This window comes from Oncorhynchus masou, unplaced genomic scaffold, assembly GCF_036934945.1.
Source record: "Oncorhynchus masou masou isolate Uvic2021 unplaced genomic scaffold, UVic_Omas_1.1 unplaced_scaffold_1273, whole genome shotgun sequence".
In the NCBI taxonomy this organism is placed as follows: Eukaryota; Metazoa; Chordata; class Actinopteri; order Salmoniformes; family Salmonidae; genus Oncorhynchus; species Oncorhynchus masou.
Genome location: NW_027002563.1, coordinates 15822 through 160000, shown reverse-complemented (window position 1 = coordinate 160000; position 144179 = coordinate 15822). Strand labels below are relative to the sequence as shown.

At 41.7% G+C, this 144179-nt stretch overlaps 3 protein-coding genes and 2 pseudogenes across 3 annotated transcripts; 4 read left to right on the top strand and 1 right to left on the bottom strand.

The window, feature by feature from the left end:
* The window catches only part of LOC135530142 (zinc finger protein 239-like), a 1449-nt pseudogene extending 199 nt beyond the window's left edge, over positions 1-1250 (top strand).
* A 29289-nt stretch (positions 1251-30539) lies between these two features.
* Positions 30540-64493, top strand: LOC135530141 (zinc finger protein 271-like). The gene is made up of 6 exons (XM_064958523.1): positions 30540-31437; positions 31861-31958; positions 32116-32293; positions 40053-40867; positions 59953-60130; positions 62652-64493. The coding sequence occupies exons 1-6, from the start codon at positions 31227-31229 to the stop codon at positions 63764-63766; spliced, it is 2595 nt and encodes an 864-aa protein (XP_064814595.1). The 5' UTR covers positions 30540-31226; the 3' UTR covers positions 63767-64493.
* Positions 64494-70879: 6386 nt separating this feature from the next.
* LOC135530139 (piggyBac transposable element-derived protein 4-like) lies at positions 70880-77897 on the bottom strand. The gene is made up of 6 exons (XM_064958522.1): positions 77392-77897; positions 76359-76456; positions 76049-76226; positions 74867-74981; positions 71647-72502; positions 70880-71593 (listed from the first exon to the last, which is right to left on the bottom strand). Exons 1-6 carry the CDS (start codon positions 77627-77629, stop codon positions 70880-70882), a joined length of 2199 nt encoding a protein of 732 aa, XP_064814594.1. The 5' UTR covers positions 77630-77897.
* A 2522-nt stretch (positions 77898-80419) lies between these two features.
* Positions 80420-126842, top strand: LOC135530138 (zinc finger protein 845-like; annotated as a pseudogene).
* A 5597-nt stretch (positions 126843-132439) lies between these two features.
* Positions 132440-137331, top strand: LOC135530145 (zinc finger protein 568-like). Its single transcript, XM_064958526.1, has 4 exons — positions 132440-132993; positions 133416-133519; positions 133649-133826; positions 136469-137331. Exons 1-4 carry the CDS (start codon positions 132648-132650, stop codon positions 137329-137331), a joined length of 1491 nt encoding a protein of 496 aa, XP_064814598.1. The 5' UTR covers positions 132440-132647.
* The last annotated feature ends 6848 nt before the right edge of the window (positions 137332-144179 follow it).

Below are 144179 nucleotides of genomic sequence, written 5' to 3'. Positions count from 1 at the left end.
TTTTTTGTGTTCTGACTTGTAAAACAGAATGAATAAAATAAGTCATGTAAATATTCTCAGTATTTACTAGGAAACTCTACAACATTTGTTTTAAAGTCACACCAAGATTGTTAAAACTGGTCTTAGGTTATTGAGGGATCTGATTAGGATTTACTCTCATGTAGCAAGGCCGTTTTATCATGTGGATTTCATTCAGGTCTCTATTTTAAAAAACACACTGTCTTTGGCAGGAGAAAGACCAGGCTCAGAGGAACCAGAGCCAGGGACGTCCAAACCAGCAAGAAGACACCAGTGCTCCTACTGTGGAAAGGGTTGTAACCGGTTATGGGACCTGAAACAACACGAGATAATACACACAGGGGAGAAGCCTTACCACTGCTCCCAGTGTGGAAAGAGTTTTAACCAGAAAGGACACCTGATCCAACATGAGAGAATACACACAGGGAAGAAGCCTTACGACTGCTCCCAGTGTGGAAAGGGTTTTAACCAGAAAAGCTACCTGAAAAAACACGAGAGAATACACACAGAGGAGAGGCCTTACCACTGCTCCCAGTGTGGAAAGAGTTTTACCTACTTGTGTAATCTGAAAACACATGAGAGAATACACACAGGAGAAAAGCTGTACTGCTGCTCCCAGTGTGGAAGGAGTTTTACCCACTTACGTAACCTGAAAACACATGAGAGAATACACACAGGGCGAAGCCTTACCATTGCTCCCAGTGTGGAAAGAATTTTGCCCACTTAAATAACCTGAAAACACATGAGCAAGTACACACAGGTGATAAGCCTTACTGCTGCTCCCAGTGTGGAAGAGTTTTAACCAGAAAAGCTACCTGAAAAAACACGAGAGAGTACACACAGGACAAAAGCCTTACCACTGCTCCCAGTGTGGGAAGGGTTGTAACCAGTTAGGTGACCTGAAACGACATGAGAGAATACACACAGGAGAAAAGCTGTACCACTGCTCCCAGTGTGGAAAGGCTTGTAACCACTTAGGTGACCTGAAACGACATGAAAGAATACACACAGGAGAAAATCTGTACTATTGCTCCCAGTGTGGAAAGGGTTGTAACCACTTAGGTGACCTGAAACGACATGAGAGAATACACACAGGAGAAAAGCTGTACCACTGCTCCCAGTGTGGAAAGAGTTTTACCCACTTACGTAACCTGAAAACACATGAGAATATACATACAGGGAGAAGCCTTACCACTGCTCTCAGTGTGGAAATGTTTTATCCACTTATGTAACCTGAAAACACACAAGCAATTACACACAGGGGAGAAAGCCTTACCACTGCTCCCAGTGTGGAAAGAGTTTTAATCAGAAAAGCTACCTTAAAAAACACGAGAGATCACACACAGTAGAGAAGCCTTATCACTGCTCTCAGTGTGGAAAGGGTTGTAACCAGTTAGGGGACCTGAAACGACATGAGAGAATACACACAGGAGAGAAATCTTACCACTGCTCCCAGTGTGGAAAGGGTTTTAACCAGTTAGGCGACCTGAAACGGCATGAGAGAATACACACAGGAGAGAAGGCTTATCGCTGCTCCCAGTGTGGAAGGGGTTTTAACCAGTTAGGGGACCTGAAACGGCATGAGAGAATACACACAGCAGAAAAGCTGTACCACTGCTCCCAGTGTGGAAAGAGTTTTACCCAGTTATTGAACTTGAAAACACATGAGAGAATACACACACAGGGGAGAAGCCTCCACCACTCCTCCCAGTGTGGAAATCGTTTTGATCAGTTAGGTAACATGAGGACACATGAGATAAAACACTCAGGAGATCAGGATGTAGGCTACTGAACAGTAGGAAAGAGGACAGATTTAGGCTGCTGAACAGTAGGACAAATATATGCCTCTGAACAGTGGGACATCGGAGAGGTGCAAGCCTGATACTGGTGGAGAGTAGGCTGCAGAGACTCGGGAAAATTCGTGTTGGGTATTGACTGTCCAGTGTTTTCCCTGCTGCATGTATTTTTATGTAAATAAACTTTTCTCAGACTGATTTTGGGGATAATTAAGCACTGGTGCTATAATGTCTGGCTCCGCCTCCACTGGCCCATAGGGATGTGTATCACAGTATCATAGGATATCATAGGGATGTGTATCACAGTATTATAGGATATCGTAGGGATGTGTATCATAGTATTATAGGATATCATAGGGATGTGTATCATAGGATATCATAGGGATGTGTATCATAGATATCATAGGGATGTGTATCATAGTATTATAGGATATCATAGGGATGTGTATCACAGTATCATAGGATATCATAGGGATGTGTATCATAGTATAGGATATCATAGGGATGTATATCATAGGATATCATAGGGATGTGTATCATAGTATTATAGATATCATAGGGATGTGTATCATAGGATATCATAGTATCATAGGATATCATATTATCAGGATATCATAGGGATGTATCACAGGATATCATAGGGATGTGTATCATAGTATCATAGGATATCATAGGGGGATGTGTATCACAGTATCATAGGATATCATAGGGATGTGTATCATAGTATCATAGGATATCATAGGGATGTGTATATATCACTTAAGGATATCATAGTGTGTATCATAGTATCATAGGATATCATAGGGATGTGTATCACAGTATCATAGATATCATAGGGATGTGTATCATAGGATATCATAGGGATGTGTATCATATTATCATAGGGATATCATAGGGATGTGTATCATATTATCATAGGATATCATAAGGATGTGTATCATTATCATAGGATATCATAGGGATGTGTATCATAGGGATGTGTATCATTATCATAGGATATCATAGGGATGTGTATCATATCATAGGATATCATAGGGATGTGTATCATAGTATCATAGGATATCATAGGGATGTGTATCACAGTATCATAGGATATCATAGGGATGTGTATCATAGGATATCATAGGGATGTGTATCATAGTATCATAGGATATCATAGGGATGTGTATCATAGGATATCATAGGGATGTGTATCATAGGATATCATAGGGATGTGTATCACAGTATCATAGGATATCATAGGGATGTGTATCATAGTATTATAGGATATCATAGGGATGTATATCATAGGATATCATAGGGATGTGTATCATATAGGATATCATAGGGATGTGTATCATAGTATTATAGGATATCATAGGGATGTATATCATAGTATTATAGGATATCATAGGGATGTATATCATAGTATTATAGGATATCATAGGGATGTGTATCATAGTATTATAGGATATCATGGTAGTTTCCTGAATTGTCCTAGAATGTAAACTTCCCGACAGGAAATAAATTCTAAACAAAATATTTGTCACTTTTAAGTTTCAATTATATTTTCATCAAACTAACAAGCAAATACTTTATGAATCTATTGTTACTAATCAACTTGCAAGGTTCCACAGATCAAAAGAGCCTTGCAGATTGATGGCTGGGGCCCATCCGATGATGAGAGTCTGGGAAGATCCAATAGCCATATTTGACACATCTGCTAGAAGCAGTGTAAGATGGTAGTGTCTGTAATGTAACCATTTGTTAGAAGCAGTGTAAGATGGTAGTGTCTGTAATTTAACCATTTGTTAGAAGCAGTGTAAGATCGTAGTGTCTGTAATTTAACCATTTGTTAGAAGCCGTGTAAGATGGTAGTGTCTGTAATTTTACCATTTGCTAGAAGTGGTGTAAGATGGTTGTGTCTGTAATTTTACCATTTGTTAGAAGCAGTGTAAGATGGTAGTGTCTGTAATTTAACCATTTTTTAGAAACGCAGTGTAAGATGGTAGTGTCTGTAATTTAACCATTTGTTAGAAGCAGTGTAAGATGGTAGTGTCTGTAATTTAACCATTTGTTAGAAGCAGTGTAAGATGGTAGTGTCTGTAATTTAACCATTTGTTAGAAGCAGTGTAAGATGGTAGTGTCTGTAATGTAACCATTTGTTAGAAACAGTGTAAGATGGTAGTGTCTGTAATTTAACCATTTGTTAGAAGCAGTGTAAGATGGTAGTGTCTGTAATTTAACCATTTGTTAGAAGCAGTGTAAGATGGTAGTGTCTGTAATGTAACCATTTGCTAGATGTATTGTAAGATGGTAGTGTCTGTAATGTAACCATCTGTTAGAAGCAGTGTAAGATGGTAGTGTCTGTAATTTAACCATTTGTTAGAAGCAGTGTAAGATCGTAGTGTCTGTAATTTAACCATTTGTTAGAAGCAGTGTAAGATGGTAGTGTCTGTAATTTTACCATTTATTATAAGCAGTGTAAGATGGTTGTGTCTGTAATTTAACCATTATCTCGAAGCAGTGTAAGATGGTAGTGTTTTGTAATTTTGCCATCTGTTAGAAGCAGTGTAAGATGGTAGTGTCTGTAATTTAACCATTTGTTAGAAGGCAGTGTAAGATGGTAGTGTCTGTAATTTTACCATTTGTTAGAAGCAGTGTAAGATGGTAGTGTCTGTAATTTAACCATTTTTAGAAAACGCGGTGTAAGATGGTAGTCTGTAATTTAACCATTTGTTAGAAGCATTGTAAGATGGTAGTGTCTGTAATTTTACCATTTGTTAGAAGCAGTGTAAGATGGTAGTGTCTGTAATTTAACCATTTGTTAGAAGCAGTGTAAGATGGTAGTGTCTGTAATTTTACCATTTGCTAGAAGCAGTGTAAGATGGTAGTGTCTTTAACCATTTGTTAATTTAAATTTAACCATTTGTTAGAAGCAGTGTAAGATGGTAGTGTCTGTAATTTAACCATTTGCTAGAAGCAGTGTAAGATGGTAGTGTCTGTAATTTAACCATTTGCTAGAAGCAGTGTAAGATGGCAGTGTCTGTAATTTAACCATCTGTTAGAAGCAGTGTAAGATGGTAGTGTCTGTAATTTTACCATTTGTTAGAAGCAGTGTAAGATGGTAGTCTGTAATTTAACCATTTGTTAGAAGTAGTGTAAGATGGTAGTGTCTGTAATTTTGCCAAATCAAATTGTATTGGTCACATATCGTGGTTAGCAAGTGTTTTTTGCGGGTGCAGATATGCTTGTTCTTCCAGCTTGGACAGTGCAGTAATATCTAACAGCTTACACAACATATAACCAATACACACACATCTAAGGAGGAATGAATTAAGACTATGTACATATAGATGAAAGCGGCGTCACAAGCGTAACGGACTAAGATACAGTAGAATAGTATAGAATACAGTATGTACATATGAGATGAGTAATGTATAGACTAAGATACAGTAGAATAGTATAGAATACAGTATGTACATATGAGAGGAGTAATGCATAGACTAAGATACTGTAGAATAGTATAGAATACAGTATGTACATATGAGATGAGTAATGCATAGACTAAGATACAGTAGAATAGTATAGAATACAGTATGTACATATGAGAGGAGTAATACATAGACTAAGATACAGTAGAATAGTATAGAATACAGTATGTACATATGAGATGAGTAATACATAGACTAAGATACAGTAGAATAGTATAGAATACAGTATGTACATATGAGATGAGTAATGCAAGACATGTAAACATTATTAAAGTGACTAGTGTTTCATTCCTTAAAGTGGCCAGTGATTTCTAGTCTATGATAGATATCATTAGTCTATGTATTTATGCCAATAGGCAGCAGCCTCTAATGTGCTAGTGATGGCTGTTTAACAGTCTGATGGCCTTGAGATAGAAGCTGTTTTCAGTCTCTCGGTCCCAGCTTTGATGCACCTGTACTGACCTCGCCTTCTGGATGATAGCGGGGTGAACAGGCAGTGGCTCGGGTGGTTGTTGTCCTTGATGATCTATTTGGCCTTCCTGTGACATGGGGTGGTGTAGGTGTCCTGGAGAGCTGGTAGTTTACCCCGGTGATGCATTGTGCAGACCTCACTACCCTCTGGAGAGCCTTACGGTTGTGGGCGGAGTAGTTTCTGCGGTGATGCAGCCCGACAGGATGCTCTCGATTGTGCATCTGTAAAAGTTTGTGAGTGTTTTTGGTGACAAGTTGGGCGTGCGTGGCCACGCTGTCATGGGTGAACAGGGAGTACAGGAGAGGGCCGAGAACGCACCATTGTGGGGCCCCAGTGTTGAGGATCAGTGGGGTGGAGATGTTGTTACCTACACTCACCACCTGGGGGCGGCCTATCAGGAAGTCCAGGACCCCGTTGCACAGCGCGGGGTCGAGACCCAGGGTATCGAGCTTAATGACAAGTTTGGAGGGTACTATGGGTTTGTATGCGTCGTGGAAGGTCCAGGATTTTTTTCCACCTGGGAGGCGCATTTTGGAATTAGTGCTACAGAATGCAAATTTCTGTTTGAAAAAGTTAGCCCTTAACTTTCCTAACTGACTGTGTATATTGGTTCCGGACTTCCTGAAAAGTTGCACATCGCTATTCGATGCAGAACGCCACAGGATGTTTTTCTTCTGTTCAAGGGCAGTCAAGTCTGGGGTGAACCAAGGGCCATATCTGTTCTTAGTTCTACACTTTTTTGAACGGGGCTTATTTAAGATGGTGAGGAAATTACTTTTAATAAGAGCAACCAGGCATCCTCTACTGACGGGATGAGGTCAATATCCTACCAGGATATCTGGGCTAGGTCGATTAGAAAGGCCTGCTTGCTGAAGTGTTTTAGGGAGCGCTTGACAGTGATGAGGGGTGGTCGTTTGACCACGGACGCAGGCAATGAGGCAGTGATCACTGAGATCCTGGTTGAAGGCAGCAGAGGTGTATTTAGAGGGCAAGTTGGTCAGGATGATATCTATGAGGGGTGCCCATGGTTATGGATTTAGGGTTGTACCTGGTAAATTCCTTTATAATTTGTGTGAGATTGAGGGCATCTAGTTTAGATTGTAGGGTGGCCGGTGTGTTAAGCATATCCCAGTTTTGGTCACATAACAGTACGAACTCTGAAGATAGATCTGGGGCAATCAATTCACATATGGTGTCCAGGGCACAGCTGGGGGCTGAGAGGAACTATAACAAGCGGCAACGGTGAGAGACTTGTTTCTGGAAAGGTGTATTTTTAAAAGTAGAAGCTCTAATTGTTTGGGCAATTAGTTAATTAATTAATTAACAATACATAGCTTTGACCAATATGAATGTTCATAATGAGGGAGAAATAAAGGTGGGCTCTCCTGTCAACATGGGGCTCCTGTAGGACTGTTGACCAGAATGTAGCCTCCTGTCAACATGGGACTCCTGGTAGCCTAGTTAATGGTGTTGGGCCAGTAACTGAAAGGTCTCTGGTTTGAATCCCAGAGACGACTAGGTGAAAAATCTGTTAATGTGCCCTTGAGGACAGCAGGAGCCTCATGTTTCTCCCATTCTTCTCTGCAGATCCTCTCCAGCTCTGTCAGGTTGGACGGGGAGCATCGCTGCACAGCTATTTTCAGGTCTCTCCAGAGATGTTCGATCGGGTTCAAATCCGGGCTCTGGCTGGGCCACTCAAGGACATTCAGAGACATCTGTTGACAAAGGTTTCTTAAATAGAAAAAACGGGATAAACATACCTGAATTTGTCAAATAAAATCAAACTTTATTTGTCACATGCGCCGAATACAACAAGTGTAGACCTTACAGTGAAATGTTTACTTACAAGCCCTTTAACTAACAGTAGAGTTCAAGAAGAGTTAAGAACATTTATTTTTTAACCTTTATTTTACCAGGCAAGTCAGTTAAAAACAAATTCTTATTTTCAGTGACGGCCTAGGAACAGTGGGTTAACTGCCTGTTCAGGGGCAGAACGACAGATTTTGTACCTTGTCAGCTCGGGGATTTGAACTTGCAACCTTTTGGTTACTAGTCAATGCTCTAACCACTAGGCTACAATGTCAATGTGGAGGCCATATACAGGGGCTACTGGTACCGAGTCAGTGTGGAGGCTATATACATGGGGTACTGGTACTGAGTCAATGTGGAGGCTATATACAGGGGTACTGGTACCGAGTCAGTGTGGAGGCTATATACAGGGGGGTACTGGTACCTATATACAGAGTCAATGTGGAGGCTATATACAGGGGTACTGGTACTGAGTCAATGTGGAGGCTATATACAGGGGTACTGGTACCGAGTCAGTGTGGAGGCTATATACAGGGGTACTGGTACCGAGTCAGTGTGCGGGGTACAGGTTAGTCGAAGTAGTTTGGACATGTAGGTAGGGGTGAAGTGACATTTCATAGATAATAAACAGCGAGTAGCAGCAGTGTACAAAACAAATGGAGGGTCAATGTGGAAATAGTCCGGTGGCCATTTAATGAATTGTTCAGCAGTCTTATGGCTTGGGGTGGAAGCTGTTAAGGAGCCTTTGGTTCTAGACTTGGTGCTCCGGTACCGCTTGACATTTCATAGTGCGGGAGCAGTGTACAAAACAAATGAGCTAACAGTCTATGACTTGGGTGACTGGAGTATCTGATTTTTGGACTTTCTTTATATAGGTCCATAATGGCAGGAAGCTTGACCCCAGTGATGGTCACAACCCTCTGTAGTGCATTACGGTCAGATGCCGAGCAGTTGCCATACCAGGTGGTGATGCACCAGTCAGGATGCTCTCGATGGTGCAGCTGTAGAACATTTTGAGGATCTGAGGACCCATGTCAAATCTTTTCACTCTCCTGAGGTGGAAAAGTTGTTGTCGTGCCCTCTTCATGACTGTCTTGGTGTGTTTGGACCATGATAATTAGTTGCTGATGTCTTCACGACTGTCTGTCCATGTGTCACTGTCTGTCACCAAAATGTATCTCGACACCTACGTTCTAAACTTCCATTCATAGGCTAGGTTGTAGCAATCTCATGATGGGTATAGGGAAAATTCTAGTATCACATAGTAGCCTAAACCTGTTGCTGTTACATTGAACAGGTTGAATGGAATATGAATGAATGTCATCCAATATGCTGTAATAGAAATAAGGCCATGCTCATGAGAAAACAAATCACATGGGAAGCTGGAAAAACCCAGCAGCGTTGCAGGCGCACAACCTGCGCCTGGGACCAACTACCATACCCTGTTCAAAGGCTCTTAACTATTTTGTCTTCCCCATTCACCCTCTGAATGGCACACATACACAATCCATGTCTCATTTGTCTCAAGGCTTTAAAATCCTTATTTAAGCCATCGCCTCCCCTTCATCTACACTGACTGAAGTGGATTTATATAGTGGCATCAATAAGGGATCATAGCTTTAGCCTGGATTCACCTCGTCAGTTTATGTCATGGAAGGAGCAGGTGTTCTTAATGTTTTGTCAACTCAGTGTAAAGCACCACAGATTTATCAAGTTATATTTCCATGTGATGTATTTGCGATATTGTTTACAGCGGGGTTGGGCAATTCCAGTCCTCGAGGGCCCGATTAGTGTCACAGCTTTGCCCCAGCTAACACACCAGACTCCAATAATCACCTAATCATGATCTTCAGTTTAGATTGCAGTTTGATTAATCAGCTGTGTTTGTTAGGGATGGAGAAAAAGTGTGACATCAATCAGGCCCCGAGGACTGGAGTTGCCCACCCCTGGTTTTTACAGGATGATTTGTATCTTAAAGAGCGTAGCTTTAAGGGATTAGTACCGTCACATCTAGATAAAAACGAATGTGAAAAATGAACAAAGCAAATGTGCATGAAAACACAACCTATTCGTAGAAATTTATTCATCATCCACATATTCATATTCTGCTTCTACGTCTGTGTACAGGAACGCGTAAGAGAAAATATATCATCTTATTGTTAAATTATTATGATGCTCTATCCAATACAAAAGTGTAGTAACTATTGTTTCCAAACTGTCCCAGTCAGATGGCGATGTGGCGTCTTTCAGCTAACTCTTCTTGCGTGACGTATAATGGACTGGACGGGACGCTTCTTCAGGAACAACAAGGCGCCTTTCAACCACCTCGGTAGCTTGCTAGCAAACATGAAACTAAAAGATTGACGCTTTAGACCATGTTAATGTACATTAGCTAATCTCAGTGTTGTAAACGCAGTTCATTTGACGTATCAACTGGTTAACTTTAATGTAATTTGCTTGTTCAATTTGCAAAGTTGTTAAGCAATGATACTGAGCCAAGCCGCTAATGCTACCTTACTAGCACTAGGCTAGTCGCTAATTCTAACATCCCGGACCATGAGTTCACTAAACTACTCCTCCTTGCTAAAGAAGAGGAGGCCTGCTGTATGCAGAATGAAGCTTTGGGGCTGAACATTGTCGTGAAAGAAGAAGAAGATGATGTTATTGAGGAAGAACCTTTAAGAGAGGAAGAGGATGCTATCGCAGTGGAGGTGAAGAAGGAAGACGTTTTGAGAGTGAAAGAGGAGGAGACAGAATATCAGATTAACACCAGTGAGTACTGTCTTAAACGGGCACAAACTATGCAGTTATTGAACTAATGTGTGGTTTTTAAGGGCATTCTAATGAAGTTCTACTTGACTATGTTGTTCAGTACTTTATACATTCTTAAAGGTCAATCTGCCTTTGGTACATATCTTTTAAATTAGATGTATTAAATTCTCCACGTGGTCTACATTAAAGTGCATCTCATCTAGTATAACAGGCTTTTAAAATGCAATATTGGAGAATAATTTACACTTAAAATATCAAAGGGACGCAAAAGGCACCCATTTCGTGGAACTACCCTTTAACATTTGCATTTTAGGCCCTGTTTAGAGATTAATGCCTCGTCTAAGACCCTATGATTTTAATAGACGGTCATAAGTTCACTATCTGTTTGATGTTCTTGTTCACACAGGAGAGAGACATGACTATTATGGATCCTCTGGGGAGCCTCAACAACATCCTGATGCTGACGAGGCAGAGAAGAGTCTCTCCAGATCAGAACACCAGATGGTACAGCTTGGTCTGGTCTAGCATACAGCTTGGTCTGGTCTAGCATACAGCTTGCTCTATCGGGTCTGGGCTTCAGTAAAGCACTTTATGACAGCGGTGACATCAGCATCCATAATGATATGTGTCTGTGTCCCCTCTTTATGGTTACCAGGACAACGATAGACCTTCCTCCCTCCCAGAGTCCCTGTGTCGTGCCTCTCCTGGTAGCACGTTATTGCTGGGTATGAAGAGGTTGTCTGTGCTGCTGGTGGACTTCAGGAAAACAACGGGGCTGAGTGGAACTGTGAGAGGAGGAGAAGAGATGAAAGGATCAGATTTGACACATCAAAGTAAGTGCTGTAGTTTGAACAAATACAACAGATCTGCCCACTGATATCTGTTACCAGGACAACCAGCAGAGTTCTGTTAGTTGACAGGAAGATGGACTGACTGTTACCAGTTGTATGGATAGTGTATATGGATGTTATGAATATCATAACACTGAAAAAGGATTCTGCCAATGAAAAGAGAGAAACCAATAGACCATATAAAACCTTGATGAAAGTTAGCTTTTTTAAAGTTTCAAGATGATCCGATTCCAAGGTGCTTGTTTTACAAAAACGTTTCCATAAAACATTATGGATGTGACATTGCCTGTCCCAGTCAATCCCCCCATCTTTACAAGACTGTAGAACAGGCAAACAAAACTCAAGACACTTCAATGTGGTCTGTATTGCTTCATTAACATCTGATCTACAGGACTTGTTAAACATGGCAAATATATATTTTAAAACAACTGACTGGACATCACTACACATACGGTGAGTAGAGTGGGGACCTGGGGGATGGTCCTGTCTAGACTTGGCATCGGAGAGTACAGTGCCTCCAGAAAGTATTCAGACCCCTTGACTTTTTCCATGTTTTGTTAGGTTACAACCTTATTCTAAAAACACAATAACCCATACTGATAAAACAACAAACAAAAACTTTTGATATTTTTGCTAATTAATGGAAAAAATACGAAACTGAAATATTACATTTACTTAAGTATTCAGACCCTCTACTCAGAACTCTGATAAAGCAGCAGGTTCTGCTCTGGAGCAGGTTTTCATCAAATATCTCTCTTAAAGGAGGACTGTAGCATCTAATGATGATACATTATGGAGTCTTAAAGGAGGACTGTAGCATCTAATGATGAAACATTATGGAATCTTAAAGGAGGACTGTAGCATCTAATAATGAAACATTATGGAGTCTTAAAGGAGGACTGTAGCATCTAATGATGAAACATTATGGAGTCTTAAAGGAGGACTGTAGCATCTAATGATGAAACATTATGGAGTCTTAAAGGAGGACTGTAGCATCTAATGATGAAACATTATGGAGTCTTAAAGGAGGACTGTAGCATCTAATGATGAAACATTATGGAGTCTTAAAGGAGGACTGTAGCATCTAATGATGAAACATTATGGAGTCTTAAAGGAGGACTGTAGCATCTAATGATGAAACATTATGGAGTCTTAAAGGAGGACTGTAGCATCTAATGATTAAACATTATGGAGTCTTAAAGGAGGACTGTAGCATCTAATGATGAAACATTATGGAGTCTTAAAGGAGGACTGCAGCATCTAATGATGAAACATTATGGAGTCTTAAAGGAGGACTGTAGCATCTAATGATGAAACATTATGGAGTCTTAAAGGAGGACTGTAGCATCTAATGATGAAACATTATGGAGTCTTAAAGGAGGACTGTAGCATCTAATGATGAAACATTATGGAGTCTTAAAGGAGGACTGTAGATCTAATGATGAAACATTATGGAGTCTTAAAGGAGGACTGTCATCTAATGATCATTATGGAGTCTTAAAGGAGGACTGAGCATCCAATGATGAAACATTATGGATTCTTAAAGGAGGACTGTAATGTCTTCTGCATTGAACACAACCCCTCTGGATCAGAGAGGTGTGGGGGTTAATCGACGTCCACGTCATCTTTGCCCGGGGTTATTGTTGGGGGTTAACTGCCTTGCTCAAGTTCAGAACAGCATATTTTTTCTATATTGCGGGTGTTGAGATTTGAACCAGAGACCTTTCTGTTACTGGCCCAACATTCTAACCTCTTAGTCTACAAATGTCCCAACTTCAATTAATTATTTCTCAATGATGCTTCAAAAGGAGAAGTTTACCCAACATCCAGAAACTCCTAAGTGATTCCATACATTGAAACTAGTCCAGTGGATGTTTTCCCTCTCCCCCTCTCTCTCCCTGTAGTGCTGTACTGAAACAGCTGCTCTCCCCCTCTCTCTCCCTGTAGTGCTGTACTGGAAACAGCTGCTGTCTCTCTCCATGTAGTGCTGTACTGAACAGCTGCTCTCCCCCTCTCTCTCCCTGTAGTGCTGTACTGAAACAGCTGCTCTCCCCCTCTCTCCCCTGTAGTGCTGTACTGAAACAGCTGCTCTCCCTCTCTCTCCCTGTAGTGCTGTACTGAAACAGCTGCTCTCCCTCTCTCCCTGTAGTGCTGTACTGAAACAGCTGCTCTCCCTCTCTCTCCCTGTAGTGCTGTACTGAAACAGCTGCTCTCCCTCTCTCTCCCTGTAGTGCTGTACTGAAACAGCTGCTCTCCCTCTCTCCCTGTAGTGCTGTACTGAAACAGCTGCTCCCCTCTCTCTCCCTGTAGTGCTGTACTGAAACAGCTGCTCTCCCTCTCTCCCTGTAGTGCTGTACTGAAACAGCTGCTCCCCTCTCTCTCCCTGTAGTGCTGTACTGAAACAGCTGCTCCCCTCTCTCCCCCTGTAGTGCTGTACTGAAACAGCTGCTCCCCCTCTCTCTCCCTGTAGTGCTGTACTGAAACAGCTGCTCTCCCTCTCTCTCCCTGTAGTGCTGTACTGAAACAGCTGCTCTCCCTCTCTCTCCCTGTAGTGCTGTACTGAAACAGCTGCTCTCCCTCTCTCTCCCTGTAGTGCTGTACTGAAACAGCTGCTCTCCCCTCTCTCTCCCTGTAGTGCTGTACTGAAACAGCTGCTCTCCCTCTCTCTCCCTGTAGTGCTGTACTGAAACAGCTGCTCTCCCTCTCTCTCCCTGTAGTGCTGTACTGAAACAGCTGCTCCCCCTCTCTCCCTGTAGTGCTGTACTGAAACAGCTGCTCTCCCCCTCTCTCTCTCCCTGTAGTGCTGTACTGAAACAGCTGCTCACCCTCTCTCTCCCTGTAGTGCTGTACTGAAACAGCTGCTCTCTCCTCTCTCTCCCTGTAGTGCTGTACTGAAACGGCTGCAAAACGTGACTCGTGACGTTGCTGGATGCGGGCCTCGCTCTGCTGCTTTGCCAGTTAATTTGTTATTTTATTACAGCTATGGCCTTTGTCTTTCACCTGGAGTTGTTTATTGAAGTCTGAGAAAAAACAAACACTTTTTAACCCATAAAATGTATGTAAATATGATGATGTCATAGTGAATTCATGACATGTGACTGAACAAGTCTATTCATACTGTATAACATGGCTATATACATTATTATATACACTATATTCGGAAAGTATTCAGACCCCTTGACTTTTCCATATTTAGTTACGTTACAGCCTGATTCAATCTACACACACTACCCCTTAACGACAAAGCGAAAACAGGTTGTTATACCTGTTTGCAAATGTATAATTTTTTAAATCTTATTTACATAAGTATTCAAACCCTTTGCTATGAGACTTGAAATGGAGCTGAGGTGCATGCTGTTACCATTGATTATCTTTGAGATGTTTCTACGACCTGATTGGAGTACATCTGTGGTAAATTAAATTGATTGCACTTTTGGATGTCAGAGCAAAAACCAAGCCCTGAGGTCAAAGGAGTTTTCCTTGAGAGAGGATTGAGTGACAGCGCAGAACGGGGGAAGTGTACCAACACATTTCTGCAGCATGTTAAGGTTGCATGAAGGTCCCAAAAAAACACAAGGTCCTCAATCATTCTTAAAAGGAAGAAGTGTGGAACCACCAAGACTCTACCAAAAGCTGGCTGCCTGGCCAAACTGAACAATCGGTGGAGAAGGGCCTTGGTTAGGGAGGTGACCAAGAACCCGATGGTCACTGACAGCGCTCCAGGGTTCCTCTGTGGAGATGGGAGAACCTTCCAGAAGGACAACCAACTCTGCAGCCCTCCAACAATCAGGCCTTTATGGAAGAGTGGCCAGATGGAAGCCACTCCTCAGTATAAGGCACCTGACAGCCCGCTTGGAAAACTCCAAACTCCAAGTCTCAGAATGTCCTTGAGTGGCCCAACCAGAGCTGAATTCCAAGCATCACGTCTGGTGGAAACTTGGCATCATCCCGACAGTGAAGGGGATGTTTTGCAGCAAGGACTGGGAGACTTGTTAGGACTGAGGGAAAGATGAATGGAACAGAGAACCTGCTCCAAAGCACTCAGGACAGAAAACGAAAGCCTGCTTGGAGTTTGAGACAGGATTGTGTCACGGATCTGGGGAAGTGGACCAGCATTTCTGCAGCATTGAAGGTCCTAAAGAACACAGTGGCCGTCATCATTCTTAAATGGAAAGTTTGGAACCACCAAGACCACCGCCCGGCCAAAGTGAAGTGGCCAGATTGAAGCCACTTTTCAGTAAAAGGCACATGAAAGCCTGCTTGGAGTTTGCCAAAAGGCACCTAAAGGACTCTCAGACCACGAGAAACAAGATTCTCTGATCTGATTGAACTATTTGGCCTGAATGCCAAGTGTCAGGTCTGGAGGAAACCTGGCACCATCCCTACAGTGAAGTGTGGTGGTGGCAGCATCATGGTGTGGGATATTTTTCAGCGGCAGGGACTGGGAGACTAGTAAGGATCGAAGGAAAGATGAACGGAGAAAATTACAGAGAGATAATTGATGGAAACCTGCTCCAAAGCACTCAGGACCTCAGACTGGGGCAAAGGTTCACCTTCCAACAGGACAACGCAGACGTGGCTTCGGGACAAGTCTCAGAATGCCTTGAGTGGCCCAACCAGAGCCCGGACTTGAACCTGATCAAACATCTCTGGAGAGACCTGAAAATAGCTATGCAGCAATGCGCAACATCCATCCTGACAGAGCTTGAGAGGATCTGCAGAGAATGAGAGAAACTCCCCAAGTACAGGTGTGCCAAACTTGTAGTGTCATACCCAAGAAGGCTCAAGGCTGTAATCACTGCCAAAGGTGTTTCAACAAAGTACTGAGTAAATGTTCTGAATTCTTTTGTAAATGTGACATTTCAGTTTTTCATTTGTAAAAAAAAAAACAACAATCTAAAATCCTGTTTTTGCTTTGTCATTACGGGGTATATTTTGTACATTTTAATGAGCTAAAAAAATACAATTGAATCAGTTTTAGAAAACACTCAAGGGGTCTGAATACTTTCCGGAGGCACTGCGTGTATACAGTTGAAGTTGGACGTTACATACACTTAGGTTGGAGTCATTAAAACCCGTTTTTCAACCACTCCACTAATTTCTTGTTAACCAGCTATATTTATATATTTAGTTTTGGAAAGTCGGGTAGGACATCTACTTTTCACAAGTCATTTTTCCAACATTTGTTTACAGAAGTTTACATACTCTATAAACAGCTTGGAAATTTCCAGAAAATTATGTCATGGCTTTAGAAGCTTCTGCTAATTGACATAATTTGTGTCAATTGGAGGTGTACCTGTGGATGTATTTCAAGGCCTACCTTCAAACTTGACACCAGGAGAAAATCAAAAGAAATCAGCCAAGACCTCAGAAAGAAATGGAAGACCTCCACAAGTGTGGCTCATCCTTGGGAGCAATTTCCAAATGTCTGAAGGTACCACGTTCATCTGTACAAACAATAGTACGCAAGTATAAACACCATGGGACCACGCAGCTGTCATTTCGCTCTGGAAGGAGATGCGTTGTGTCTCCTAGAGATGAATGTACTTAGGTGCGAGAAGTCCAAATCAATCCCAGAAGAATTGCAAAGGACCTTGTGAAGATGCTGGAGGAAACGGATACAAAAGTGTCTATATCCACAGCAAAACGTGTCCTATATCGACATAACCTGAAAGGCCGCTCAGCAAGGAAGAAGCCACTGCTCCAAAACCGCCCAAAAAAGCCTGACTACAGTTTGCAACTGTACATGGGGACAAAGATTGTACTTTTTGGAGAAAAGGACAAAAAAGCCAAGTTATTGGAGTGGCCATCACAAAGCTCAGACCTCAATCCTATAGAGAATGTGTGGGCAGAACTGAAAAGGCATGTGCGAGCAAGGAGGCCTACAAACCTGACTCAGTTACACCAGCTCTGTCAGGAGAAATGGGCCACAATTCACCCGAGTTGGTTGAGAACTTGGTCCGTTGAGGTGACGTTACCAAGTCTCACTTCTCATGAGAACGTCATCCACATAGATTATCCTGTTTCAGTTAGCATGCCAAAGTAAGCTGAAAGCTGCTAACGAAGCCGGGGTTTGCGAGTCGCAGAACCACTGAATTCTATTTTCACAACCGTGGCAAGTTTAGCGTAGTCAGTTTTGCACGTGTTGCTCTTGTAGACGGATGAACCTTGTCACGTGTCTATTGGACGTTCGCTTCAATAGGTAGAGCCTGTCGGCATTCGTAGCGTTAGGATAGCCATCCAAGGCGTCCTCTATGTCTGCTAAGAATGTCTGTGTTGTTTGGCTTTCCTGAAAGGGTCAAAGGCGGATGTTTTTGATGATTTTGTCAAGGCAATCCCCGCCCAGTGCGCGGGGAGGATCTGCACCCTCCCATTGGAAATTGTGGGCTGAAAGGCCAAGAGGAAAAGTCAAGCTGTGGTTGTGTTGGTGAGGAGGCCCCATGTCACTGTGGGCCGAATGGCCAAGAGAAAGAGGCTGAAATCTCCTGTCGTTTACATTCCCTCATTCTCTGAGCTCCGAATGTGAGCTAGGTTGCTTGGTTTGGTTGTCCCGCGATAGGATAGCGCGTGACTGTTCTGGAGTTCCTCCAGATGATACCTAAGGGTGGTGTTCTGCTGCATCGCAGAGTCCACCTGGGAGTTGAGGGTGTTTATTTTAGACACGTAGGTGTCGCCCTTGCTCCGCTCTGCCTCGTACCTATCTGTCATGGTTTGCAGGGAGAGGTCTCCAGTGTGGAGTGAGAGGTCTCCAGTGTGGAGTGAGGGGTCTCCAGTGTGGAGTGAGCGGTCTCCAGTGTGGAGTGAGAGGTCTCCAGTGTGGAGTGAGAGGTCTCCAGTGTGGAGTGAGAGGTCTCCAGTGTGGAGTGAGAGGTCTCCAGTGTGGAGTGAGAGGTCTCCAGTGTGGAGTGAGCGGTCTCCAGTGTGGAGTGAGCGGTCCAGTGATGCGATGTCCTCCTTTTTGTTTAGAGGTCACCTTTTCCAACTTTCTCACCTGGTCTTTCTCATCCTTCATTAAATCAGTGACTTCAATGAGTTCTGCTGTTTTGTCCTCCAACTTGGTCATTGTGTTCATTAACTTATGGCTGCGATCCCGTTAACGGTATCGATATGACAACAGCCAGTGAAAGTGCAGGGCGCCAAATTCAAGCAACAGAAATCTCATAATTAAATTTGTTATACCATTTTAAAGGTAATCTTGTTGTTAATCCCACCACAGTGTCCGATTTCAAAAATGCTTTACAGTGAAAGCACACCAAATGATTACGTTAGGTCACCGCCAAGTCAAAGAAAAACACAAAAAGAAGAAATAGACAGAGAATGAATCACTAACCTTTGATCTGGGGCAGCAGGGTAGCCTAGTGATTAGAGCGTTGGACTAATAACTGAAAGGTTGCAAGTTCAAACCCCTGAGCTGACAAGGTACAAATCTGTCGTTCTGCCCTTGAACAGGCAGTTTACCCACTAAGAAAATAAGAATTTGTTCTTAACTGACTTGCCTAATAAAATAAAGGTAAAATAAAAAAAATCAGATGACACTCATAGGACTTCATGTTACACAATACATGTATGTTTTGTTTGATAAAGTGCATATTTATGTCCAAAAATTTCCAATTTACAGAAATACTCATAATAAACATTGACAAAAGGTAAACTTTTCCTAAATGCAACCGCTGTGTCATATTTCAAAAAATCTTTACGGGAAAAGCATACCATGCAATAATCTGAGTACAGCCCTCAGAGACCAAAACAGCCAAACAGATATCTGCCATGTTGTGGAGTCAACATTAGTCAGAAACGGCATTATAAATATTCACTAATCTTTGATGTTCTTCATCAGAATGCACTCCAAGGAATCCCAGTTCCACAATAAATGTTTGATTTGTTCGATAAAGTTTATAATTTATGTCCAAATTCCTTCAGCCCTGTAATCCAAATTCATGACGCACGAGCAGTCAAAAAGTTCCGTTACAGTCCGTAGAAACATGTCAAACGAAGTATAGAATCAATCTTTAGGGTGTTTTTAACATAAATCTTCAATAATGTTCCAACCAGAGAATTCCTTTCTCTGTAGAAATGCAATGTAACTCTCACATGAACGCACATTGTCAGATCATGGCTCCTGGCAGACTCATTCCCCTCTCATTCGGCCCCCTCACAGTAGAAGCATCAAACAAGGTTCTAAAGACTGTTGACATCTAGTGGAAGCATTAGGAAGTGCAAGATGACCAATATCCCACTGTATCTTCAATAGGGGATGCGTTGAAAAACTACAAACCTCAGATTTCCCACTTCCTGTTAGGATTTTTTCTCAGGTTTTTGCCTGTCATATGTGTTCTGTTATACTCGAGACATCATTCAAACAGTTTTAGAAACTTCAGAGTGTTTCTGTCCAAATATACTAATAATATGCATATCTTAGCTTCTGGGACTGAGTGCAGGCAGTTTACTCTGGGCACCTTATTCATACAAGCTACTCAATACTGCCCCCAGCCATAAGAAGTTAACTGATTGTCTTTGGTCTGCAGCTTTTGAAATAGAACATTATTGCTTTGAGTTGTTTCATTCACAACCGTTTGCAGGGCATCAAGTTGATTTGCGTGGACAGCATCATATTTCGTTTTGGCTAAAACGAGTTGTTCCTTTAGAATATGGACTTGGTCAAGAGTTTGTTCGTATTCTTTGTTATCAGTGTTTATCTGTTCTCACACACAGTTCCTCGGATAGCAGTAGCTTATCTTTTTCGGCTTTCGATGCCAGCTCCCTGGTTCTCTCCACCTGTGCCTTGAGCACCCCAGCTTCCTGCTCGTACCTCTGTTGGGCATTGAGGTGCTGGTACACTGTCCATCTCTACTGGTGGGCATAGTTGAGGGCTAAACTGGAGAGAACCTTTACAAGGCCTCTGCCTGATGGTCTATTTTGGAAAGCATCTGGCCCAATGTCTGCATTTTTCTCGCTTCAAAATCTAACATTTCCAGCCCCTCGGCATAGTTAGGATTTGCATCGTTGCTGAGGTCAGTGATCAATGTTTCCGTGGGGGAAGGTCCACTGATTAGAGGGGGAATGGGTGTAAACCCATCTGATGGATTGCTCATTGTTATGATTATCAATTATTTCAATTTACGTCTCTCTTTAAATAAACACTGTTTTGGCAGGAGGAAAACCAATCTTCGAGGAACCAAAGATGTCCAAAACAGCAAGACGACACCTCTGCTCTCAGTGTGGAAAGAGTTTAAACCAGTTAGGAAGCCTGAAAGCTCATGAGCGAATACACACGGAGAGAAGCCTTACCACTGCTCCCAGTGTGGAACTAGGTTTACCAGATTAGGAAGCCTGAAAAGACATGAGAGGATACACACAGGAGCGAGGCCACACCATTGCGCCCAGTGTGGAAAGAGTTTTAACAAGTTAGGAAACATGAAATATCACGTGCGAATACACACAGGGGAGAAGCCTTACCACTGCTCCCATTGTGGAAAAAGTTTTAGAGAGTCAGGAAACCTGAACGCTCATAAGCGAATACACACAGGGGAGAAGCCTTACCGGTGCTCCCAATGCGGAAAGTGTTTTAACCATTCAGGAAAGCTGAAAGAACACATGAGACTGCACACAGGGGAGAACCCTTGCAAATGCTCAGACTGTGGGAAGACATATTACTCATCACGGTCACTTAAACGTCATGTGAGAATCCACACTGGAGAATAATTACTTCTAGTGTGTATATTGATATTTCACATCACGTTGACTTAAAATTCATCAGAGAACATACACAGTGGTCCCATTGTCTCATATTGTTGCCTGAGAATGTGTTTACCTGTTGAAACCATATGAAATTTAATTGTACAAAGTATACTCAAACATATATTTGTATGTTTTTATTAGAAAACATGAGGTGAATATGGAGTTATGTCAGTTTGAATATAGAGTAGATCAGATTCCATGTGTTTAAACGGTCCTTTTTTAAACTCTTTGTGTGTGTTTATCTGGGTGTGTCATTCCTCCAGCACTACAGATAATCAAGTGATATTTGGATGTGATGCATTTTCTCCATTGTTGACATTTGCATTGTTGGCCCACTGATTTAATGAAATTAAAATGTTCACAGACTCTGTAATGGAAAATGGTAATTGTAAACTCAGCAAAAAAAGAAACGTCCTCTCACTGTCAACTGCGTTTATTTTAACTTAATTTGTAAGAATGTGTCCCTGAACAAAGGGGGGGGGGGGACTTTTGCTGTTGAATTCCCATGTATCGAATGAAAAATACAAGTTAAATGGGTTTCCATCACATTGTCAACTCTACTGATGGTTTTAAAAAGCTGTTGTGTTAAATGAAGAAACATGGCAACGTGCACTGTAGCCAGCAGCTCACAGATACAGTGTTGGTAGGCTACCTACATGATGAGATTATTATGGTTGAGAGAGATATTATTTTATTTGTCAACAGGCAACCAAGCGTCAATCATCATGTCACCAGAATAAGACCATCAAAATGTATTGGAAAGGAGCATCAAGCTCATCACGTGCACTTTCACCACCCTGTGAAGTTCATAACTTATTTCATCTGTAGCCTAATAAACTGCATGAGTTCCCAAGTCGTAGAGGGAGGACCACACAACATATCATCACGTGACTCCAAGTTAACTAAGATCTGATGGTTATTATATAAATATTTGCGCACGAAGGAGTTTCCACCACCATTTCTCGCTCATAAATGTTTACTGACACAAAATGATCCCACCATGTAAAACAAACTTACAAATTGTCTATTTGCATTTATAAAATTGTAAAGGCATATCCTGTTTCCATCAGCCCGGTCATTACTTTTGAAATTGTTGGATCAATATCCACCTTCATGATATGGATGAAGCCTGATTTGGAATGTCTGAGTAGTTCTACATGATGTCATAATACACCCCTCTGATAATCAAGTGATATTTGGAATGTCTGAGTAGTTCTATATGATGTCATAATACACCCCTCTGATAATCAAGTGATATTTGGAATGTCTGAGTAGTTCTATATGATGTTATAATACACCCCTCTGATAGTGATACATTTGCTCCATTGTTTCCATGTCAGTTGGTTTCCCACTCTGATGATTTATATCTGACAGAGGGGCTTTAAAGGAATAGTATGGTGACATCTTAGTGGGGCTTGAAATAAATAGGATTATTAATCATAAACTCCTATAGCAACAATACACTGCAGCTTTGACATCAAGAAGAGAACGGGCTGATGGGTGGTGGTGCTACTCTATAGGTAAGGCTGTCCAATAGGAATGTTCAATACACACAACAGATTGATCAGTAGCCAGTTAGCTAGCTGCTACAGTCCAATATGAATGTTCAATACACACAGTAGGACTGTTGACCAATATGAATGTTCATAATGAGGGAGAAATAAAGATGTGCTCTCTTGTCAACATGGGGCTCCTGCTGCACGTAGCCTAGCGGATAATGGTGTTGGGCCAGTAACTGAAAGGTCTCTGGTTTGAACCCCAGAGACGATTTGGTGAAAAATATGTCAATGTGCCCTTGAGGACAGCATGAGCCTCATGTTTCTCCCATTCTTCTCTGCAGATCCTCTCAAGCTCTGTCAGGTTGGATGGGGAGCATCGCTACACAGCTATTTTCAGGTCTCTCCAGAGATGTTCGATCGGGTTCAAATCCGGGCTCTGGCTGGGCCACTCAAGGACATTCAGAGACATCTCCCAAAGCCACTTCTGAGTTGTCTTGGCTTTGTGCTTAGTGTCATTGTCCTATTGGAAGGTTAACCTTTGCCCCAGTCTGAGGTCCTGAGTGCTCTGCAGCAAGTTTTCAACAATGCTCCGTTCATCTTTCCCTTGATCCTGACGAGTCTCCCAGTCCATGCTGCTGAAAAATATCCCCACAGCATGTTACTGCCACCACCACACTTCACCGTAGGGATGGTGACAGGTTTCCTCCAGACGTGATGCTTGGCATTCAGGCCAAAGAGTTCAATCTTGGTTTCATCAGACCAGAGAATTTTGTTACTCATGGTGTGAGACTCCTTTAGGTGCCTTTTAAACTCCAAGCAGGCTTTCATGTGCCTTTTTCTGAGGAGTGGCTTCCGTCTGGCCACTCTACCATAAAGTCCTGATTGGTGGAGTGCTGCAGAGATGGTTGTCCATCTGGAAGGTTCTCCCATCTCCACAGAGGAGCTCTGTCAGAGTGACCATTGGGTTCCTGGTCACCTCCCTGACCAAGGCCCTTCTCCCCCGATTGTTTGTTTTGTCGGAGCAGCCAGCAGTAGGAAGGGTCTTGGTGGTTTCAACCTTCTTCCTTTTAAGAATGATGGGGACCTTCAATACTGCAGAAATGTGTTTGGTTCACTTCCCCAGATCGGTGCCATGACGCAATCCTGTCTCCAAAGGAAAATATCACATCAAATATAGGCTACTTAAAGCTCTTGAGAGAACACACATACGCTTGTACTCTAGTCAATTTTTTTTTAATAGAATTTTGCTTTTGGTCATGCAATATTTTCTTTTTATATATACACTCATCATACCAAACATTTGGAAAAACATCCTAATATGGACTAGGAACCTCCCCCTTTCCCTCAGAAGAGACTGAATTCGTCGGCGCATGAACTCTTCAAGGTGTCCAAAGCTTTCCACAGGGATGCTGACACATGTTGACTCCAATGTTTCCCACCATTGTGTCAAGTTGGCTGGATGTCCTTTGGGTTCAGTGGAGGCTCCTCAGAGGAGAAAGGGGAGGACCATCCTCCTGAGTGATTTTCAGAACAAAATAAATTGGTAAAACATTAAAAACATAATTTCTGGAAAAACTATACTAAATATAATCACATCGCCAAATAATTGAATAAAACATACTATTTTCCATCCTCCTCAGGGTACATTGACTTCAATACAAAACCTAGGAGGCTCATGGATCCCAAGCCCTTCCATAGACTTAATCAGTAATTATGACAACTTCCGGAGGACGTCATTCAACCTATCAGAGCTCTTGCAGCATGAACTGACATGTTGTCCATCCAATGAAAGGATCAGAGAATGTATCTAGTACTGAAAGCATAAGCTACAGCTAGCTAGCACTGCAGTGCATAACATGTGGTGAGTAGTTGACTAAAAGAGAGAGAAAGATAATTGTTGAAAGGTTTTGAACAAATTAATTTATTTCAAAATGAAGGAGAAGCAATAGAGAGAGATATATTGTCATTTATTTTCCACTTTCATTTTCACTTACTTAGCTAGCAAATGCAGCTAGCTAGTTTAGCCTACTGAAACACCCTGCTCAAACAGAGGGATGCTAGCTGGCTATGACTATCCAACACAACACTGGAACTCTTCCAAGTCAAGGTAAGCTTTTGGTTTTATAAATGTATTGCCTCCGGGGCCCACCAATGTAAATGCTAAACTGCTTACTGACTGTACACTGTAACGTTACTGCATGATTGTAGCAGGTTTACTAACGCGTTAGTTCTATTAGCTATGTTGACTATGATGTTACTTTAGCTAATATGGTGACAACGATGTAGGCTGTGTGTTTCAGTTATGATATGTTTTGGCTTGTAAATGTTTTCTTTCCTGGTCACATACAGCTGATGTGTTGTGCATTGAAGTCCAGAAGCGAAGGGAAAAGGTGAGAGGAGGAGAGAAGGAATACAACGTGGCTGTTGTGAAAGTGAACTGTGGTGTATTCATTCTGCCGATTCTGTTGACAAAGGTTTCTTAAACAGAAAAAAACGGGATAAACATACCTGAATTTGTCAAATAAAATCAAACTTTATTTGTCACATGCGCCGAATACAACAAGTGTAGACCTTACAGTGAAATGTTTACTTACAAGCCCTTTAACTAACAGTAGAGTTCAAGAAGAGTTAAGAAAATTTGAGCAAATGAACTAAAGTAAAAAATTATAAAAAGTAAAACAATAAAATAACAATAACAAGGCTATATACAGGGGGTACTTCCGGGTTGGAGTGAGCGGTCGCATCTACACTTCGGTCCGCAGGTAGTATAACTTTTCATTACATTTCATTATAGTACAACGGTTTGATTTGTCTAATCTTAGCAATTTCTTCTTAGCTAGCTACATAGCCGTCTTTGTATCAAAGATAATTGCGTAATTATCGTATTTCGTCGTCCTAACGTAGTCTACACTGCTATCTGCCCAGCAGCTAGCTAACGTCCACCGTCTACCGAATACCAGCACTGTAGAAACTATTACACTCAACTGAACGACTTGATTAGTGTAGTGTTAGCTAGCTACATAGTTGTCTTTGCTGTCTTCGTATCCAAGATAATTGTGTAGTTTAGAGTGTGTAGACTTAGAGTGATTATCTTAATTTACCGAGGTTAGCTAGCCAGCTATTTGTCGTCCTTAACGTAGGAGACACTGCTAGCTAGCTAGCCAACAGCTAGCCAACGTCTACCGAATAGAACTTCAACAACCCGGTCAACATTCCGCTTCGCTCCACAGGTAGTATCACATTTTCATTTCACTTCATTACAGTACAACGGTTTGATTTGTTTGATCGTAGCTAGCTAGCTACATAGCCGTCTTTGTATCTAAGACAATTGTGTAGTCTAGAGCGATTTTCTAGGTTAGCTAGCCAGCTATTGTCGTTCTTTTAACGTAACGTAACGTAATCAACACTGCTAGCTAGCCAGCTAGCCCCGAATAGCAGCACTGTAGAAACTATTACACTCGACGGAACGACTTGATTAGTGTAGTGTCAACAACGCAGCCACTGCCAGCTAGCCTACAAAGTCAACAACGCACCCACTGCCAGCTAGCCTACTCCAGCAGTACTGTATCATTTCAATCATTTTAGTCAATAAGATTCTTGCTACGTAAGCTTAACTTTCTGAACATTCGAGACGTGTAGTCCACTTGTCATTCCAATCTCCTTTGCATTAGCATAGCCTCTTCTGTAGCCTGTCAACTATGTGTCTATCTATCCCTGTTCTCTCCTCTCTGCACAGACCATACAAACGCTCCACACCGCGTGGCCGCGGCCACCCTAATCTGGTGGTCCCAGCGCGCACGACCCACGTGGAGTTCCAGGTCTCCGGTAGCCTCTGGAACTGCCGATCTGCGGCCAACAAGGCAGAGTTCATCTCAGCCTATGCCTCCCTCCAGTCCCTCGATTTCTTGGCACTGACGGAAACATGGATCACCACAGATAACACTGCTACTCCTACTGCTCTCTCTTCGTCCGCCCACGTGTTCTCGCACACCCCGAGAGCTTCTGGTCAGCGGGGTGGTGGCACCGGGATCCTCATCTCTCCCAAGTGGTCATTCTCTCTTTCTCCCCTTACCCATCTGTCTATCGCCTCCTTTGAATTCCATGCTGTCACAGTTACCAGCCCTTTCAAGCTTAACATCCTTATCATTTATCGCCCTCCAGGTTCCCTCGGAGAGTTCATCAATGAGCTTGATGCCTTGATAAGCTCCTTTCCTGAGGACGGCTCACCTCTCACAGTCCTGGGCGACTTTAACCTCCCCACGTCTACCTTTGACTCATTCCTCTCTGCCTCCTTCTTTCCACTCCTCTCCTCTTTTGACCTCACCCTCTCACCTTCCCCCCTACTCACAAGGCAGGCAATACGCTCGACCTCATCTTTACTAGATGCTGTTCTTCCACTAACCTCATTGCAACTCCCTCCAAGTCTCCGACCACTACCTTGTATCCTTTTCCCTCTCGCTCTCATCCAACACTTCCCACACTGCCCCTACTCGGATGGTATCGCGCCGTCCCAACCTTCTCTCTCTCTCCCCCGCTACTCTCTCCTCTTCCATCCTATCATCTCTTCCCTCTGCTCAAACCTTCTCCAACCTATCTCCTGATTCTGCCTCCTCAACCCTCCTCTCTTCCCTTTCTGCATCCTTTGACTCTCTATGTCCCCTATCCTCCAGGCCGGCTCGGTCCTCCCTCCCGCTCCGTGGCTCGACGACTCATTGCGAGCTCACAGAACAGAGCTCCGGGCAGCCGAGCGGAAATGGAGGAAAACTCGCCTCCCTGCGGACCTGGCATCCTTTCACTCCCTCCTCTCTACATTTTCCTCCTCTGTCTCTGCTGCTAAAGCCACTTTCTACCACTCTAAATTCCAAGCATCTGCCTCTAACCCTAGGAAGCTCTTTGCCACCTTCTCCTCCCTCCTGAATCCTCCTCCCCCTCCCCCCTCCTCCCTCTCTGCAGATGACTTCGTCAACCATTTTGAAAAGAAGGTCGACGACATCCGATCCTCGTTTGCTAAGTCAAACGACACCGCTGGTTCTGCTCACACTGCCCTACCCTGTGCTCTGACCTCTTTCTCCCTTCTCTCTCCAGATGAAATCTCGCTTCTTGTGACGGCCGGCCGCCCAACAACCTGCCCGCTTGACCCTATCCCCTCCTCTCTTCTCCAGACCATTTCCGGAGACCTTCTCCCTTACCTCACCTCGCTCATCAACTCATCCCTGACCGCTGGCTACGTCCCTTCCGTCTTCAAGAGAGCGAGAGTTGCACCCCTTCTGAAAAAACCTACACTCGATCCCTCCGATGTCAACAACTACAGACCAGTATCCCTTCTTTCTTTTCTCTCCAAAACTCTTGAACGTGCCGTCCTTGGCCAGCTCTCCCGCTATCTCTCCCAGAATGACCTTCTTGATCCAAATCAGTCAGGTTTCAAGACTAGTCATTCAACTGAGACTGCTCTTCTCTGTATCACGGAGGCGCTCCGCACTGCTAAAGCTAACTCTCTCTCCTCTGCTCTCATCCTTCTAGACCTATCGGCTGCCTTCGATACTGTGAACCATCAGATCCTCCTCTCCACCCTCTCCGAGTTGGGCATCTCCGGCGCGGCCCACGCTTGGATTGCGTCCTACCTGACAGGTCGCTCCTACCAGGTGGCGTGGCGAGAATCTGTCTCCTCACCACGCGCTCTCACCACTGGTGTCCCCCAGGGCTCTGTTCTAGGCCCTCTCCTATTCTCGCTATACACCAAGTCACTTGGCTCTGTCATAACCTCACATGGTCTCTCCTATCATTGCTATGCAGACGACACACAATTAATCTTCTCCTTTCCCCCTTCTGATGACCAGGTGGCGAATCGCATCTCTGCATGTCTGGCAGACATATCAGTGTGGATGACGGATCACCACCCCAAGCTGAACCTCGGCAAGACGGAGCTGCTCTTCCTCCCGGGGAAGGACTGCCCGTTCCATGATCTCGCCATCACGGTTGACAACTCCATTGTGTCCTCCTCCCAGAGCGCTAAGAACCTTGGCGTGATCCTGGACAACACCCTGTCATTCTCAACTAACATCAGGGCGGTGGCCCGTTCCTGTAGGTTCATGCTCTACAACATCCGCAGAGTACGACCCTGCCTCACACAGGAAGCGGCGCAGGTCCTAATCCAGGCACTTGTCATCTCCCGTCTGGATTACTGCAACTCGCTGTTGGCTGGGCTCCCTGCCTGTGCCATTAAACCCCTACAACTCATCCAGAACGCCGCAGCCCGTCTGGTGTTCAACCTTCCCAAGTTCTCTCACGTCACCCCGCTCCTCCGCTCTCTCCACTGGCTTCCAGTTGAAGCTCGCATCCGCTACAAGACCATGGTGCTTGCCTACGGAGCTGTGAGGGGAACGGCACCGCAGTACCTCCAGGCTCTGATCAGGCCCTACACCCAAACAAGGGCACTGCGTTCATCCACCTCTGGCCTGCTCGCCTCCCTACCACTGAGGAAGTACAGTTCCCGCTCAGCCCAGTCAAAACTGTTCGCTGCTCTGGCCCCCCAATGGTGGAACAAACTCCCTCACGACGCCAGGACAGCGGAGTCAATCACCACCTTCCGGAGACACCTGAAACCCCACCTCTTTAAGGAATACCTAGGATAGGATAAAGTAATCCTTCTCACCCCCCTTAAATGATTTAGATGCACTATTGTAAAGTGGCTGTTCCACTGGATGTCATAAGGTGAATTCACCAATTTGTAAGTCGCTCTGGATAAGAGCGTCTGCCAAATGACTTAAATGTAAATGTAAATGTAAATGGGTACTGGTACCGAGTCAGTGTGCGGGGTACAGATTAGTCGAGGTAGTTTGTACATGTAGGTAGGGGTGAAGTGACATTTCATAGATAATAAACAGCGAGTAGCAGCAGTGTACAAAACAAATGGAGGGGTCAATGTAAATAGTCCGGTGGCCATTTAATGAATTGTTCAGCAGTCTTATGGCTTGGGGGTAGAAGCTGTTAAGGAGCCTTTTGGTTCTAGACTTGGCGCTCCGGTACCACTTGACGTGCGGGAGCAGAGAAAACAGTCTATGACTTGGGTGACTGGAGTATCTGATTTTTTGGGCTTTCTTTATATAGGTCCATAATGGCAGGAAGCTTGACCCCAGTGATGGTCACAACCCTCTGTAGTGCATTACGGTCAGATGCCGAGCAGTTGCCATACCAGGCGGTGATGCAACCGGTCAGGATGCTCTCGATGGTGCAGCTGTAGAACATTTTGAGGATCTGGGGACCCATGCCAAATCTTTTCACTCTCCTGAGGTGGAAAAGTTGTTGTCGTGCCCTCTTCATGACTGTCTTGGTGTGTTTGGACCATGATAATTAGTTGGTGATGTCTTCACGACTGTCTGTCCATGTGTCACTGTCTGTCACCTAAAAAACGTATCTCGACCTGTGTGCACCTACGTTCTAAACTTCCATTCATAGGCTAGGTTGTAGCAATCTCATGATGGGTATAGGGAAAATTCTAGTATCACATAGTAGCCTAAACCTGTTGCTGTTACATTGAACAGGTTGAATGGAATATGAATGAATGTCATCCAATATGCTGTAATAGAAATAAGGCCATGCTCATGAGAAAACAAATCAGATGGGAAGCTGGAAAAACCCAGCAGCGTTGCAGTTCTTGACACAAACCTGCGCCTGGGACCAACTACCATACCCTGTTCAAAGGCTCTTAACTATTTTGTCTTCCCCATTCACCCTCTGAATGGCACACATGCACAATCCATGTCTCATTTGTCTCAAGGCTTTAAAATCCTTATTTAAGCCATCTCCTCCCCTTCATCTACACTGACTGAAGTGGATTTATATAGTGGCATCAATAAGGGATCATAGCTTTAGCCTGGATTCACCTAGTCAGTTTATGTCATGGGAGGAGCAGGTGTTCTTAATGTTTTGTCAACTCAGTGTAAAGCACCACAGATTATCAAGTTCTATTTGCATGTGATGTATTTGCTATATTGTTTACAGCGGGGTTGGGCAATTCCAGTCCTCGAGGGCCCGATTAGTGTCACAGCTTTGCCCCAGCTAACACACCAGACTCCAGTAATCACCTAATCATGATCTTCAGTTTAGATTGCAGATTGACTAATCAGCTGTGTTTGCTCGGGATGGAGAAAAAGTGTGACATCAATCAGGCCCCGAGGACTGGAGTTGCCCACCCCTGGTTTACAGGATGATTTGTACCTTAAAGAGCGTAGCTTTAAGGGATTAGTACCGTCACATCTAGATACAAACGAATGTGAAAAATGAACAGAGCAAATGTGTATTAAAACCCAGTATTTATTCATCATTTACAAATTAATTAAGCTTCTACTTCGGTGTACAGGAAATAATTATTTGTAAGACGTAAGAGAAAATATATCAGCTTATTGTTAAATTATTATGATGCTCTATCCAATGCAAAAAGTGAAGTAACTATTGTTTCCAAACTGCGTTACCCACTCCAGTCAGCAGATGGCGATGGGCGTCTTTCAGGTGATGATTCTTGCGTGACGTATAATGGACTGGACGGGACGCTTCTTCAGGAACAACAACACGGCTCCTCTTTCAAGCACCTCGGTAGCTTGCTAGCCAACATAAAACCGAAAGATTGACGCTTTAGACATTATTAATGTACATTAGCTAATCTCAGTGTTGTTAACGCAGTTCATTTGACGTATCAACTGGTTAACTTTAACCTATTTTGCTTGTTCAATTTGCAAAGTTATTAAACATTGATACTGAGCCTAGCACCAGGCTAGTCGCTAATTCTAACATCCCGGACCATGAGTTCACTAAACTACTCCCTTGCTAAAGAAGAGGAGGCCTGCTGTATGCAGAATGAAGCTTTGGGGCTGAACATTGTCGTGAAAGAAGAAGATGATGTTATTGAGGAAGAACATTTTAGAGAGGAAGAGGATGCTATCGCAGAAGAGGTGAAGAAGGAAGACGTTTTGAGTGTGAAAGAGGAGGAGACAGCATATCTGATTAACACCAGTGAGTACTGTCTTAAACAGGGGCACAAACTATGCAGTTGTTGAACTAATGTGGAGTTTTAAGGGGCATTCTAATGAAATTCTACACTTGAATATGTTGTTCAGTACTTTATAAATTGTTAAAGTGTCAATCTGCCTTTGGTACATATATTTTGGGATCTTTTAAATTGGATTTATTAAATTCTCCACGTGGTCTACATTAAAGTGCATCTCATCTAGTATAACAGGCTTTTAAAATGCAATATTGGAGCATAATTTACACTTAAAATATCAAAGGGACGCAAAAGGCACCCATTTTGTGGAACTACCCTTTAACATTTGCATTTTAGGCCCTGTTTAGAGAGATTAATGCCTCGTCTAAGACCCTATGATTTTAATATACGGTCATAAGTTCACTATCTGTTTGATGTTCTTGTTCACACAGGAGAGAGACATGACTATGGTGGATCCTCTGGGGAGCCTCAACAACATCCTGATGCTGACGAGGAAGAGAAGATTCTCTCCGGATCAGAACACCAGATGGTACAGCTTGGTCTGGTCTAGCATACAGCTTGGTCTGGTCTAGCATACAGCTTGCTCTATCGGGGTCTGGCCTGTGTTTCTGTAAAGCACTTCATGACAACAGTGACATCAGCATCCATAATGATATGTGTCTGTGTCCCCTCTTTATGGTTACCAGGACAACGCTAGCCCTTCCTCCCTCCCGGAGTCCATGTGTCGTGCCTCTCCCGGTCGCACCTTACTGCTGGGTATGAAGAGGTTGTCTGTGCTGCTGGTGGACTGCAGGAAAACAACGGGGCTGAGTGGAACTGTGAGAGGAGGAGCAGAGAAGAAAGGATCAGATTTGACTGATCTAAGTAAGTGCTGTAGTTTAGTTTGAACAAATAAAATAGATCTGCCCACTGATATCTGTTACCAGGACAACCAGCTAATGAGTTCTAGAGCCACACACACACTATAGCACAATAAGGTCTGTGTATTTAACAGATGATGAGATCAGAAATAAATCTGTCCCTTTGTTGCTCTGTTTCAGAGCTACTCTGCTTTCTGTCAAAGGAAAGCCTTTTCAACTCTAAAGGTGTATTTGTCTGCCATTTAGGCTGCAACAACAATACAGTGGAACCCCCTGATCTGTTGTTTTATGAAGGGTCACCGACTCCCGGTACTCAAACAGCTCGTCCCGTCCTGGGATTTTTATCTTGTGCTTGAGGCCATTTCCGCTGTTGGAGCCGCTGGAAAGAATAGAAAAGAGATTTATCTTGTTTAAAACCGCTTTACTTTAGCCATTACATCCGTATAATGAGTTCCACCCCGTACCTTCATCAGGTTCTATAGTAGTAGGATCTGACACCTCCAGAGGGCTTGATGGCTCAATCCACCAGAGGAATGGGCCTTGTTCAAAGGCATCTCTGTTCAAGAGATCTGTAATGCAGCATGTTGTGTTGATATACCTTCATGAGGTTCTACTGACTGGACATCACTACACATACGGTGAGTAGAGTGGGGACCTCTGAGGGATGATCCGAGACTTGGCATCGGAGAGTACAGTGCCTCCGGAAAGTAATTCAGACCCCTTGACATTTACCTCGTTTTGTTAGGTTACAGCCTTATTCTAAAAACACAATACCCCATACTGACAAAGCAAAAACATTTTTGTTTGATATTTTTGCTAATTAATTTTAAAAAAATACGAAACTGAAATATTACATTTACTTAAGTATTCAGACCCTCTACTCAGAACTCTGTTCAAGCAGCAGGTTCTGCTCTGAAGCAGGTTTTCATCAAAGATGCCAACGACATTTGAGTAAAGCCAGTGTGTCTGTATGCGGATGACTCAACACTGTACACGTCAGCTACCACGGAAACTGAAATGACAGCAACACTTAACAAAGAGCTGCAGTGAGTTTCAAAATGGGTGGCAAGGAATAAGTAAATAAATATTTCAGATTACCTTAAATTACATGGCCTACTATGCTAATTCTGTAGCGGTATTGTTAGAGGGGGGTATAGAAATATTTTGTTGGGGCGCCAGGCAGGTATTAACCCTAGTTATTAAAGTTAGTTATTACCTATTATAACATTATTATTATTATTATTAAATATTATTAAAACTGAAAGGATGAGAGTAGAATAGATAGAGTAGCGCTTCCAGACACATTCTAAACATGAAGGAGTATAAAGGAGGACTGTGGCATCTAATGATGAAACATTGTGGAGTCTTAAAGGAGGCCTGTAGCATCTAATGATGAAACATTGTGGAGTCTTAAAGGAGGCCTGTAGCATCTAATGATGAAACATTATGGAGTCTGAACTTCTTATGGCTAACATTCCGCTGAAAAGGCAGAGCGCGAAATTCAAAAATATTTTTTGAGAAATATGTAACTTTCATGCATTCACAAGTGCAATACACCAAATTAAAGCTTAGCCTATTGTTAATCTCCCCATCGTGTCCGATTTCAAAAAAAGCTTTACAGCGAAAGTATACCATATAATTATGTTAGATCAGAGCCTCGTCACAAAAACACACATCCATTTTCCAGCCAAAGAGAGGAGTCACAAAAACACACACAGCCATTTTCCAGCCAAAGAGAGGAGTCACAAAAAGCAAAAATAGAGAGAAAATTAATCACTAACCTTTGATGATCTTCATCAGATGGCACTCATAGGACTTCATGTTACACAATACATGTATGTTATGTTCAAAAAAGTTAATATATATATATATATATATCCAAAAATCCAAAAATCTCAGGTTACATTGGCACTTTATGGTCAGTTATGTTGTGCCTCGAAAACATCCGGCGAATTTTCAGAGAGCCACATCAATTTACAGAAATACTCATATTAACTTTAATAAAAGATACAAGTATTATGCACAGAATTATAGATAGATATACTTCTCCTTAATGCAACCGCTGTGTCAGATTTCAAAAAAGCTTTACGGAAAAAGCAAACCATGCAATAATCTGAGTATGGCGCTCAGACACAACAACAAGCCATGCAGATACCCGCCATGTTGTGGAGTCAGAAATAGCGTTATAAATATTCACTTACCTTTGATGATCTTCATCAGTTTGGTAAACAAATCCAAACTCACGAGGCGCGGGCAAGTCCAGGCGAAAGTTCAGACAAAAAATTCAAAAAGTTATATTACAATTCGTAGAAACATGTCAAACGATGTGTAGAATCTATCTTTAGGATGTTGTGAACATAAAGCTTCAACAATGTTCCAACCAGAGAATCCTTTGTCTTTAGAATTGCAATGCAGGTCGCTCTCACATGTAAGCGCGTGATCAGCTCATGCTACTCTGGCAGACCTCTGGTTGAAACAGCTCTCATTCCCCCCTCCTTCTCAGTAGAAGCCTCAAACAACGTTCTAAAGATTGTTGACATCTAGTGGACGCCGTAGGACGTGCAATATGACCCCAAAGACAATGTATATTCGATAGGCAATGAGTTGCAAAATGACAAACCCCAGATTTCCCACTTCCTGGTTGGATTTTTCTTAGGTTTTTGCCTGCCATATGAGTTCTGTTATACTCACAAGCATCATTCAAACAGTTTTAGAAACTTCAGAGTATTTCTGTCCAATGTGCATAATAATATGCATATATTAGCTTCTGGGCCTGAGGAGCAGGAAGTTTACTCTGGACACGCTTTTCATCTGAACGTGAAAATGCTGCCCCCTATCCCAAACAGGTTAAAGTAGGACTGTAGCATCTAATGATGAAACATGATGGAGTCTTAAAGGAGGACTGTAGCATCTAATGATGAATTACTATGGAGTCTGATGCTTTGAAGGAAAAGTTTACCCAAAATCCAGAAACTCATAAGTGATTCCATACATTGAAACTAGTCCTGTGGATTTTTTCCCATGGATTCTCTCTCCCTGTAGTGCTGTACTATAACGGCTGCAAAAACGTGACTCGTGACGTTGCTGGATGCGGGCCTCGCTCTGCTGCTTTTCCAGTTCATTTGTTATTTTATTACAGCTATGGCCTTTGTCTTTCACCTGGAGTTGTTTATTTATGTCTGAGAGAAAAAAAAAACTTTTCAACATATACAAAATAAATTCAGCAAAAAAAATTCCGGGTCTTTTTCAGGACCTTGTCTTTCAAAGATTGTTCGTAAAATTCCAAATAACATCACTGATCTTCATTGTAAAGGGTTTAATCACTAACCTTTGATAATCTTCATCAGATGACACTCAATACGTTTGTATTGTTTGATAAGGTGCATATTTATATCCACAAATCTCGGTTTACATTGACGCCATGTTCAGAAATGCCTCCAAAATATCCAGAGTAATTACAGAGAGCCACGTCATATAACAGAAATACTCATCATAAACTTTGACGAAAGATACATGGTTTACAAGATACACTGGTTCTTAATGCAACCGCTGTGTCAGATTTTTTTAAATGTTACGAAAAAAGCATACTATGTAATAATCTAAAATGGCGCTAAGACGTAACAATATTTCTCCGCCATGTTGGAGTCAACAGAAATACGAAATTACGTCATAAATATTCCCTTACCTTTGATGATATTTCATCAGAATGCAGTGCAAGGAGTCCGAGTTCCACAATAAATCATTGTTTTGTTCCATAATGTCCATTACTAGTGTCCAATTAGCTACTTTTGCTAGCACAGTTCACATGTCCAAAAGTTGGCGCTGGTCCAGGCGAACTCGGACAAAAACTTAAAAAAGTTCTATTCCAGGTCGAATAAACAGGTCAAACTAAGTAGAGAATCAATCTTCAGGATGTTATTATTATATATATCCAATAACGTTCCAACCGGAGCATTCGTTTTTGTCTGCAGAGTAATGGAACGCAGGCGATATCAACCGTAATGTGCACAACCAGGAACGGGCATTCTGACAGACCACTGACTCATTCCCCTTCCTTCAAGTCCCACATCTGACATCTGTTTTCTATCCAATAGTAATAATAATATGCATATATTAGCATCTAGGACAGAGTAGGATGCAGTTCATTATGGGCACACAATTCATCCAAAGTGAAAATGCTATATCCCTAACAGGTTTAAACGCTGTTTCCCGTGCTTCTTCAATGAACCGTAAACAATTAATGAACATGCACCTGTGGAACGATCGTTAAGACACAAACAGCTTGCAGACGGTAGGCAATTAAGGTTACAGTTATGAAAACTTAGGACACTAACGTGGCCTTTCTACTGACTCTGGAAACACCAAAAGAAAGATGCTCAGTGTCCCTGCTCATCTGCGTGAATGTGCCTTAGGCATGCTGCAAGGAGGCATGAGGACTGCAGATGTGGCCAGGACAATAAATAGCGATGTCCGTACTGTGAGACGCCTAAGACAGCGCTACAGGGAGACAGGATGGACAGCTTATCATCCTCGCAGTGCCAGACCAAGTATAATAACACCTGCCCCGGCTCGGTACAACCGAACATCACACCTGCGGGACAGGTACAGGATGGCAACAACAACTGCCCAAGTTACACCAGGAACGCACAATCCCTCCATCAGTGCTGAGTCTGTCCGCAATAGGTTGAGAGAGGCTGGACTGAGGGCTTGTAGGCCTGTTGAAAGGAAGGTCATCACCAGACATCACCGGCAACAACGTCACCTCTGGGCACAAACCCACCGTCACTGGACTAGACAAGACTGGCAAAAACTGCTCTTCACTGACAAGTCACGGTTTTGTCTCCAGGGGTGATGGTTGGATTTGCGTTTATCGTCGAAGGAATGAGCATTACACCGAGGCCTGTACTCTGGAGCGGGATCAATTTGGAGGTGGAGGGGCCGTCATGGTCTGGGGCGGTGTGTCACAGCATCATCAGACTGAACTTGTTGTCATTGCAGGCAATCTCAACGCTGTGTGTTACAGGGAAGACATCCTCCTCCCTCACGTGGTACCCTTCCTGCAGGCTCATCCTGACATGACCCTCCAGCATGACAATGCCACCAGCCAAACTGCTCGTTCTGTGTGTGATTTCCTGCAAGAGCAAAATGTCAGTGTTCTGCCATGGCCAGCGAAGAGCCCGGATCTCAATCCAATTGAGCACATCTTAAGTTTGTTGAAAATAAACGCAGTTCACAGTGAGAGGATGTTTCTTTTTTTGCTGAGTTTAGTTTGGCGAGGGGGGAAAAATCTATTTAATCAATTTTAGTATAATGCTGAAATGTAACAAAATTTGGAAAAGTTTAAGGGGCCTGGATCCTTAATGAATGCACTGTGTGTGTATACTGAACCAAAATATAAACAACAATTTCAACGATTTACAGTTAATTTTAGTCAGTCATTGTAAAGGAATAAATTAGGGCCTAATCTATGGACTTTACATTTACATGCCACACCTGTCAGGTGGATTAATTATCTTGGCAAAGGAGAAATGATCGCTAACAGGAATGTTAACACATTTGTGCACAATATTTTTGAGAAATAAGCTTCTTTGCTTATGGAAAAATTCTGGGGTCTTTTATTTCAGTTCATGAAACAAGGGACCAACACTTTACATGTTGTGTTTTATATATTTTTTTAGCAACATCTACCCCAAAATGATTTTTACTTTACACAAAATATCATGACATTTGTGATAGTCAATATGTACAAAATTTGTGAACGTCTAAAAAAAAAAAAAAAAATTGACGCAGCGGGCGTTGTCATGGAAATTCATGTATACTGAGAGAGACTTTGTAATTTCTTCAAACAATCATTTTTTAGTTAATATTGATTAATTATTGAAATAATGAAGCGGTTGACCCCACACGCTTGAGTGTGTTGCTGAGAGCTTAACCTTGAATGAAAAGCATAGCTCTTATAAATACTTAGTCGGGGCTGGTTCCACCCCTCCCATGTTGATCGGGGGGCATCACAAGCCATCCTGGGTTCATCCTGTGGTCATCTGCACCTGGTGTTGTTTAACCCCCCAACCCGGCTTTAGGTGTTTATCAGTAAGTAATGAATCAATTGTCAGCTCAAGCTCCAGAGGCCCAACTCAGTCCCATAGACACAGATGAGAGAGTACCCATCAAAGCTATTCGATGGCTAAACAGTATTACAAGGTGCACCTGTGTAATGATCATGCTGTTTAATCAGCTTGATATGCCACACCTGTCAGGTTGATGGATTATCTTGGCAGAGAATAAATGTTAACTAACATGGATGTAAAAAATTCTGCAGTCTTTTGTTTCAGCTCATGAAACATCCAACACTTTACATGTTGTGTTTATAATTTGTTTATTGTAGTTACTATCAGTTTTAGGAACATCTTTCCAAATATTTCACCTTATTTTTTACTTTACCCAAAATATGACATCAGCGATAGTCAAAATGTTGAAAACCTGTCAACGTCTAAATAAGAAATCGGTCCATTTAAACAGCAGGTGTCGATCCCTTTCGACAACGGAGAGATGTTACTGATGTGCTTTTGTGTCTGATGTAAAAACCAAGTTTTTGACTATCACACAAAATTACTTCTTTAGTTATTTTATGTTTAACTTCTTGCGTCGAGCAATCCCGTATCCGGGAGCGTAATCATAGCCTCAAGCTCATTACCATAACGCATTCATGAAAATCGCAAATGAAATGAAATAAATATATTGGCTCACAAGCTTAGCCTTTTGTTAACAACACTGTCATCTCAGATTTTCAAAATATGCTTTTCAACCATAGCTACACAAGCATTTGTGTAAGAGTATTGATAGCTAGCATAGCATTAAGCCTAGCATTCAGCAGGCAACATTTTCACAAAAACAAGAAAAGCATTCAAATAAAATCATTTACCTTTGAAGAACTTCGGATGTTTTCAATGAGGAGACTCAGTTAGATTGCAAATGTTCAGTTTTTCCAAAAAGATTACTTGTGTAGGAGAAATCGCTCCATTTTGTTCGTCACGAAAACCCCCCGAAAATTCAGTCATTACAACGCCAAACTTTTTTCCAAATGAACTCCATAATATTGACAGAAACATGGCAAACGTTGTTTAGAATCAATCCTCAAGGTGTTTTTCACATATCTATTCGATGATAAATCACTCGTGGCAGTTTGGTGTCTCCTCTGAACCAAATGGAAAAATGCACGCAGCTGGAGTTTACACAGTTATTTCAACAGAGGACACCAAGCGGGCACCTGGTAAATGTAGTCTCTTATGGTCAATCTTCCAATGATATGCCTACAAATACGTCACAATGCTGCAGATACCTTGGGGAAACGACAGAAAGTGTAGGCTCATTCCTGGCGCATTCACAGCCATATAAGCGCCCCCTATATCGAAGAAGTTAAGGAAGTGTGTAGGTCGCATTCTTTATCATACAGCTATGAAAGTTATATATTTAGAACTTCCTGCTCGATTGGAATCCAGCGACGTCTGTGTCTTCAGTGTCCTAGATATGTTTAGTTTTTTGTGTTCTGACTTATAAAACAGGATGACTAAAATAAGTAATGTAAACATATCAGTAATTACCAGAAAGCTCTACATTTGTTTTAAAATCATACTAAGATTGTTAAAACTGTCTTCGGGTTATTGAGAGATCTGATTCGGATTTACTCTCGTAGCACTGTTGTTTTATCGTGTGGAGGTTTCATTTGGGTCTCTATTTTTTTGTTAAAACACTGTCTTTGGCAGGAGAAAGACCAGACTCAGAGGAACCAGAGCCAGGGATGCCCAAACCAGCAAGAAGACACCAGTGTTCCCAGTGTGGAAAGCGTTTTAATGATTTGGGGAAGCTGGAACGACACGAGAGAATACACAGAGGGGAGAAGCCTTACCACTGCTCCCAGTGTGGAAAGGGTTGTAACGATTTGGGGACGCTGAAACTACACGAGAGAATACACACAGGGGAGAAGCCTTACCAGTGTTCCCAGTGTGGAAAGAGTTTTAGCCAGGCAGGTAACATGAAAATACACGGGAGAATACACACAGGGGAGAAACCTTATCACTGCTCTCAGTGTGGCAAGTGTTTTATCCTGTTAGGGGCCTTGAAGCAACATGAGATAATACACACTGGGGAGAAGCCTTACCACTGCTCCAAGTGTGGGAAGAGTTTTAATCGGTTACACTCCCTCAAATATCATGAGCGTATACACACAGGGCAGAAACCGTACCACTGCTCCCAGTGTGGAAAGACTTTTAACCATTTAGGGGAATTCAAAAATCATGAGAGAATACACACAGGAGAGAGACCTTACCACTGCTCTCAGTGTGGCAAGTGTTTTAACCTAATAAGGTCCCTGAAACATCACGAGAGAATACACACAGGGGAGAAGCCTTACCACTGCTCCCAGTGTGGGAAGAGTTTTAACCAGTTAGGGAGCCTGAAAAGACACGAGAGAATACACACAGGGGAGAAGCCTTACCACTGCTCTCAGTGTGGAAAGTGCTTCAACCAGTCAGGGGATCTGAAAAAACATGAGAGAAAACACACAGGGGTGTTGCCAGTGTGAAAAAAGTTTTAAACAGAAAAGTTTATTGGAAAAAAATGAGAGAATACACACAGGGTAGAAGTTTTACAAATGCTCAGGCTGTGGGAAGACATATTTCTCATCACAGTCACTTAAAAGTCACGTGAGAATCCACACAGGACAGAATAATTACTTCTCCCAGTGTGTGAATATTGATATTTAACCTCACATTGACTTAATTATTCTGGTGTGTAAATTTATATTTTACATCACATTGACTTAAAATTATTCAGAGAACATACACAGTGCTCCAATTGTCTTATAGTGTTGATTGAGAATGTGTTTACCTGTTGCCCACTGATGATTTAATGACATGAAAATGTTCACAGTGTCTGTAATGCAAAATGTTAATTGTATGTGTCCACATATCTGAGTATGTGACTAACCTTGTGAAACTGTCCTATTATAATCTCCTGTTCCTGGGAGTATCATCCTGTGTTGCAAACCAGCTGCACCTGTGTCCTTGTATGAATAAAGTCCCTCCCAGGAACAGGAAACTATAAAGATATGTTCTCATCACTCAATGCTTCAGAATTCAGACTGTCTATACTGCGCTGTGTAACTGTTATTCTCTCTGATATCAGAAATAATGAATCTTGGTTTGACTTGGACTCCAGCAGATCCTTATTTTATAATATCCACCTCAACTCTCCCACGGATTGCTGTTTATCATTGTCTCAATAAAGACTTCTTTGTTTTACTTTCCTGGGGTCATTTACAAGCCTCCCACTGGTTGAATAAACTTTGTTTCCACGTCATTTCTACAAAACAAATCCACAATGTTTGATTAATGTGGAAAACTGATTGGATTTGTTTAAAGCCATGAACATCAGGTATTTTTTATTTTTCACTGAACTGGCAACCTAAATCCAATGACAGGTGACATTTTGTGTTGCTTTCATGTTGAATTCACTTTAGTTGAGGACTCAAAGAAATGTAAATAGAAACTAGACGTTCAAGTGACGTCTGTGCCCAGTGGGCTGGTTTGAATACGGGGCAGGTGTTGGATCAATATCCACCTTCGTTGTTAAGTTTCCATGCAATTTGCGACAGATTTCCATGTGAGTATTCTAGAACCTGCATAAAACATACACATTTTCAAAACAACGTTTGCTGTTAAATTCTCATGTACCGAATGAAAAATACAAGTTAAATTGGTTTCCATCGCATTTTCAACTCTACTGATGGTTTTAAAAACTGTTGCGTGAAATAGAAAACGTGTTCTTGTCCCGTGGACTGTAGTCAGCAGCTCTAAGATGTGACGGTTATTATATAAATATTTGCACATAAAGGAGTTCCCACCTCCATTTCTCACTTATACATGTTTACTGACACATGAAGACCCCACCATGTCATACGAACTAACAAATTGTCTGCCTGCATTTATAAAATTGGAAAGGCATATCCTGTTTCCGTCAGCCCGGCCATTACTTTAGAAATGGTTGGATCAATATCCACCTTCATGATATGGATGAAGCCAGATTTGGAATGTCTGAGTAGTTCTATCTGATGTCATAATACACTGTCTGATAGTCAAGTGATATTTAGAATGTCTGAGTAGTTCTAGCTGATGTCATAATACACTCCTCTGATAATCAAGTGATATTTAGAATGTCTGAGTAGTTCTAGCTGATGTCATAATACACTCCTCTGATAATCATTATTTCCATGTGATGCATTTGCTCCATTGTTTCCATTTGACGTCAGGAAGAGAATGGGCTGATGGCTGGTGGTGCTACTCTACAGGTAAGGCTGTCCGATATGAATGTTCAATACACACAATAGGTTGATCGGTAGCCAGTTAGCTTGCTGCTACATCTTTGTCCACACAGTAGCTAGCTATCAACAAAGTAAAAATCCCATCCAGGCCTTGTGGTGGCAGCAGTGTACAACAACCACTGTTTACCGGAGCTTCCTGATTAGAAAAAAATGAGGCTGTATTTTGCTTGATTAACCAAATGTAATGTGTGTAAAGTCATACCTTATAAAAAACTCACAACATATGTGATGGAAACAGGTTTTCAGAAGACTGAGGTCGGTTTTCCTTTAACTTTTTACCTGGGCTTTGCTTCTTTCATATCTATTTTGATCCTGACAAACTCCCCAGTCCCTGCCGGTGACAAGCATACCCATAACATGATGCTGCCAACACAATACTTGTTGTGTGGTTAATGTGTGGTCTATCTCCAGGTCATCAGACTGTTAAATAGTCACCTCAAGCCGGTCTCCTCACAGTACCCTGTCCTGAACTTTAGTCAGAGTTACTAGCTGTCAACCACCCAGTACTCCACCCTGTATTCTAGTCAAGGCTCATCCTATATAACTACTGCTGTACACACCTTTTATATTCATATATGGTCCATAATGTCTAGACACACCATCATATACACTGTAAACAAACTGTATATAAATATATTCCAGACTCTGACATTGTAAACCAACTGTATATATTTATATCTATATATATATTTATATTCACATAACATAACACAATGTCAGAGTCACATAACATAATACAATGTCAGAGTCAGAGTCACATAACATAACACAATGTCAGAGTCAGAGTCACATAACATAATGCAATGTCAGAGCCAGAGTCACATAACATAATACAATGTCAGAGTCACATAACATAATACAATGTCAGAGTCACATAACATAATACAATGTCAGAGTCACATAACATAACACAATATCAGAGTCAGAGTCACATTACATACCTTAAGGGAACGTTTCGACATTTTCTGTATGGTTAGTGAGAAAGTCCATATTGCAAATGTACCGTCCCTTACTAGACGTCCGAAAACATTTGTATAATTCGGGGACGGCGTCGGGCCGAGCGGCAGGGCCAGACCTACCAGGAAGTCATCAAATGAACTTTGTCGGACATTCGGTTTTCGTTTTATAAAATAATCAAATTTTGTTTTTTCCGCTATCCCGGAAAATCCCACAAGAGGGCATAAGCAATCATACTGCAATTTGACAAAACATCACGAATCACGACGGGGCCTTATCTCGAAAACTGAAAATATTTCGAAGCCCGAAACTTGGTGAGCATAGGCTTGGCATAATGGGCAGTTGGCCCCGAACAAGATGGCGTCTAGGCCTCAACGGTTTTTGAGTTATGACCATTTTTCTGGGATTAAAGGTCCAAAATGAAAATAGAGAAATTATAATTTTCACTTCACGTCAAAGTCAAGGAGCCTCCGGTGTCAATAATAAAAAAATCAACCATTTATCTATCGTCAATTAAGAGAAATCGTACAATGACAGATTGGTGACGTTCAAATATAGGTGTTTTTTTTTCAACAGTTACAGATCCAGTTGCAGGGTGTTCATACGAATATTTTTAAAGTGTACTGCGGAGCTCTGCGAGATTTCTGTGATTTTCTATGATTTTCTGAAATAACACACACTCACTAAACCCTCCGTAAATAACTCAGTTCTTAACGTAAAGACTTAAAACTCGGGATTCTGTAAAGGCATACCCCAATCAGGATATGGGTTTATTTATAGCTTCCTGTGCCAACAGGAAGGGCCTTAAATGGTGTCATAGTGGCTGTTTCCAAGGGTTAAAAAGGTCAGATCTTTTCAAAACTTCATATGTGTGATTAGGCAACCCTCCTGAACTGTAAAATCAGTCATTTCTCCCAACAGATGTCAAAGAAAAGCTCTCACACACACACACAGCAAGGATGGAGTGACAAAGCGCGGTGCTTAAAGACACAGAGAGCAGGCAATGGCATAAACATAATCCCAAGGCCGTGCCGAGTTCAACGAGATATCCCGCTTGACCGTAGCTCGCTCGGTCTAAGCGCAGCGACCATTAGTAAAGTAGGCCCAAAATGAAGCCTGCACCACAATGTCATTTGCTTTTGGGTGACAGTGAGAGAACCGTTAGGTTTAGAAACACAATTCAACCTCAGGACGTTCCTAAGGTCCTCCCGATCTGTGCAAGCCTAACCTTGACCGTGTGGCATTAACCCTTCACAGTTAAAAGAAGGTGTTTACATCAAACAGTTTGCATTGACTTCTCTCCCCATAGGAATACATTGCCTGCTCCTCTAAATTCAACCTGAGGCCTATGTGGGTTATGAATGCCTTATGAACCTGTCTTTGATGACAGTCCATCAGGACACTATGAGGTCTACCTGTGTAGATTCTAAGCTTCCTGGACCAACCGGAAGTGCTTAAAATCACCCTAAAAGTGTATATCCATACACTGCCTGCAATTTGATAGACATAGTGCATTGAACCCTGTGTAAATCAGTCAAATCTTAACGTAAAGACTTAAAACTCAGGATTCTGTAAAAGCATATGAGGATATGTGTTGACTTATAGCTTCCTGTGCCAACCGGAAGTGCCATAATTGGTGTCTCAGGGGCTGTTTGGAAGGGTTAAAAAATCAGATCTGTCCAAAACTTCACATGTGTGATTAGGCAACCCCCATGAACTGTAAATCAGTCATTTTTCCCATAAAAATTCAAAGGAAAACTAAATCACACAGATACACAACTTGGAAGGAGGGATGTATTGGGTTTGCGTAGAGACTGACAGTGCCTCCAATAGTTAGCTTTGTTCGAGCTAAAAAAGAACCGTCAGACCTAGAGTTCCGAAACTTTGGAAACCTGTTCTAGACCTCAGGTCGATAGTGCGTGGTGAGTTAGGTGGCTCTAGAAGGTTCTCGGACCGAGAAACAGCCTCGTACATTTGCAATGACTTCAATTCATTTTGACCATTACGAAAATGGCGACATTTAGAAAAGTCTCAGAGACACAAGACTAGGTGCATTGAAACCATCGGCCCATAGAGACGGACCCCAACGTTTCTGTCAGATAGCTCATTCAAGGACCCCGTAGCAAGTCATGGAAAAAGTGGATTTTCAGCACCAATTAGGGTTTTACTCGGGCACCGTAGGACCTATCCTGAAACTCGGGATTCATCGCCTCACATAGGACTACACATAATGTCCGAACTGGACCCGTAGCTAGAACGTCTATGTGTTTTACGTTTTTATTATGTTTTAAACTAAAGGCGCTGTGAATTATGGGCCTGCCCTGACATATGTGATAGTTGGCTTCTAAATGAGTTGGAAAAAGTGGGTTTGGTGTCAATTGGTATCAGTTTGGTGTCAGAATGACATCTAATGACTGATGGACACTGACTTGCTAGTTGACTTTTGTTAATTTGCAATATGTTTAAGCAGAGGACCATCACCAAAATGGCATTCTGAAATCAACACAAAAAATTGCATCACCATAGTGTCCAGACTGTGCCGAGTTCAACGAGGCACCCCGCTTGACCGTAGCTCGCTCGGTCTGAGCGCAGCGACCATGAGAAAAATAGGCCCAATATGAAGCCTGCACCAGTACGTCATTTGATTTTGGGTGACAGCGGCGGAACCGTTAGGTTTAGAAGGACAATTCAAACACAGGACTGTTCCTAAGGTCCTCCTGATCTGTGCAAGCCTAACCTTGACCGTGTGACATTAACCCTTCACAGTTAAAAGAAGGTGTTTACATAAAAACAGTGTGCATTGACTTCTCTCCCCATAGGAATACATTGGCTGCTCCCCTAAATACAACCTGGAGTCTATATGGGTTATGAATGCTGTATGAACCTGTCTTTGGTACCAGTCCATCAGGCCACTATAAGGTCTATTTGTGTCGATTCTAAGCTTCCTGGACCAACCGGAAGTGGTTCAAATCGCCCTAAAAGTGTATACCCATAACCTGCCTGCAGTTTGATAGACATAGTGCATTCAACCCTTTCCTGAGGACGGCTCACCTCTCACAGTCCTGGGCGACTTTAACCTCCCCACGTCTACCTTTGACTCATTCCTCTCTGCCTCCTTCTTTCCACTCCTCTCCTCTTTTGACCTCACCCTCTCACCTTCCCCCCCTACTCACAAGGCAGGCAATACACTCGACCTCATCTTTACTAGATGCTGTTCTTCCACTAACCTCATTGCAACTTTCCAAGTCTCCGACCACTACCTTGTATCCTTTTCCCTCTTGCTCTCATCCAACGCTTCCCACACTGCCCCTACTCGGATGGTATCGCGCCGTCCCAACCTTCGCTCTCTCTCCCCCGCTACTCTCTCCTCTTCCATCCTATCATCTCTTCCCTCTGCTCATACCTTCTCCAACCTATCTCCTGATTCTGCCTCCTCAACCCTCCTCTTTCCCTTTCTGCATCCTTTGACTCTCTATGTCCCCTATCCTCCAGGCCGGCTCGGTCCTCCCTCCCGCTCCGTGGCTCATCCACACTGACCCAGAAATGCAGCCTGACTCGGTCACTGGACGGCGACTCATTGCGAGCTCACAGAACAGTGCTCCGGGCAGCCGACGGAAATGGAGGAAAACTCGCCTCCCTGCGGACCTGGCATCCTTTCACTCCCTCCTCTCTACATTTTCCTCCTCTGTCTCTGCTGCTAAAGCCACTTTCTTCCACTCTAAATTCCAAGCATCTGCCTCTAACCCTAGGAAGCTCTTTGCCACCTTCTCCTCCCTTCTGAATCCTCCTCCCCCTCCCCCTCCTCCCTCTCTGCAGATGACTTCGTCAACCATTTTGAAAAGAAGGTCGACGACATCCGATCCTCGTTTGCTAAGTCAAACGACACCGCTGGTTCTGCTCACACTGCCCTACCCTGTGCTCTGACCTCTTTCTCCCCTCTCTCTCCAGATGAAATCTCGCTTGAATGACGGCCGGCCGCCCAACAACCTGCCCGCTTGACCCTATCCCCTCCTCTCTTCTCCAGACCATTTCCGGAGACCTTCTCCCTTACCTCACCTCGCTCATCAACTCATCCCTGACCGCTGGCTACGTCCCTTCCGTCTTCAAGAGAGCGAGAGTTGCACCCCTTCTGAAAAAACCTACACTCGATCCCTCCGATGTCAAAAACTACAGACCAGTATCCCTTCTTTCTTTTCTCTCCAAAACTCTTGAACGTGCCGTCCTTGGCCAGCTCTCCCGCTATCTCTCTCAGAATGACCTTCTTGATCCAAATCAGTCAGGTTTCAAGACTAGTCATTCAACTGAGACTGCTCTTCTCTGTATCACGGAGGCGCTCCGCACTGCTAAAGCTAACTCTCTCTCCTCTGCTCTCATCCTTCTAGACCTATCGGCTGCCTTCGACACTGTGAACCATCAGATCCTCCTCTCCACCCTCTCCGAGTTGGGCATCTCCGGTGCGGCCCACGCTTGGATTGCGTCCTACCTGACAGGTCGCTCCTACCAGGTGGCGTGGCGAGAATCTGTCTCCTCGCCACGCGCTCTCACCACTGGTGTCCCCCAGGGCTCTGTTCTAGGCCCTCTCCTATTCTCGCTATACACCAAGTCACTTGGCTCTGTCATAACCTCACATGGTCTCTCCTATCATTGCTATGCAGACGACACACAATTAATCTTCTCCTTTCCCCTTCTGATGACCAGGTGGCGAATCGCATCTCTGCATGTCTGGCAGACATATCAGTGTGGATGACGGATCACCACCTCAAGCTGAACCTCGGCAAGACGGAGCTGCTCTTCCTCCCGGGGAAGGACTGCCCGTTCCATGATCTCGCCATCACGGTTGACAACTCCATTGTTTCCTCCTCCCAGAGCGCTAAGAACCTTGGCGTGATCCTGGACAACACCCTGTCGTTCTCAACTAACATCAAGGCGGTGGCCCGTTCCTGTAGGTTCATGCTCTACAACATCCGCAGAGTACGCCCCTGCCTCACACAGGAAGCGGGCAGGTCCTAATCCAGGCACTTGTCATCTCCCGTCTGGATTACTGCAACTCGCTGTTGGCTGGGCTCCTGCCTGTGCCATTAAACCCCTACAACTCATCCAGAACGCCGCAGCCCGTCTGGTGTTCAACCTTCCCAAGTTCTCTCACGTCACCCCGCTCCTCCGCTCTCTCCACTGGCTTCCAGTTGAAGCTGTTATCCGCTACAAGACCATGGTGCTTGCCTACGGAGCTGTGATGGGGAACGGCACCGCAGTACCTCCAGGCTCTGATCAGGCCCTACACCCAAACAAGGGCACTGCGTTCATCCACCTCTGGCCTGCTCAGCCTCCCTACCACTGAGGAAGTACAGTTCCCGCTCAGCCCAGTCAAAACTGTTCGCTGCTCTGGCCCCCCAATGGTGGAACAAACTCCCTTCACGACGCCAGGACAGCGGAGTCAATCACCACCTTCCGGAGACACCTGAAACCCCACCTCTTCAAAGAATACCTAGGATAGGATAAAGCAATCCTTCTCACCCCCCTTAAATGATTTAGATGCACTATTGTAAAGTGGCTGTTCCACTGATGTCAGAAGGTGAATTCACCAATTTGTAAGTCGCTCTGGATAAGAGCGTCTGCTAAATGACTTAAATGTAATGTAAATGTAACCCTGTGTAAATCAGTCAGTTTTCATGGTAAAGACTTAAAACTCAGGATTCTGTAATGGAATACCCCAATGAGGATGTATGTTGAGTTACAGCTTCCTGTGCCAACCGGAAGTGCCATAATTGGTGTCTCAGGTGCTGTTTGGAAGGGTTAAAAAAATCAGATCTGTCCAAAACTTCATATGTGTGATTAGTCAACCCCCATGAACTGTAAATCAGTCATTTTTCCCATAAAAATTCAAAGGAAAACTAAATCACACAGATACACAACTTGGATGGAGGGACGTATTATTGGGGTGCGTAGAGACTGACAGTGCCTCCAATAGTTAGCTTTGAATGATATCAAATTGACTGATGGACGGTGACTTGCAGGTGACTCTTGTCCCTTTGCAATATGTTTAAGCTGTGAGGTACCATCACCAAAAGCCACATTCTGAAATCAACCCTAACGAGCGATGGAGAGGTACCAGTATCACTGCCCAGCCATCCCGAGTTCATCGGGCCAGTCAATTTGGCATTCCTGCATGATTTTTATAGCATGACAAATTGGTGATGGTGAATGCCCAGTTAACCATATGGCAAATGCACAGTGACTTTGCAAGAGTGAGAAAACATTACCAAATGGACATTCTGAAATCAACACAAACAATGGCATCACCATTGTGTCCAGACTGTGCCGAGTCCAACGAGGCGCCCCGCTTGACCGTAGCTCGCTCGGTCTGAGCGCAGCGACCATGAGAAAAATAGGCCCACAATGAAGCCTGCACAACAATGTCATTTGATTTTGGGTGACAGCGGCGGAACCGTTAGGTTTAGAAAGACAATTCAACCACAGGAATGTTCCTAAGGTCCTCCTGATCTGTCCAAGCCTAACCTTGACCGTGTGACATTAACCCTTCAAGGTTAAAAGAAGGTGTTTACATAAAAACAGTGTGCATTGACTTCTCTCCCCATAGGAATACATTGGCTGCTCCCCTAAATACAACCTGGAGTCTATATGGGTTATGAATGCTGTATGAACCTGTCTTTGGTACCAGTCCATCAGGCCACTATAAGGTCTACCTGTGTCGATTCTAAGCTTCCTGGACCAACCGGAAGTGGTTCAAATCGCCCTAAAAGTGTATACCCATACACTGCCTGCAATTTGATGGACATAGTGCATTGAACCCTGTGTAAATCAGTCAAATCTTAACGTAAAGACTTAAAACTCAGGATTCTGTAATGGAATACCCCAATGAGGATGTATGTTGAGTTACAGCTTCGTGTGCCAACCGGAAGTGCCATAATTGGTGTCTCATGGGCTGTTTGGAGGGGTTAAAAAAATCAGATCTTTCCAAAACTTCATATATATGATTAGGCAACCCCCATGAACTGTAAATCAGTAATTTTTCCCATAAAAATTCAAAGGAAAACTAAATCACACAGATACACAACTTGGATGGAGGGACGTATTGGGGTGTGTAGAGACTGACAGTGCCTCCAATAGTTAGCTTTGTTCGAGCTAAAAAGGAACCGTCAGACCTAGAGTTCCGAAACTTTAGAAACCTGTTCTAGACCTCAGGTCGATAGTGCGTGGTGAGTTAAGGCGCTCTAGAAGGTTCTCGGTCCGAGAAACAGCCTCGAACATTTGCAATGACTTCAATTCATTTTGACCATTACGAAAATGGCGACATTTAGAAAAGTCTCCGAGACACAAGACTAGGTGCATTGAAACCGGCTCGGCCCATAGACACGGACCCCAACGTTCCTGTCCGATAGCTCATTCAAGGACCCCATAGCAAGGCATGGAAAAAAGTGGATTTTCAGCACCAATTAGGGTTTTACTCGTACACCAAATGACCTATCGAGCCGAAACTCGGGATTCGGGGTCGCCTCACATAGGACTAGACATAATGTCCGAACTGGCCCCGCAGCTAGAAAGTAACTATGTGTTTTATGTTTTTTTTATGGTTTGTACCGAAGGCGTTGTGAATTTTGGGCCAGCTCTGAAGTATGTGATACTTGGCTCCTAAACGAGTTGGGAAAAGTGGGTTTGGTGTCAGTTTGTATCAGTTTGGTGTCAGAATGATATCAAATTGACTGATGGACGGTGACTTGCAGGTGACTCTTGTCCATTTGCAATATGTTTAAGCGGTGAGGTACCATCACCAAAAGCGACATTCTGAAATCAACCCTAACGAGCAATGGAGAGGTACCAGTATCACTGCCCAGCCATCCTGAGTTCATCGGGCCAGTCAATTTGGCATTCCTGCATGATTTTTATAGCATGACAAATTGGTGATGGTGAATGCCCAGTTAACCATATGGCAAATGCACAGTGACTTTGAAAGGGTGAGAAAACATTACCAAATGGACATTCTGAAATCAACCCTAATGAGCGATGGAGAGGTACCAGAATCACTGCCGAGCCATCCCGAGTTCATCGGGCCAGTCAATTTGGCATTCCTGCACGAATTTTCAGTGACTTTGCAAAAGTGAGAAAACATTTGCAATATGTTTTAACAGTGAGGTACCATCACCAAAAGTGACATTCTGAAATTAACCCAAACGAGCGATGGAGAGGTACCAGAATCACTGCCCAGCCATCCCGAGGTCATCGGGCCAGTCAATTTGGCATCCCTGCATGATTTTTATAGCATGACAAATTGGTGATGGTGAATGCCCAGTTAACCATATGGCAAATGCACAGTGACTTTGAAAGGGTGAGAAAACATTACCAAATGGACATTCTGGAATCAACCCTAACGAGCGATGGAGAGGTACCAGAATCACTGCCAAGCCATCCCGAGTTCATCGGGCCAGTCAATTTGGCATTCCTGCATGAATTTTCAGTGACTTTGCAAAAGTGAGAAAACATTTGCAATATGTTTTAACAGTGAGGTACCATCACCAAAAGTGACATTCTGAAATCAACCCAAACGAGTGATGGAGAGGTACCAGAATCACTGCCCAGCCATCCCGAGTTCATCGGGCCAGTCAATTTGGCATTCCTGCACGATTTTTATAGCATGACAAATTGGTGATGGTGAATGCCCAGTTAACCATATTGCAAATGCACAGTGACTTTGCAAAAGTGAGAAAACATAAACAAATGGACATGATGAAATCAACACCACGAGTGATTGAAAGGAACAACAATCACTGCCCGGCCATCCCAAGTTCATCAGGCCAGTCAATTTTGCATTTCTGAGCATGTCAAATTTCTTATGACATTTGGCCCCCACAAAACATATGCCTTATGCACAAGTAAAAAAAAAAAATGATGATAATAAAATATAACTAAAGTATGTTGATACAGTTCTTATACGTGTGTAATTGACACAAAATTCTAAAGAATTTCGAAAAACGGTCCAGAAAGCACTTTTTTAGGGGTGTGTGAAGTTTTTTATGAAATTTAGCAATTTTTGACTTTTTATGAAATCATGTTCCAAATGGAGAAAACATATGCCTAATGCACAAGTTTTTAAAAAAAATTATGATAATAAAATATGACTTAAGTATGTTGATACAGTTCTTATACGTGTGTAATTGACACAAAATTCGAAAAAATTTCGAAAAACGGTCCAGAAAGCACTTTTTTAGGGGTGTGTGAAGTTTTTTATGAAATTTTGCAATTATTGACTTTTGACTTCTGACTTCCTATGAAATCATATTGCAAATGGACAAAACACATGCAATAATGCGCAAGTAAAAAAAAAAAAAATTATGATAATAAAATTGGACAAAAGTATATTCATACAGTTCTTACACATGTGTAATTGACAAAAAAATCAATTTTTTCAAAATTTGGCTTTTGGATGTTGACTTGGAGTCCATTTTCAATTCTGAAAAACCACGGTGGAGCGCACACACCACCTGTTGGATTTTTGAAGTGTTACAACTGGCAATAGCCATATGGCATTTGAAGTACATTTTGCATGAATCAACGCCGATTTGGGTGGTATTGACCAATGTGTACATGGTTTGTACTATGCCAATAGTTTGCCATTCATTTTTGTCCAATACAGGGGGGAATTCCCTTACATAACACAATGTCAGAGTCAGAGTCACACAATACAATGTCAGAGTCACATAACATAATACAATGTCAGAGTCACATAACATAATACAATGTCAGAGTCACATAACACAATGTCAGAGTCACATAACATAACACAATGTCCGTGTCAGTGTTTGCATCCTTAGATGCTTTGGTAATGTGTTATATTGTTTACATGTTCCACCTGTAGATATTCCTTATCCTCTTAGATACTAGTACATTAGTAGTACATAACAGTGTAATAGTGTAGTACCACAGTACGGTCCTGTCTTGACAGCCTCGTTTGAAACTTTAAAAGTTTATTGTTTATTGTCAGAACCAGCCTTCTGGACATGTGTAGTATGTCAAATATCAGGGAGTCCTTGATTCACCAAAGGTTCTTGTTCTCTACAGTTTAACATAAACCGTATTCTCCTCCCTCCCTCCTTGATTCACCAAAGGTTCTTGTTCTCTACAGTTTAACATAAACCGTATTCCCCTCCCTCCCTCCTTGATTCACCAAAGGTTCTTGTTCTCTACAGTTGAACATAAACAGTATTTCCCTCCCCTCTAAAAACATACTTTTGGATTATAAACATGTCATTAAAAAAGATGCCTAAAGTAGCCAGTGTATCTTGTCATGTCATATACATCATAACCCAGGGGTGGTCAAAATGTTGTTAGAATGTTATATACATCATAACCCAGGGGTGGTCAAATTGTTGTTAGAATGTCATATACATCGTAACCCAGGGGTGGTAAAATTGTTGTTCAGATGTCATATACATCATAACCCAGGGGTGGTCAAATTGTTGTTCAGATGTTATATACATCATAACCCAGGGGTGGTCAAATTGTTGTTAGAATGTTATATACATCATAACCCAAGGGTGGTCAAATTGTTGTTAGAATGTCATATACATCATAACCCAGGGGTGGTCAAATTGTTGTTAGAATGTCATATACATCATAACACAGGGGTGGTCAAATTGTTGTTAGAATGTTATATACATCATTACCCAGGGGTGGTCAAATTGTTGTTAGAATGTTATATACATCATAACCCAGGTGTGGTCAAATTGTTGTTAGACTGTCATATACATCATAACCCAGGTGTGGTCAAATTGTTGTTAGAATATCATATACATCATAACCCAGGGGTGGTCAAATTGTTGTTAGAATGTCATATACATCATAACCCAGGGGTGGTCGAAATTGTTGTTCAAATGTTGCATATAAACTCTTTAGTACTTAGGCATTGTGTTATATGTTAGAATGTCTAATAAACAACTATATTGCTTACATTAACAACATTGTTTTGCCAAAATAAACTGTTACCTGCATCTGTATGCAGACAATACAGTTGTGTACTATATTGCCCACCCTGCTGATCAGGCTCTATCTGAACTACAGTCTGCTGATCAGGCTCTATCTGAACTACAGTCTGCTGATCGGGCTCTATCTGAACTACAGTCTGCTGATCGGGCTCTATCTGAACTACAGTCTGCAGATCAGGCTCTATCTGAACTACAGTCTGCTGATCAGGCTCTATCTGAACTATAGTATGCTGATCAGGCTCTATCTGAACTACAGTCTGCTGATCAGGCTCTATCTGAACTACAGTCTGCTGATCAGGCTCTATCTGAACTACAGTCTGCTGATCAGGCTCTATCTGAACTACAGTCTGCTGATCAGGCTCTATCTGAACTACAGTCTGCTGATCAGGCTCTATCTGAACTACAGTATGCTGATCAGTCTCTATCTGAACTACAGTATGCTGATCAGGCTCTATCTGAACTACAGTCTGCTGATCAGGCTCTATTTGAACTACAGTCTGCTGATCAGGCTCTATCTGAACTACAGTATGCTGATCAGGCTCTATCTGAACTACAGTCTGCTGATCAGATCAGGCTCTATCTGAACTACAGTCTGCTGATCAGGCTCTATCTGAACTATAGTATGCTGATCAGGCTCTATCTGAACTACAGTCTGCTGATCAGGCTCTATCTGAACTACAGTCTGCTGATCAGGCTCTATCTGAACTACAGTATGCTGATCAGGCTCTATCTGAACTACAGTCTGCTGATCAGGCTCTATCTGAACTACAGTCTGCTGATCAGGCTCTATCTGAACTACAGTCTGCTGATCAGGCTCTATCTGAACTACAGTCTGCTGATCAGGCTCTATTTGAACTACAGTCTGCTGATCAGGCTCTATCTGAACTACAGTATGCTGATCAGGCTCTATCTGAACTACAGTCTGCTGATCGGGCTCTATCTGAACTACAGTCTGCTGATCAGGCTCTATCTGAACTACAGTCTGCTGATCAGGCTCTATCTGAACTACAGTCTGCTGATCAGGCTCTATCTGAACTACAGTCTGCTGATCAGGCTCTATCTGAACTACAGTCTGCTGATCAGGCTCTATCTGAACTACAGTCTGCTGATCAGGCTCTATCTGAACTACAGTCTGCTGATCAGGCTCTATCTGAACTACAGTCTGCTGATCGGGCTCTATCTGAACTACAGTATGCTGATCGGGCTCTATCTGAACTACAGTCTGCTGATCGGGCTCTATCTGAACTACAGTCTGCTGATCGGGCTCTATCTGAACTACAGTCTGCTGATCAGGCTCTATCTGAACTACAGTCTGCTGATCAGGCTCTATCTGAACTACAGTCTGCTGATCAGTCTCTATCTGAACTACAGTCTGCTGATCAGGCTCTATCTGAACTACAGTCTGCTGATCAGGCTCTATCTGAACTACAGTCTGCTGATCAGGCTCTATCTGAACTACAGTCTGCTGATCAGGCTCTATCTGAACTGATCAGTAACTGTCTGCTGATCAGGCTCTATCTGAACTACAGTCTGCTGATCAGGCTCTATCTGAACTACAGTCTGCTGATCAGGCTCTATCTGAACTACAGTCTGCTGATCAGTCTCTATCTGAACTACAGTCTGCTGATCAGGCTCTATCTGAACTACAGTCTGCTGATCAGGCTCTATCTGAACTACAGTCTGCTGATCGGGCTCTATCTGAACTACAGTCTGCTGATCAGGCTCTATCTGAACTACAGTCTGCTGATCAGGCTCTATCTGAACTACAGTCTGCTGATCAGGCTCTATCTGAACTACAGTATGCTGATCAGGCTCTATCTGAACTACAGTCTGCTGATCAGGCTCTATCTGAACTACAGTATGCTGATCTGCTGCTCTATCTGAACTACAGTCTGCTGATCAGGCTCTATCTGAACTACAGTCTGCTGATCAGGCTCTATCTGAACTACAGTCTGCTGATCAGGCTCTATCTGAACTACAGTATGCTGATCAGGCTCTATCTGAACTACAGTCTGCTGATCAGGCTCTATCTGAACTACAGTATGCTGATCAGGCTCTATCTGAACTACAGTATGCTGATCAGGCTCTATCTGAACTACAGTCTGCTGATCAGGCTCTATCTGAACTACAGTATGATCTGAACTCAGGCTCTATCTGAACTACAGTATGCTGATCAGGCTCTATCTGAACTACAGTATGCTGATCAGGCTCTATCTGAACTACAGTATGCTGATCAGGCTCTATCTGAACTACAGTATGCTGATCAGGCTCTATCTGAACTACAGTCTGCTGATCAGGCTCTATCTGAACTACAGTCTGCTGATCAGGCTCTATCTGAACTACAGTCTGCTGATCAGGCTCTATCTGAACTACAGTCTGCTGATCAGGCTCTATCTGAACTACAGTCTGCTGATCAGGCTCTATCTGAACTACAGTCTGCTGATCAGGCTCTATCTGAACTACAGTATGCTGATCAGGCTCTATCTGAACTACAGTCTGCTGATCAGGCTCTATCTGAACTACAGTCTGCTGATCAGGCTCTATCTGAACTACAGTCTGCTGATCAGGCTCTATCTGAACTACAGTCTGCTGATCAGGCTCTATCTGAACTACAGTCTGCTGATCAGGCTCTATCTGAACTACAGTCTGCTGATCAGGCTCTATCTGAACTACAGTCTGCTGATCAGGCTCTATCTGAACTATCAACTACAGTCTGCTGATCAGGCTCTATCTGAACTACAGTCTGCTGATCAGGCTCTATCTGAACTACAGTCTGCTGATCAGGCTCTATCTGAACTACAGTCTGCTGATCAGGGCTCTATCTGAACTACAGTCTGCTGATCAGGCTCTATCTGAACTACAGTCTGCTGATCAGGCTCTATCTGAACTACAGTCTGCTGATCGGGCTCTATCTGAACTACAGTCTGCTGATCAGGCTCTATCTGAACTACAGTCTGCTGATCGGGCTCTATCTGAACTACAGTATGCTGATCAGGCTCTATCTGAACTACAGTCTGCTGATCAGGCTCTATCTGAACTACAGTCTGCTGATCAGGCTCTATCTGAACGACAGTAAATATATTTACCACGTATTGCTTGTTAGAGAAGACTAGGGTAGCCTAGTGGTTAGAGCATTGGACTAGTAACCGAAAGGTTGCAAGTTCAAATCCCCGAGCTGACAAGGTACAAAATCTGTCGTTCTGCCCCTGAACAGGCAGTTAATCCACTGTTCCTAGGCTGTCATTGAAAATAAGAATTTGTTCTTAACTGACTTGCCTAGTAAAATAAAGGTAAAATAAAAATACTGTTGTATATTGAATAGTCATTCATCCCTGTTACTGAAGCCTGTCAGCTTGTGACATGAGGAGAGAGTGAGAGCGGGTCGAACTGTAAGATATTTTGTGTTATAAACATACTTCTACTTGAAGAGCTTTTTGACCATTCGGGGACCTAATCTCAAACACTCATGAAAACAACACGAGAAAACAACTGTCTACACTAAAGAATGTAAGATGTATGTAAGTATGTATGTAATGTAAGATATCTGCTCCATTTGTGGGGCGCATGTTGACCTGATGTTGTGGAATCACTGGAGGGGAATGTTGACCAACTGAGTGTCTCAGTGTACAGTTCATTAAAAACAATAGTTGTTTTGTTACATTTCAGTCCTCTGTGATGTATTTGAAGTTTCATATTGGGATGCAAACTCAAATACATTTAAACTATATCTGACATGCTACTGGTGTCTTTGTTAAGCCCATAACCATAACGCCCCCCCCCCCCATAAAAAGATTCTGCAACAGAAAGCTGCACAATATGTTGAGTAAAGTAATTTATGCCACCCGCGTCAATCTGTCACCTAATCCTGCCTAATGGGCAGGCCAATCCTGGAGGAACGTATTGGCTGTAAGAAGGAAGAGGAAAACATAACATCTGTTTGTTTTAAAATGACTTCTTATGACATTGTTGGCCAGAATAAACATTGTCATTAATATTTTTCCAAACTGCGTTACCCACTCGAGTCAGCAGATGGCGATATGAGTTTTTCATGTGATGCTTCTTGCGTGACGTACATTGTAGTGGACGGAACTGGAGGTTTCTTCAACAGCGACAAAAGGCTTCTGATTCAACCAAGTTTGTGGTTTGCTAGCGAACATTAAACCGAAACATTGAAGCTTTTAAGACAAATATTGTGTATATTATTCTAAGTGTTTTAAACACAAGTCTGTTTACATATCTACTCGTTCATTGAAACGTAGATTGCTTGTTAAATTAGCTAATGTGGTGAATTGATACTGCAGGAGGCAAATCGCCCGAAACATGAGCTCACTGATCTCGACGGAGAAAGAAGCTCTGATGAAAGTAGAGGAAGAAGCTTTCAGGATGAAAACGGAGGAAGAGGAGGCTATCGCATTGAAAGAAGAAGAGGATGATACAGTGAAAGAGGAAGATGGGAAAGAGGTTGTGGAAGAGGAGGAGGAAGAAGCTTTCAGAATTAAAAAGGAGGAAGGTGCCATAACATTGAAAGAAGAGGAAGAACCTGTTGGAGTAAAAGAGGAAGAGGAGGCTATCTCAATTAAAGAGGAGGAGGAAGACGTTTTGGGAGTGAAAAAGGATGAGGCTGAAGATTCGATTAAGACCAGTGAGAACTGACCTAAAAACGGGCACAAAATATGCATTTCTTGAACTAATGTGGGGTTTGAAGGGGGCATTCTACTGAAGTTCTACAATTTAATATGTTGTTCACAACTGAATAAATTGTTAAAGGTGCTATCCGTCATTGGTACATATATTTTTGTGACTTATATTAGATTTTTTGAAATATCCATGAAGTCCCCATTAAAGTGCACTTAATAAAACAGGCTTTTCAGAATTCAACATTGGTGCATAATGTCTACTTAAATTATCAAACGGACACAAAAGGCACCCATTTTGTGGAACAACCCTTTTACATTTGGACACAAACAATATTTTAGGAAATCATGATGAAAGTGACCATTATAGGCACTTTTTTATACATATTCATGCCTCTTGTAAGACTGTGATTGCTGTCGATAGTCATAAGTTTACCATCTGTTTGATGTTCTCGTTCACACAGGAGAGAGACATGACTATGGTGGATCCTCTGGGGAGCCTCAACAACATCCTGATGCTGACAAGGAAGAGAAGAGTCTCTCCAGATCAGAACACCAGATGGTACAGCTTGGTCTGGTCTAGCATACAGCTTGCTCTATTGGGGTCTGGGCTGGGTTTCTGTAAATCACTTCATGACAACAGTGACATTGGCATCCATAATGATATGTGTTTGTGTCCCCTCTTTATGGTTACTAGGACAACGCTAGCCCTTCCTCCCTCCCAGAGTCCCCGTGTAGTGCCTCTCCCGGTAGCGCCTTACTGCTGGGTATGAAGAGGTTGTCTGTGCTGCTGGTGGACTTCAGGAAAACAACGGGGCTGAGTGTAACTGTGAGAGGAGGAGAAGAGAATAAAGGATCAGATTTAACTCATCAAAGTAAGTGCTGTAGTTTAGTTTGAACAAATAAAATAGATCTGCCCACTGGTATCTGTGATCAGGACAACCAGCAGACTTCTGTTGGTTGACTGGAAGATAGACTAGTGGAAATGGATGTTATGAATATCATAACACTGAAAAAGGATTCTGCCAATGAAAAGAGAGAAACCAATAGACCATATTAAACATTGATGAAAGTTAGCTTTAGAGAAAAAGTTTCAAGATGATCCAATGTGAAGTGCGTGTTTTACAGAAACCTTTCCTTAAAACATTATGGATGTTACATTGCCTGTCCCAGTCAACCCCCCTGTCTTTACAAGACTGTTGAACAGGAAAACATGATGGAGTCTTGAAGGACTGTAGCATCTAATGAGGAAACATTATGGAGTCTTAAAGGAGGACTGTAGCATCTAATGATGAAACATTATGGATGTTACATTGCCTGTCCCAGTCTAGCCCCCTATCTTTACAAGAATCTAGAAAGGAAAACATGATGGAGTCTTAAAGGAGGACTGTAGCATCTAATAATGAAACATGGAGTCCTAACTTCTTATGGCTAGCGGAACCCCTCAACAACATTCCTCTGAAAAGGCAGAGCGCAAAATCCAAAATATTTTATTGAAATATTAACTTTCATACATTCACAAGTGCAATACACCAAATTAAAGCTTAACTTCTTGTTAATCTACCCATTGTGTCTGATTTCAAAAGAGCGTTACAGCGAAAGCACACCATATAATTGTGTTAGGTCAGAGCCTCAAAAACACACACAGCCATCTTCCAGCCAAAGAGAGGAGTCACAAGAAGCAGAAAATCACTAACCTTTGATCTTCATCAGATGGCACTCATAGGACTTCATGTTACACAATACATGTATGTTTTGTTCGATAAAGTTCATATTTATATCACTCACTGCAAGTACTGTCAAATCTGGTGCAGTTAATGAGTAGATGCAGTACTTAACCCCCAACCCCCTTTGTTCAGGGACACATTATTCCATTTCAGTTAGTCACATGTCTGTGGAACTTGTTCAGTTTTGAATGTTGTTGAATCTTCTTATGTTCCAACAAATATTTACAAATCTTAAGTTTGCTGAAAATAAACGCAGTTGACAGTGAGAGGACGTTTCTTTGTTTGCTGAGTTTAGATTGGCGAGGGGGAAAAACAATTTAATCAATTTTAGAATAATGCTGAAATGTAACAAAATTTGGAAAAGGTGAAGGGGTCTGAATACTTAACGAATGCACAGTGTCTGTGTGTATACTGAACCAAAATATAAACGACAATTTCAACGATTTACAGTTCATACAAGTCATTCATTGTAAATAAATACATTAGGCCCAAATCTATGGACTTTACATGACTGGGCAGGGGAGCAGCCATTGGTGGGTCCTGGAGTGCATAAGCCCATCCATTGCGGTGCCAGGCCCAGCCAATCAGAATGTAGTTTTTCCCCACAAAAGGGCTTCATTACAAATAGAAATACAACTCGGGTGGCTGGTCTCAGACGATGTGGGGATCCTGGGCTGGCGTCGTTATATGTGGTCTTTGGTTGTGAGGCCAGTTGGATGTACTGCCAAATTCTCTAAAACGATGTTGGAGGCAGCTTCTGGTAGAGAATTGAACATTCAATTATCTGGTAACAGCTCTAGTGGATATTCCTGCAGTCAGCATGCCAATTGCACACTCCCACAAAACTTGAGACACCTGAGGCATTGTGTTGTGTGACAAAACTGCACAAGGCGCACCTGTGTAATGATAATGCTGTTTAATCAGCTTGACATGCCACACCTGTCAGGTGGATGAATTTTGTTGGCAAAGGAGAAATGTTTACTAAGAGGGATGTAAAAAATTCTGCAATCTTTTGTTTCAGCTCATGAAACATCCAACACTTTACATGTTGCATTTATATTTTTGTTTATTGTAGTTACTATCAGTTTTGGGAACATCTCTCCAAATATTTCACCTTATTTTTTACTTTACCCAAAATATGACATCAGCGATAGTCAAAATGTTGAAAACCTGTCAACGTCTAAATAAGAAATTGGTCCATTTAAACAGCAGGTGTCGATCCCGTTCGACAATGGGGAGATTTTACTGATGTGCTTTGTGTCTTCGATGTAAAAACAAGTTTTCGACTATCACACAAAATTACTTCTTTAGTTATTTTATGTTTAAGGAAGTGTGTAGGTCACATTCTGTATCATACAGCTATGAAAGTTATATATTTAGAACCACCTGCTCAATTGGAATCCAGTGATGTCTGTGTCTTCAGTGTCCTAGAACTGTCTAGTTTTTTTGTGTTCTGACTTGTAAAACAGGATGAATAAAATAAGTAATGTAAACATATAAGTAATTACCAGGAAGCTCTACATTTGTTTTAAAATCACACTAAGATTGTTAAAACTGGCCTCAGGTTATTGAGAGATCTGATTAGGATTTACTCTCGTAGCACTGTTGTTTTATCATGTGGAGGTTTCATTCGGGTATCTATTTAAAAAAAATAAACTGTCTTTGGCAGGAGAAAGACCAGACTCAGTGGAACCAGAGCCAGGAACGTCCAAACCAGCAAGAAGACACCAGTGCTCCCAGTGTGGAAAGAGTTTCAACCGGTCAGGACACCTGAAAGCTCATGAGCTAGTGCACACAGGGGAGAAGCCTTACCACTGCTCCCAGTGTGGCAAGTGTTTCAACCAGTCAGGACACCTGAAAGCTCATGAGCTAGTGCACACAGGGGAGAAGCCTTACCACTGCTCCCAGTGTGGCACGTGTTTTAGCCAGTTAGTGAATCTGAAACGACATGAGCTAGTACACACAGGGGAGAAGCCATACCACTGCTCCCAGTGTGGCAAGTGTTTTGACCGGTTATGGACTCTGAAACAACATGAGCTAGTGCACACAGGGGAGAAGCCGTACCACTGCTCCCAGTGTGGCAAGTGTTTTAACCAGTTATGGACTCTGAAACTACACGAGCTAGTACACACAGGGGAGAAGACATACCATTGCTCCCAGTGTGGCAAGTGTTTTAACCAGTTATGGACTCTGAAACAACATGAGCTAGTACATACAGGGGAGAATACAGGGGAGAAGCCATACCACTGCTCCCAGTGTGGCAAGTGTTTCAAACATTCAGGGGATCTGAAAAAACATGGAAGAATACACACAGGGGAGAAGCCTTACCACTGCTCCCAGTGTGGTAAGTGTTTTAGCCAGTTAGGGAATCTGAAACGACATGAGCTAGTACACACAGGGGAGAAGCCATACCACTGCTCCCAGTGTGGCACGTGTTTCAAACATTCAGGGGATCTGAAAAAACATGGAAGAATACACACAGGGGAGAAGCCGTACCACTGCTCCCAGTGTGGCAAGTGTTTCAACCGGTCAGGACACCTGAAAGCTCATGAGCTAGTACACACAGGGGAGAAGCCGTACCACTGCTCCCAGTGTGGCAAGTGTTTCAGCCGGTCAGGACACCTGAAAGCTCATGGGCTAGTACACACAGGGGAGAAGCCGTACCACTGCTCCCAGTGTGGCAAGTGTTTCAAACATTCAGGGGATCTGAAAAAACATGGAAGAATACACACAGGGGAGATGCATTACCACTCCTCCCAGGGTGCAAAGCATTTGCCCATTTAGAAAGCCTGAAAGAGCATGACACAGGAGAAAGCTTACAAAAACTTAGACTTTGGGAAAACATATTACTCATAACAATCACTTAAATGTCATTAGAGAATCCACACAGGAGAGAGAAATTACTTCTCTTAGCGTGTATATTTGATATTTCACATCTCATTTTTCTTACAATTCATCAGAGAACATACACAGTGCTCCCGTTGTCTTATATTGTTGCCTTATAATGTGTTTACCTGTTTTTACCAGATGAAATTGCTTCTTCCAATTATTGATAAACATGTACCTGTTAAGAAACTGATTGTTAGATATGTTAAGGCTCCATGGATTGATGAGGAATTTAAAAACTCTATGTTTGAAAGAGTTGGGGCAAAATGAGTGGCTAATAAGTCTGGCTGCACATCTGGCTGGCTGTTTTATGTACTGCAAATTGAAAAATGATGTGACCAAACTCAACAAAAATAATCAACTTTATTAGGAAGCCAAGATCAATTATATAAAGAATGATGGAAAAAAACACCATGAAAGAAAAGCAGTGCAAGTATCGAATTTTGTAAAGTTAGTGTGGGAGAGGTGGAAAAATTGTTATCGATCAATAATGACAAACCTCCTGGCATTGACAACTTAGGAGTGGCTATAGAGTCAGCTACTGTCCTCAGTAGCTTTCCATCTATCTGTCATATTTTTAATATGAGCCAAGAGGAAAGTCTTTGTTCTCAGGCCTGGAGGGAAGCCAAAGTAATTCCACTACCCAAGAGTGGTAAAGCGGCCTTTACTGGTTCTAACAGCAGACCTATAAGCTTGCTGCCAGCTCTTAGCAACCTGTTGGAAGAAATGGTGTTTTACCAAATGTAATGCTATTTCTCTGTAAACAAAAGAACAACAGACTCTCAGCATGCTTATAGAGAAGGGCACTCAACATGTACTGCACTAACACAAATGACTGATGATTGGTTGAGAGAAATTGATAACAAGAAGATTGTGGGAGCTCTATTGTTCGATTTCAGTGCAGCCTTTGATATTATTGACCATAACCTGTTGTTTAAGAATGTTTGTGCTATGGCTTTTCAACCTCTGCCATAATGTGGATTCAGAGCTATCTATCGAATAGAACTCAGAGGGTTTTTAATGGAAGCTTCTCTAATGTCAAACATATGAAGTGTGATGTACCGCAGGGCAGCTCTCTAGGCCCTCTACTCTTTTCTATTTTTACCAATGGCCTTCCACTGGCATTAAACAAAGCATGTGTGTCCATGTATGCTGATGATTCATTCATATAAGCATCAGCAACCACAGCTAATGAGTTCACTGAAACCCTTAACAAAGAGTTGCAATCTGTTTTGGAATGCGTGGCCAGTAATAAACTGGTCCTGAACATCTCTAAAACTAAGAGCATTGTATTTGGTACAAATAATTCCTCAAGTTCTAGACCTCAGCTGAATCTGGTAATGAGTTGTGTGGCTGTTGAACAAGTTGAGGAGACTAAATTACTTGGCATTACCTTAGATTGTAAACTGTCATGGTCAAAACATATAGATTCAATGGTTGTAAAGCTGGGGAGAGGTCTAGCCATAATAAAGAGATGCTCTGCTTTTTTGACACCACACTCCAAAAAGCAAGTTCTGCAGGCTCTAGTTTTGTCTAATCTTGATTATTGTCCAGTCGTGTGGTCCAGTGCTGCAAGGAAAGACCTTGTAAAGCTGGAGCTGGCCCAAAACAGAGCGGCTGTCACGCCCTGGCCATAGAGAAGCTTTTATTCTCTATTTTGGTTAGGCCAGGGTGTGACTAGGGTGGGAATTCTATGTTCCTTTTTCTGTGTTTTTGTATTTCTTTGTTTTTGGCCGAGTGTGGTTCCCAATCGGAGGCAGCTGTCTATCGTTGTCTCTAATTGTGAATCATACTTAGGCAGCCTTTTTCCACCTGTGTTTTTTGGGTAGTTGTTTTCTGTGTAGTTGATTTGCCTTACAGAACTGTTCGTTCTTCTCTTTTGTTATTTTGTTTGATTGTTTTTTGATTAAATAAAAATCATGAACACTTACCACGCTGCGCTTTGGTCCATGCCTTCCGACGAGAGACGTGACAATTGTGTCATGTTTTGTGTTGACCGCAGGAGGGGCAGCTGCTGCTTTTGCAACAGCTAATGGGGATCCTAGTAAAATACCAAATACCAAACTCTGTTGTTCTCTCTGAGCTCAGAAATAAAGAATCTTGGTTTGACTTGGACTCCAGCAGATCCTTATATTATAATATCCACTACAACTCACCCACAGATTGCTGTTTCATGATTGTCTCAATAAAGAGTTCCACTTTCCTGTGGGCATTGACAAGCCTCCCACTGGTGTAATAAACGTTTCCACGTCAAATTAAAAACATCCTTAACATAGATAAACCTTCACTATCTTCATCCCTAAACCAGCAACATTAACTGTCTATAGTTATTCTCAAAGACATTCCTGGCCTTATGAAATCCTAGCTAAATACAATGTTCCCACCACAATATCTGCCAAGCCATGTGTATGTGACCATTAGCATTTTATTTTATTTGAACAAAACAAATCCATGTGATGATGTTTGATCAATGTGGAAAACGGATTGGATTTATAAAAATCCATCTACACACAAAGGGTATTTTTATTCATTTCACACAACTGGTAACCGATGACTGGTGACATTTTGTGTTTCACCCAACTTGCAACAAAAATCCGTTTCAAAGAAATGTAACGAGAAACTGAATGTTGAACTGAGGTCTTTGCCAAGTGGGCTGGTTTGAATAAGCGGCAGCTGTTGGATCAATATCCACCTTAGTAGCTACATTTCCATGTAATTTGCGACAGATTTTCATATGAATATTCTCACATCTGCATAAAACAATATACGCATTTTCCCACCGGAATTGTTTGCATCAAACAGGTTTATTGCGGATAAAAGTCTTTGCGTGATGACGTAGTGCACGAAAAAAATGTTTTCCTGTTGAATTCCCATGTACTGAATGAAAAATGCAAGTTAAATGGGTTTCCATCGCATTTTCAACTCTACTGATTGTTTTGAAAAACAGTTGAGTTATATAGCAAAAGTCCTCTTGTCCCGTGCACTGTAGCCAACAGCTCACATATACAGTGTTGGTAGGCTACCTTCATGATGAGATTATTATGGATGAGAGCGACATTATTTTATTTGTCAAATGGCAACCAAGCATCAATCATCATCATGTCACCAGAAGAAGACCCTCAAAATGTATTGGAATGGAGCATCAAGCTCATCACATGCAATTTCACCACCCTGTGAAGTTCATCATTTATTTAATCTGGAGCCTAATAAACTGCATGGTTTCCCGAGTCGTAGTGGGAGGACCACACAACATATCATCACGTGACTCCAAATTAACTGAGATATTATCGTTATAAAATCAATATTTGCGCATAGAGGATTAACACCGCCACTTCTCGTTTATACATTTTTACTGACACAAAAAGACCCCACCATGTCAAACGAAGTAACAAATCGTCTTTCGGCATTTATAAAAGTGTATAGGCATATCCTGTTTCCATCAGCCCGGTCATTACTTTTGAAATGGTTGGATCAATATCCACCTTCATGATATGGATGAAGCCTGATTTGGAATGTCTGAGTAGTTCTATCTGATGTCATAATACACCCCTCTGATAATCAAGTGATATTTGGAATGTCTGAGTAGTTCTATATGATGTCATAATACACCCCTCTGATATTCACATGTGATGCATTTGCTCCATTGTTTACATTTAAGTTGGAGGCCCACTCTGATGATGTATGTCTTACATAGTGGGGCTTTAAAAGAATAGTATGGTGACATCTTAGTGGGGCTTGAAATGAATAGGATTATTAATCATAAACTCCTATAGCAACAATACGCTGCAGCTTTGACTTCAAGAAGAGAATGGGCTGATGGGTGGTGGTGCTACTCTATAGGTAAGGCTGTCCAATATGAATGTTCAATACACACAATAGGTTGATCGGTAGCTAGTTAGCTAGCTGTCCAGTCTAATACAAATGTTCAATACACACAACAGGTTGATCAGTAGGCAGCTAGCTGCTACGTCTTTAGCCGCACAGCTAGCTAACACGGCTAGCTAACACAGCTCGCTAACACGGCTCGCTATCAACAAAGTCAAAATGGACTCCAGGCCTGGTGGTGGCAGTAGTGCAAATACAACCACTGTTTACCGGAGCTTCCTGAGTGAAAAATAATTTGGGTCGACAAACCCTATTCCCCCTCAGGAGACTGAAAAGGTTTGGCATGGGTCCTCAGATCACAACGCAGGGCCAGACGGATTACCAGGACGTGTACTCCGAGCATGCGCTGACCAACTGGCAACTGTCTTCACTGACATGTTCAACTTCTCCCTGTCTGTAATACCAACATGTTTCAAGCAGACCACCATAGTCCCTGTGCCCAAGAACACCAAGGTAACCTACCTAAATGACTACCAACCCATGTCACTCACGTATGTAGCCATGAAGTGCTTTGAAAGGCTGGTCATCTCTGTGAAGAACCTTCCAGAAAGACAACCACCTCTGCAGCACTCTGCCAGTCTGGCCTTTATGGTAGAGTGGCCAGACGGAAGCCACTCCTCAGTAAAAGGCACATGACAGCCCACTTAGAGTTTGCCAAAAGGCACCCAAAAGATTATCAGACCATGAGAAGCAGGATTCTATGGTCTGATGAAATCAAGATTGTACAATGGCCTGAATGCCAAGCGTGACGTCTGGAGGAAACCTGGGACCCTTCCTATGGTGAAGCATGGTGGTGGCAGAATCATGCTGTGAGGATGTTTTCCAGCGGCAGGGACTGGAAGACTAGTCACAATTGAGGCAAAGATGAACAGAGAAAAGTACAGAGAGATCCTTGATGAAAACCTGCTCCAGAGATCTCAGGACCTCAAACTGGGGCGAAGGTTCACCTTCCAAAGGGACAACGACACTAAGCACACAGCCAAGATAACACAGGAGTGACTTCAGGACAAGTCTCTGAATGTCCTTGAGTGGCCCAGCCAGAGCCCGGACTTAAACCTGATCGAACATCTCTGGAGAGACCTGAAAATAGCTGTGCAGCAACATTCCCAATCCAACCTGACAGAGTTTGAGAGGATCTGCAGAGAAGAAAGGGGGAAGCTACCCAAATACAGGTGTGCCAAGCTTGTGTTGTCATACCCAAGAAGACTTGAGGCTGTAATCACTGCCAAAGGTGCTTCAACAAAGTACTGAGTAAAGGGTCTGAATACTTATGTAAATGTAGTATTTCAGTTCAAATTCCTAAAAACATGTTTTTGCTTTGTCATTATGTGTTATTGTGATGACGGAAAAACTTAATTTAATCCTTTTTAGAATAAGGCTGGTAACGTAACAACATCTGGATTTCCGAATGCTGTCCTCTCCAAATTTAGCTGCATTTTATTGGTTGGGATTGTTTTAAGATGGCCATACTGTGGATTATTTAGCTGTTTGATTTGTAATTCTAGGACCCCTTTAGGTATACATGTAAATATATATATATGTAATACCAGTCAAAAGTTTGGACACTTCAAAACCTTGAAAAGAAAAATCCAGTTATAAACGTGTTTTCAATGCATTTCTATGGGCAATATTAGTAAAGCCCAAATTCAATATTTAATTTATTTATATGTATATGCAGTACCAGTCAAAAGTTTGGACACCGACTCATTCCAGAGATTTTCATTATTTTTACTTTTTTCTGCTTTGTAGAATAATAGTGAAGACATCAAGACTATGAAATAACATATATAGAATCATGTAGTAACCAAAAAAGTGTTCCCTCCCAAACCTCTTTACAACAGCCCCAAACACCTCCACAACCCTCACAAACGTCTCTACAACATCCTGACATCTGGAGATATCAGTGGTCACTCTTCATCAAGAGCAGGTATGATGAATCTGTCATCTCAGACATTACAACTAATGTGCTGTGAGATTAAATGCTGTAATGCTGGAGGAAAAATATTGTAACTGTTCATGCAATGGACAAATCTTTCTCTTTCTCTCTCCAGATTATCCTCCATTAGACTCTCCTGGTGCAGGACAGAGTCAGAGTGCTGGTAATTTTCATGTCTACTGATTTCAATGGTGTCAGAAGTCTCAGAAGTGAGAAGTGATGCGTAGCACCAGATTTAGCCAACAGCTCATTTACATCTGTCCAAGTGAATATTTAAGGCCATCTAGATGTGTCTCTCTGAGGCCCACCGGAAGTGATGCAACATGAGGTTTTGTAGAGAGCTGCTGCTGACACCATGTCCTCTGTTGCTATGGTTACTCTGATCACTTTCTTACTCATAGTCTCTCCTTTACCACACCTTTATTATGTATCTTCTCTGTCAGCTGACAGACCCTACCAACCAACTGACCAACCTTTCCTTATTAAAAACCACTTCGGGTTACTTTGTGCAATTTCCACCTGAAGACATACCCTAATCTAACAGCCTGTAGCTCAGGCCCAGAAGCAAGGATATGCAAATTCTTGATACCATCTGAAAGAAGACACTGAAGTTTGTGTAAATGTGAATTGAATGTAGGAGAATATAACACAATAGATCTGGTAGAAGAAAATACACAGGCGTTTCTCTGTTCTTTTAATGTTGTTGCATCTTTAAAATAAACAAGAACAGCCAAACATTCAGTTATGATACTGGGGCTAATTCCAAATAAGAACATAGGTAGGCAACAGTATTTGACCAAAGTTTCAGACAGATACCTTCAGGAATGAGTGAGGGACATGCCATTGAGCATGAAGTCACCCAGGTGTCCCTCACAAGTTTCCCAAATGTACCCAAGTGTCCGAATTGGAACATCGAAACATTGATGCAAATAACTATATACAAAATACAAAAAATTATTCAAACATACCCGTAAAAATTGAAAAAAAAAAATGAATATTTCAAAAAATTAAAAATAACAAGGGTAATTATTTACACTCAATGTTCAATAATGTGAAGACCCTCTACGCAATATTGTGCTTCTGATGCCACAGCCCATAGCAGTCTCTTTCTGCTGTGAAGCAGAGGGTCACTGAACAGGTGGTGCAGGCGACAGAGGATTTCTTGTGGCAAAGAGCACAACGAAGCCTCCTTACTGAGCCCCTTTTGCACTCATTCTTGCCTGCAATAAGGAATTTAAGCATGTGCACACCACTGGTTGAAGGAGCAGAAGGACAGAGGTAGAGGGGAATGAAGGTGCTACAGTGGTCTTGCTGTAGCTAGCAAGCTCCTGGATGAGCTGCTCTCTGAAGGCTAGCTGTGAGATGGGGGGCTGTCCACAGCTCTTGGCCATTTCCTTCTGGAGGATGAAGGCATTCACCACAGCAATGTCAATGAAATGATAAAACAATGTCTTGTACCATTTCATGGCTTTGTGGAGAACATTATAGTATCCTATCAGCGCATATGATAGGCCCACACCTCCCCCCATGCTCTTGTTGTAGTCCTTTACTGCAGTTGGAATGGGGACATTTTTGGTGGTCCATGCCCCTGTAGCGTCCTTCACACGCTTGACGACGTGATCACCACTGAAGGATTTGTGGATAGTGGAGCACATCGCCACCTCTCTGGTGTCCATCCACTTCACAAACAGCAGGCCATCTTCACGGATCCATCTCATGGTACCCCGCTCAGCCTGCTTAGGCATGTCGTTCACCCTGGTTTTCGGAAAGCCCACGCTGTTGGTCCGAATGGTGCCACAGGCCCACACATCCATCTTCCTCAGGTCTGTGAACAGGGTAGGGCTTGTGTAAAAGTTATTCACAAACAGTTTGTAGCCCTTCCCTAGCAGCTGAAAATCTAATAACTGCATAACGGAGTCATAGCTGAATCCCTTACCGGTCGCACAACTGTTCTTACCCTCATAGACAAAAAGTTGCACGTGTATGCACACGCAGAATCGGCCAAAACAAACAGTTTGTAACCCCATTTAGTCGGTTTGTTACGCATGTAGTGTTTTAGGCCATTTCTGGCCTTTGAGGCAACCATCCTCTCATCTATGGAAAGGTTCTGGGCAGGCTGAAAATAAGTATTGCAGGCCTCAATGATGTCGAGGTAGAGAGGTTTAATTTTGCAGAGCTTATCAAACCTTGCCGTGCCTCGTTTCGTCTCATTGTCCTTATCAACTTCTGGGTCACTGATATGAAGCGCCCGTGAGATTGTCAGAAACCTTTTGCATGACATGACCGTGGTGGGGAAAGGCAGTTGATAGAGGGGTGCAGATTTCCAGTAGTCCTTCAGGGTTTTTAGCTTCACAAGACCCATGTAAATGACCATAGAAAAGTAACAAAAAAGATCTGACCTGGAAATGGGCTTCCATGTCACTTTCTTGCCTTCCTGCTTCTTAGCTCCGTACTTATTAGTGTTCAACACCAGGGAATCAACAACTGCCGAGGTGAAAAACAACTGAAAAAGTTGCATGGGGCTGTACTTGGAGTTCATGTCCAGCTGAGGACCTGGTGGCCTCTTTGGTCTGAAAATTGGAGGTGGTGGGGCCACATCCTCCTCCAGCACAGAGTGCCAACGACTCTCCTCCGCACTGCCAGCAGGTTCCACACTTCCCTTCCTCCGCTTCTTTGTCACCGGCTTCACACCTCTTGATGGCCGGGCGGGGGTAGGTGTGGTGCCGGAGACAGCAGGGGTCCGGCTGGATGGACCAGCTTCAGTGGGGGATTTGCACCTTGGCAGTATGGGCTCCCAATCAGAATCGCTGGGACTGTGAAATAAAGACAAAACAGACACAGATTATATATAGAGTAAGTAAACATCCACTAAGGTGAGGTGTTGTATTTTATCTAAACATGGAATGGACATGTAATATATACAGACACAGACATACACAATGCAGAGCAATGTTTACTTTATACATATGTGTACTTTATATTTCATGTCCTAGTCATTTTTTTATATATGGCAAAAAAATAAAAATATCTCAAACAACTCAAATGAATAATATTTGATATTATTAATTTCAAACAACGTTACTCACCAATCCAACACAGAATCTTCTCCATTTAGAGTCAAAAGAATAGTCACTGTCTAGTCTGACTGATCTTGTCGTAATTCACTCTCACTATCTCTATCAATCTCGTCAATGATATCGTGTAGATCTGTATACTTTGTCTTTGCCTTTGATTATAAAGATTTACTTGCCATAATTATTCTCTGAAAATGCTCTCAAATCAGAAATGCTGCACGTAACCAGCGTGGCTGCCTCGTAGAGTTTTCAATGGCGAATGGTTGTGTCTATACGCTTGAGTTTCCCACAAACGATAGTCTTCCTGGATAGAACCATCACGTTGTCGTTTACCTGAGCTCATTGGCTATCTACCCAGCTAGATTTCAAGACGATCAGTGGTCATTGGTCCGAAATACAGTCATTGTTTGCCGTGTTCAAATCAGTTCCTTTCTGTCAATATGTCCCGGAAAAGAACCATGAAGTGTGGTTGTTTTACTAACAAACAGAGATTGCAATGAAACCAAACATGACTCGATAAACATCCGTTTAGATTGAGTAATTACATCGAACGTTACGTCCAAAGGAATTTACGACAACCAGTTTACAAAATGTTTCCTGTGAGGCTATAAAAATGGATTATATCAAACAAAACGACACTATTGTTTTGTCGTGACCTTTAGTGTTGCCAAAAGAAGAAGATCTTCAAAAGGTAATTGATGAATTTTATTGCTATTTCTGATCGATAATCGCATTTGAATTCTGACATGGTGGCTAGACTAACCAGAGGTTTAGCTTTCATTTGGTTTATTGCACTTCTGATTTAATTGATTGAAGTTAAATATTTATAATAATGACATTTCGGGCAATTTTTGTTGAAACGTTTCCCTAGAGGAACGCCCGTACTAGACAGGTTTTTAAACAGTCTGCTACTCAGGTCCATAAACTAGGGTATGCATATAATTAGTAGATTTGGGTAGAAAACTAAAAACTTAAAATAATGTCTGTGAGTATAACAGAATGGATATAGCAGGTGAAAACGAGGAAAATCCAACCAGGAAGTACTATTATTTTGAAAGGCTGTTTTTCCATTGAAAGCCTATCCACCAAACAAAGATTTAAGACACAGTTCACGAGCTCTATGGCTTCCTCTACATGTGACCAGTGTTTTGCCATTGTTTCAGGCTTTTACTCTGAAAAATGAGGGCGATACAGCACTTTCAATGAGAGGATAGTGGAAATTTCCAGACATGAGCCAAGCGCGTCTTTCTTGTTTCTCCTTTTCTATTGACGAAGCTTTTCTCCAGTTGAAATATTATTTAATTATTTATGAGAAAAACAACCTGAGGATTGAAGATGTCCCTTGGGGGTATCCGTACCTATGTAGGACATGCGAGGGTTTGGTTAATAAACAGTCTGGAGCTAGAACCTCGTTGTCTCGCGTCCTTATTTGAGATCATACTACAGATTGACATGTTTCTACAAACTTTTATTGTACTTTTTAAAAACTTTGTCTGGACTTTGTGCCCGCACCTTGTGCATTCGGGTTACTGGACTAAACGTGCGAACAAAAAGGGGGGTTTTGGTCATAAAGAGGGACATTATCGAACAAAACAAACATTTATTGTTTAACATGGAGACCTGGGAGTGCCACCAGATGATCAGAGGTAAGGGAGTAATTTTAATCGATATTTCTGACTTTTGTGACACCTCTCCTTGGTTGGAAAATGGCTGTATGGTTCTGTGGCTAGGGGCTGACCTAACAATTGTTTGGTGTGCTTTCGCCGTAAAGCCTATTTGAAACAGGACAATATGGCTGGATTTACAACAAGTTTATCTTTAAAATGGTGTATAATACTTGTATGTTTGAGGAATTTTAATTATGGGATTTCTGTTGTTTTTAATCTGGCGCCCTGCAATTTCACTGGCTGTTGTCGAGGTGGGACGCACTTGTACCAGAGAGGTTAACAAGAAATCTGTGGAGTGGTTGAAAAACGAGTTTTAAGGACTCCAAACTAAGTGTATGTAAACTTTGACTGTGTGTGTGTGTGTGTATATATAAATAAATATGCAACCATTTAAACAACTGCATTAGCATGAGAAGTTAAAACTTGTTTTACTTACTGATCAAAAAGTGGACCCTTTCCTTCCAAAAACATTTCTTCTGCGCTGGAATCAAAACTCTGGTCACCCACAGAGTCCTCATCCATTTCTTCAGTGTCACTCTCCTGGTCAATTTCTGCAATAATATCATCAAAATGATTATACTTGGACTGAGATTTAGCTTTTCCACTCTTAGTAACCATGTTTAACTTTTTCAGACTTGAGAAGTCTGTAGAAGAGAACGAACTGCTGTGAAACGTAAACTACCGTGCATCTGGTTTCCTTTCACCAGAGAATGAACTCTGTTGTGCACAGCTCTAGCATGATGGCTGTTTTGTCCTACAAACGGCGTTCACATAACTGCTGGAAATCCCAGCTCATTGGCTATCTAGCGAGGTTTCAAAACGATAGGTGGTCATTGGTCCAAGAACCTTCATGGGCTCATTCAGGTCTTGTATAGCCAATACGTAATGTAGAATTATGAAACATGTTTGGTTGTCTTCTAGAGTGTCTGAGGATTGCACAGAAACCGAACTTGACCATGTTAAGCTATGTTTGATTGCTAACAAAATTTGATTTCATAAAATTGTTTTGTTGCAAGGCCCATTATTATCTAAAGAGAGGTCCATTATTATCTACAGAGAGGCCCATTATTATCTACAGGGAGGCCCATTATTATCTACAGAGGCCCATTATCAGCAACCATCAGTCCTGTGTTCCAATGGCACGTTGTGTTAGCTAATCCAAGTTTATCATTTTAAAATGCGAATCGAACATTAGAAAACGCTTTTGCAATTATGTTAGCACAGCTGAAAACTGTTGTTCTGATTAAAGAAGAAATAAAACTGGCCTCCTGTAGACAAGTTGAGTATCTGGAGCATCAGCATTTGTGGCTTTGATTGTTGTTATTTTAATGGACCAAAAAAATGATTTTCTTTCATAAACAAGGACATTTCTAAGTGACCCCAAACTCTTCAACGGTAGTGTATATATAGAAATACATGTTTAAAATTTGCACCAATTGATTGGTGAGAAGAACAGGTGGCTAAGTCAAACAAGATTTTTATTTGTCGGGGACAGCCCCACTGGTAAAAGATACTAGTCCATCTTCATGTCAACTAACAGAACTCTGCTGGTTGTCCTGGTAACAGATACCAGTGGGAAGATCTATTATATTTGTTCAAACTAAACTACAGCACTTACTTTGATGTGTCAAATCTGATCCTTTCTTCTCTTCTCCTCCTCTCACAGTTCCACTCAGCCCCGTTGTTTTCCTGCAGTCCACCAGCAGCACAGACAACCTCTTCCTACCCAGCAGTAAGGTGCTACCGGAAGAGGCACAACACGGGGACTCTGGGAGGGAGGAAGGGCTAGCGTTGTCCTGGTAACCATAAAGAGGGGACACAGACGCATATCATTATGGATGCTGATGTCACTGTTGAAAAGTGCTTTACAGAAGCCCAGACCAGACCCAGAGAGAGCAAGCTGTATGCTAGACCAGACCAAGCTGTACCATCTGGTGTTCTGATTTGGAGAGACTCTTCTCTGCCTCGTCAGCATCAGGATGTTGTTGAGGCTCCCCAGAGGATCCACAATAGTCATGTCTCGCTCCTGTGTGAATGAGAACATCAAAAATATGGTAAACTCATCAACTTCTATTGCAATCACAGTCTTACAGGAGGAATGAATACATATCTAAAAGGGGACTAAATTAGCCACTTTAAATATATTTTGTAAATATTGTTTGTGATCAGTGGTGTAAAGTACTTAAGTAAAAAATACTTTAAAGTACTATTTAAGTAGCTTTCCAGGGAATCTCTACTTTACTATTTTTGACTAATTGTACTTTTACTTCACTACATACATAAAGAAAATGTACTTTTTACATACATTTCCCTGACACCCAAAAGTACTCATTACATTTCGAAGGCTTAGCAGGACAGGAAAATGGTCCAATTCACTCACTAATCAAGAGAACATCCCTGGTAATCATTACTGGCTCTGATCTGGCGGACTCACTAAACACACGTTTCAATTGTAGATTGTCAGAGAGTTGGAGTGTGTCCCTGGCTATCCGTCAATAAAATAAACAATAAAATGGCACCATCTGGTTTGCTTAATATAAGGTATTTGAAATTATTTATATACTTTTGATACTTCAGTATATTTGAACTTTTACTCAAGTAGTATTTTACTGGGTGACTCACTTTACTTGCGTACTTTTCCCACCACTGTGATGCAAATATAAAAGGGCCGTTCCACAAAATGGGTGCATTTTGCGTCCACTTGATATTTTAAGTAGAAATGCACTGTATATTATATTTTAAAACCCGGCTATACTAGAATAAGTGCACTTTAATATAGACCACATAGAGAATTCAATAAATCCATTTTTGAAGTTCCAAAAATATATGTACCAATGGCAGATTGCCCCTTAATAAACAATTCCTACAGTACTGAACAACATATTCAAGTGTAGAACTTCAGTATAATGCCCCTTTAAAAACAACTGCATAGTTTGTGCCCGTTTTTAAGACCGTACTCACTGGTGGTAATCGGATCTTCAGTCTCATTTTTCACTCCCAAAACGTCTTCCTCTTTTATTGAGATTACCTCCTCTTTTACTCTAAAGGGGTCTTCCTCCTCTTTCAATTTTACGGCATCTTCCTCCTTTTTGATTCTGAAAGCTTCTACCTCTTTTTCCACTTTGACAACCTCGTTCCCATATTCCTCTTTCACTGTAATATCATCCTCTTGTTTCAATGTGATCGCCTCCTTATTCATTCTTCAAGCTTCTTTGCCTCCTTTCACCAGTTTCTTTCTCCGTCTAGATTAGTGAGTTTATGCTCCGGGAGATTAGCCTAGTGCAGTATCAATGGAACACATTTGCTAAGTTAACAAGCAAATTATGTTTAAATGAACCAGTAGATGTGAAAACAGAATTATGTTGAAAACACTAAGAGTAATATACACAAGATTGGTCTAAAGAGCTCCAATGTTTCGGTTTTAGGTTTGCTAGCAAAGCACAGCGTGGTTAAATCAGAAGCCTTTTGTCGCGGTTGAAGAAGCCTTCTGTCCCGTCCACTAGATTATACGTCACGCAAGAAGTATCACCTGAAAAATTCATATTGCCATCTGCTGACTGGAGTGGGTCACGCAAATTGGAAAATATGAATTACAATGTTCAGTCTGGCAAGCAATGTCATAAGAAGTAATTTAAAAATAACCAGATGTTATGTTCTTACTTCTTACAGCCAATACTGTCCTCCAGGATTGGCCTGCCTATTAGGCAGGATTAGGTATGTATATAGACTCTTTTTTTTCTACTGTGTTATTGACTTGTTAATTGTTTACTCCATGTGTAACTCTGTGTTGTCTGTTCACACTGCTATGCTTTATCTTGGCCAGGTCACAGTTGTAAATGAGAACTTGTTCTCAACGAGCCTACCTGGTTAAATAAAGGTGAAAGATTTTTTTTTTTATAAAGGTGACAGATAGAATAGGGTGACATACTCTGAGCTAAATTGACCAAGGCTCATCGCGAACAACACATAACACTTCCTATGGTGGCATATGGGCTATTTAGGCAAGTGTTGGTGTCTCCCATCTCCACAGAGGAACTCTATATATCTGTCAGAGTGGCCATCAGGTTCTTGGTAACCTCCCAGACCAAGGCCCTTCTCCCCCGATTGCGCAGTTTGGCTTGGCGGCCAGCTCAAGGAAGAGCCTTGGTGGTTCCAAACTTTTCCTTTTAAGAACGATGGTAGCCACTGTGTTCTTTGGGAACTTCAATGCGGCATATTTTTGTTGTTGACTCCCTCCCCCATATCTGTGCCGGCGCTCTACGGACAATTCCTTCGACTTCATGGCTTGGTTTTTGCTCTGACTTGCACATTAAACTGTGGGACCTTATATAGACACGTGTGTGCCTTCCCAAATCATGTCCAATCAACTGAATTTGCCACAGGTGGACTCCAATGAAGTTCTAGAAACATCTCAAGGATGATCAATGGAAACAAGATGCAGCTGAGCTCAATTTCGATTCTCATAGCAAAGGGTCTGAATACTTATGTAAATAAGTTATTTCTGTTTAAAAATATGTCTCCCATCTATCTCTGAAGACCGTCTCCTATCCTTCAGTTACCCTAAACCTCTCCCATCTATCTCTAAAGACCATCCTGAGACCTCCACCTATCCTTCAGTTACCCTAAACCTCTCCCATCTATCTCTGAAGACCATCCAGTCCTATCCTTCAGTTACCCTAAACCTCTCCCATCTATCTCTGAAGACCATCCAGTCCTATCCTTCAGTTACCCTAAACCTCTCCCATCTATCTCTGAAGACCATCCAGTCCTATCCTTCAGTTACCCTAAACCACTCCCATCTATCTCTGAAGACCATCCAGTCCTATCCTTCAGTTACCCTAAACTTCTCCCATCTATCTCTAGGAACCTAGGAACCTCCTCCTTTTCCCTCAGAAGAGACTCAATTAGTCGTGTGTTGTGTTGTGTTGTGCAATTTAAGTCCAGAAACAAAGGGAGAAGGTGATAAGAGGAGAGCACATAGATGCAAGAAGGAATACAACGTGGCTGTAATGAAAGTGAACTGTGTTTATGCATGATCAGGGGCGTATTCATTCAGCCGATTCTGTTGACAAATGTTTCTTAAACGGAACACAACCAGGATAAACATACGTGAATTTGTCCAATAGAACCTCTATTTCAGCTAGATGCAGGCGAGAGTGTGCAAGGCGATATTGAATGTGTCACTGTCAGTGACCTCAACAATTTCTCTCGACCTGTGTGAACCTACATTCTAAACTTTCATTCATAGGCTAGGTTGCTACCTCATGATGGGTATATGGAAAATTATAGTATCATGTTGTAAGCCTAAACCTACCACTGTTACATTGAACAAAGTAACTTAAATATTTTGTCTTCCCCATTTACCCTCTGAATAGCACACATGCACAGTCCATGTCTCATATCTCACTGATTAAAATTCCTTATTTAACCTGTCTTGCCCCTTCATCTACACTGACTGAGGTGGATTTAACTAGTGACATCAATAAGGGATCATAGCTTTAGCCTGGATTCACCTAGTCAGTCTATGGTCATGGAAGGAGCAGGTGTTCTTAATGTTTTGTCTACCCAGTGTATAGCACTACAGATAATCAAGTGCTATTTGCATGTGATGCATTTGGTCTGTTGTTTACAGGACGATTTGTATCTCATAGAGCGTGGCTTTAAGGGAAAAGTATGGTCACATCTAATAAAAACTAATGTGAAAATGAACAGAGCAAATGTATATTAACACACTACCTATTCATAGATGTATTTATTAATCATCTACATATTCATATTAAGCTTCTACGTCTGTGTACAGGAACATATTATTTGTAAGACGTAAGAGAAAATATATCAGCTTATTGTTAAATTATTATGACGTTCTTTCCAATACAATTATTAGAGTCGTAACTATTGTTTCCAAACTGTGTTACCCACTCCAGCCAGCAGATGTGTGACTTTCAGGTGATGCTTCTTGCGTGACGTATAATGGACTGGACGGGACGCTTCTTCAGGAACAACAAGGCGCCAACTCTTACAACCACCTCGATAGCTTGCAAGACAACATACAACTGAAATATTGATTCTTTAGACTATGTTAATGTACATTAGCTAATGTCAGTGTTTTAAACGCATTTCGGTTGATGTATCTACTGGTTAACTTTAACCTAATGTGCTTGTTCAATTTGCAAACTTGTTAAAGATTGATACTGGCTAGGCTAGTCGCTAATGCTAGCTAGCTAACATCCCTGACCATGAGCTCACTAAACTACTCCTCCCTTGCTAATGAAGAGGAGGTCTGCTGTTTGGAGAAAGAATCTTTCAGAATGAAAAAGGAGGAAGAGGAGGCTGTTATAGTGAAAGAAGAGAACGAACCTTTTAGAGAGGAAGAGGATGCTGTCTCAATAAAGGTGAAGAAGGAAGACGTTTTGGGAGTGAAAGAGGAGGAGACAGAAGATCTGATTAACACCAGTGAGTACTGTCTTAAAAACAGGGACTATGCCGTTGTTGAACTAATGTGGGGTTTTTAAGGGGCATTCTACTGAAGTTCGACACTTGAATATGTTGTTCAGTACTGTATAAATTGTTAAACGGTCGATCTGCCATTGGTTCATATATTTTCGGGACTTTTCAATTAGATGTATTGAATTCTCCATGTGGTCTACATTAAAGTTCTCCTCATCTAGTATAACAGGCTTTTAAAATGCAATATTGTTGCAAATGTTCTACTTAAAACATCAAAGGGCACTTATTTTGTGGAAAAACCCTTTTACATTTGCATGAAAAAAATGTTTTGTTAGGAAATCATGATGAAAGTGGCCAATTTAGGCCCTTTTAGACATATTCATGCCTCTTGTAAGTCTCTGTGATTGCAATAGATGGTCGTACGTTTACCATCTGTTTGATGTTCTCATTCACACAGGAGAGAGACATGACTATTATGGATCCTCTGGGGAGCCTCAACAACATCCTGATGCTGACGAGGAAGAGAAGATTCTCTCCAGATCAGAACACCAGATGGTACAGCTTGGTCTGGTCTAGCATACAGCTTGCTCTCTCTGGGTCTGGGCTGGGTTTCTGTAAAGCACTTAATGACAACAGTGACATCAGCATCCATAATGATATCTGTCTGTGTCCCCTCTTTATGGTTACCAGGACAACGCTAGCCCTTCCACCCTCCCGGAGTCCATGTGTCGTGCCTCTCCCGGTAGCACGTTACTGCTGGGTATGAAGAGGTTGTCTGTGCTGCTGGTGGACTGCAGGAAAACAACGGGGCTGAGTGGAACTGTGAGAGGAGGAGAAGAGATGAAAGGATCAGATTTGACACAAAGTAAGTTCCTGTAGTTTAGTTTGAACAAATACAATAGATCTGCCCACTGGTATCTGTTACCAGGACAACCAGTAGAGAGAAACCAATAGACCATATAAAACCTTGATGAAAGTTAGCTTTAGAGAGAGAGAGTTTCAAGATGATCCAATGTAAGGTGCTTGTTTAAAAAAAAAAAGATTCCTTAAAACATTATGGATATTACATTGCCTGTCCCAGTCAATCCCCCTAACACTTACAAAGAGCTGCAGTGAGTTTCAGAATGGGTGGCAAGGAATAAGTTAGTCCTAAATATTTCAGATTACCTTAAATTACATGGCCTACTATGCTAATTCTGTAGCGGTATTGTTAGAGGGGGGTAAAGAAATATTTTGTTGGGGCGCCAGGAAGGTATTAACCCTAGTTATTAAAGTTAGTTATTACCTATTATAACATTATTATTATTAAATATTATTAAAACTGAAAGGATGAGAGTAGAATAGATAGAGTAGCGCTTCCAGACACATTCTAAACATGATGGAGTCTTAAAGGAGGACTGTAGCATCTAATGATGAAACATTATGGAGTCTTAAAGGAGAACTGTAGCATCTAATAATGAAACATTATGGAGTCTTAAAGGAGAACTGTAGCATCTAATAATGAAACATTATGGAGTCTTAAAGGAGAACTGTAGCATCTAATGATGAAACATTATGGAGTCTTAAAGGAGAACTGTAGCATCTAATAATGAAACATTATGGAGTCTTAAAGGAGGCCTGTAGCATCTAATGATGAAACATTATGGAGTCTTAAAGGAGAACTGTAGCATCTAATAATGAAACATTATGGAGTCTTAAAGGAGGCCTGTAGCATCTAATGATGAAACATTATGGAGTCTTAACTTCTTATGGCTAACATTCCGCTGAAAAGGCAGAGCGCGAAATTCAATTCAATTGCTTGTTCAATGAACCATCAACAATTAATTAACATGCACCTGTGGAACCACGTGTAACAACACCTGCACAGGATCGGTACAACCGAACATCACACCTGTGGGAGAGGTACAGGATGGCAACAACAACTGCCCAAGTTACACCAGGAATGCCATTAAACATCATTAGAGAATCCACACAGGAGAGAGAAATTACTTCTCTAAAGCGTGTATATTGATATTTCACATCTCATTTTTCTTACAATTCATCAGAGAACAAACACAGTGCTCCCGTTGTCTTATATTGTTGACTTATGTGTTCACCTGTTTTTACCAGATGATATTGCTTCTTCCAATTATTGATAAACATGTACCTGTTAAGAAAGGGACTGTTAGAACTGTTCCATGGATTGATGAGGAATTTAAAAACTGTATGTTTGAAAGAGTTGGGGCAAAAGGAGTGGCTAATAAGTCTGGCTGCACATCTGGCTGTTTTATGTACTTTGAGAAATGTGTGACCAAACTCAACAAAAATAATAAACTTTATTAGGAACCCAAGATCAATGTTATAAAGATTATGAAAAAAATGTAAAAAAAATGAAAGAAAAGCAAATATTGAATTTTGTGAAGTTAGTGTGGGATGTTGTTATCGATCAATAATGACAAACCTCCTGGCATTGACAACAGATGGAAAGCTACTGAGGACAGTAGCTGACTCTATAGCCACTCCTATCTGTCATATTTTTAATCTGAGCCTAGAGGAAAGTCTTTGTCCTCAGGCCTGGAGGGAAGCCAAAGTAATTCCACTACCCGAGAGTCGTAAAGCGGCCTTTACTGGTTCTAAGCCAGCTCTTAACAAACTGTTGGGAAAAATTGTGTTTTACCAAATACACTGCTCAAACATATAAAGGGAACACTAAAATAACACATCCTAGATCTGAATGAATGAAATATTCTTATTAAATACTTTTTTCTTTACATAGTTGAATGTGCTGACAACAAAATCACACAAAAATTATCAATGGACATCAAATTTATCAACCCATGGAGGTCTGGATAACCACACTACAGGCTGTCCAACTTTGATATAATGTCCTTAAAACAAGTCAAAATGAGGCTCAGTAGTGTGTGTGGCCTCCACGTGCCTGTATGACCTCCCAACAACGCCTGCGCATGCTCCTGATGAGGTGGCGGATGGTCTCCTGAGGGATCTCCTCCCAGACCTGGACTAAAGCATCCGCCAACTCCTGGACAGTCTGTGGTGCAACGTGGCATTGGTGGATGGAGCGAGACATGATGTCCCAGACATGTGCTCAATTGGATTCCGGTCTGGGGAACGGGCGGGCCAGTCCATAGCACCAATGCCTTCCTCTTGCAGGAACTGCTGACACACTCCAGCCACATGAGGTCGAGCATGGTCTTGCATTAGGAGAAACCCAGGGCCAACCATACCAGCATATGGTCTCACAAGGGGTCTGAGGATCTAATGTACCTAATGGCAGTCAGGCTACCTCTGGCGAGCACATGGAGGGCTGTGCGGCCCCCCAAAGAAATGCCACCCCACACCATGACTGACCCCCGCAAAACCGGTCATGCTGGAGGATGTTGCAGGCAGCAGATAGTTCTCCACGGCGTCTCCAGACTGTCAAGTCTGTCACATGTGCTCAGTGTGAACCTGCTTTCATCTGTGAAGAGCACAGGGCGCCAGTGGCGAATTTGCAAATCTTGGTGTTCTCTGGCAAATGCCAAACGTCCTGCACGGTGTTGGGCTGTAAGCACAACCCCCACCTGTGGACGTCGGGCCCTCATACCACCCTCATGGAGTCTGTTTCTGACCATTTGAACAGACACATGCACATTTGTGGCCTGCTGGAGGTCATTTTGCAGGGCTCTGGCAGCGCTCCTCCTGCTCCTCCTTGCACAAAGGCGGAGGTAGCGGTCCTGCTGCTGGGTTGTTGCCCTCCTAAGGTCTCCTCCACGTCTCCTGATGTACCTACCTGTCTTCTGGTAGCGCCTCCATGCTCTGGACACTACGCTGACAGACACAGCAAACCTTCTTGCCACAGCTCGCATTGATGTGCCATCCTGGATGAGCTGCACAATCTGAAAACTTGTGTGAGTTGTATACTCCGTCTCATGCTACCACTAGAGTGAAAGCACCGCCAGCATTCAAAAGTGACCAAAACATCAGCCAGGAAGCATAGGATCTGAGAAGTAGTCTGTGGTCCCCACCTGCAGAACCACTCCTTTATTGGGGGTGTCTTGCTAAATGCCTATAATTTCCACCTGTTGTCTATTCCATTTGCACAACAGCATGTGAAATCTATTGTCAATCAGTGTTGCTTCCTAAGTGGACAGTTTGATTTCACAGAAGTGTGATTGACTTGGAGTTACATTGTGTTGTTTAAGTGTTCCATTTATTTTTTGAGCAGTGTACAATGCTATTTCTCTGTGAACAACAGACTTTCAGCATGGTTATAGAGAAGGGCACTCAACATGTACTGCACTGACACAAATGGCTGATGACTGGTTGAGAGAAATTGATAACAAGAAGATTGTGGGAGCTCTATTGTTCGATTTCAGTGCAGCCTTTGATATTATTGACCATAACCTGTTGTTTAAGAATGTTTGTGCTATGGCTTTTCAACCTCAGCTCTGAATCCACATTATGGCAATCTATCTACTAGAACTCAGAGGATTTTTAATGGAAGCTTCTCTAATGTTAAACATAAAGTGTGATGTACCGCAGGGCAGCTCTCTAGGCCCTCTACTCTTTTCTATTTTTACCAATGGCCTGCCACTGGCATTAAACAAAGCATGTGTGTTCCAAAATATTTTTTTTAAATAAGTAACTCATGTAATATGTCCAATACAGCAAATGAAAGATTAACAAGATGTTTATCTACCCATGGTGTTCGATTTCAAAAATGATTTACAGCGAAAGCACAACATGTGATTATGTTAGTTCATAGCCAAGTCCTAAAAACACACAGCCATTTTTCCAACCAAAGATAGCAGTCACAAAAAGCAGAAATATCGATAAAATGAATCACTAACCTTTGATGACACTCATAGGATATCATGTTACACAATACATGTATGTTTTGCTCGATAATGTGCATATTTATATCCAAAAACCTCAGTTTACATTGGCGCGTTACGTGCAGAAATGTTTTGATTCCAAAACATTTGGTGAATTTCCCAGAAATACTCATAATAAACATTGATAAAAGATGCAAGTGTTATTCACAGAATTAAAGATGGACTTATCCTCTATGCATCCGCTGTGTCAGATTTCAAAAAAACTTTACGGAAAAAGCATAATCTGAGAAGGGTGCTCAGTACCCAAAAACAGCCAAAGACAACTCCGCCATCTTGGAGTCAACATTAGTTCGAAAAAACACTAAATATTCACTTACCTTTGATGATCTTCATCAGAAGGCACTCCCAGGAATCCCAGTTCGACAATAAATGACTGATTTGTTCCATAAAGCCCATTTAGCCACTTGTTGTTAGCGTGTTCAGCCCAGTAATCCATCTTCATGAGGCGCGACCATTTCGTCCATGACAAAAACTCAAAAAGTTCTGTTACAGGTCGTAGAAACAAGTCTGCAAAACATGTCTGCAATCAATCTTTAGGATGTTTTTAACATATCATCAATAAGGTTCCAACCGGAGAATTTCATTGTCTGAAGAAAAGCATTGGAACGGGAGCTAACTCTCTAGGGAGTGCGCGTCATGAGACCCAGGCTCTCTGCCAGACCACTCACTCAAATAGCTCCTATGAGCCCCTCCTTTATAGTAGAATCCTCAAAACAGGTTCTAAAGACGGTGACGTCTAGTGGAAGCCCTAGGAAGTGCAAGCACATCCATAACTATCAGGGATTTAAATAGGCACTGTTTTGAAATTCGACTTCTCACTTTCTGCTTGGATTTCTTCTCATGGTTTTGCCTGCCATATGAGTTCTGTTATACTCACAGACATCATTCAAACAGTTTTAGAAACTTCAGTGTTTTCTATCCTGGTCTGGCGTTGTTATACACTCCTGGGCTGCGGTCACCTATCCGGACCCGTTTCACTGCCTACGCGGAGCCCCACCGGGCCTTCACGGCAGGACTGCCGACGTTATCTACCCGAAGGAGTTATCCGGCTGGTTCCTCCGTCGCGATGTTGCCTGGGGGCCCATCTGCGGCCTGCTAGTCATTAGCTGTCTTATCGGCTGCTATCTGAATAGACAATCGAACAATTTATTTATTTATTTTATTGTTATTGTTAATTTTTTTTCTTCTTGGGCCTCTAGCTATATCTATTGTTTTTATTTTTGTTGTTGTTGTGTGATTTGGATTAATCCCCTCTACCACACGGAACCCCACTAATCTACTGACGAAACGCAAGAGGTGGCTAATAACAGACGTCCATCCTATGCTAGCTTGCTATCGATGGCCTGGCTAGCTGTCTAAATCGCCGTGACCCCCAACCAACCTCTCCACTCTCCGGACCCTTTTGATCACTCGACGAAGCATGCCTCTCCTTAATGTCAATATGCCTTGTCCATTGCTGTTCTGGTTAGTGTTTATTGGCTTATTTCAGTGTAGAGCCTCTAGTCCTGCTCACCATACCTTATCCAACCTATTAGTTCCACCACCCACACATGCAATGACATCTCCTGGTTTCAATGATGTTTCTAGAGACAATATCTCTCTCTTCATCACTCAATACCTAGGTTTACCTCCACTGTATTCACATCCTACCATACCTTTGTCTGTACATTATACCTTGATGCTATTTTATCGCCCCCAGAAACCTCCTTTTACTCTCTGTTCCAGACGTTCTAGACGACTAATTCTTATTGCTTTCAGCCGCACCCTTATTATACTCCTCCTCTGTTCCTCTGGCGATGTAGAGGTGAATCCAGGCCCTGCAGTGCCTAGCTCCACTCCTATTCCCCAGGCGCTCTCTTTTGACGACTTCTGTAAACGTAATAGCCTTGGTTTCATGCATGTTAACATTAGAAGCCTCCTCCCTAAGTTTGTTCTATTCACTGCTTTAGCACACTCTGCCAACCCGGATGTTCTAGCTATGTCTGAATCCTGGCTTAGGAAGACTACCAAAAATTCTGAAATTTTAATTCCAAACAAGATAGAATTGCCAAAGGGGACGGTGTTGCAATCTACTGCAAAGATAGCCTGCAGAGTTCTGTCCTACTATCCAGGTCTGTACCCAAACAATTTAAACTTCTACTTTTAAAAATCCACCTCTCTAAAAACAAGTCTCTCACCGTTGCAATCTGCTATAGACCACCCTCTGCCCCCAGCTGTGCTCTGGACACCATATGTGAACTGATTGCCCCCCATCTATCTTCAGAGCTCGTGCTGATAGGCAACTTAAACTGGAACATGCTTAACACCCCAGCCATCCTACAATCTAAACTTGATGCCCTCAATCTCACACAAATTATCAATGAACCTACCAAGTACCTCCCCAAAGCCTTAAACACGGGCACCCTCATAGATATCATCCTAAACAACTTGCCCTCTAAATACACCTCTGCTGTCTTCAACAAGATCTCAGCGATCACTGCCTCATTGCCTGCATCCGTAATGGGTCAGCGGTCAAACAACATCCACTCATCACTGTAAAACGCTCCCTGAAACACTTCAGCGAGCAGGCCTTTCTAATCGACCTGGCCGGGGTATCCTGGAAGGATATTGATCTCATCCCATCAGTAGAGGATGCCTGGATATTTTTTTTAAATGCCTTCCTAACCATCTTAAATAAACATGCCCCATTCAAGACATTTAGAACCAGGAACAGATATAGCCCTTGGTTCTCCCCAGACCTGACTGCCCTTAACCAACACAAAAACATCCTATGGCGTTCTGCATTAGCATCGAACAGCCCCTGTGATATGCAGCTGTTCAGGGAAGCTAGAAACCATTATACACAGGCAGTTAGAAAAGCCAAGGCTAGCCTTTTCAAGCAGAAATTTGCTTCCTGCAACACTAACTCAAAAAAGTTCTGGGACACTGTAAAGTCCATGGACAATAAGAACACCTCCTCCCAGCTGCCCACTGCACTGAAGATAGGAAATACTGTCACCACTGATAAATCCACCATAATTGAGAATTTCAATAAGCATTTTTCTACGGCTGGCCATGCTTTCCACCTGGCTACTCCTACCCCGGTCAACTTCACTGCACCACCCACAGCAACTCGCCCAAGCCTTCCCCATTTCTCCATCTCCCAAATCCGTTCAGCTGATGTTCTGAAAGATCTGCAAAATCTGGACCCCTACAAATCAGCCGGGCTAGACAATCTGGACCCTTTCTTTCTAAAATGATCTGCCGAAATTGTTGCCACCCCTATTACTAGCCTGTTCAACCTTTCTTTCGTGTCCTCTGAGATCCCCAAAGATTGGAAAGCTGCTGCGGTCATCCCCCTCTTCAAAGGGGGGGACACTCTTGACCCAAACTGCTACAGACCTATATCTATCCTACCATGCCTTTCTAAGTTCTTCGAAAGCCAAGTCAACAAACAGATTACCGACCATTTCGAATCTCACCATACCTTCTCTGCTATGCAATCTGGTTTCAGAGCTGGTCATGGGTGCACCTCAGCCACGCTCAAGGTCCTAAACGATATCTTAACCGCCATCGATAAGAAACATTACTGTGCAGCCGTGTTCATTGATCTGGCCAAGGCTTTCGACTCTGTCAATCACCACATCCTCATCGGCAGACTCGACAGCCTTGGTTTCTCAAATGATTGCCTCGCCTGGTTCACCAATTACTTCTCTGATAGAGTTCAGTGTGTCAAATCGGAGGGTCTGCTGTCTGGACCTCTGGCAGTCTCTATGGGGGTGCCACAGGGTTCAATTCTTGGACCGACTCTCTTCTCTGTATACATCAATGAGGTCGCTCTTGCTGCTGGTGAGTCTCTGATCCACCTCTACGCAGACGACACCATTCTGTATACTTCTGGCCCTTCTTTGGACACTGTGTTAACAACCCTCCAGGCAAGCTTCAATGCCATACAACTCTCCTTCCGTGGCCTCCAATTGCTCTTAAATACAAGTAAAACTAAAGGCATGCTCTTCAACCGATCGCTACCCGCACCTGCCCGCCTGTCCAACATCACTACTCTGGACGGCTCTGATTTAGAATACGTGGACAACTACAAATACTTAGGTTAGACTGTAAACTCTCCTTCCAGACCCATATCAAATATCTCCAATCCAAAGTTAAATCTAGAATTGGCTTCCTATTTTGCAACAAAGCATCCTTTACTCATGCTGCCAAACATACCCTTGTAAAACTGACCATTCTACCAATCCTCGACTTTGGCGATGTCATTTACAAAATAGCCTCCAATACCCTACTCAACAAATTGGATGCAGTCTATCACAGTTCAATCCGTTTTGTCACCAAAGCCCCATATACTACCCACCATTGCGACCTGTCCGCTCTCATTGCCTGGCCCTCGCTTCATACTCGTCGCCAAACCCACTGGCTCCATGTCATCTACAAGCCCCTGCTAGGTAAAGTCCCCCCTTATCTCAGCTCGCTGGTCACCATAGCATCTCCCACCTGTAGCACACGCTCCAGCAGGTATATCTCTCGAGTCACCCCCAAAACCAATTCTTTCTTTGGCCGCCTCTCCTTCCAGTTCTCTGCTGCCAATGCCTGGAATGAACTACAAAAAGCACTGAAACTGGAAACACTTATCTCCCTCACTAGTTTAAGCACCAACTGTCAGAGCAGCTCACAGATTACTGCACCTGTACATAGCCCACCTATAATTTAAACCCAAACAACTACCTCTTTCCCTACTGTATTTAATTAATTAATTAATTTTGCTCCTCTGCACCCTATTATTTTTATTTCTACTTTGCACATTCTTCCATTGCAAATCTACCATTCCAGTGTTTTACTTGCTATATTGTATTTACTTTGCCACCATGGCCTTTTTTTGCTTTTACCTCCCTTATCTCACCTCATTTGCTCACGTCGTATATAGACTTGTTTATACTGTATTATTGACTGTATGTTTGTTTTACTCCATGTGTAACTCTGTGTCGTTGTATGTGTCGAACTGCTTTGCTTTATCCTGGCCAGGTCGCAATTGTAAATGAGAACTTGTTCTCAACTTGCCTATCTGGTTAAATAAAAAAAATAAAAAAATATATGTGGTCTGTGGTTGTGAGGCTAGTTGGATATACTGCCAAATTCTTCTGCAGTCTTTTGTTTCAGCTCATGAAACATCAGGGGCGGCAGGGTGGTTAGAGTGTTGGACTAGTAGCCGGAAGGTTGCAAGTTCAAACCCCCGAGCTGACAAGGTACAAATCTGCCGTTCTGCCCCTGAACAGGCAGTTAACCCACTGTTTCTAGGCCGTCATTGAAAATAAGAATTTGTTCTTAACTGACTTGCCTGGTTAAATAAAGGTAAAATAAAAAAATAAAAATCAACACTTTACATGTTGCGTTTATAATTTGTTTATTGTAGTTACTATCAGTTTTAGGAACATCTTTCCAAATATTTCACCTTATTTTTTACTTTACCCAAAATATGACATCAGTGATAGTCAAAATGTTGAAAATCTGTGAACGTCTAAATAAGAAATTGGGCCATTTAAACAGCAGATGTCGAACCCTTTCAACAATGGAGAGATGCTACTGATGTGCTTTGTGTCTTCGATGTAAAAACTATTACACAAAATTACTTCTTTAGTTGTTTTATGTTTAAGGAAGTGTGTAGGTCGCATTCTGTATCATACAGCTATGAAAGTTATATATTTAGAACCACCTGCTTGATTGGAATCTTGCAAAGTCTGTGTTTTCAGTGTGCTTGAACTGTTTAGTTTTTTGTGTTCTGACTTGTAAAACAGGATGAATAAAATAAGTAGTGTAAACATAAAAGTAATTACCAGGAAGCTCTACATTTATTTGGCCTCAGGTTGAGAGATCTGATTAGGATTTACTCTTGTAGCACTGTTGTTTTATCATGTGGAGATTTCATTCGGGTCTCTATTTTTTAAAAACACTGTCTTTGGCAGGAGAAAGACCAGACTCAGAGGAACCAGAGCCAGGGACGTCCAAACCAGCAAGACGACACCAGTGCTTCCAGTGTGTAAATAGTTTCAATGGGTCAGGGGATCTGAAAAAACAGGAGAAAATTCACACAGGGGAGAAGCCTTACCACTGCTCCCAGTGTGGAAAGTGTTTCAACCAGTCAGGGGAGCTGAAACAGCACGAGAGAAGTCACACAGGGGAGAAGCCTTACCACTGCTCACAATGTGGAAAGATGTTTAACCGGAAAGGACATCTGAAAGCTCATGAGAAAATACACACAGGGGAGAAGCCTTACTGCTGCTGCCAGTGTGGGAAGAGTTTCACCCGGTCAGGGGATCTGAAAAAACATGAGAGAATACACACAGGGGAGAAGCCTTACCACTGCTCCCAGTGTGGAAAGCGTTTCTACCAGTCAGGGGAGCTGAAACAGCATGAGAGAATTCACACAGGGGAGAAGCCTTACCACTGCTCCCAGTGTGGGAAGAGTTTCAACTGGTCAGGGGATCTGAAAAAACATGAGAGAATACACACACGGGAGAAGCCTTACCGCTGCTCCCAGTGTGGAAAGAGTTTCAACCAGTCAGGGGATCTGAAAAAACATGAGAAAATTCACACAGGGGAGAAGCCTTACCACTGCTCACAGTGTGGAAAGATGTTTAACCAGAAAGGACACCTGAAAGCTCACGAGAAAATTCACACAGGGGAGAAGCCTTACCACTGCTCACAATGTGGAAAGATGTTTAATCAGAAAGGACACCTGAAAGCTCATGAGAAAATTCACACAGGGGAGACGCCTTACCACTGCTCCCAGTGCGGCAAGTGTTTTAGCCAGTTAGGGAACCTGAAACAACATGAGAGAATTCACACAGGGGAGAAGCCTTACCACTGCTCCCAGTGTGGCAAGTGTTTTAACCAGTTAGGGATCCTGAAACAGCACAAGAGAATACACACAGGGGAGATGCATTACCACTCCTCCCAGGGTGCAAAGCTTTTGCCAATTTAGGAAGCCTGAAAGAACATGACACAAAGGATAAAAGCTCAGATTTTGGGAAAACATATTACTCATAACAATCACTTAAATGTCATTAGAGAATCCACACAGGAGAGAGAAATTACTTCTCTTAGCGTGTATATTGATATTTCACATCTCATTTTTCTTGCAATTCATCAGAGAACATACTCAATGCTCCCGTTGTCTTATATTGTTGCCTTATAATGTGTTGACCTGTTTTTACAAGATGAAATTGCTTCTTCCAATTATTGATAAACATGTACCTGTTAAGAAACTGACTGTTAGATATGTTAAGGCTCCATGGATTGATGAGGAATTTAAAAACTGTATGTTTGAAAGAGTTGGGGCAAAAGGAGTGGCTAATAAGTCTCGCTGCACATCTGGCTGGCTGTTTTATGTACTGCAAATTGAGAAATTATGTGACCAAACGCATGTAGAAAAACATCATGAAAGAAAAGCAGTGCAAGTATTGAATTTTGTAAAGTTAGTGTGGGAGAGGTGGAACTACCCAAGAGTGGTAAAGCGGCCTTTACTGGTTCTAACAGCAGACCTATAAGCTTGCTGCCAGCTCTTAGCAAACTGTTGGGAAAAAATGGTTTGAACAAATACAATGCTATATTTCTGTCAACAAATGAACAACATACTTTCAGCATGCTTATAGAGAAGGGCACTCAACATGTACTGCACTGACACAAATGGCTGATGATTGGTTGAGAGAAATTGATAACAAGAAGATTGTGGGAGCTCTATTGTTAGATTACAGTGCAGCCTTTGATATTATTGACCATAACCTGTTGTTTAAGAATGTATGTGTGCTATGGCTTTTCAACCTCTGCCATAATGTGGATTCAGAGCTATCTATCTAATAGAACTCAGAGGGTTTTTAATGGAAGCTTCTCTAATGTCAAACATATGAAGTGTGATGTACCGCAGGGCAGCTCTCTAGGCCCTCTACTATTTTCTATTTTTACCAATGGCCTTCCACTGGCATTAAACAAAGCATGTGTGTCCATGTATGCTGATGATTCAACTATATAATCACCAGCAACCACAGCTAATGAGTTCACTGAAACTCTTAACAAATAGTTGCAGTCTGCTTTGGAATCCATGGCCAGTAATAAACTGGTCCTGAACTTCTCTAAAACTAAGAGCATTGTATTTGGTACAAATCATTCCTCAAGTTCTAGACTTCAGCTGAATCTGGTAATGAATTGTGTGGCTGTTGAACAAATTGAGGAGACTAAATTACTTGGCATTACCTTAGATTGTATACTGTCATGGTCAAAACATATAGATTCAATGGTTGTAAAGCTGGGGAGAGGTCTAGCCATAATAAAGAGATGCTCTGCTTTTTTGACACTACTCTCCACAAAGCAAGTTCTGCAGGCTCTAGTTTTGTCTAATCTTGATTATTGTCCAGCCGTGTGGTCCAGTGCTACAAGGAAAGACCTAGTAAAGCTGCTGCTGGCCCAGAACAGAGCGGCTGTCACGCTCTGGCCATAGAGAAGCTTTTATTCTCTATTTTGGTTAGGCCAGGGTGTGACTAGGGTGGGCATTCTATGTTATTTTTCTGTGTTTTTGTATTTCTTTGTTTTTGGCCGGGTATGGTTCTCAATCAGGGGCAGCTCTCTATCGTTTTCTCTGATTGAGAACCATACTTAGGTAGCTCTTGCCCACATGGGTTTTGTGGGTAGTTGTTTTCTGTCTTTGTGTGTCTGCACCAGACAGAACTGTTTCGTTTGTTCCGCTTTGTTGTTTTTGTTCTTGTGTTCAGTTTCTTTATTAAATCTACCATGAACACGTACCACCTGCACCTTGGTCCTCTTCACCTTCTTCCACCTATGACAACCATTACAGCGGCACGTTTTGCTCTTAATTGTAATCAGAAGGCTGATATAAATACTATACATGCCAGTCTCTCTTGGCTAAGAGTTGAGGAGAGACTGACTATATCACTTATTTTTATAAGAAACATGAATGTGTTGAAAATCCCAAATTGTTTGCATAGTCTGTAATGGAATTCTGCCCTATGTGCACAGAAGAGACCACAGGAAAACTTTGTTGATCAGAGGTTAGTTTGTTTAATAAGGATTGCAACCCGGAGTTTACACTTACAGCAATTTGCAAGCAAGACACTCAGTTCAAAAGATGGTGTTTTCCCTTTTTATCCCCTACTGAGGATCACCCCGCCCAGGCTGATGTCCCTTAACTTTAATACCATGTAAGTTTGTGTGTATGCATTGATATGTAGGCTACGTGTGCCTGTTACAAAATGTATGTAGTTCTGTCCTTGAGCTGTTCTTGTCTATTGATGTGCTGTATTACGTGTCATGTTCTGTGTGGACCCCAGGAAGAGTAGCTGCTGCTTTTACAACATCTAATGGGGATCCTAATAAAATACCAAACTCTGTTATTCTCTCTGAGCTCAGAAATAAAGAATCTTGGTTTGACTTGGACTCCAACAGATCCTTATTTTATAATATCCACCTCAACTCTTCCACAGATTGCTGTTTCATCATTGTCTCAATGAAGACTTCTTTGTTTTACTTTCCTGGGGTCATTTACAAGCCTCCCACTGGTTGAATAAACGTTGTTTCCACGTCAAATTAAAAAACATCTTTAACATTGATGAACCTTCACAATCTTCATCCCTAAACTAGCAACATTAATTAATGTTTCAATGACATTCCTGGCCTTATGAAATCCTAGCTAAATACAATGTTCGCACCAGTTTTCATGTCTTTGGTTATGCAAACATTTGTTTACTAGATTATATTTCTCATTAAGAATAATGTTCTTTTAATTCTATATGAAGGAGAGTCATAACAATAAAAAGGTTATTCATGGGGTAAAATGATCTGTTTTAAGTCATTAGTAAAGGGCACATCGTTAAAGAACACAGTTATCTTTTATTTCGTGGTCTATATCCTCTCAATCATTTATTCCTTCATAAACCGAAAACATTTGTACCTAAACACAACATGTGTTCAAGGGCCCCTTTAGGTTCACGACCTCTTGACCATTATATATGGATAGCTGACAACTATTTTTTAAAGGTCAAAAGTGATCTGTTTAGGTCATCAGTAAAGGAAGCATAGTTGAAGAGTACAATGACCCTTTCAAAGACTGAGACATCCCCCCCTAGAACTATTTTATTTTAAATGATCTGTTTAGGACATTAGTAAAACAGATGTTTTCAAAGACACCTGGGGGGCCAGGTTGTTAATTATTTTGTGTCCATATAGTTCCCCTGTGTGCAAGGGCCCCTAGATTCACAACTTTTAACCCTTAACATTCCCAGCCAAGGGGAGAGAAAGAGGGAGAGAGAAAGAGAGAGACATTTAGTACAGTCATTTAAACATACATATTACAATTGTTAAAGTTTACTATGTAATATTAAATACAAAATGTAATAAAATAAAATAATGAAACTATGTCACTAATCTTTTTTACTAAAGAATTTTTTCTAAATCATACATGTTATTATTACATGTAGCATCACTACATAACAACAACATGGTAGCAACACCACATGGTACATACATTATTGGGCACAACAATACATCACACGAAGCAGCCACATCTGTCAGTAAGAGTGTCCACAATTGAGTCCTTGAATGAAGAGATGGAGATAAAACTGTCCAGTTTGAGTGTTTTTTGCAGCATGTTCCCATCGCTAGCTGCAGCAAACTGAAAAGAGGAGCGACCCAGGGATGTGTGTGCTTTGGGGACCTTTAACAGAATGTGACTGGCAGAATGGGTGTTGTATGTGGAGAATGAGGGCTGCAGTAGTTATCTTAGATAGGGGTGAGTGAGGCCTAAGAGGGTTTTATAAATAAGCATTAAACCAGTGGGTTTGGCAACAGGTATACAGAGACAAGCAGTTTACATAGGAGTATAGAGTGCAGTGAGGTGTCCTATAAGGAGCATTGGTGGCAAATCTGATGGCCGAATCGTAAAGAACATCTTTACGCTCAATGTATCCTACCATGACTATATCCAACCCTACTCCATGTGTTGTCACGATCATGTATCCTACCATGACTATATCCAACCCTACTCCATGTGTTGTCATTGTCATGTATCCTACCATGATATATCCAACCCAACTCCATGTGTTGCACTATCATGTATCCTACCATTACTATATCCAACCCAACTCCATGTGTTGTCACTGTCATGTATCCTAATGACTATATCCAATAAACTCCATGTGTTGCCACTATCATGTATCCTACATGACTATCCTAACTCCATGGATGTCACTGTCATGTATCCTACCATGACTATATCCAACTCCATGTGTTGCCACTATCATGTATCCTACATGACTATATCCAACCCTACTCCATGTGTTGCCACTATCATGTATCCTACCATGACTATATCCAACCCTACTCCATGTGTTGTCACTATCATGTATCCTACCATGACTATATCCAACCCTACTCCATGTGTTGTCATTGTCATGTATCCTACCATGACTATATCCAACCCAACTCCATGTGTTGCCACTATCATGTATCCTACCATGACTATATCCAACCCAACTCCATGTGTTGCCACTATCATGTTTCCTACTTGGCTGAAGCTTTGATCCAGTGGAAGAAGTATTGAGGAGCAGGGAGGTTAAAGGTCACTTCAGGATACAGCTGTTACTCTAAACTATCCCTAGATAATACAGTAATGAGAGAAAATGTATAGAATATTTATGGCTCTATAACATCTCTATCTAATCCATTTTATTGAACCTAATTCCATTTTCTCCATTTAGTTTTTCCAGGTTTCTGATTTGTCCCTGTTTGTCTGTTTTTCTCTCTAAATCACACTGTTAATAGAAAACAACAACATTGGATGTTCTAAGTCCACAACAACACTTAAACCACATCAGGAGAACACGTTTGAAGTCTGAGAAAAATCTAAGACATGTTCATTTTTGTGTGTAGATACCCTTTAATTGAAGTGACACCAGCAAGAGCCTTGCTTGGTTAGTGGTGTCTCTGTAGCACACATGTGATTGCAGAGTCTGCTGAACAAATCACAACTGGATTGATGCAAATAGTCATGATATCATTCTGCCAGGGAGGCATAGACTACTTTGTAGTTAACATTTAATTGACAAAGTTTTTTGGGAAAGCGTTCAACCAGAAGATGGTTGTCACTAGCATCATCGCTAACAGCTACACATAGTGGTAGACAAATGCACTCAGACATTTTCAGGCTGTTTCCTCTTCAGAAACTTGAAGGAAAATACATATCACTGAGGCAAATTTAACGATGACTTGCAGGCAGTCGGTTCAGAATAACGATGACAAAAATGGAAAACTCTTCAATCTGTCACCTAATCCTACCTAACGGGCAGGTCAGCCCTGGAGTAAAGTATTGGCTGTAAGAAGTAAGAGAAAACATAACATCTGGTTCTTTTTAAATTTCTTCGCATGACATGGCTTGCCAGAATAAACATTGTTATTAATATTTTTCCAGTCTACGTTTTCCACTCCAGTCAGCAGAGAGCGATATGAGTCTTTCAGGTGATGCTGCTTGCGTGACGTATAATCTAGTGGACGGAACTGGAGGCTTCTTCAACAGCGACAAAAGGCTTCTGATTCAACCAACGTGTTGCTTTGCTAGCGAACAAAAAGTTGAGTCTTTGAAGCTCTTTAGACCAATCGTGTGTATATTACTCTTAGTGTTTTGAATATAATTATGTTTACCCATCTACTAGTTCATTTTAACGTCATTTGCTCGTTAAATTAGCAAATGTGTTACTAAATTGATATTGCATTCGGCTAATCGACCGGAGCATGAGCTCACAAAGCTCGACCGAGAAAGAAGCTCTGGTGAAAGGAGAGGAAGAAGCTTTCAGGATGAAAAGGGAGGAAGAGGACGCTATCACATTGAATGAAGAAGAGGATGATATTACAGTGAAAGAGGAAGATGGGAAAGATGTTGTCAAAGTTGAAGGGGAGGAGGTAGAAGCTTTCAGAATCAAAAACGAGGAAGATGCCATAACATTAGAAGAAGAGAATGTAGTGAAAGAAGAGGAAGAACCTTTTAGAGTAAAAGAGGAAGAGGAGGCTATCTCAATAAAAAAGGAGGAAGACGTTTTGGGAGTGAAAGTGGAGGAGGCTGAAGATCAGATTACCACCAGTGAGTACTGTCTTAAAAACAGGTGCACAAACTATGCAGTTGGTGAACTAATGTGGTGTTTGAAAGGGGCATTCTACTTCAGTTCAACACTTGAATATGTCGTTCAGTACTGTGGGAATTGTTTAAGGGCCAATCTGCCATTGGTACATATGTTTTTTGGACTTCGATGTACTGAATTCTCATTCTCCATGTGGTCTACATTAAAGTTCACCTCATCTAATATAACAGGCTTTTAAAATCTACTTAAAATATCAAAGGGATGTAAAAGGCACCCATTTTGTGGAAATGACCCTTTACATTTGCAACACAAACAATATTTTACAAAATCATGATGGAAGTGGCCATTTTTGACATATTCATGCCTCTTGATTGTAATAGATGGTCATAAGTTTACCGTCTGTTTGCTGTTCTCGTTCACATAGTAGAGAGACGTGACTACCGTGGATCCTCTGGGGAGCATCAACAACATCCTGATGCTGACGAGGAAGAGAAGAGTCTCTCCAGATCAGAACACCAGATGGTACAGCTTGGTCTGGTCTAGCATACAGCTTGCTCTATTGGGGTCTGGGCTGGATTTCAGTAAAGCACTTCATGACAACAGTGGCATCAGCATCCATAATGATATGTGTCTGTGTCCCCTCTTTATGGTTACCAGGACAACGCTTGCCCTTCCTCCCTCCTGGAGTCCCCGTGTCGTGCCTCTCCCGGTGGCACCTTACTGCTGGGTATGAAGAGGTTGTCTGTGCTGCTGGTGAACTGCAGGAAAACAACGGGGCTGAGTGGAACTGTGAGAGGAGGAGAAGAGATGAAAGGATCAGATTTGACACATCAAAGTAAGTGCTGTCGTTCAGTTTGAACAAACAAAATCCATCTGCCCACTGGTATCTGTTACCAGGACAACCAGCAGAGTTCTGTTCGTTGACAGGAAGATAGACTGGTGGATATGGATGTTATGAATATCAAAACACTGAAAAAGGATTCTACCAATGAAAAGAGAGAAACCAATATACCATATAAAACCTTGATGAAAGTTAGCTTTAGAGAGAGAGTTTCAAGATGATCCAATGTAAGGTGCTTGTTTTACAAAAACTTTTCCTTAAAAATGATGACCTGACTTTTTTCAATCTTTACCAACGACATGCCAACGACATTTGAGTAAAGCCAGTGTGTCTGTATGCGGATGACTTAACACTGTAGACGTCAGCTACCACGGAAACTGAAATGACAGCAACACTTACAAATCTTTAGGATGTTTTTATCATACAAGTTCAATAATGTTCCAACGGGAGAATTCCATTGTCTGTAGAAAAGCAATGGAACGAGAGCGAACTGTCGCATGACCGCGCGTCACGAGACCAAGGCACTCTGCCAGACCTCTGACTCATTCCCCTCTCATTCAGCCCCCCCTCACAGTAGAAGCGTCAAACAACTAGTGGAAGCATTAGGAAGTGCAACATAACCAATATCCCACTGTATCTTCAATAGGGGCTGAGTTGAAAACTACAAACCTCAGATTTCCCACTTCCTGTTTGGATTTTTTCTCAGGTTTCTGCCTGCCATATGAGTCCTGTTATACTCATTGACATCATTCAAACAGCTTTAGAAACTTCAGAGTGTTTTCTATCCAATACTACTAATAATATGCACAAATTAGCATCTGGGACTGAGTAGGAGGCAGTTTACTCTTGGCACGCTTCTCATCCAAAAGTGAAAATGCTGCCCCCTATCCCAATTAAAGGAGGACTGTAGCATCTAATGATGAATTACTATGGAGTCTGATGCTTTGAAGGAGAAGTTTACCCAAAATCCAGAAACTCCTAAGTGATTCCATACATTAAAACTAGTCCACTGGATTTTTCCCTCTCCCCTCTTTCTCCCTGTAGTGCTGTACTGAAACAGCTGCTCTCCCTCTCTCCCCTGTTTTGCTGTACTGAAACCGCTGCTCTCTCCCTCTCTCTCCCTGTAGTGCTGTACTGAAACAGCTGCTCACCCTCTCTCTCCCTGTAGTGCTGTACTGAAACAGCTGCTCTCCCCCTCTCTCCCTGTAGTGCTGTACTGAAACAGCTGCTCCCCCTCTCTCTCCCTGTAGTGCTGTACTGAAACAGCTGCTCTCCCTCTCTCTCCCTGTAGTGCTGTACTGAAACAAATTCATCACAGATCTTCATTGTAAAGGGTTTAAACACTGTTTCCCAAGCTTGTTCAATGAACCATAAACAATTAATGAACATGCACCTGTGGAACGATCGTTAACCTGATGGGAAAGGTGTTCCGCTAGCGGAACCCCACGACAACATTCCGCTGAAAAGGCAGCGAGCGAAATTCTAAAATATTTTTTAGAAATATGTAACTCATGTAATCTGTCCAATACAGCAAATGAAAGATAAACATCTTGTTAATCTACACATGGTGTCCGATTTCAAAAATGATTTACAGCGAAAGCACAACGTGATTGTTAGCTCATAGCCAAGTCCTAAAAACGCACAGCTATTTTTCCAGCCAAAGATAGCAGTCACAAAAAGCAGAAATATAGATAAAATTAATCACTAACCTTTGATTAGATGACACTCATAGGATATCATGTTACACAATACATGTATGTTTTGTTCGATAATGTGCATATTTATATCCAAAAATCTCAGTTTACATTGGCGCGTTACATGCAGAAATGTTTTGATTCCAAAACATCTGGTGAATTTCCCAGAAATACTCATAATAAACATTGATAAAAGATGCAAGTGTTATTCACAGAATTAAAGATGGATTTATCCTCTATGCATCCGCTATGTCAGATTTTTTTTTTAACTTACGGAAAAAGCATAATCTGAGAACGGCGCTCAGTACCCAAAAACAGCCAAAGACAACTCTGCCATCTTGGAGTCAACATTAGTTCGAAAAAACACTATAAATATTCACTTACCTTTGATGATCTTCATCAGAAGGCACTCCCAGGAATCCCAGTTCGACAATAAATGACTGATTTGTTCCATAAAGTTCCATAAAGCTCATCATTTAGCCACTTGTTGTTAGCGTGTTCAGCCCAGTAATCCATCTTCAAGAGGCGCGACCATTTCCTCCATGACAAAAACTAAAAAGTTCCGTGACAGGTCGTAGAAACAAGTGTGCAAAACATGTCTGCAATCAATCTGTAGGATGTTTTTAACGTCTTAAGATTAGGGGGCAGTATGTTCATTTTTGGAAAAAGAACGTTCCCAAATTAAACAGGCTTTTTTGTCAGGACAAGATGCTGGAATATGCATATAATTGACAGCTTAGGATAGAAAACACTCAAGTTTCCAAAACTGTAAAAATATTGTCTGAGTATAACAGAACTGGTATTGCAGGCGAAAGCCTGAGAAAAATCAAATCCGGAAGTGACTCATCTTTTGAAATCTCTGCGTGCCGATGCGTCCCTATTGCGTCCCTATTGAGCAGTGAATGGGCTATCAACCAGATTCCTTTTTCTCCGTATTTCCCAAGGTGTCAACAGCATTGTGACATAGTTTTACACCTTTATGTTGAAGAATACCCGTAAGCGGCTACATTGTGTAAGTGGTCATCTGATGGCTCTCAGAGTGATTCTTGCGTAAAATACAGAGGTAGCCATTTTTTCAATCGGTCCTACTGAAAAACCAATTGTCCCGGTGGATATATTATCGAATAGATATTTGAAAAACACCTTGAGGATTGATTATAAACAACGTTTTCCATGTTTCTGTCGATATTATGGAGCTAATTTCCGGTCGATTTCTCAGCCAAACGTGAAGAACAAATGGAGCTATTTCGCCTACAAAAATAATATTTTTGGGAAAAAGCAACATTGGCTATCTAACTGGGAGTCTCGTGAGTGAAAACATCCGAAGCTCATCAAAGGTAAACGATTTAATTTGATTGCTTTTCTGATTTTGGTGGCCAAGTTACCTGCTGCTAGCTGGACAAAATGCTAGGCTATCGATAAACTTACACAAATGCTTGTCTTGCTTTGACTGTAAAGCATATTTTGAAAATCTGAGATGACAGGGTGATTAACAAAAGGCTAAGCTGTGTCTCAATATATTTCACTTGTGATTTTCATGAATAGGAATATTTTCTAGGAATATTTATGTCCGTTGCATTATGCTAATTAGTGTCAGTCGATGATTACGCTCCCGGACCCGGGATGGGGAGTCACTAAAGGTTAACATATCATCAATAAGGTTCCAACCGGAGAATTTCATTGTCTGAAGAAAAGCATTGGAACGGGAGCTAACTCTCTAGGGAGCGCGCTTCATGAGACCAGGCTCTCTGCCAGACCACTCACTCAAATAGCTCCTATGAGCCCCTCCTTTATAGTAGAATCCTCAAAACAGGTTCTAAAGACGGTGACGTCTAGTGGAAGCCCTAGGAAGTGCAAGCACATCCATAACTATCAGGGATTTAAATAGGCACTGTTTTGAAATTCGACTTCTCACTTTTTGTTTGGATTTCTTCTCATGGTTTTGCCTGCTATATGAGTTCTGTTATACTCACAGACATCATTCAAACAGTTTTAGAAACTTCAGTGTTTTCTATCCTGGTCTGGCGTCGTTATATGTGGTTGTGAGGCCAGTTGGATATACTGCCAAATTCTCTAAAACGACATTGGAGACAGCTTCTGGTAGAGAATTGTACATTCAATTATCTGGTAACAGCTCTAGTGGATATTCCTGCAGTCAGCATGCCAATTGCACGCTCCCTCAAAACTTGAGACATCTGTGGCATTGTTGTGTGACAAATCTGCACATTGAAAGTGGCATTTTATTCTCCACAGCACAAGGTGCACCTGTGTAATAATCAAGCTGTTCAATCAGCTTCTTGATATGCCACACCTGTCAGGTGGATGGATTATCTTGGCAGAGAATAAATGTTAACTAACACGGATGTAAACAAATTTGTGCACAACATTTTTGAGAAATAAGCTGAGCTTATGGAAAAATTCTGGGGTCTTTTATTTCAGTTCATGAAACATGGGACCAACACTTTACATGTTGTTTTATATTTTTTAGCAACATCTACCCCAAAATTATTTTTACTTTACACAAAATATGTACAAAGTTTGTGAACATCTAAATAAAATAAATGATCACAGCGGGTGTTGTCATGGAAATTCATGTATACTGAGAGAGACTGTCATTTCTTCAAACAATAATTTTTATTTAATATTGATTAATTATTGCAATAATGAAGCGGTTGACCCCACACGCTTGAGTGTGTTGCTGAGAGCTTAACCTTGAATGAAAAACAGAGCTCTTATAAATGCTTAGTCGGGGCTGGTTCCACCCCTCCCATGTTGATCGGGGGACATCACAAGCCATCCTGGGTTCATCCTGTGGTCATCTGCACCTGGTGTTGTTTTAACCCCAACCCGGCCCAGATGCCAGGATGACTTGGAACACTAAGGGATTTTGTTCTACTCCTCCAGGCTCTCGGTTACCCCCCCCCCCCCCACACACACACACATCTTGTCTATGTAATACCAGCTGTAGGTTTCTATCAGCAAGTCATGAATCAATTGTCAGCTCAAGCTCCAGAGGCCCAACTCGGTCCCATAGACACAGATGAGAGAGTACCCATCAAAGCTATTCAATGGCTAAACAGTATTAATACAATCTTGTAATTTTTCTCAGTGTCCACCCTATCGACAACGGGTAAATGTTACTGGTGTGCTTTGTGTCTTCGATGTAAACACTATTACACAAAATTACTTATTTAGTTATTTTATGTTTAAGGAAGTGTGTAGGTCACATTCTGTATCATACAGCTATGAAAGTTATATATTTAGAACCACCTGCTCGATTGGAATCTGTGTCTTCAGTGTGCTAGAACTGTTTAGTTTTTTGTGTTCTGACTTGTAAAACATTTGTTTGGCATCAGGTTGAGAGATCTGATTAGGATTTACTCTCATAGCACTGTTGTTTTATCATGTGGAGATTTCATTCGGGTCTCTATTTTTAAAAACACTGTCTTTGGCAGGAGAAAGACCAGACTCAGAGGAACCAGAGCCAGGGACGTCCAAACCAGCAAGACGACACCAGTGCTCCCAGTGTGGAAAGGGTTTTAACGATTTAGGGAACCTGAAACGACATGAGAGAATACACACAGGGGAGAAGCCTTACCACTGCTCCCAGTGTGGAAAGAGTTTTAACGATTTAGGGAACTTGATACAGCATGAGAGAATACACACAGGGGAGAAACCTTACCATTGCTCCCAGTGTGGAAAGAGTTTCAACGTTTTAGGGAACCTGATACAGCATGAGAGAATACACACAGGGGAGAAGCCTTACCACTGCTCCCAGTGTGTGAAGAGTTTCAAACAGTCGGGGGATCTGAAAAAGCATGAGAGAATACACACAGGGGAGAAGCCTTACCACTGCTCCCAGTGTGGGAAGAGTTTCAAACAGTCGGGGGATCTGAAAAAGCATGAGAGAATACACACAGGGGAGAAGCCTTACCACTGCTCCCAGTGTGGGAAGTGTTTCTACCAGTCAGAGGAGCTGAAACAGCATGAGAGATTTCACACAGGGGAGAAGCCTTACCGCTGCTCCCAGTGTGGAAAGATGTTTAACCAGAAAGGACACCTGAAAGCCCATGAGAGAATACACACAGGGGAGAAGCCTTATCACTGCTCCCAGTGTGGCAAGTGTTTTAACCAGTTTGGGAGCCTGAAACAACATGAGAGAATACACACAGGGGAGAAGCCTTTCCACTGCTCCCAGTGTGGAAGGAGTTTTAACCGGAAAAACAGACTGAACCAACACGAGAAAATACACAGAGGGGAGATGCATTACCACTCCTCCCAGGGTGCAAATCTTTTGCCAATTTAGGAAGCCTGAAAGAACATGACACCGAGGATAAGGCTTACAAAAGCTCAGATGTTGGGAAAACATATTACTCATAACAATCACTTAAACGTCATTAGAGAATCCACACAGGAGAGAGAAATTACTTCTCTTAGCGTGTATATTGATATTTCACATCTCATTTTTCTTGCAATTCATCAGAGAACATACACAGTGCTCCCGTTGTCTTATATTGTTGCCTTATAATGTGTTTACCAGATGAAATGGCTTCTTCCAATTATTGAGTAACATGTACCTGTTAAGGAACGGACTGTTAGAACTGTTAAGGCTCCATGGATTGATGAGGAATTTAAAAACTGTATGTTTGAAAGAGAAAAGAGAACCTCCTGGCATTGACAACTTAGATGGAAAGCTACTGAGGACAGTAGCTGACTCTATAGCCACTCCTATCTGACATATTTTTAATATGAGCCAAGAGGAAAGTCTTTATTCTCAGGCCTGGAGGAAGCCAAATTAATCCACTACCCGAGAGTGGTAAAGCGGCCTTTACTGGTTCTAACAGCAGACCTATAAGCTGGCAGCAAGCTCTTAGCAAACTGTTGGGAAAAAAATGGTTTGAACAAATGCAATGCTATATTTCTGTAAACAAATGAACAACATACTTTCAGCATGCTTATAGAGAAGGGCACTCAACATGTACTGCACTGACACAAATGACTGATGATTGGTTGAGAGAAATTGATAACAAGAAGATTGTGGGAGCTCTATTGTTAGATTTCAGTGCAGCCTTTGATATTATTGACCATAACCTGTTGTTTAAGAATGTTTGTGCTATGGCTTTTCAACCTCTGTTCAGAGCTATCTATCTAATAGAACTCAGGGTTTTTAATGGAAGCTTCTCTACTGTCAAACATATGAAGTGTGATGTACCGCAGGGCAGCTCTCTAGGCCCTCTACTCTTTTCTATTTTTACCAATGGCCTGCCACTGGCATTGAACAAAGCATGTGTGTCCGTGTATGCTGATGATTCAACTATATAAGCACCAGCAACCACAGCTAATGAGTTCACTGAAACCCTTAACAAAGAGTTGCAGTCTGTTTTGGAATGCATGGCCAGTAATAATCTGGTCCTGAACATCTCTAAAACTAAGAGTGTTGTATTTGGTACAAATCATTCCTCAAGTTCTAGACCTCAGCTGAATCTGGTAATGAATTGTGTGGCTGTTGAACAAGTTGAGGAGACTAAATTACTTGGCATTACCTTAGATTGTAAACTGTCATGGTCAAAACATATAGATTCAATGGTTGTAAAGCTGGGGAGAGGTCTAGCCATAATAAAGAGATGCAGGCTCATCTTGATTATTGTCCAGTTGTGTGGTCCAGTGCTGCAAGGAAAGACCTAGTAAAGCTGCATCTGGCCCAGAACAGAGCGGCTGTCACGTGACAGCCAGGTGTGGCCGGGTGTGGTTCTCAATCAGAGACAGCTGTCTATTGTTGTCTCTAATTGTGAATCATACTTCGGCAGCCTTTTTCCACCTGTGTTTTTGGGGTAGTTGTTTTCTGTATACTTGATTTGCCTTACAGAACTCTTCGTTCTTCTCTTTGTTATTTTGTTTGAATGTTTTTTGATTAAATAAAATTCATGAACACTTACCACGCTGCGCTTTGGTCCATGCTTTCCGACGAGAGACGTGACAATTATGTGTCATGTTTTGTGTTGACCGCAGGAGGGGCAGCTGCTGCTTTTGCAACAGCTAATGGGGATCCTAGTAAAATACCAAATACCAAACTCTGTTGTTCTCTCTGAGCTCAGAAATAAAGAATCTTGGTTTGACTTGGACTCCAGCAGATCCTTATATTATAATATCCACTACAACTCACCCACAGATTGCAGTTTCATGATTGTCTCAATGAAGAGTTCCTCATTCCACTTTCCTGTGGGCTTTTATAAGCCTCCCACTGGTTGAATAAACATTGTTTCCACGTCAAATTAAAAAACATGCTTAACATTGATGAACCTTCACTATCTTCATCCCTAAACTAGCAACATTAACTATTGTCTATTGTTATTCTCAATGACAATCCAAGCTAAATACAATGTTCCCACCTGTTTTCATGTCTTTGGCTATGCAAACATTTGTTTATTCGATTATATTTCTCATTAAGATGAATATAGTTTTAATTCTGCATGGGTCACGCATTGCTTTGGTCATGTGTTCCCTTATGGGTCAATGATTTTAATTAGAATATAGCAATGATGCTCTGTCCTCAATCACTTACAGTTTCTTTGGAAAGTATTCAGACCCCTTGACTTTTAGGTTTAGGTCATCAGTAAAGGGGACATCTTAAGTATTACAATGACCCTTTCAAAGACAGACATCCCCCGGACCTCCCCCCTATAACTATTTTTAAAAGGGTAAAATGATCTGTTTTCTATAGCATTAAGGTCAGGGCGTTGTGATGCAAACTCCAATACCTTGACTTTGTTGTCCTTAAGCCATTTTGCCACAACTTTGGAAGTATGCTTGGCATCATTGTCCATTTGAAAGACCCATTTGCGACCAAGCTTTAACTTCCTGACTGATGTCTTGAGATTTAGCTTCAATATATTCACATTATTTTCATCACCCATGATCTTTCTATTTTGTGAAGTGCCCCAGTCCTTCCTGCAGCGATTCACCCCCACAACGTGATGCTGCCACCTGTGTGCTTCACGGTTGGGATGGTGTTCTTCGAATTGCAAGCATCCCCCTTTTTCCTCCGAACATAACGATGGTCATTATGTCCAAACAGTTCTATTTTTGTTTCATCAGACCAGAGGACGCCTTCAGGCGTTTGGAAATCGCTCCCAAGGATGAACCAGACTTGTGGAGGTCTACCATTTTTTTCTGAGATCTTGGCAGATTTTTATTTATTTTCCCATGATGTCAAGTAAAGAGGCACTGAGTTTCAAGGTAGGTCTTGAAATACATTCACAGGTGCTCTTCCAATTGACTCAAATTATGTCAATTAGCCTATCAGAAGCTTCAGACATAATTTTCTGGAATTTTCCACGGCTGTTTAAAGGCATAGTCAATTTAGTGTATGTAAACTTCTGACCCACTGGGATTGTGAAATAATCTGTCTGTAAACAATTGTTGGAAAAATGACTTGTGTCATTAACACAGATGTCCTAACCGACTTGCCAAAACTATAGTTTGTTCACAAGAAATGTGTGGAGTGGTTGAAAAATGAGCTTTAATGACTCCAACCTAAGTGTATGTAATCTTTAGCTTCAACTGTAAATACTGTATCCTTCACTATCTATTCCTCACTATATATTGCATCTTAGCTGCTGTGTTTCTGCTCATCCATGTTTTATACTTCTATATTTCCCATTCCTTTACTGGATTATGTGTATTAGGTTTAGTTGTGGAATTTGTTAGATATTATCTGTTTGATACTGTTGGACTTAGAAGCATAAGCATTTCACTACACTCACAATAACATCTGCTAACCATGTGTATGTGACCAATAACATCTGCTAACCATGTGTATGTGACCAATAACATCTGCTAACCATGTGTATGTGACCAAAACATCTGCTAACCATGTGTATGTGACCAATAACATCTGCTAACCATGTGCATGTCACCAATAACATCTGCTAACCATGTGTATGTCACCAATAACATCTGCTAACCATGTGTATGTCACCAATAACATCTGCTAACCATGTGTATGTGACCAATAACATCTGCTAACCATGTGTATGTGACCAATAACATCTGTGTATGTGACCAATAACATCTGCTAACCATGTGTATGTGACCAATAACATCTGCTAACCATGTGTATGTGACCAATAACATCTGCTAACCATGTGTATGTGACCAATAACATCTGCTAACCATGTGTATGTGACCAATAACATCTGCTTACCATGTGTATGTGACCAATAACATCTGCTTACCATGTGTATGTGACCATAACATCTGCTAACCATGTGTATGTGACCAAAACATCTGCTAACCATGTGTATGTGACCAATAACATCTGCTAACCATGTGCATGTCACCAATAACATCTGCTAACCATGTGTATGTCACCAATAACATCTGCTAACCATGTGTATGTGACCAATAACATCTGCTTACATATATTTTCCTTTGTTTTCCACTAACCCTATCACCCCTTCCCTAATTGGAGGAAACTATTGCAATCACAGAGTCTTACAGGTGGAATGAATACATATCTAAAGGGGGACTAAATTAGCCACTTTAATTATCTTTGTTTTTATATTGTTTGATCAGTGGTGTAAAGTACTTAAGTAAAAAATAGTTTAAAGTACTATTTAAGTAGCTTTCCAGGGAATCTCTACTTTACTATTTTTGACTAATTGTACTTTTACTTCACTACATACATAAAGAAAATGTACTTTTTACTCCATACATTTCCCTGACACCCAAAAGTACTCATTACATTTCGAAGGCTTAGCAGGACAGGAAAATGGTCCAATTCACTCACTAATCAAGAGAACATCCCTGGTAATCATTACTGGCTCTGATCTGGCGGACTCACTAAACACACGTTTCAATTGTAGATTGTCATAGAGTTGGAGTGTGTCCCTGGCTATCCGTCAATAAAATAAAAACAAACAAGAAAATGGCACCATCTGGTTTGCTTAATATAAGGAATTTGAAATGATTTACATACTTTTGATACTTCAGTATATTTTAACTTTTACTCGAGTAGTATTTTACTGGGTGACTCACTTTACTTGCGTACTTTTCCCACCACTGTGATGCAAATGTAAAAGGGCCGTTCCACAAAATGGGTGCATTTTGCGTCCACTTGATATTTTAAGTAGAAATGCACTGTATATTATATTTTAAAACCTAGCTATACTAGAATAAGTGCACTTTAATATAGACCACATAGAGAATTCAATAAATCCATTTTTGAAGTTCCAAAAATATATGTACCAATGGCCGTTTTTAATAAACAATTCCTACTACTGAACAACATATTCAAGTGTAGAACTTCAGTAAATGCCCCTTTAAAAACAACTGCATAGTTTGTGCCCGTTTTTAAGACAGTGGTAATCGGATCTTTAGTTTTTTTCACTCCCAAAACGTCTTCCTCTTTTATTGAGATATCCTCTCTTTTACTCTAAAGGGGTCTTCCTCCTCTTTCAATTTTACGGCATCTTCCTCCTTTTTGATTCTGAAAGCTTCTACCTCTTTTTCCACTTTGACAACCTCGTTCCCATATTCCTCTTTCACTGTAATATCATCCTCTTGTTTCAATGTGATCGCCTCCTTATTCATTCTTCAAGCTTCTTTGCCTCCTTTCACCAGTTTCTTTCTCCGTCTAGATTAGTGAGTTTATGCTCCGGGAGATTAGCCTAGTGCAGTATCAATGTAACACATTTGCTAATTATGTTGAAAACACTAAGAGTAATATACACAAGATTGGTCTAAAGAGCTCCAATGTTTCGGTTTTAGGTTTGCTAGCAAAGCACAGCGTGGTTAAAATCAGAAGCCTTTTGTCGCGGTTGAAGAAGCCTCCTGTCCCGTCCACTAGATTATACGTCACGCAAGAAGCATCACCTGAAAAATTAATATCGCCATCTGCTGACTGGAGTGGGTCACGCAAATTGGAAAATATGAATTACAATGTTCAGTCTGGCAAGCAATGTCATAAGAAGTAATTTAAAAATAACCAGATGTTATGTTCTTACTTCTTACAGCCAATACTTTCCTCCAGGATTGGCCTGCCTATTAGGCAGGATTAGGTATGTATATAGACTCTCTTTTTTTTCTACTGTGTTATTGACTTGTTAATTGTTTACTCCATGTGTAACTCTGTGTTGTCTGTTCACACTGCTATGCTTTATCTTGGCCAGGTCGCAGTTGTAAATGAGAACTTGTTCTCAACGAGCCTACCTGGTTAAATAAAGGTGAAAATATATTTTTTAAAGGTGACAGATAGAATAGGGTGGCATACTCTGAGCTAAATTGACCAAGGCTCATCGCGAACAACACATAACGCTTCCTATGGTGGCATATGGGCTATTTAGGCAAGTGTTGGTGTCTCCCATCTCCACAGAGGAACTCTATATATCTGTCAGAGTGGCCATCAGGTTCTTGGTAACCTCCCAGACCAAGGCCCTTCTCCCCCGATTGCGCAGTTTGGCTTGGCGGCCAGCTCAAGGAAGAGCCTTGGTGGTTCCAAACTTTTCCTTTTAAGAACGATGGTAGCCACTGTGTTCTTTGGGAACTTCAATGCGGCATATTTTTTGTTGTTGACTCCCTCCCCCATATCTGTGCCGGCGCTCTACGGACAATTCCTTCGACTTCATGGCTTGGTTTTTGCGCTGACTTGCACATTAAACTGTGGGACCTTATATAGACACGTGTGTGCCTTCCCAAATCATGTCCAATCAACTGAATTTGCCACAGGTGGACTCCAATGAAGTTCTAGAAACATCTCAAGGATGATCAATGGAAACAAGATGCAGCTGAGCTCAATTTCGATTCTCATAGCAAAGGGTCTGAATACTTATGTAAATAAGTTATTTCTGTTTAAAAATACATATACATTTGTAATACTTTCTAAAGGCACTGTATGTATAAACATATATTTTCCTTTGTTTTCCACTCACCCAATCACCCCTTCCCTGATTGGAGGAAACTCATGCACCACAACTTTCAGACTTCTATGTCCAGCTTATTCATACTATGTACATTTTACAGACAATGTGTGATACAATAGTTATATTTAGTTTGTTTGTAATCCTATGCTTCAGTTACCCTAAATCTCTCCCATCGATCTCTGAAGACCATCCAGTCCTATCCTTCAGTTACCCTAAACCTCTCCCATCTATCTCTGAAGACCGTCCAGTCCTATCCTTCAGTTACCCTAAACCTCTCCCATCTATCTCTGAAGACCATCCAGTCCTATCCTTCAGTTACCCTAAACCTCTCCCATCTATCTCTGAAGACCAGCCAGTCCTACCCTTCAGTTACCTCCTCCCCATTATCTCTGAAGACCAGCCAGATCTTCAGTTACCCTAAACCTCTCCCATCTATCTTGAAGACCATCCAGTCCTGTCCTTGTTACCCTAATTTATCTATCTCTAGAAACAAACCTCCTCCTTTTCCCTCAGAAGAGACTCAATTGGTCTTGTGTTGTGTTGTGTTGTGCACATAGATGCCAGAAACAAAGGGAGAAGGTGAAGGAATATGCAAGAACGTGGCTGTAATGAAAGTGAACTGTGTTTATGCATGATCAGGGGCGTATTCATTCAGCCGATTCTGTTGACAAATGTTTCTTAAACGGAACACAACCAGGATAAACATACGTGAATTTGTCCAATAGAACCTCTATTTCCGCTAGATGCAGGCGAGAGTGTGCAAGGCGATATTGAATGTGTCACTGTCAGTGACCTCAAAATTTTCTCTCGACCTGTGTGAACCTACATTCTAAACTTTCATTCATAGGCTAGGTTGCCACCTCATGATGGGTATAGGAAAATTATAGTATCATGTTGTAGCCTAAACCTACCACTGTTACATTGAACAAAGTAACTTAAATGCTGTAATAGAAATAAGGCTTGTCTTCCCCTCATTTAAACCCCGCCACTCTTCTTGAATAGCTGAAAAACCCAGCAGCGGTGCAGTTCTTGACACAAACCAGGGCGCCTGGCACCTACTACCATACCCCGTCCATGTCTCTGAATATCTCCATGTCTCATATCTCACTGATTAAAATTCCTTATTTAACCTGTCTCCCCCTTCATCTACACTGACTGAGGTGGATTTAACTAGTGACATCAATAAGGGATCATAGCTTTAGCCTGGATTCACCTAGTCAGTCTATGGTCATGGAAGGAGCAGGTGTTCTTAATGTTTTGTCTACCCAGTGTATAGCACTACAGATAATCAAGTGCTATTTGCATGTGATGCATTTGGTCTGTTGTTTACAGGACGATTTGTATCTTATAGAGCGTGGCTTTAAGGGAATAGTATGGTCACATCTAATAAAAACCAATGTGAAAATGAACAGAGCAAATGTATATTAACACACTACCTATTCATAGATGTATTTATTAATCATCTACATATTCATATTAAGCTTCTACGTCTGTGTACAGGAACATATTATTTGTAAGACGTAAGAGAAAATATATCAGCTTATTGTTAAATTATTATGACGTTCTTTCCAATACAATTAGAGTCGTAACTATTGTTTCCAAACTGCGTTACCCACTCCAGCCAGCAGATGGCGATGTGCGACTTTCAGGTGATGCTTCTTGCGTGACGTATAATGGACTGGACGGGACGCTTCTTCAGGAACAACAAGGCGCCAACTCTTACAACCACCTCGATAGCTTGCAAGACAACATACAACTGAAAGATTGATTCTTTAGACTATGTTAATGTACATTAGCTAATGTCAGTGTTTTAAACGCATTTCGGTTGATGTATCTACTGGTTAACATTAACCTAATGTGCTTGTTCAATTTGCAAACTTGTTAAAGATTGATACTGGCTAGGCTAGTCGCTAATGCTAGCTAGCTAACATCCCTGACCATGAGCTCACTAAACTGCTCCTCCCTTGCTAATGAAGAGGAGGTCTGCTGTTTGGAGAAAGAATCTTTCAGAATGAAAAAGGAGGAAGAGGAGGCTGTTATAGTGAAAGAAGAGAACGAACCTTTTAGAGAGGAAGAGGATGCTGTCTCAATAAAGGTGAAGAAGGAAGACGTTTTGGGAGTGAAAGAGGAGGAGACAGAAGATCTGATTAACACCAGTGAGTACTGTCTTAAAAACAGGGACTATGCCGTTGTTGAACTAATGTGGGGTTTTTAAGGGGCATTCTACTGAAGTTCGACACTTGAATATGTTGTTCAGTACTGTATAAATTGTTAAACGGTCGATCTGCCATTGGTTCATATATTTTCGGGACTTTTCAATTAGATGTATTGAATTCTCCATGTGGTCTACATTAAAGTTCTCCTCATCTAGTATAACAGGCTTTTAACATGCAATATTGGTGCAAATGTTCTACTTAAAACATCAAAGGGCACTTATTTTGTGGAAAAACCCTTCACATTTGCATGAAAAAAATGTTTTGTTAGGAAATCATGATGAAAGTGGCCAATTTAGGCCCTTTTAGACATATTCATGCCTCTTGTAAGTCTCTGTGATTGCAATAGATGGTCGTACGTTTACCATCTGTTTGATGTTCTCATTCACACAGGAGAGAGACATGACTATTATGGATCCTCTGGGGAGCCTCAACAACATCCTGATGCTGACGAGGAAGAGAAGATTCTCTCCAGATCAGAACACCAGATGGTACAGCTTGGTCTGGTCTAGCATACAGCTTGCTCTCTCTGGGTCTGGGCTGGGTTTCTGTAAAGCACTTAATGACAACAGTGACATCAGCATCCATAATGATATCTGTCTGTGTCCCCTCTTTATGGTTACAGGACAACGCTAGCCCTTCCACCCTCCCGGATTCCATGTGTCGTGCCTCTCCCGGTAGCACGTTACTGCTGGGTATGAAGAGGTTGTCTGTGCTGCTGGTGGACTGCAGGAAAACAACAGGGCTGAGTGGAACTGTGAGAGGAGGAGAAGAGATGAAAGGATCAGATTTGACACAAAGTAAGTTCCTGTTGTTTAGTTTGAACAAATACAATAGATCTGCCCACTGGTATCTGTTACCAGGACAACCAGTAGAGAGAAACCAATAGACCATATAAAACCTTGATGAAAGGTAGCTTTAGAGAGAGAGAGTTTCAAGATGATCCAATGTAAGGTGCTTGTTTAAAAAAAAAAAAGATTCCTTAAAACATTATGGATATTACATTGCCTGTCCCAGTCAATCCCCCTAACACTTACAAAGAGCTGCAGTGAGTTTCAGAATGGGTGGCAAGGAATAAGTTAGTCCTAAATATTTCAGATTACCTTAAATTACATGGCCTACTATGCTAATTCTGTAGCGGTATTGTTAGAGGGGGTAAAGAAATATTTTGTTAGCTGAACATTAAAACCAGACTACATGAAGAGAAGGTATTAACCCTAGTTATTAAAGTTAGTTATTACCTATTATAATTATATGATTGGGCACCCTAAAGCTAAAGGAGATGAAGACACACACACAAAAAGGGACACAGATTAATTACAGAGCCAAAGCATGGGCTGTAAAATAGAGAATGTAAACTATTTTTAGTATTAAAACATGAAAACTGAGGACACATAGTCTGATCCTGGATAGTCCACAAACAAAAGAATAATCTGACGGAAAGCAGATGGGCGTTGTTGAGCTTCCATGACACATTCTGTGGAAAATATGATGGAGTCTTAAATGGAGGACTGTATTAAAAATCTAATTCTGTATGAAATTTGATCCGATTTTCTATGGAAATCTTAAAGGAAGAAACCCTGTTAGTTATTACATATTATAACATTATTATTATTAAATATTATTAAAACTGAAAGGATGAGAGTAGAATAGATAATGAACACATTCTAAACATGATGTCTTAAAGGAGAACTGTAGCATCTAATGATGAAACATTATGGAGTCTTAAAGGAGAGCATCTAATAATATAACATTATGTCTTAAAGGAGGACTGTAGCATCTAATGATGAAACATTATGGAGTCTTAAAGGAGAACTGTAGCATCTAATAATGAAACATTATGGAGTCTTAAAGGAGAACTGTAGCATCTAATGATGAAACATTATGGAGTCTTAAAGGAGAACTGTAGCATCTAATAATGAAACATTATGGAGTCTTAAAGGAGGCCTGTAGCATCTAATGATGAAACATTATGGAGTCTTAACTTCTTATGGCTAACATTCCGCTGAAAAGGCAGAGCGCGAAATTCAATTCAATTGCTTGTTCAATGAACCATAAACAATTAATTAACATCCCGGATCCGGTGGACTAAAGCCTCAGGCTCATTAGCATAACGCACTTGTTAACGATTTCTGAAAATCGCAAATAAAATGAAAATAATGCCTGCTCTCAGGATCCTTTTCTTAACAACACTGTCATCTCATTTTCAAAATATGCACCTGTTGGAGAATTTGGTACAGGATGGCAGCATAGCATTTTGAGTAACTTTAGCCCAAGTTTTCACAAAAACCAGGAATGCCAAATAAATAAAATCATCATTCTGTTGAGAATCCACACAGGAGAGGAGAAATTTCTTTCTAAATTGCGTGTATATTGATATTTCACATCTCATTTTTCTTAACAATTCATCAGAGAACAAACACAATCCTCAAGTGTTTTTTCTCCTTCATTGTATGCTTATATGGATTGCTTTCCTCTTATCCCATGGAAAAATTCACCTGTTTTTACCAGATGATAAATTGCTTTATGGTCTTTCCAATTATTGATAAACATGTACCTGTTGGGGAAGAAAAAGGGACTGTTAGAACTGTTCCATGGATTGATGATGGAAAACAGAGCCTAAAAACTGTATGTTTCTTGAAAGAGATGGGGCCAAAAATATCTTGGTAGTTCTGGCTAATAAGTCTGGCTGCACATCTTTTTGGCAAAATATCTTGTTTTATCCAAAAATGTAGAGCATCAACAGGTTAATGAACATGCACCTGTGGAACCACGCAAATGTGACAACACCTGCACAGTGACCAAACTCAACAAAAATAATAAACTTAAACATCATTAGGAATCCACAAGATCAATGTTATAATTTCAATCTCATTTTTCTTACAATTCATCAGGAAAAAAAGTGTAAAAAAAGATGATATTGCAATGAAAACATGTAAAAGGGACTGTTAGTGCAAGTATTGAATTTTGTTTGAAAGTTAAAAGTGTGGGCTGAGTCTGGCTGGCTGTCTTAAAAAATGATGTTGTTATCGATCAATAATGACAAACCTCCTGGCATTGACAACAGATGGAAAGCTACTGAGGACAGTAGCTGACTCTATAGCCACTCCTATCTGACATATTTTAATATGAGCCTAGAGGAAAGTCTTTGTCCTCAGGCCTGGAGGGAAGCCAAAGTAATTCCACTACCCGAGAGTCGTAAAGCGGCCTTTACTGGTTCTAAGCCAGCTCTTAACAAACTGTCGGGAAAAATTGTGTTTTACCAAATACACTGCTCAAACATATAAAGGGAACACTAAAATAACACATCCTAGATCTGAATGAATGAAATATTCTTATTAAATACTTTTTTCTTTACATAGTTGAATGTGCTGACAACAAAATCACACAAAAATTATCAATGGACATCAAATTTATCAACCCATGGAGGTCTGGATAACCACACTACAGGCTGTCCAACTTTGATATAATGTCCTTAAAACAAGTCAAAATGAGGCTCAGTTGTGTGTGTGGCCTCCACGTGCCTGTATGACCTCCCAACAACGCCTGCGCATGCTCCTGATGAGGTGGCGGATGGTCTCCTGAGGGATCTCCTCCCAGACCTGGACTAAAGCATCCGCCAACTCCTGGACAGTCTTTGGTGCAACGTGGCATTGGTGGATGGAGCGAGACATGATGTCCCAGACATGTGCTCAATTGGATTCCGGTCTGGGGAACGGGCGGGCCAGTCCATAGCACCAATGCCTTCCTCTTGCAGGAACTGCTGACACACTCCAGCCACATGAGGTCGAGCATGGTCTTGCATTAGGAGAAACCCAGGGCCAACCATACCAGCATATGGTCTCACAAGGGGTCTGAGGATCTAATGTACCTAATGGCAGTCAGGCTACCTCTGGCGAGCACATGGAGGGCTGTGCGGCCCCCCAAAGAAATGCCACCCCACACCATGACTGACCCTCCGCAAAACCGGTCATGCTGGAGGATGTTGCAGGCAGCAGATAGTTCTCCACGGCGTCTCCAGACTCTGTCAAGTCTGTCACATGTGCTCAGTGTGAACCTGCTTTCATCTGTGAAGAGCACAGGGCGCCAGTGGCGAATTTGCAAATCTTGGTGTTCTCTGGCAAATGCCAAACGTCCTGCACGGTGTTGGGCTGTAAGCACAACCCCCACCTGTGGACGTCGGGCCCTCATACCACCCTCATGGAGTCTGTTTCTGACCATTTGAACAGACACATGCACATTTGTGGCCTGCTGGAGGTCATTTTGCAGGGCTCTGGCAGCGCTCCTCCTGCTCCTCCTTGCACAAAGGCGGAGGTAGCGGTCCTGCTGCTGGGTTGTTGCCCTCCTAAGGTCTCCTCCACGTCTCCTGATGTACCTACCTGTCTTCTGGTAGCGCCTCCATGCTCTGGACACTACGCTGACAGACACAGCAAACCTTCTTGCCACAGCTCGCATTGATGTGCCATCCTGGATGAGCTGCACAATCTGAAAACTTGTGTGAGTTGTATACTCCGTCTCATGCTACCACTAGAGTGAAAGCACCGCCAGCATTCAAAAGTGACCAAAACATCAGCCAGGAAGCATAGGAACTGAGAAGTGGTCTGTGGTCCCCACCTGCAGAACCACTCCTTTATTGGGGGTGTCTTGCTAAATGCCTATAATTTCCACCTGTTGTCTATTCCATTTGCACAACAGCATGTGAAATCTATTGTCAATCAGTGTTGCTTCCTAAGTGGACAGTTTGATTTCACAGAAGTGTGATTGACTTGGAGTTACATTGTGTTGTTTAAGTGTTCCATTTATTTTTTGAGCAGTGTACAATGCTATTTCTCTGTGAACAACAGACTTTCAGCATGGTTATAGAGAAGGGCACTCAACATGTACTGCACTGACACAAATGGCTGATGACTGGTTGAGAGAAATTGATAACAAGAAGATTGTGGGAGCTCTATTGTTCGATTTCAGTGCAGCCTTTGATATTATTGACCATAACCTGTTGTTTAAGAATGTTTGTGCTATGGCTTTTCAACCTCAGCTCTGAATCCACATTATGGCAATCTATCTACTAGAACTCAGAGGATTTTTAATGGAAGCTTCTCTAATGTTAAACATAAAGTGTGATGTACCGCAGGGCAGCTCTCTAGGCCCTCTACTCTTTTCTATTTTTACCAATGGCCTGCCACTGGCATTAAACAAAGCATGTGTGTTCCAAAATATTTTTTTAAAATAAGTAACTCATGTAATATGTCCAATACAGCAAATGAAAGATTAACAAGATGTTTATCTACCCATGGTGTCCGATTTCAAAAATGATTTACAGCGAAAGCACAACATGTGATTATGTTAGTTCATAGCCAAGTCCTAAAAACACACAGCCATTTTTCCAACCAAAGATAGCAGTCACAAAAAGCAGAAATATCGATAAAATGAATCACTAACCTTTGATGACACTCATAGGATATCATGTTACACAATACATGTATGTTTTGCTCGATAATGTGCATATTTATATCCAAAAACCTCAGTTTACATTGGCGCGTTATGTGCAGAAATGTTTTGATTCCAAAACATTTGGTGAATTTCCCAGAAATACTCATAATAAACATTGATAAAAGATGCAAGTGTTATTCACAGAATTAAAGATGGACTTATCCTCTATGCATCCGCTGTGTCAGATGTCAAAAAAACTTTACGGAAAAAGCATAATCTGAGAACATTAGTGCTCAGTACCCAAAAACAGCCAAAGACAACTCCGCCATCTTGGTGTTCAGTCAAAACATTAGTTCTGTTAAAAAAAGTCACTAAATATTCACTTACCTTTGATGATCTTCATCAGAAGGCACTCCCAGAATCCCAGTTCTTGACAATAAATGACTGATTTGTTCCATAAATTTCCCATTTAGCCACTTGTTGTTTCAATATTTATTGGCGTGTTCAGCCCAGTAATCCATCTTCATGAGAACCGGGGGTTTCGGTGGGAGTCGATCATTTCGTCCATGACAAAAACTCAAAAGATGTTCTGTTACAGGTCACATATTTAGTTTTTACTCAGTTCAAGTTTAAACAAGTCTGCAAAAACATGTCTGCAATCAATCTTTGGATGGATGTTTTTAACATATCATCAATAAGGTTTGCATTTATCTGATCATATTGGAATATATTTCATTGTCTGAAGAAAAGCATTGGAACGGGAGCTAACTCTCTAGGGAGACTTTGACACCCCTGCTCTAGGCGTCATGAGACCCAGGCTCTCTGCCAGACCACTCACTCAAATAGCTCCTATGAGCCCCTCCTTTATAGTAGAATCCTCAAAACAGGTTCTAAAGACGGTGACGTCTAGTGGAAGCCCTAGGAAGTGCAAGCACATCCATAACTATCAGGGATTTAAATAGGCACTGTTTTGAAATTCGACTTCTCACTTTCTGCTTGGATTTCTTCTCATGGTTTTGCCTGCCATATGAGTTCTGTTATACTCACAGACATCATTCAAACAGTTTTAGAAACTTCAGTGTTTTCTATCCTGGTCTGGCGTTGTTATACACTCCTGGGCTGCGGTCACCTATCCGGACCCGTTTCACTGCCTACGCGGAGCCCCACCGGGCCTTCACGGCAGGACTGCCGACGTTATCTACCCGAAGGAGTTATCCGGCTGGTTCCTCCGTCGCGATGTTGCCTGGGGGCCCATCTGCGGCCTGCTAGTCATTAGCTGTCTTATCGGCTGCTATCTGAATAGACAATCGAACAATTTATTTATTTATTTTATTGTTATTGTTAATTTTTTTTCTTCTTGGGCCTCTAGCTATATCTATTGTTTTTATTTTTGTTGTTGTTGTGTGATTTGGATTAATCCCCTCTATCACACGGAACCCCACTAATCTACTGACGAAACGCAAGAGGTGGCTAATAACAGACATCCATCCTATGCTAGCTTGCTATCGATGGCCTGGCTAGCTGTCTAAATCGCCGTGACCCCCAACCAACCTCTCCACTCTCCGGACCCTTTTGATCACTCGACGAAGCATGCCTCTCCTTAATGTCAATATGCCTTGTCCATTGCTGTTCTGGTTAGTGTTTATTGGCTTATTTCACTGTAGAGCCTCTAGTCCTGCTCACCATACCTTATCCAACCTATTAGTTCCACCACCCACACATGCAATGACATCTCCTGGTTTCAATGATGTTTCTAGAAACAATATCTCTCTCTTCATCACTCAATACCTAGGTTTACCTCCACTGTATTCACATCCTACCATACCTTTGTCTGTACATTATACCTTGATGCTATTTTATCGCCCCCAGAAACCTCCTTTTACTCTCTGTTCCAGACGTTCTAGACGACTAATTCTTATTGCTTTCAGCCGCACCCTTATTCTACTCCTCCTCTGTTCCTCTGGCGATGTAGAGGTGAATCCAGGCCCTGCAGTGCCTAGCTCCACTCCTATTCCCCAGGCGCTCTCTTTTGACGACTTCTGTAAACGTAATAGCCTTGGTTTCATGCATGTTAACATTAGAAGCCTCCTCCCTAAGTTTGTTCTATTCACTGCTTTAGCACACTCTGCCAACCCGGATGTTCTAGCTATGTCTGAATCCTGGCTTAGGAAGACTACCAAAAATTCTGACATTTTAATTCCAAACAAGATAGAATTGCCAAAGGGGACGGTGTTGCAATCTACTGCAAAGATAGCCTGCAGAGTTCTGTCCTACTATCCAGGTCTGTACCCAAACAATTTAAACTTCTACTTTTAAAAATCCACCTCTCTAAAAACAAGTCTCTCACCGTTGCAATCTGCTATAGACCACCCTCTGCCCCCAGCTGTGCTCTGGACACCATATGTGAACTGATTGCCCCCCATCTATCTTCAGAGCTCGTGCTGATAGGCAACTTAAACTGGAACATGCTTAACACCCCAGCCATCCTACAATCTAAACTTGATGCCCTCAATCTCACACAAATTATCAATGAACCTACCAAGTACCTCCCCAAAGCCTTAAACACGGGCACCCTCATAGATACACCTCTTCTGTCTTCAACAAGATCTCAGCGATCACTGCCTCATTGCCTGCATCCGTAATGGGTCAGCGGTCAAACAACCTCCACTCATCACTGTAAAACGCTCCCTGAAACACTTCAGCGAGCAGGCCTTTCTAATCGACCTGGCCGGGGTATCCTGGAAGGATATTGATCTCATCCCATCAGTAGAGGATGCCTGGATATTTTTTTTAAATGCCTTCCTAACCATCTTAAATAAACATGCCCCATTCAAGACATTTAGAACCAGGAACAGATATAGCCCTTGGTTCTCCCCAGACCTGACTGCCCTTAACCAACACAAAAACATCCTATGGCGTTCTGCATTAGCATCGAACAGCCCCTGTGATATGCAGCTGTTCAGGGAAGCTAGAAACCATTATACACAGGCAGTTAGAAAAGCCAAGGCTAGCTTTTTCAAGCAGAAATTTGCTTCCTGCAACACTAACTCAAAAAAGTTCTGGGACACTGTAAAGTCCATGGAGAATAAGAACACCTCCTCCCAGCTGCCCACTGCACTGAAGATAGGAAATACTGTCACCACTGATAAATCCACCATAATTGAGAATTTCAATAAGCATTTTTCTACGGCTGGCCATGCTTTCCACCTGGCTACTCCTACCCCGGTCAACTTCACTGCACCACCCACAGCAACTCGCCCAAGCCTTCCCCATTTCTCCATCTCCCAAATCCGTTCAGCTGATGTTCTGAAAGATCTGCAAAATCTGGACCCCTACAAATCAGCCGGGCTAGACAATCTGGACCCTTTCTTTCTAAAATGATCTGCCGAAATTGTTGCCACCCCTATTATTAGCCTGTTCAACCTTTCTTTCGTGTCCTCTGAGATCCCCAAAGATTGGAAAGCTGCTGCGGTCATCCTCCTCTTCAAAGGGGGGGACACTCTTGACCCAAACTGCTACAGACCTATATCTATCCTACCATGCCTTTCTAAGGTCTTCGAAAGCCAAGCCAACAAACAGATTACCGACCATTTCGAATCTCAGCATACCTTCTCTGCTATGCAATCTGGTTTCAGAGCTGGTCATGGGTGCACCTCAGCCACGCTCATGGTCCTAAACGATATCTTAACCGCCATCGATAAGAAACATTACTGTGCAGCCGTGTTCATTGATCTGGCCAAGGCTTTCGACTCTGTCAATCACCACATCCTCATCGGCAGACTCGACAGCCTTGGTTTCTCAAATGATTGCCTCGCCTGGTTCACCAATTACTTCTCTGATAGAGTTCAGTGTGTCAAATCGGAGGGTCTGCTGTCCGGACCTCTGGCAGTCTCTATGGGGGTGCCACAGGGTTCAATTCTTGGACCGACTCTCTTCTCTGTATACATCAATGAGGTCGCTCTTGCTGCTGGTGAGTCTCTGATCCACCTCTACGCAGACGACACCATTCTGTTTACTTCTGGCCCTTCTTTGGACACTGTGTTAACAACCCTCCAGGCAAGCTTCAATGCCATACAACTCTCCTTCCGTGGCCTCCAATTGCTCTTAAATACAAGTAAAACTAAAGGCATGCTCTTCAACCGATCGCTACCCGCACCTGCCCGCCTGTCCAACATCACTACTCTGGACGGCTCTGATTTAGAATACGTGGACAACTACAAATACTTAGGTTAGACTGTAAACTCTCCTTCCAGACCCATATCAAATATCTCCAATCCAAAGTTAAATCTAGAATTGGCTTCCTATTTCGCAACAAAGCATCCTTTACTCATGCTGCCAAACATACCCTTGTAAAACTGACCATTCTACCAATCCTCGACTTTGGCAATGTCATTTACAAAATAGCCTCCAATACCCTACTCAACAAATTGGATGCAGTCTATCACAGTTCAATCCGTTTTGTCACCAAAGCCCCATATACTACCCACCATTGCGACCTGTCCGCTCTCATTGCCTGGCCCTCGCTTCATACTCGTCACCAAACCCACTGGCTCCATGTCATCTACAAGCCCCTGCTAGGTAAAGTCCCCCCTTATCTCAGCTCGCTGGTCACCATAGCATCTCCCACCTGCAGCACACGCTCCAGCAGGTATATCTCTCGAGTCACCCCCAAAACCAATTCTTTCTTTGGCCGCCTCTCCTTCCAGTTCTCTGCTGCCAATGCCTGGAATGAACTACAAAAAGCACTGAAACTGGAAACACTTGTCTCCCTCACTAGTTTAAGCACCAACTGTCAGAGCAGCTCACAGATTACTGCACCTGTACATAGCCCACCTATAATTTAAACCTAAACAACTACCTCTTTCCATACTGTATTTAATTAATTAATTAATTTTGCTCCTTTGCACCCCATTATTTTTATTTCCACTTTGCACATTCTTCCATTGCAAATCTACCATTCCAGTGTTTGACTTGCTATATTGTATTTACTTTGCCACCATGGCCTTTTTTTGCTTTTACCTCCCTTATCTCACCTCATTTGCTCACATCGTATATAGACTTGTTTATACTGTATTATTGATTGTATGTTTGTTTTACTCCATGTGTAACTCTGTGTCGTTGTATGTGTCGAACTGCTTTGCTTTATCCTGGCCAGGTCGCAATTGTTAATGAGAACTTGTTCTCAACTTGCCTATCTGGTTAAATAAAGGTGAAATAAAAATAAAATAAATAAATATGTGGTCTGTGGTTGTGAGGCTAGTTGGATATACTGCCAAATTCTTCTGCAGTCTTTTGTTTCAGCTCATGAAACATCAGGGGCGGCAGGGTGGTTAGAGTGTTGGACTAGTAGCTGGAAGGTTGCAAGTTCAAACCCCCGAGCTGACAAGGTACAAATCTGCCGTTCTGCCCCTGAACAGGCAGTTAACCCACTGTTTCTAGGCCGTCATTGAAAATAAGAATTTGTTCTTAACTGACTTGCCTGGTTAAATAAAGGTAAAATAAAAATCAACACTTTACATGTTGCGTTTATAATTTGTTTATTGTAGTTATTATCAGTTTAGGAACATCTTTCCAAATATTTCACCTTATTTTTTACTTTACCCAAAATATGACATCAGTGATAGTCAAAATGTTGAAAATCTGTGAACGTCTAAATAAGAAATTGGGCCATTTAAACAGCAGATGTCGAACCCTTTCAACAATGGAGAGATGTTACTGATGTGCTTTGTGTCTTCGATGTAAAAACTATTACACAAAATTACTTCTTTAGTTGTTTTATGTTTAAGGAAGTGTGTAGGTCGCATTCTGTATCATACAGCTATGAAAGTTATATATTTAGAACCACCTGCTTGATTGGAATCTTGCAAAGTCTATGTTTTCAGTGTGCTTGAACTGTTTAGTTTTTTGTGTTCTGACTTGTAAAACAGGATGAATAAAATAAGTAGTGTAAACATAAAAGTAATTACCAGGAAGCTCTACATTTGTTTGGCCTCAGGTTGAGAGATCTGATTAGGATTTACTCTTGTAGCACTGTTGTTTTATCATGTGGAGATTTCATTCGGGTCTCTATTTTTAAAAAACACTGTCTTTGGCAGGAGAAAGACCAGACTCAGAGGAACCAGAGCCAGGGACGTCCAAACCAGCAAGACGACACCAGTGCTTCCAGTGTGTAAATAGTTTCAATGGGTCAGGGGATATGAAAAAACATGAGAAAATTCACACAGGGGAGAAGCCTTACCACTGCTCCCAGTGTGGAAAGTGTTTCAACCAGTCAGGGGAGCTGAAACAGCACGAGAGAAGTCACACAGGGGAGAAGCCTTACCACTGCTCACAATGTGGAAAGATGTTTAACCGGAAAGGACATCTGAAAGCTCATGAGAAAATACACACAGGGGAGAAGCCTTACTGCTGCTGCCAGTGTGGGAAGAGTTTCACCCGGTCAGGGGATCTGAAAAAACATGAGAGAATACACACAGGGAGAAGCCTTACCACTGCTCCCAGTGTGGAAAGCGTTTCTACCAGTCAGGGGAGCTGAAACAGCATGAGAGAATTCACACAGGGGAGAAGCCTTACCACTGCTCCCATTGTGGGAAGAGTTTCAACTGGTCAGGGGATCTGAAAAAACATGAGAGAATACACACACGGGAGAAGCCTTACCGCTGCTCCCAGTGTGGAAAGAGTTTCAACCAGTCAGGGGATCTGAAAAAACATGAGAAAATTCACACAGGGAGAAGCCTTACCACTGCTCACAGTGTGGAAAGATGTTTAACCAGAAAGGACACCTGAAAGCTCACGAGAAAATTCACACAGGGAGAAGCCTTACCACTGCTCACAATGTGGAAAGATGTTTAATCAGAAAGGACACCTGAAAGCTCATGAGAAAATTCACACAGGGGAGACGCCTTACCACTGCTCCCAGTGCGGCAAGTGTTTTAGCCAGTTAGGGAACCTGAAACAACATGAGAGAATTCACACAGGGGAGAAGCCTTACCACTGCTCCCAGTGTGGCAAGTGTTTTAACCAGTTAGGGATCCTGAAACAGCACAAGAGAATACACACAGGGGAGATGCATTACCACTCCTCCCAGGGTGCAAAGCTTTTGCCAATTTAGGAAGCCTGAAAGAACATGACACAAAGGATAAAAGCTCAGATTTTGGGAAAACATATTACTCATAACAATCACTTAAATGTCATTAGAGAATCCACACAGGAGAGAGAAATTACTTCTCTTAGCGTGTATATTGATATTTCACATCTCATTTTTCTTGCAATTCATCAGAGAACATACACAATGCTCCCGTTGTCTTATATTGTTGCCTTATAATGTGTTGACCTGTTTTTACAAGATGAAATTGCTTCTTCCAATTATTGATAAACATGTACCTGTTAAGAAACTGACTGTTAGATATGTTAAGGCTCCATGGATTGATGAGGAATTTAAAAACTGTATGTTTGAAAGAGTTGGGGCAAAAGAGTGGCTAATAAGTCTCGCTGCACATCTGGCTGGCTGTTTTATGTAAAGCAAATTGAGAAATTATGTGACCAAACGCATGTAGAAAAACATCATGAAAGAAAAGCAGTGCAAGTATTGAATTTTGTAAAGTTAGTGTGGGAGAGGTGGAACTACCCAAGAGTGGTAAAGCGGCCTTTACTGGTTCTAACAGCAGACCTATAAGCTTGCTGCCAGCTCTTAGCAAACTGTTGGGAAAAAATGGTTTGAACAAATACAATGCTATATTTCTGTCAACAAATGAACAACATACTTTCAGCATGCTTATAGAGAAGGGCACTCAACATGTACTGCACTGACACAAATGGCTGATGATTGGTTGAGAGAAATTGATAACAAGAAGATTGTGGGAGCTCTATTGTTAGATTACAGTGCAGCCTTTGATATTATTGACCATAACCTGTTGTTTAAGAATGTATGTGTGCTATGGCTTTTCAACCTCAGCTCTGAATCCACATTATGGCAATCTATCTAATAGAACTCAGAGGGTTTTTAATGGAAGCTTCTCTAATGTCAAACATATGAAGTGTGATGTACCGCAGGGCAGCTCTCTAGGCCCTCTACTCTTTTCTATTTTTACCAATGGCCTGCCACTGGCATTAAACAAAGCATGTGTGTCCATGTATGCTGATGATTCAACCATATAAGCACCAGCAACCACAGCTAATGAAGTCACTGAAACCCTTAACAAAGAGTTGCAGTCTGTTTTGGAATGGGTGGCCAGTAATAAACTGGTCCTGAACATCTCTAAAACTAAGAGCATTGTATTTGGTACAAATCATTCCTCAAGTTCTAGACCTCAGCTGAATCTGGTAATGAATTGTGTGGCTGTTGAACAAATTGAGGAGACTAAATTACTTGGCATTACCTTAGATTGTATACTGTCATGGTCAAAACATATAGATTCAATGGTTGTAAAGATGGGGCGAGGTCTAGCCATAATAAAGAGATGCTCTGCTTTTTTGACACTACTCTCCACAAAGCAAGTTCTGCAGGCTCTAGTTTTGTCTAATCTTGATTATTGTCCAGCCGTGTGGTCCAGTGCTACAAGGAAAGACCTAGTAAAGCTGCAGCTGGCCCAGAACAGAGCGGCTGTCACGCTCTGGCCATAGAGAAGCTTTTATTCTCTATTTTGGTTAGGCCAGGGTGTGACTAGGGTGGGCATTCTATGTTATTTTTCTGTGTTTTTGTATTTCTTTGTTTTTGGCCGGGTATGGTTCTCAATCAGGGGCAGCTCTCTATCGTTTTCTCTGATTGAGAACCATACTTAGGTAGCTCTTGCCCACATGGGTTTTGTGGGTAGTTGTTTTCTGTCTTTGTGTGTCTGCACCAGACAGAACTGTTTCGTTTGTTCCGCTTTGTTGTTTTTGTTCTTGTGTTCAGTTTCTTTATTAAATCTACCATGAACACGTACCACCTGCACCTTGGTCCTCTTCACCTTCTTCCACCTATGACAACCATTACAGCGGCACGTTTTGCTCTTAATTGTAATCAGAAGGCTGATATAAATACTATACATGCCAGTCTCTCTTGGCTAAGAGTTGAGGAGAGACTGACTATATCACTTATTTTTATAAGAAACATGAATGTGTTGAAAATCCCAAATTGTTTGCATAGTCTGTAATGGAATTCTGCCCTATGTGCACAGAAGAGACCACAGGAAAACTTTGTTGATCAGAGGTTAGTTTGTTTAATAAGGATTGCAACCCGGAGTTTACACTTACAGCAATTTGCAAGCAAGACACTCAGTTCAAAAGATGGTGTTTTCCCTTTTTATCCCCTACTGAGGATCACCCCGCCCAGGCTGATGTCCCTTAACTTTAATACCATGTAAGTTTGTGTGTATGCATTGATATGTAGGCTACGTGTGCCTGTTACAAAATGTATGTAGTTCTGTCCTTGAGCTGTTCTTGTCTATTGATGTGCTGTATTATGTGTCATGTTCTGTGTGGACCCCAGGAAGAGTAGCTGCTGCTTTTACAACATCTAATGGGGATCCTAATAAAATACCAAACTCTGTTATTCTCTCTGAGCTCAGAAATAAAGAATCTTGGTTTGACTTGGACTCCAACAGATCCTTATTTTATAATATCCACCTCAACTCTTCCACAGATTGCTGTTTCATCATTGTCTCAATGAAGACTTCTTTGTTTTACTTTCCTGGGGTCATTTACAAGCCTCCCACTGGTTGAATAAACGTTGTTTCCACGTCAAATTAAAAAACATCTTTAACATTGATGAACCTTCAATCTTCATCCCTAAACTAGCAACATTAATTAATGTTTCAATGACATTCCTGGCCTTATGAAATCCTAGCTAAATACAATGTTCGCACCAGTTTTCATGTCTTTGGTTATGCAAACATTTGTTTATTCGATTATATTTCTCATTAAGAATAATGTTCTTTTAATTCTATATGAAGGAGAGTCATAACAATAACAAGGTTATTCATGGGGTAAAATGATCTGTTTAAGTCATTAGTAAAGGGCACATCGTTAAAGAACACAGTTATCTTTTATTTTGTGGTCTATATCCTCTCAATCATTTATTCCTTCATAAACCGAAAACATTTGTACCTAAACACAACATGTGTTCAAGGGCCCCTTTAGGTTCACGACCTCTTGACCATTATATATGGATAGCTGACAACTATTTTTTAAAGGTCAAAAGTGATCTGTTTAGGTCATCAGTAAAGGAAGCATAGTTAAAGAGTACAATGACCCTTTCAAAGACTGAGACATCCCCCGGACATCCCCCCTAGAACTATTTTGTTTTAAATGATCTGTTTAGGACATTAGTAAAACAGATGTTTTCAAAGACACCTGGGGGGCCAGGTTGTTAATTATTTTGTGTCCATATAGTTCCCCTGTGTGCAAGGGCCCCCTAGATTCACAACTTCTTAACCCTTAACATTCCCAGCCAAGGGGAGAGAAAGAGGGAGAGAGAAAGAGAGAGAGACATTTAGTACAGTCATTTAAACATACATATTACAATTGTTAAAGTTTACTATGTAATATTAAATACAAAATGTAATAAAATAAAATAATGAAACTATGTCACTAATCTTTTTTACTAAAGAATTTTTTCTAAATCATACATGTTATTATTACATGTAGCATCACTACATAACAACAACATGGTAGCAACACCACATGGTACATACATTATTGGGCACAACAATACATCACACGAAGCAGCCACATCTGTCAGTAAGAGTGTCCACAATTGAGTCCTTGAATGAAGAGATGGAGATAAAACTGTCCAGTTTGAGTGTTTTTTGCAGCTTGTTCCCATCGCTAGCTGCAGCAAACTGAAAAGAGGAGCGACCCAGGGATGTGTGTGCTTTGGGGACCTTTAACAGAATGTGACTGGCAGAATGGGTGTTGTATGTGGAGGATGAGGGCTGCAGTAGTTATCTTAGATAGGGGTGAGTGAGGCCTTAGAGGGTTTTATAAATAAGCATTAAACCAGTGGGTATGGCGACTGGTATACAGAGATAACCCGTTTATAGAGTATAGAGTGCAGTGAGGTGTCGAATAAGGAGCATTGGTGGCAAATCTGATGGCCGAATTGTAAAGAACATCTTACCGCTCTTTGTATCCTACCATGACTATATCCAACCCAACTCCATGTGTTGCCACTATCATGTATCCTACTTGGCTGAAGCTTTGATCCAGTGGAAGAAGTATTGAGGAGCAGGGAGGTTAAAGGTCACTTCAGGAAACAGCTGTTACTCTACACTATCCCTAGATAATACAGTAATGAGAGAAAATGTATAGAATATTTATGGCTCTATAACATCTCTATCTATATATAACATCTCTATCTAATCCGTTTTATTGAACCTAATTCCATTTTCTCTGTTTAGTTTTTCCAGGTTTCTGATTTGTCCCTGTTTGTCTGTTTTTGTCTCTAAATCACATTGTTAATAGAAAACAACAACATTGGATGTTCTAAGTCCACAACAACACTTCAACCACATCAGGAGAACACGTTTGAAGTCTGAGAAAAATATAAGACATGTTAATTTTTATGTGTAGATACCCATTAATTGAAGTGACACCAGCAAGAGCCTTGCTTGGTTAGTGGTGTCTCTGTAGCACACAAGAGCCTTGCTTGGTTAGTGGTGTCTCTGTAGCACACAAGAGCCTTGCTTGGTTAGTGGTGTCTCTGTAGCACACAAGAGCCTTGCTTGGTTAGTGGTGTCTCTGTAGCACACATGTGATTGCATAGTCTGCTGAACAAATCACAACTGGATTGATGCAAATAGTCATGATATCATTCTGCCAGGGAGGAATAGACTACTTTGTAGTTAACATTTAATTGACAAAGTTTTTTGGGAAAGCTTTCAACCAGAAGATGTTTGTCACTAGCATCATCGCTAACAGCTACACATAGTGGATCATTAGCATCATCGCTAACAGCTACACATAGTGGATCATTAGCATCATCGCTAACAGCTACACATAGTGGATCATTAGCATCATCGCTAACAGCTACACATAGTGGATCATTAGCATCATCGCTAACAGCTACACATAGTGGTAGACAAATGCACTCAGACAGGGGCATTTCCTGGCTGTTTCCTCTTCAGAAACTTGAAGGAAAATACATATCACTGAGGCAAATTTAACGATGACTTGCAGGCAGTCGGTTCAGAATAACGATGACAAAAATGGAAAACTCTTTAATCTGTCACCTAATCCTACCTAACGGGCAGGTCAGCCCTGGAGTAAAGTATTGGCTGTAAGAAGTAAGAGAAAACATAACATCTGGTTCTTTTTAAATTTCTTCGCATGACATGGCTTGCCAGAATAAACATTGTTATTAATATTTTTCCAGTCTGCGTTATCCACTCCAGTCAGCAGAGAGCGATATGAGTCTTTCAGGTGATGCTGCTTGCGTGACGTATAATCTAGTGGACGGAACTGGAGGCTTCTTCAACAGCGACAAAAGGCTTCTGATTCAACCAACGTGTTGCTTTGCTAGCGAACAAAAAGTTGAGTCTTTGAAGCTCTTTAGACCAATCGTGTGTATATTACTCTTAGTGTTTTGAATATAATTATGTTTATCCATCTACTAGTTCATTTTAACGTCATTTGCTCGTTAAATTAGCAAATGTGTTACTAAATTGATATTGCATTCGGCTAATCGACCGGAGCATGAGCTCACAAAGCTCGACCGAGAAAGAAGCTCTGGTGAAAGGAGAGGAAGAAGCTTTCAGGATGAAAAGGGAGGAAGAGGACGCTATCACATTGAAAGAAGAAGAGGATGATATTACAGTGAAAGAGGAAGATGGGAAAGATGTTGTCAAAGTTGAAGGGGAGGAGGTAGAAGCTTTCAGAATAAAAAACGAGGAAGATGCCATAACATTGAAAGAAGAGAATGTAGTGAAAGAAGAGGAAGAACCTTTTAGAGTAAAAGAGAAAGAGGAGGCTATCTCAATAAAAAAGGAGGAAGACGTTTTGGGAGTGAAAGTGGAGGAGGCTGAAGATCAGATTACCACCAGTGAGTACTGTCTTAAAAACAGGTGCACAAACTATGCAGTTGGTGAACTAATGTGGGGTTTGAAAGGGGCATTCTACTTCAGTTCAACACTTGAATATGTCGTTCAGTACTGTGGGAATTGTTTAAGGGCCAATCTGCCATTGGTACATATGTTTTTTGGACTTCGATGTACTGAATTCTCATTCTCCATGTGGTCTACATTAAAGTTCACCTCATCTAATATAACAGGCTTTTAAAATCTACTTAAAATATCAAAGGGATGTAAAAGGCACCCATTTTGTGGAAATGACCCTTTACATTTGCAACACAAACAATATTTTACAAAATCATGATGGAAGTGGCCATTTTTGACATATTCATGCCTCTTGATTGTAATAGATGGTCATAAGTTCACCGTCTGTTTGCTGTTCTCGTTCACATAGGAGAGAGACGTGACTATGGTGGATCCTCTGGGGAGCATCAACAACATCCTGATGCTGACGAGGCAGAGAAGAGTCTCTCCAGATCAGAGCACCAGATGGTACAGGTTGGTCTGGTCTAGCATACAGCTTGCTCTATTGGGGTCTGGGCTGGGTTTCTGTAAAGTACTTCATGACAACAGTGGCATCAGCATCCATAATGATATGTGTTTGTGTCCCCTCTTTATGGATACCAGGACAACGCTAGCCCTTCCTCCCTCCTGGAGTCCCCGTGTCGTACCTCTCCCAGTAGCGCCTTACTGCTGGGTATGAAGAGGTTGTCTGTGCTGCTGGTGGACTGCAGGAAATCAACGGGGCTGAGTGGAACTGTGAGAGGACGACAAGAGAAGAAAGGATCAGATTTGACACATCAAAGTAAGTGCTGTCGTTCAGTTTGAACAAATAAAATACAATCTGCCCACTGGTATCTGTTACCAGGACAACCAGCAGAGTTCTGTTCGTTGACAAGAAGATAGAGTAGTGTATATGGATGTTATGAATATCATAACACTGAAAAAGGATTCTGCCAATGAAAAGAGAGGAACCAATAGACCATATAAAACCTTGATAAAAGTTGGCTTTAGAGAGAGAGTTTCAAGATGATCCAATGTAAGCTGCTTGTTTTACAAAAACTTTTCCTTAAAAATGATGACCTGACTTTTTAAAATCTTTACCAACGACATGCCAACGACTTTTGAGTAAAGCCAGTGTGTGTCTGTATGCGGATGACTCAACACTGTACACGTCAGCTACCACGGAAACTGAAATGACAGCAACACTTACAAAGAGCTGCAGTGAGTTTCAGAATGGGTGGCAAGGAATAAGTTAGTCCTAAATATTTCAGATTGCCTTAAATTACATTGCCTACTATGCTAATTCTGTAGCGGTATTGTTAGAGGGGGGTAAAGAAATATTTTGTTGGGGCGCCAGGCAGGTATTGACCCTAGTTATTAAAGTTAGTTATTACCTATTATAACATTGTTATTATTATTAAATATTATAAAAACTGAAAGGATGAGAGTAGAATAGAGTAGCGCTTCCAGACACATTCTAAACATGGAGTCTTAAAGGAGGACTGTCGCATCTAATGATGAAACATTATGGAGTCTTAAAGGAGGACTGTAGCATCTAATGATGAAACATTATGGAGTCTTAGGGAAGTGTGTACAGTCGTGGCCAAAATGTTTGAGAATGATACAAATGTAAATTTTCACAAAGTCTGCTGCCTCAGTTTGTATGATGGCAATTTGCATATACTCCAGAATGTTATGAAGAGTGATCAGATGAATTACAAAGTCCCTCTTTGCCATGCAAATGACCTGACCCCCCCCAAAAAAAAACTGGAAGCTTCAAAAGGAGGGTGGTGCTTGGAATCATTGTTCTTCCTCTGTCACCCATGGTTCCCTGCAGGGAAACACGTGCCGTCATCATTACTTTGCACAAAAAGGGCTTCACAGGCAAGGATATAGCTGCCAGTAAGATTGCACCTAAATCAACCATTTATCAGTTCATCAAGAACTTCAAGGAGAGCGGTTCAATTGTTGTGAAGAAGGCTTCAGGCTTCAGGTTGTGAAGAAGGCTTCAGGCTTCAGGTTGTGAAGAAGGCTTCAGGCTTCAGGTTGTGAAGAAGGCTTCAGGCTTCAGGTTGTGAAGAAGGCTTCAGGCTTCAGGTTGCGGTTCAATTGTTGTGAGGAAGGCTTCAGGGCACCCAAGAAAGTCCAGCAAGTGCCAGGACCGTCTCCGAAAGTTGATTCAGCTGCGGGATCGGGGCACCACCAGTACAGAGCTTGCTCAGGAATGGCAGCAGGCAAGTGTGAGTGCATCTGCACGCACAGTGAAGAGAAGACTTTTGGTGTCAAGAAGGGCCGCAAAGAAGCCACTTCTCTCCAGGAAAAACATCAGGGACAGACTGATATTCTGCAAAAGGTACAGGGATTGGACTGCTGAGCACTGGGGTAAAGTCATTTTCTCTGAATCCTCTTTCCGAATGTTTAGGGCATCCGGAAAAAAGCTTGTCCGGAGAAGACAACCCTCAGTCCTGTGTCATGCCAACAGTAAAGCATCCTGAGACCATTCATGTGTGGGGTTGCTTCTCAGCCAAGGGTGTCGGCTCACTCACAATGTTGCCTAAAAACACAGCCATGAATAAAGAATGGTACCAACACATCCTCCGAGAGCAACTTCTCCCAACCATCCAGGAACAGTTCTGTGACGAACAATGCCTTTTCCAGCATGATGGAGCACCTTGCCATAACTAAGTGGCTCGGGTAACAAAACATCAATATTTTGGGTCCATGGCCAGGAAACTCCCCAGACCTTAATCCCATTGAGAACTTGTGGTCAATCATCAAGAGGCGGGTGGACAAACAAAAACCCACAAATTCTGACAAACTCCAAGCATTGATTATGCAAGAATGGGCTGCCATCAGTCAGGATGTGGCCCAGAAGTTAATTGACAGCATGCCAGGGCGGATTGCAGAGGGCTTGAAAAAGGGTCAACACTGCAAATATTGACTCTGCATCAACTTCATGTCATTGTAAATAAAAGCCTTTGACACTTATGAAATGCTTGTAATTATACTTCATCATTCCATAGTAACATCTGACTAAAATATCTGAAGACACTGAAGCAGCAAATTTTGTGGAAAGTAATATCTTTCATTCTCAAAACTTTTGGCCGTGACTGTAGGTCGCATTCTGTATCATACAGCTATGAAAGTTATATATTTAGAACTACCTGCTCGATTGGAATCCAGTGACGTCTGTCTTGAGTGTCCGAGAACTGTTTATTTATTTGTGTTCTGACTTGTAAAACAGAATTAATAAATAAGTAATGTAACCATTATCAGTAATTACCAGGAAACTCCACATTTGTTTTAAAATAACACTGAGATTGTTAAAACTGGTCTTATGTTTTTGAGGGATCTGATTAGGATTTACCCTCGTAGCAAGGCCGTTTTATCATGTGGAGGTTTCATTCAGGTCTCTATTTTTCTTTTAAACACTGTCTTTGGCAGGAGAAAGACCAGACTCAGAGGAACCAGAGCCAGGGATGTCCAAACCAGCAAGAAGACACCAGTGCTCTTACTGTGGAAAGGGTTGTAACAGGTTAGGGGCCCTGAAACACCATGAGCTAGTACCTTCAGGGGAGACGCCTTACCACTGCTCCAACTGTGGCAAGTGTTTTAACCTGTTAGGGACCCTGAAACAACATGGGCTTGTAGACACAAGGGAGAAGCCTCACCACTGCTCCCACTGTGGCAAGTGTTTTAAGTGTTTAGGGAACCTGAAACGACACGGGCTAGTACACACAGGGGAGAAGCCATACCACTGCTCCCGGTGTGGAAAGTTTTTCAGTCGGTCAGAAATGCTGAAAGCCCACAAGCTCGTACATACAGGGGAGAAGCCTTACCACTGCTCCCAGTGTAGAAAGTGTTTCAGCCAGTCAGGGCATCTGAAATACCACGAAAGAATACACACAGGGGAGAAGCCTTACCACTGCTCCCAGTGTGGAAAGTGTTTCAGCCAGTCAGGGAATCTGAAATACCACGAAAGAATACATACAGGGGAGAAGCCTTACCACTGCTCCCAGTGTGGCAAGTGTTTTAACAGGTCTGGGAACCTGAAACAACATGAGAGAATACACGCACGAAAGAAGCCTTACCACTGCTCCCAGTGTGGCAAGTGTTTTAACCGGTCTGGGAACCTGAAACAACATGAGAGAATACACGCACTGAAAAAACATGAAAGAGAAGCCTTACCACTGCTCCCAGTGTGGAAGGAGTTTTACCATAAAAACAGCCTGAACCAACATGAGAAAATACACAGATGGAAGATGCATTACCACTCCTCCCAGGGTGCAAAGCTTTTGCCCATTTAGGAAGCCTGAAAGAACACGAGACACAGAGGAGAATGCTAACAAAAGCTTAGACTTTGGGAAAACATATTACTCATAACAATCATTTAAACGTCATAAGAGAATCCACACAGGAGAGAAATTACTTCTCTTAGCGTGTATATTGATATTTCACATCTTGTTTTTTCTTACAATTCATCAGAGAACATACACAGTGCTCCCGTTGTCTTATATTGTTGCCTATAATGTGTTGACCTGTTTTTACCAGATGAAATTGCTTCTTCCAATTATTGATAAACATGTACCTGTTAAGAAACTGACTGTTAGATATGTTAAGGTTCCATGGATTGATGAGGAATTTAAAAACTGTATGTTTGAAAGAGTTGGGGCAAAAGGAGTGGCTAATAAGTCTGGCTGGCTGTTTTATGTACTGCAAATTGAGAAATTATGTGACCAAACTCAACAAAAATAATCAACTTTATTATGAAGCCAAGATCAATGATATAAAGAATGATGGAAAAAAAACTTGTAAAAAAACATCATGAAATAAAAGCAGTGCAAGTTTTGAATTTTGTGAAGTTAGTGTGGGAGAGGTGGAAAAATTGTTTTCGATCAATTATGACAAACCTCCTGGCATTGACAACTTAGGTGGAAAGCTACTGAGGACAGTAGCTGACTCTATAGCCACTCCTATCTGACATATTTTAATATGAGCCTAGAGGAAAGTCTTTGTTCTCAGGCCTGGAGGGAAGCCAAATTAATCCACTACCCATGAGTGGTGGGTTTACTGGTTCTAACAGCAGACCTATAAGCTTTCTGCCAGCTCTTAGCAAACTGTTAGAAAAAAAGTGTTTTACCAAATACAGTGCTATATTTCTGTAAACAAATGAACAACATACTTTCAGCATGCTTATAGAGAAGGGCACTCAACATGTACTGCACTGACACAAATGACTGATGATTGGTTTAGAGAAATTGATAAGAAGAAGATTGTGGGAGCTCTATTGTTAGATTTCAGTGCAGCCTTTGATATTATTGACCATAACCTGTTGTTTATTAAGAATGTTTGTGCTATGGCTTTTCAACCTCTACCATAATGTGGATTCAGAGCTATCTATCTAATAGAACTCAGAGGGTTTTTAATGGAAGCTTCTCTAATGTCAAACATATAAAGTGTGATGTACCGCAGGGCAGCTCTCTAGGCCCTCTACTCTTTTCTATTTTTACCAATGGCCTGCCACTGGCATTAAACAAAGCATATGTGTCCATGTATGCTGATGATTCAACTATATAAGCACCAGCAACCACAGCTATTGAAGTCACTGAAACCCTTAACAAAGAGTTGCAGTCTGTTTTGGAATGGGTGGCCAGTAATAAACTGGTCCTGAACATCTCTAAAACTAAGAGCATTGTATTTGGTACAAATCATTCCTTAAGTTATAGACCTCAGCTGAATCTGGTAATGAATTGTGTGGCTGTTGAACAAGTTGAGGAGACTAAATTACTTGGCATTACCTTAGATTGTAAACTGTCATGGTCAAAACATATAGATTCAATGGTTGTAAAGATGGGGAGAGGTCTAACCATAATAAAGAGATGCTCTGCTTTTTTGACACTACTCTCCACAAAGCAAGTTCTGCAGGCTCTATTTTGTCTAATCTTGATTATTGTCCAGTCGTGTGGTCCAGTGCTGCAAGGAAAGACCTAGTAAAGCTGCAGCTGGCCCAGAACAGAGCGGCTGTCACGCCCTGGCCAAAGAGAAGCTTTTAATCTCTATTTTGATTAGGCCAGGGTGTGACTAGGGTGGGCATTACATGTTTCTTTTTTCTGTGTTTTTGTATTTCTTTGTTTTTGGCCAAGTGTTGTTCCCAATCGGAGGCAGCTGTCTATCGTTGTCTCTAATTGGGAATCATACTTAGGCAGCCTTTTTCCACCTGTGTTTTTTGGGTAGTTGTTTTCTGTATAGTTAATTTGTTCGAATGTTGTTTGATTAAATAAAAATCATGAACACTTACCACGCTGCGCTTTGGTCCATGCTTTCCGACGAGAGACGTGACAATTATGTGTCATGTTTTGTGTTGATCGCAGGAGGGGCAGCTGCTGCTTTTGCAACAGCTAATGGGGATCCTAGTAAAATACCAAACTGTTATTCTCTCTGAGCTCAGAAATAAAGAATCTTGGTTTGACTTGGACTCCAGCATATCCTTATATTATAATATCCACTACAACTCACCCACAGATTGCTGTTTCATGATTGTCTCAATGAAGAGTTCCTCATTCCACTTTCCTGTGGGCATTTACAAGCCTCCCACTGGTTGAATAAACGTTTCCACGTCAAATTAAAAAAAACATCCTTAATTGAAGGTTTAATGTTATCTTCATCCCTAAACTCGCAACATTAACTATTGTCTATTGTTATTCTCAATGACATTCCTGGCCTTATGAAATCCTGACTAAATACAATGTTGATGTTCCCACCAGCAACCATTTGTTTATTCGATTATATTTCTCATTAAGATGAATATTGTTTTAATTCTGCATGGGTCACGCATTGCTTTGGTCGTGTGTTCCCTTATGGGTCAATGATTTTAATTAGAATTTCGCAATTATGCTCTGTCCTCAATCACTTACAGTTTCTTTGGAAAGTATTCAGACCCCTTGACTTTTAGGTTTAGGTCATCAGTAAAGGGGACATCTTAAATATTACAATGACCCTTTCAAAGACAGACATCCCCCGGACATCCCCCTATAACTATTTTTAAAAGGGTAAAAATGATCTGTTTTCTATAGCATTAAGGTCAGGGTGTGGTGATGCCCACTCCAATACCTTGACTTTGTTGTCCTTAAGCCATTTTGCCACAACTTTGGAAGTATGCTTGGCGTCATTGTCCATTTGGAAGACCCATTTGCAACCAAGCTTTAACTGATGTCTTGAGATGTTGCTTCAATAATATGCAAGCATCCCCCTTTTTCCTCCGATCATAACTATGGTCATTATGGCCAAACAGTTCTATTTTTGTTTCATCAACTTCAGGCATTTGGAAATCGCTCCCAAGGATGAACCAGACTTGTGGAGGTCTACCATTTTTTTCTGAGATCTTGGCAGATTTGTATTTATTTTACCATTATATCAAGTAAAGAGGCACTGAGTTTCAAGGTAGGTCTTGAAATACATACACAGGTGCTCTTCCAATTGACTCAAATGATGTCAATTAGCCTATCAGAAGCTACGAAAGGTATGACATAATTTTCTGGAATTTTCCAAGGCTGTTTCAAGGCACAGTCAATTTAGTGTATGTAAACATCTGACCCACTGGGATTGTGAAATAATCTGTCTGTAAACAATTGTTGAAAAAATGACTTGTGTCATAACCATGTGTATTTGACCATGTGTATTTGACCAATAACATTTGATTTGATTTCAACAAAACAAATCCATGTGATGATGTTTATTCAATGTGGAAAACGGATTGGATTTATATAAGGTATTTTTATTAATTTTCACACAACTGGCAACCTAAATCCGTTTCAAAGAAATGTAACGAGTAACTAGATGTTGAACTGACGTCTGTGCCCAGTGGGCTGGTTTGAATAAGCGGCAGGTGTTGGATCAATATCCACATTAGTAGCATCATCATGTCACCAGAAGAAGACCCTCAAAATGTATTGGAAAGGAGGATCAAGCTCAACACATGCACTTTCACCACCCTGTGAAGTTCATCATTTATTTAATCTGTAGCCTAATAAACTGCATGGGTTCCCAAGTCGTAGAGGGAGGACCACACAATATATCATCACGGGACTCCAAAGTTAACTAAGATATGATTGTTATTAAATCAATATTTGCGCATAAAGGATTAATGCCGCCATTTCTCATTTATACATTTTTACTGACACAAAATGACCCCACCATGTCAAACGAAGTAACAAATTGTCTGTCGGCATTTAGAAAAGTGTACAGGCATATCCTGTTTCCATCAGCCCGGTCATTACTTTGGAAATGGTTGGATCAATATCCACCTTCATGATATGGATGAAGCCTGATTTGGAATGTCTGAGTAGTTCTATATGATGTCATAATACACTCCTCCGATAATCAAGTGATATTTGGAATGTCTGAGTAGTTCTATCTGATGTCATAATACACTCCTCCGATAATCAAGTGATATTTGGAATGTCTGATGTTCTATCTGATGTCATAATACACTCCTCCGATAAGCAAGTGATATTTGGAATGTCTGAGTAGTTCTATCTGATGTCAATACACCCCTCTGATAATCAAGTGATGTTCACGTGATGCATTTGCTCCATTGTTTACATTTAAGTTGGAGGCCCACTCTGATGATGTATGTCTTACATAGTGGGGCTTTAAATGAAAAGTATGGTGACATCTTAGTGGGGCTTGAAATGAATAGGATTATTAATCATGAACTCCTATAGCAACAATACACTGTGGCTTTGACTTCAAGAGAATGGGTGGTGGTGCTACTCTATAGGTAAAACTGTCCAGTTTGAATGTTCAATACACACAATAGGTTGATCAGTAGCCAGTTAGCCAGCTATACAGTCTAATACGAATGTTCAATTCACACAATAGGTTGATCAGTAGGTGTAACGGATGTGAAACTGCTGGCTTAGTTAGCGGTGCGCGCTAAATAGCGTTTCAATCGGTGATGTCACTTGCTCTTAGACCTTGAAGTAGTGGTTCCCCTTGCTCTGCAAGGGCCACAGCTTTTGTGGAGCGATGGGTAACGATGCTTCGTGGATGGCTGTTGTGGATGTGTGCAGAGGGTCCCTGGTTCGCTCCCAGGTATGGGCGGGGACGGTCTAAAGTTATACTGTTACATAGGCAGTTAGCTGCTTAGCCGCACAGCTAGCTAACACAGCTAGCTAACACAGCTCGCTAACACAGCTCGCTATCAACAAAGTCAAAATGGACTCCAGGCCTGGTAGTGGCAGCAGTGCACAACAACCACTGTTTACCAGAGCTTCCTGGGTTAAAAATAATTTGGCTATATAAGATCTCCGCCACCGCACACCCCAAGGGGGGGCGCCAACCCAGACAGGAAGACCACATCAGTGACTCAACCCACTCAAGTGACGCACCCCTCCCAGGGACGGTATGAAAGAGCCCCAGTAAGCCAGTGACTCAGCCCCTGTAACAGGGTTAGAGGCAGAGAATCCCAGTGGAAAGAGGGGAACCGGCCAGGCAGAGACAGCAAGGGCGGTTCGTTGCTCCAGAGCCTTTCCGTTCACCTTCCCACTCCTGGGCCAGACTACACTCAATCATATGACCCACTGAAGAGATGAGTCTTCAGTAAAGACTTAAAGGTTGAGACCGAGTTTGTGTCTCTTACATGGGTAGGCAGACCATTCCATAAAAATGGAGCCCTACCTCCAGCTGTTTGCTTAGAAATTCTAGGGACAATTAGGAGGCCTGCGTCTTGTGACCGTAGCGTACGTGTAGGTATGTACGGCAGGACCAAATCAGAGAGATAGGTAGGAGCAAGCCCATGTAATGCTTTGTAGGTTAGCAGTAAAACCTTGAAATCAGCCCTTGCTTTGACAGGAAGCCAGTGTACGCTAGCACTGGAGTAATATGATCAAATTTTTTGATTCTAGTCAGGATTCTAGCAGCCGTATTTTGCACTAACTGAACTATATTTAGTGATTTATCCGGGTAGCCGGAAAGTAGAACATAGCAGTAGTCTAACCTAGAAGTGACAAAAGCATGGATACATTTTTCTGCATCATTTTTGGACAGAAAGTTTCTGATTTTTGCAATGTTACGTAGATGGGGAAAAGCTTTACAGTTGATTTGTCAGAGGACAAACCATTCACAGAGACAAACTGATATCTTTTCGACAGATAAGATCTAAACCAGGCCAGAACTTGTCCGTGTAGACCAATTTGGGTTTCCAATCTCTCCAAAAGAATGTGGTGATCGATGGTATCAAAAGCAGCACTAAGGTCTAGGAGCACGAGGACAGATGCAGAGCCTCAGTCTGATGCCATTAAAAGGTCATTTACCACCTTCACAAGTGCCGTCTCAGTGCTATGATGGGGTCTAAAACCAGACTGAAGCATTTCGTATACATTGTTTGTCTTCAGGAAGGCAGTGAGCTGCTGCGCAACAGCCTTTTCTAAAAATTTTGAGAGGAATGGAAGATTCGATATAGGCCGATAGTTTTTTATATTTCCTGGGTCAAGGTTTGGCTTTTTCAAGAGAGGCTTTATTACTGCCACTTTTAGTGAGTTTGGTACACATCTGGTGGATAGAGAGCCATTTATTATGTTCAACATAGGAGGGCCAAGCAAGAAAAGATATACTCAAATATTTACAAAAATGTGAGGGGTGTACTCACAAAATCATTCAATGTGATTTTCTGGATTTTTGTTTTGGATTCCATCTCTCACAGTTGAAGTGTACCTATGGTAAAAATTACAGACCCCTACATGCTTTTCTACATGCTTTTCTACATGCTTTTTTACATGCTTTTCTACATGCTTTTCTACATGCTTTTCTACATGCTTTGTAAGTAGGAAAACCTTCAAATCGACAGTGTTGACATTCTAGGGGATAGGCTGGCTCGCCGGGTCCTCCATATTATTTCACAGCCTGTAAAAAAAACAACTCTGACATGACTTCGGCATTCTTTGGAATTCTGATCGGTTTTATGTAAAATAGAAAAGAGAGGTGTAACTATGCATTGGGACTTGTGATGCTATACTAATGCAGATCCATATGTTACATGTGGTTACATTTAGCTACCTTCACTTTAAGTCGCTCTGGATAAGAGCGTCTGCTAAATGACTTAAATGTAAGGGAGTTGTATGGCCACATTTAGATGTGAAAAAATAACAGACAGAGA

What these genes read in the sequence shown, in the direction of transcription:
- LOC135530139 (XM_064958522.1), bottom strand. Translation starts at nt 77,629, where the DNA reads ATGAATAAGGAGGCGATCACATTGAAACAAGAGGATGATATTACAGTG. An exon ending in TGAAGATCCGATTACCACCA is followed by an intron (nt 76,457 to 77,391) that starts GTGAGTACGGTC and finishes TCATTCACACAG; the next exon opens with GAGCGAGACATGACTATTGT. An exon ending in GCAACTTTTTGTCTATGAGG is followed by an intron (nt 71,594 to 71,646) that starts GTAAGAACAGTT and finishes TCCGTTATGCAG; the next exon opens with TTATTAGATTTTCAGCTGCT.
- LOC135530145 (XM_064958526.1), top strand. Translation starts at nt 132,648, where the DNA reads ATGAGCTCACAAAGCTCGACCGAGAAAGAAGCTCTGGTGAAAGGAGAG. An exon ending in TGAAGATCAGATTACCACCA is followed by an intron (nt 132,994 to 133,415) that starts GTGAGTACTGTC and finishes TCGTTCACATAG; the next exon opens with GAGAGAGACGTGACTATGGT. An exon ending in ATCAGATTTGACACATCAAA is followed by an intron (nt 133,827 to 136,468) that starts GTAAGTGCTGTC and finishes TGTCTTTGGCAG; the next exon opens with GAGAAAGACCAGACTCAGAG.
- LOC135530141 (XM_064958523.1), top strand. Translation starts at nt 31,227, where the DNA reads ATGAGTTCACTAAACTACTCCCTTGCTAAAGAAGAGGAGGCCTGCTGT. An exon ending in CCGGATCAGAACACCAGATG is followed by an intron (nt 31,959 to 32,115) that starts GTACAGCTTGGT and finishes TATGGTTACCAG; the next exon opens with GACAACGCTAGCCCTTCCTC. An exon ending in ATCAGATTTAACTCATCAAA is followed by an intron (nt 60,131 to 62,651) that starts GTAAGTGCTGTA and finishes TGTCTTTGGCAG; the next exon opens with GAGAAAGACCAGACTCAGTG.